Source organism: Medicago sativa, chromosome 6 (assembly GCF_051527215.1).
Source record: "Medicago sativa cultivar Bolivia chromosome 6, Bolivia_mono, whole genome shotgun sequence".
Taxonomy (NCBI): domain Eukaryota; kingdom Viridiplantae; phylum Streptophyta; class Magnoliopsida; order Fabales; family Fabaceae; genus Medicago; species Medicago sativa.
This window is the reverse complement of record NC_140754.1, coordinates 36,885,537-37,029,715: the sequence shown is the minus strand read 5'-3', so window position 1 is coordinate 37,029,715 and position 144,179 is coordinate 36,885,537. Positions and strand designations below refer to the sequence as shown.

At 35.9% G+C, this 144,179-nt stretch overlaps 5 protein-coding genes, 4 long non-coding RNA genes, 1 other non-coding gene and 1 pseudogene across 10 annotated transcripts; 6 read left to right on the top strand and 5 right to left on the bottom strand.

The window, feature by feature from the left end:
• Positions 1–525: 525 nt before the first annotated feature.
• On the bottom strand, positions 526–632 carry LOC146914902 (small nucleolar RNA R71). The gene has a single exon (XR_015017196.1). It is a non-coding gene; the product is annotated as a small nucleolar RNA R71 (small nucleolar RNA).
• Positions 633–1,321: 689 nt separating this feature from the next.
• Positions 1,322–2,401, top strand: LOC146914901 (uncharacterized). Its single transcript, XM_085721168.1, has one exon. It carries the CDS (start codon positions 1,322–1,324, stop codon positions 2,399–2,401), a length of 1,080 nt encoding a protein of 359 aa, XP_085577294.1.
• A 23,128-nt stretch (positions 2,402–25,529) lies between these two features.
• On the top strand, positions 25,530–26,277 carry LOC146914900 (uncharacterized). Its single transcript, XM_085716201.1, has 2 exons — positions 25,530–25,760; positions 25,835–26,277. Exons 1-2 carry the CDS (start codon positions 25,700–25,702, stop codon positions 25,963–25,965), a joined length of 192 nt encoding a protein of 63 aa, XP_085572327.1. The 5' UTR covers positions 25,530–25,699; the 3' UTR covers positions 25,966–26,277.
• Positions 26,278–35,091: 8,814 nt separating this feature from the next.
• On the bottom strand, positions 35,092–59,685 carry LOC146914899 (LEAF RUST 10 DISEASE-RESISTANCE LOCUS RECEPTOR-LIKE PROTEIN KINASE-like 1.2). The gene is made up of 4 exons (XM_085717562.1): positions 58,675–59,685; positions 36,783–36,815; positions 36,449–36,706; positions 35,092–36,204 (listed from the first exon to the last, which is right to left on the bottom strand). The coding sequence occupies exons 1-4, from the start codon at positions 59,627–59,629 to the stop codon at positions 35,279–35,281; spliced, it is 2,172 nt and encodes a 723-aa protein (XP_085573688.1). The 5' UTR covers positions 59,630–59,685; the 3' UTR covers positions 35,092–35,278.
• Positions 59,686–68,309: 8,624 nt separating this feature from the next.
• LOC146914898 (uncharacterized) lies at positions 68,310–83,212 on the bottom strand (annotated as a pseudogene).
• Positions 83,213–87,436: 4,224 nt separating this feature from the next.
• Positions 87,437–88,599, top strand: LOC146914897 (uncharacterized). Its single transcript, XR_015013189.1, has 2 exons — positions 87,437–87,561; positions 88,406–88,599. It is a non-coding gene; the product is annotated as an uncharacterized LOC146914897 (long non-coding RNA).
• Positions 88,600–92,344: 3,745 nt separating this feature from the next.
• LOC146914896 (uncharacterized) lies at positions 92,345–93,826 on the top strand. Its single transcript, XM_085721167.1, has one exon. The coding sequence runs from the start codon at positions 92,345–92,347 to the stop codon at positions 93,824–93,826; it is 1,482 nt and encodes a 493-aa protein (XP_085577293.1).
• Positions 93,827–101,110: 7,284 nt separating this feature from the next.
• Positions 101,111–103,537, bottom strand: LOC146914895 (uncharacterized). Its single transcript, XR_015014439.1, has 2 exons — positions 101,560–103,537; positions 101,111–101,474 (listed from the first exon to the last, which is right to left on the bottom strand). It is a non-coding gene; the product is annotated as an uncharacterized LOC146914895 (long non-coding RNA).
• An 8,251-nt stretch (positions 103,538–111,788) lies between these two features.
• Positions 111,789–114,601, top strand: LOC146914894 (uncharacterized). Its single transcript, XR_015013188.1, has 2 exons — positions 111,789–112,196; positions 114,305–114,601. It is a non-coding gene; the product is annotated as an uncharacterized LOC146914894 (long non-coding RNA).
• Positions 114,602–118,108: 3,507 nt separating this feature from the next.
• LOC146914893 (uncharacterized) lies at positions 118,109–118,808 on the bottom strand. Its single transcript, XR_015013187.1, has 2 exons — positions 118,500–118,808; positions 118,109–118,215 (listed from the first exon to the last, which is right to left on the bottom strand). It is a non-coding gene; the product is annotated as an uncharacterized LOC146914893 (long non-coding RNA).
• A 1,270-nt stretch (positions 118,809–120,078) lies between these two features.
• LOC146914892 (uncharacterized) lies at positions 120,079–121,104 on the top strand. Its single transcript, XM_085721166.1, has 2 exons — positions 120,079–120,454; positions 120,581–121,104. Exons 1-2 carry the CDS (start codon positions 120,079–120,081, stop codon positions 121,102–121,104), a joined length of 900 nt encoding a protein of 299 aa, XP_085577292.1.
• Positions 121,105–144,179: the final 23,075 nt, after the last annotated feature.

Below are 144,179 nucleotides of genomic sequence, written 5' to 3'. Positions count from 1 at the left end.
GAGGACTTGCAGTACAATCCGGAGATCGAAAAGGCCATATGAGCTAATCGAAGAGCAGTTCAGTTAGCTAGACTAGCTGAGGATACAAGCCGAGGTTCTTCACCTACAGAAATTCTGGTCGTTGAACCTGAACCTGAAGTCATAATCATGGGGGAACCACCACCACAACCACAAAGACCAATGATGGGGGATTATGGATTGGATGCCAACCGTGACCATCTAACTCATGTCTTCCAACCAGCCAACCATGTAGCCTTTGACATCAAGAGTTCTGTCCAGCAAAACCTTAAGGAAAACCCATATGATGGGCGCGATGACAGAAGCCCTCATGAGCACCTGAGCTACTTTCATGAAACTTACCAGTTCTGTGTGCCTCCCGCTAATGGCACCGAGAGCCAAAAGAAGCTGAGACTTTTCCCTTTTACCCTAACCGGTAGAGCCAAAGACTGGTTGTTGTCCATTCAAACTGGGGATGAACTCGAGCTTAAATTCCTTAAGAGATTTTTCCCTATGTCAAAATAATGGGAGAAGAAACATGAGATCACCAACTTTAAACAAGGGGAGGGTGAGACCTTGTATGATGCTTGGGAGCGTTTTAACCTTTTGCTTAAGAGCTGTCCTTCGCATGGCCTAGATGAAAAATCTTACCTCCAAGTCTTTACCGAAGGGTTAAACGCCAACCATAGAATGTTCTTAGATGCTTCAGAAGGTGGAAGTATGAGAACCAAAACTGATCACGAAGTCCGGGACCTGATAGAAAACATGACCCAAAATGACCATCGAGCTGAGGCCGAGAAAAAGAAGAGAGGAATGTTTGAGGTGAGTGACAATACTGCCATTTTGGCTAACCAAGCAGCCATGACCAAACACCTTGAAACGTTGACTAAACAGGTTCAAGCCATAACCATGGGGCAGACACAACAGGCCCAAGTCCAACAAGTGCAACAGAGGTGTATTTTTGCCAAGGGGATCATCCAAATGGTGAGTGTACCTTAGAGGGGTCGAGTGAGGAAGCTAATTACATGGACAACTATCAGAAAAATAGTCCCTACTCTAACACTTACAACCCTGGCTATGCTAAACACGCTAACTTGAGTTACTCCAACACGAACACCCTAACCCTCTTCTTCCTAATCCTCCACGCCAACAACCACAACAACAACAAAAACCCCCAGCAGCTTGGGAAGAAGCCATGACCAAATTCATGCAAATGACTCAAGCCAACTTGGAGGAGATGAATGCAAGCCAGGAAACTGAAAGGAAAAATAATGAGGCAGCCCGAAAAATGTTTGAAACTCAAATTGGGCAGATGGCAAAATAGATGGCTGAGCACACAAAGGGAGGATTCTCAAGCAACACTCAAGACAATCCGAAAAACAATGAGAGTTGCAAGGCTATTGAGTTGAGAAGTAAGAAGGTGTTGACACCTTTACCCCCGAAGGTGACTAAAAAGAATGAAATAGTTGAGGCGGAGGAGGATGAACAAGAAGTAGTTGAAAATAATAAGGGCGTAGTTGAAAATGAACATGAAGAGAAAAATTTAGAGGGAGAAAAAAATAGAGGAAGTGAGAAGTTGATTGATGAAGAGTCCATATTGAGGAAGACCAAAAGCCAACTCCTTGAAGAGGGTGGAAAGAAACAAGTTGTCCCGTCTTATGTGATATTACCCTACCTACATTTGTCAAAGAAGAAGGAGAAGGAGGCTGGTCAATTCAAGAAGTTTATGGAGCTGTTTTCTCAATTACAAGTGAACATTCCCTTTAGTGAGGCTATTGAGCAGATGCCGTTGTATGCAAAGTTCATGAAGGACTTGTTAACCGGAAGAAGGAAACCTAGAGATGGTGAAAACATTGCATTGTCAGAAAATTGCAGTGCTATCCTTCAGAAGAAACTGCCTCCTAAATTGAATGATCGAGGAGCATTCACTATTCCTTGGACTATTGGAAAGGTGAACATTGGAAGAGCATTATGTGACTTGGGGGCTAGCATTAATCTGATGCCGCTCTCTATGATGAAGAAGTTAGGATGCGGGGAGCCCAAACCAACAAAGATGACTCTCACACTTGCCGACCGTTCTGTTTCTCATCCTTATGGAGTGTTGGAAGATGTACTGGTCAGGGTAAATGAGTTGATGTTCCCTGCTGATTTTGTGATTCTAGACATGGAGGAAGATGAGGAGACACCCTTGTTGTTGGGAAGACCTTTCTTAGCAACGGGACGAGCCTTAATCGATGTTGAAATGGGTGAATTGATACTATGGTTTCAAAATGAACAAGTTATATTTAATATCTTTGAGGCCATGAAGCATAGGAATGATCATCCTCAGTGTTATAGGGTTGATGTTATTGATAGTCTAGTTGATGAAACGAATCAAGAAGAAACTCTTGTGCAACCCTTATAAAGAGTGATGACAAATTCAATTGAAGTTGGTGAGAAGGACACTAATAATGAGGTTGATGAGTGTGTGCAGCAATTGAAGGCATTCAAAGTTGAATCCTCAAGCAGAAAATTTGAAGTTTTAGAAGCAAAAAGTGAGGAGAAACCAGCTGCACCAGAATTGAAAGAACTCCCATCCCATTTGAAGTATGTGTTTTTAAGTGAAGATTCCAGCCATCCAGCTATCATAAGTAGTACCTTATCCTCTCTTGAAGAAGAAAAACTGATGAGAGTTCTTAAAGAAAACAAAGCAGCACTTGGGTGGCATATATCAGATCTAAAGGGAATCAGTCCAGCTTATTGTATGCATAAAATTCATTTGGAGGTTGAGTACAAACCGGTGGTCCAACCCCAAAGGCGCCTTAACCCTACAATGAAAGAAGTTGTCAAGAAGGAGGTCCTTAAATTGTTGGATGCAGGGATGATTTACCCGATCTCAGATAGTGCATGGGTGAGTCCGGTGCATCCGGTGCATGTGGTACCCAAGAAAGGTGGGATGACTGTGGTAGCAAATGAAAAGAATGAGTTGATTCCTACGAGAACGGTGACTGGTTGGAGGATGTGCATCGATTACAGAAGGTTAAATCATGCCACTCGGAAGGACCACTTCCCGTTACCTTTCATGGACCAGATGTTGGAGAGGTTGGTTGGACAGGCTTTCTCTTGCTTCTTGGATGGGTATTCGGGGTACAACCAGATTGCGGTATCTCCGGAAGATCAGGAGAAGACTGCATTCACATGCCCATCCGGTGTGTTTGCCTATCGAAGAATGCCCTTTGGATTGTGCAATGAACCAGCCACTTTCCAAAGGTGCATGCTTGCAATCTTCGCAGACTTGCTGGGGAAGAACATAAAGGTATTTATGGATGACTTTTCTGTTTTCGGTAAGTCCTTTGATGATTGTTTACATCACTTGGATGTTGTTCTTAAGAGATGCATTGAAACTAACCTTGTTTTAAACTGGGAAAAATGTCACTTTATGGTGACCGAAGGTATAGTTTTAGGCCATAAAATCTATGGGAAAGGCATCCAAGTTGATCAACCTAAAATCAAGGTTATAGAAAAACTTCCTCCTCCCATCAACGTGAAGGGGGTAAGGAGTTTTTTGGGGCACGCCGGTTTCTATAGGCGGTTTATAAAAGACTTTTCAAAAATTGCTAAGCCCATCTGTAACCTTCTTGTTAAAGAAAATGATTTTGTCTTTGATGTTGAATGTTTAAAATCGTTTTCTATAATTAAGAAAAAGTTGGTCACTGCGCCGGTAATCATTGCACCAAATTGGGATCTCCCATTTGAACTAATGTGTGATGCAAGCGATTACGTGGTTGGAGCAGTGCTTGGCCAACGCCATGAGAAATTTTTCCATGCCATTTATTATGCAAGCAAGGTTCTAAACGAAAACCAAGTTAATTATGCAACTACCGAAAAAGAGTTGCTTGCTATTATATTTGCCTTGGAGAAATTTCGCTCATATCTCATTGGTTCTAAAGTTATTGTCTTTACAGATCATGCAGCATTGAAATTTTTTCTTACTAAGGGGGATTCCAAACCTCAGTTACTGAGGTGGATACTTTTGCTGCAAGAATTTGATGTGGAAATCAGAGATAAGAAGGGAGTGGAAAATGTGGTGGCTGACCATCTCTCCTAATTGGAGAATGAGGAAGTTACTAAGAAAGAGAAGGCCATTGAGGTCGAATTCCCTGATGAGCAACTGTTTGTGTTAGCTGAAAGACCATGGTTTGCAGACATGGCAAATTTCAAAGCTGGGAATTTAATTCCCGAGGATTTCACATATCAGCAGAAGAAGAAATTCTTCAAGGAGGCTAATTTTTATGTGTGGGATGACCCATACTTATTTAGAACTAACGCTGATGGTTTGTAGCGTCGATGTGTTGCAGGTGATGAAGTGAAAAGTATCATGTGGCACTGCCATAGCTCTGCTTATGGAGGCCACCACAGCGGTGAAAGGACCGCAGCCAAGATATTACAAAGTGGATTTTGGTGGCCAACCTTATTTAAGGATTGCCACGAGTTTGCAAACAATGCGATAAGTGTCAGAGAACAGGTAATATCTCTAGAAGGAATGAGATGCCGCTTAAATGAATCCTTGAGATTGAACCATTTGATTGTTGGGGCATCGATTTCATGGGTCCATTTCCATCCTCCTACTCTCATCTTTATATCCTTGTTTGTGTTGATTATGTGACTAAATGGGTGGAGGCGATTTCTTGCATAGCCAATGATGCCCATACTGTTGTTAATTTTTTGAAGAAAAATATCATTCCTAGGTTTGGAACCGCTAGGGTATTGATTAGTGATGGGGGGAAGCACTTCTGCAATAAATATTTAGAAAGTGTTCTTGCAAAATATAACGTGACGCATAAAGTCGCTACCCCTATCATCCTCAAACTAGTGGGCAGGTAGAAGTGTCTAATAGACAACTAAAACAAATCCTAGAGAAAACAGTAGCATCATCTAGGAAAGATTGGTCGAAGAAACTTGATGATGCATTGTGGGCTTATAGAACTGCTTTTAAAACTTCCATTGGTTTTTCACCATTTCAGTTAGTTTATAGGAAGTCTTGTCATTTACCAGTTGAGTTGGAACACAAGGCCTATTGGGCGATTAAATTTTTAAATTTTGATCACACATTGGCTGGTAAGGGAAGACTCCTTAAATTAAATGAATTGGAAGAAATGAGGTTGCAGGCGTATGAAAATGCGCTAATTCATAAAGAAAGAACAAAAAAATATCATGATCGCAACCTTGTTTCTACGGAGTTTTATGCGGGGAAACCAGTTTTATTGTTCAATTCCAAGTTAAAGTTGTTTCCAGGAAAGTTGAAGTCCAAGTGGTCCGGACCATTCATAGTGAAAAATGTGTCCCAAACTGGAGCTGTGGAGGTGATGACACCTGATGGTGAGAGAAGCTTTAAGGTGAACAGACAAAGGTTGAAGCCTTATCATGGAGGTGATATGCCCAAAGAAAGAGTGGGCCTAGTACTTTCCGACCTTTAAAAGGTCGTCAGAAGTCAAGCTAATGACGGAAAACGAGCGCTGAGTGGGAGGCAACCCACTGAATTACTAGTACAGGTACAAGTTTATGTTCAGTATAAAAAAAATAAAAAAAAAAGAGAGTGGAAACAAATGAGAAATCGTAGTAAGATGGAACTAAATCGGACTACGATTTTCTGTCTCAAAAGGAAAATTGGTTTCGTAAAAAATCGTAGTCCGATTTCCCTCAATCGGGCTCCGATGTTTCCACCTAAAAATAAATAAATAAATATATATATATATATATATATATATATATATATATATATATATATATATATATATCGGACTACGATATCCTCATATCGTATTCCGATTTTTGAGGGTGAAAAAAAAATTTTGATACGTAAAATATCGTAGTCCGATTTGAGGAAATCGGACTACGACTGTCGAAAACTTTTCCATGGATGACCATTACAAAAAGCCATCGGGCTCCGATTCTCCTCATCGGGGTACGATGCATCTGGCTCTATAAATACCTGAGTCACCTTCATAACCTGACAGACCCATTTTTGGTGGCAAAGCCCTGCCCAAATTTTGCTTGAAACCGTAAACCACCATTTTCATACAAGGAACCACCTGATCTTCATCTTCTTGCACCTTCCCTTCATAAAACATACTCAATTTCACAAACAAACTCCAACTCATATCTCTAACCCTCAATATTCACAAATTTTCTTTGACCCAATTCATCAAACACCTTCCCTACACTTCAAAATTCTTCCCACAAACCACACAAATGGCTAGTACTTCAGAAAATACCGACATTCAACCACGAAAACGTACCCGAAACCAAACCAAAGCATCCTCATCAAACCCCCCACCACCAAATCAACCCCCAACTCAAATACCGCAAACCCAACCGCCTCCTTACAAGAGATTCACTAACGAAGACGCATAGGAAAGATTCAAGGTGATTCAGGAGTTAGAATTCACGGGGGAAAGAGCATTCGATCTCATGAAACTCACTGGATACAATACCTTCGACAGAACTTTGAGAGAGAAAGGCTGGGAGAGTTTGAATGCGATGGTAAGTAAGACGAGCAACAAGTCTATAGCTATTGAATTCTTTGCTAATGTTGTCTGCGAAAAGGCTGGAAGTTATGTGTCTAAGGTTCGGGGGAAGAGGATTGATTTTAGTCCCCGTGAGATTAACAGTGTCTTGGGGCTATCGGTACCTGCTATATGTGATGTTGAGAGAAGGAGGCTGTCAGGAAATTGGCCTAGGAGTCAAGAGGAGTGGGATGGTCTGCTTGCGGGGCTAATGAAAGAATGAAAAGGTTGAGTAAGAAAACACCCTACAAACAACCCTCAAAGGATTGACACTGCTTATCTGCTCCCTATACCGAGAGCTTGGGCATCTTTTATCTTGTCTACCATTGTGAGTACTTCCGCTGCTGCTGAGATGATATTATCTCGTGCTTTTATCCTATTGGTGTTGTTTTCCGAGCAGGAGCAGATGGATGTAGGGAAACTGATAGCATACAATATTCATGACATGATCCACAAAAACACTGCTTTGGGTCATTCGTGTTTGATCAATCTTTTGTGTCAGAGCGCGGGTGTGATACCGGAACCAGGGGATATACTGCTTAAGTCTCAAGTCCCTATCGTTGAATCGACAATGGCAAGGTTGGAGAAGAAAGTTGCAAGAGCCCCACCTCCAGAGGCGCCCCACCAGCAGCATCAAGCACCCCAAGCACCACCAGAAGCTGAATATCCTCCTATGCATCCAACATTGGCTGAATATATCTATACCTCGGTAAATTGGATGGATGAGGCGTCCTCACAGTTGTTAATTGATCCTTCGCGTTTCTCACAACAGTTCGCGGCTATGCAAATTCAGTACAAGAGGAAACCGGGTTATTCTTTTGAGAGGTTTGGTTTGCGAACGAACAAGCAGAATTACTTTCGGGCGACTCGGGAGAGAGCTGCGCAGAGGGAGAAAGACATTGAGGAGGACTACGACTTGGGTGAAAACATGGACTTTGATATCGAGTTAGAGGATGCTCCTCCACAGCCAGATGTTTTCCCTCAGGATGGACAGCCGGGACAGCATTATGAGTGACTCTCACTTGTCATTTCAGTAGTGTAGTGTTTACTTTTGTTTTTGATTTAGTACTCTGCTTAATAAAATTTCATGTGTGATTGCTGCTAGTGTCGTGATAGTTTGAATTCCCCATGTTTTGTAATTGCATCGGCATTTGTTTATTAATGAATTTTCTTTGATTCTGAAGTTTACCAGTTTTGTAGCATAAGGTTCATCAATGGTGTGTCAAAAGTTCAAAGGAGGTGGAGCTTGCACGCGGTTCAACGATGAAGTGTACGGCAGTGTAAAGTGTTGTAACACCCCATCTTCCCAACATAAAAATTTCATTTAAATCAGAGTATTTAATTCATAAAAGGGATGTCACATACTACTTGAAAATCATAAAATAGATAATAATCATTATCCTTCAAAATTCAATCATCATAAAATCTGAAACTTAGCAGCGGAAAATAGTTCAACGTAATAAAAGTCTTGGCACACAGGCCTCATCAAAATCTCATAAGTTACGGTTCGACATTTATTCATAAAAAGTTCATAAAAAGACAGGTAAGGAATAGAAGTAAAAGCAGCCCCATCCCATTGCGTATCAGAGCACCTAGACACAATGTGAGGAGTCCACTCACGAACGCCTCTAGTCTTTGTTACCTGCAAGTTACCCATACGAAGGGCAACATTATCAAGCAGAAAGGGTGAGATTTCACAGTCAATATATTAAACATATAATTCATCAAAATGCATTTAACAACATAAAACATCAATAACATATTAAACATTTATCACTTAACATCATTTCAATCGTAATCAAATATCATCATCAAATGCCAACATTAAATCATAAATCAAAAGTCATCTTTAAACCATCATCAGACATCATGTTTAACTCAACACTCGACTCAACAACGTGACACAACTTGACAATGCAACCCTTAACAACTTAAATCATCGTGAACTTCTTGAATATGCAAATGCATGTGCTACCATTCAGGGCATCAAGCCCCCAACATAAATGAGCGTAAATAGGCTCTTCAACAAGTGAGCATAAAGCTGTCGGGCCTCAAGCCCCCAACGTCGTTTGAGCATTAAGCTGCCGGGCCTCAAGCCCCCATCTTTAATGAGTATGCAATGGACTCAATCTTCCTACAACTTAGACAACAACTTGAACAACTCTTACAATTCCATAAAGATGGACAACTTCTTAATTCATTACAACTTAGACCGACTTATGCAACTTCAAGACATTAATTGTCAACAGCATTGAACAACAGCAAGATACAACATATAATAGTGCTTGAATGCATTAACATTAATTGAGGAATGAACTACATCAACATAAATATCATAAAACATCATAATATCACTCATACAACATTAATAATAATCTCAATCCTATAAACAGACTTCTGTAACATCTGAAAGCATACTAAACAACCCTCATTCTTACTTCTAAGATCAACTCATGACTACACGTGCGAAAAGATCGCATAGGAAACAATTTGGTCAACTAGCAGTGTTGCTCGCAGTGGCGAGTAACTTAGCTCGCAATGGCGAGTATCTGGCTCAGCTCGCAGTGGCGAGCGATCTTGCTCGCAGTTGCGAGTGTTTGGGTTACTCGCAGTGGCGAGTAATGTTGCTCGCAATGGCGAGTGATGAGTTCCTAGCTCGCAGTTGCGAGTGTTACTGCTCGCAGTTGCGAGCGATGAATGTCAGTACGGCCAGAAACCTAAAAATGACAACTTTTCATCTATCCTCATGGTTCTTTCATCCAAATAGCATCTAATTATCACCCTAGGTAATATCTAAGGTCTGTACACAGGTTTTGTATCATTGTAACATCTTTTCATGGTTCAATCATCAAATCGGTCATTAACCCTAATTCTCAATTCTCACAAAAACTTAATCTAATCATGCTAAATCCATTTTTCAGAATCATACCCTTAATAATATTGAAAGTTAGTCTCACCCTTACCTAGTTATTGCAGAAATCGCAGCTCTCCCTCTAGTTCTCCTCTTCTCTGACTTCTCTCCCTTTTTCTCCAAAAGCGTTTCACGTAAAAACGTTTCTAACTTATGTTGTTATATTTATTTCCCCTTATTACTCTACTCACCTCACAACTTACTTTTTTCCCTCACAACCCAACTTCTGATATTTTTATTTTATTTCTCATAACTTATTTTATTTAATAATAAAATAAGTCACACCAACATAATAACTTCACAAAATCAAATAATTCACATCAATCTTGAAAACTACATAATTATCTATAAATCATGTAAACTACTTGATTCATATAAATCACGCATATTTAAATCATATAAATATATGTTAAAACTCATCAAATAATTAAATAATTACGACGGGCGTTGTCACAACTTCCATAAACCTCAACTTGTAAGTTCAATAGCCAAATCTTTATTTTTCAATTTTCACAAACATGAGTGTTCCATGCTGTGCTATTTCTAGGATTTGCGAATTTTCTCTATGTCTATTGGTTGCATCTCATAACACACTAAGGCAAAGTGCTTGTACCTTGAGCCTTTGAAGCCTACCCTTTGCATTGAATATTTCTGTTTTTTAAGCCAACTTTGAGCCAATAGGTTAGACCACGTTGTTTCGGTGACAAACCATGTTACATGCCTAGAGCCTTAGGATGTTAAACCCGATTCTTTGTGGAGTTATGCATTGTGATGTGTTGGCAAAAATATAAGTTTGGGGTTGCTCATGGGATAGCAACTTTCTAAGTTTGGGGTAGGGGATCTAGAGAACAAAGATATTGTGGAAGATCACTATGTCTCATATTGAAAAAAAAAATCAAGTTGAAGTACAGAAAATCAACTTACAAAAACCAAAAAAAAAATTAATAAATAGAGATTTTGTAATTATAAGTGATCTAAGAGCTTCATGTGTTCTCTAAATTCCCAAATGTTTATCAAGCGGTTCCATTGTTGTGGGTTGTTCACTGTCAAAAAGTAGCATAACTCCAAAGTTTTAATTTTAACTTACTTCCCAAATTATCCTACCTTTTTTTTAACCCTGGCCCCGTTACACCTTGAAAGTCCTTATAAGTGTGAGATGTGATGCAACTTTGATTGATGTTTAGAAGGTTTTCAAATGTTGGCAATATAGTATTAGCATGTCGACTGTGCACCCTGTTTTCAAAATGTTGCGTGAAGTTGTGGGATGATGATTGGCAAGCATGTTAGCCCTCTAATTGCTAACAAGAAGATGAACTTTTGACACTGCCATTGTTTAGGTAAATGCTATGTTACTGTTAAATTTCATTTTTAAAGTTTATTCCTTGAGGACAAGTAATGATGCAAGTTTGGGGTTGTGATGACGCTAGGTCATACAGTAATTTTAGCTCAGTTTTTATGCAATTCTAGTTGAGTTCAGGTGTTTTGGCATGAGTTAGAAGCTAGAAAGTACATAAATTATACTTGAAGGAGGCAGGAAAATCGTACTCCGATATTCCTCATCGTAGTCCGATTTGATGGCCAAATTGTGCAGTTTTGCTACGTAAAAAATCGGACTCCGGTGGTTTCCCATCGTGCTCCGATTTGGAGGAGCGTCTGACCTGGATCTGATGTTTAATGATAAATCGGGCTCCGATTTTATAGATCGAGCTACGATTTTGACGAGCCCAGAACTCTTATTATAAAAGCCAAGTTGTTTTCTGTGAGGAGGGTTCAAAATTTTGGAGAGGAAATCATACTTTTGGAGCTGGATCACTGAGCCAACGGTGGAAGACCACCAAAACTCATAGCCGGTCATCAATTTTCATGTAATGAATTCTCTTTTGTATTTAGTTATTGTGCTTTAGCCATGAGTAGCTAGATCTATTGTGACTAGGTCTAGAGATGATTCTGTATTAGCTTCACTGATGTAACCTAGAACTCTTATCGTTTTATGAATATTAATCTAGTTCATTCAGTATATCTTATGCTTAATGCTTTTAAGATATTGACACTATATAATCGATCTTAGAGATTACTTGACTACTGACAATAGCTTGTAACTCAGACATAGTTATGCTGTTCAATCTAACGGACGATCAAGGGATAGAAAGTTGTTAGGTTGTGATAATTGAATTAACGGACTTTATAGCCTTTGATGATTATAGGTTCACCTAAGGAATTAGGGAATTATGATTAGATAAGAGGACTTAGGATCAAGGGATTGACCTAAGTTAATTTGTTAATTCGTCATTTACTTTGTAATATTCGTAAAGATAAGAATCAGGTTGCTAGGAAGTGAAATACAGATGAATCGAATGACCTAGTCATCTCTCTAAATTGATTTTAAACCAAAGTTATTTTTTGTTATTTCAAACTATTATTGCACTCAAATCCAATTTGCCTAAGGCAACCCTCGTATTTACAAACATCTTAACAATAACATTTTTTGTTTTGTCGAAATCAAAACAGCCCCTGAGGATACGAATTATTTTATTACGCGATATAAGTTAGTACACTTGCTAATTTTTTATCAATAGGAAAGAAGTAACCTGATTGCTTCCAATCTTGCAACTGGAGCAAATGTTTCAGTGTAATCAATGCCTTCTTGTTGACTGTAACCTTGTGCAACAAGTCTTGCTTTGTTTCTTGTTACTTCTCATTGCTCATTCAACTTGTTTCTGAATACCCATTTTGTTCCAATAATGTTCTTGTGCTGAGGTTTGGGTACCCGATCCCACGCATCATTTCTTTGAAATTGATTCAACTCTTCTTGCATAGCTAAGATCCATCCATCATCTGAAAGTGCTTCATCAACTGTTGTAGGTTCAATCATTGATATCAGTCCAATCATTGAATCTTCTTGTCTGAAGTATGATTTTGTTCTTCTTGGACTATCTTTGTTTCCAATGATTAGATCCTCAGGATGTGAAGACTTGTGCTTGAATGTGTTTCTGAGAGGATCTGCTTGATGTGAGCCATCTTGTGCTTCATCAGAAGCAGCTTCATCTTGAGCTTCTGATGTGGGTTCAGCTTCTGGACTGTCTTCAGACTCAGCTATCTGATCAGGTTCTAGAGTACCTTCAGAAACCTGTATCTCTGCAAAACTTTCATCTTGCTTTGAAGTTTTATCTTCAAGCTCTTTGTCATCAAATTTAACGTGCATAGATTCTTCAACACAAAGTGTTTCTGAATTATACACTCTGCATGCCTTTGACCTTTCAGAGTAACCTAAGAAGATTCCTCTTTGGGCCTTGGCATCAAATTTCTTTAGGTAGAGCTTGTTATTCAGAATGTAACATGTACATCCAAATTTATGAAAGTAAGAGATATTGGGTTTTCTTCCTTTAAAGATTTCATATGCTGTTTTCTCCAAGATAGGTCTGATATAGATCCTATTCTGAACATAACATGCTGTATTCACTGCTTCTGCCCAAAAAAGTTTTGCTAAATTGTTTTCATGGATCATGGTTCTGGCCATTTCTTGTAAAGTTCTATTCTTTCTTTCTACAACCCCATTTTGTTGTGGAGTTATATGAGAAGAGAATTCATAGACAATTCCGTGTTTTTCACAAAAAGCTTCAAATGGCTCATTTTCAAACTCTCCACCATGATCGATTCTGATTTTCAAAATCTTTGTTTCTTTTTCAGATTGAATTTGTGTGCAGAAGTTACTGAATACATCATATGCATGATCTTTACTTCTCAGAAATTTCACCCAAGTCCATCTGCTATAATCATCAACAATGACTAATCCATATTTACTTCCATATAAGGATGCAGTACTGACTGGTCCAAATAAATCAATATGGAGTAGTTCTAAGGGTCTAGAGGTTGAAACAATGTCTTTAATTTTAAAAGATGATTTCACAATTTTCCCTCTCTGACATGCACCACAGAGTGCATCTGAATCATAGTTGTCGTACCCCAAATTTTGACCACTCTAAAATTTTCTTCGTGTTTTGAGGTCGTTTAATTTTGTCATCGTAGCTTTAATTTTTATCTTATTTTTATTATTATTGTTATTTTATTTCATTTTTTTTCTTTTGTTAATTCATATGTTATTTTATTTGTTTATATTGGTACTTCCTTTCCTTTCCCTTGTCACTCACGTGACAAATTTATTATATATATATATATATATATATATATATATATATATATATATATATATATATGTATTTTTTCTTTTTTTTCTTTTTAACGGTTGTTTCTTTTAAGCTAGGTCCACGTGTCCTCATATCATTTGTCCAAAAGGCATCCAAAGTCATTTCTTTTTCTCCAAGACTCTTTAGGGGTAATTTTGTCTTTAGTCCTTTTATCCCTTACAACCCTACTTGGTCACTATATATAGTACTATTCGAATCATTGGAGAAAAGGGGGCTGCACTGAATTCTATAGAAACACAAACCAAAAGCGGCAGTGCCCAATCAAAGATCAAAACCCTTTTTTCTTCACAAATTCATCAAGAACACTATGAACTCAAAATATTTTCCAGCAATAATCTCATAACACAAATCAACAATAATTTCAAATCATCATCCAACACAACTACAAATTCAAATCCGAAATTGTACCAGACCAACACTGATATCAATTTTCGGATTCATCCTACATCATAAACTCAAACAAGATTTGATTAGTTCATCCAAACCACACCTTCATTTTCGAGCTCCAAACTAGTAACCACAACAATAGCGTTACTCAAAGTGGTACAAGCTGAAGCAAAAAACACAACATAGCCAAAATCGCGATGAACGGAGAAGAAGAAGAAGAAGAAGAAGAAGAAGAAGGTGAATCCGTAACAAGAAGCAGTGGTACGAGCTCAGATCGAAGTGCTTGAACGCAAGAGGAACAAATTCGTGAAGAACAACAACCGGACCGGATTCAGTGAAACAAATTGATCCGAAGCAATTGAAGTTAGAGAAGAAGAGTTTAACGGTCAGATTTCGATCCAGAACAGAGAAAGAGGTAGTTTCTTTTCTTCATCTTTGCTTGATTTTGCATTTTAGATCTAGGTTTATTGTCAACTTTATTCGAATGTCCAAGTCTGGATCTGTGATTAGCATAAAAAAGGACTTAAGAAAATGTTGTTTGTTTTTGAAACGGCGGAGTTTTGTGTTCCGACACGGTAGTGCCACCACCGGCCACCGCGCCGGAAAACAGAGTCGCCGGAGGAGAAGCCAAACATAGGCGCTGCATTTTTGAAATAGAGAGAAGTGAATAAATTTGTTTTTAGTGAGAATTTTCTTGGTTAAAATGAAAAAACAGCAACATCAACGTGTTTATACTTCCTCCTCCTTCTTTTTATCCAGTGCATGCTTCTCTGTGTTCTTGCCATGAACCCTCGTTTTTTAACTCTCTGATTTTAATCTAGTGGTTGTGATATGATTTCCTTAAGATTAGATTTGAACCTTCTGATCAATCATACGGTTCAGATCTAATCTAGATTTGAGCCCAGCTGTTTTTAAAGTTACTACTGTTTTACTGTTTGAACCCCTGTGTATGCTTCTGCACCCTCTGTTTCTTTTAAGAAATATTTTTCTTGCATATTTTGTTTTTCCTTGCATTTGTAATTGATTTTAAACCCTTTTATTTTTTAGTAGTTCATCCTTCTTTGTGTTTCATTCATCCTTTAAAATACTTTAATCTCCATGGCTTTTTTAATTTGCTTTAATATTTTAAAAAAAAACATCATCGAGCATTTTAAATGTTTTATTCCATAATTTTCCTTTTTGATCTTGCTTTACTTCATGCATTGCTTTAAAACTTTTAACATCAAGCATTCTATTTGATAATTCATCCTAGTATGTGATTCATTTAAGTCTCTTATTATTTCTTTATATTTTGTTTGCTTTAATTTTAGTATAATCTCATGCATTTTCTTTTCCTCTTGCAATTTATTTAAATTCCATGATATTTAGTGTGTATAATTAGGAGATTGATGTAATTTATTTTGTGCTTTTATTTCTCTTAGAATGTATCTAGGAAGGGTATGTAATAGCGTAGTAATGCACACACCGACACTTGCACCGACACTACACCACTTTATTTATCGCTTTACGCTCGTTTTATTTTTTACGCTATAACGCTAGTTTACCGTTAGTTTAGAAAAATCTTTTTATCTCCAAAAAAATCAAATATGCAAAAACTTCAAAAATATTTTCTTAAGAAACCTTGGACTATAACCCAAGTGATCCTTTTCCTTTTATTTCTTAATTAAATTTTTAATCAATGTTAACCATATTAGACTTGGTTTCTTTTAACTAAAATTAATCAACCTCACTTCATTTTATTTCTCTTATGCCTTTTCGGCCTCTTTTCTCTTCTTAAAACCATTTTCAAAATATTAAAATCAATCTAACCCACCAAAAATATTTTTGAGAGCGAATTACATTGGGTTTTGATCCCTTTTCTTCAAGGGTATGTAGGCAAAGGATTTATCCTTCCAAATCAAATAAAAAACAACAAAAACATATTTCTTCTCCCTCCATTCTTTCACCGAGATTTTTAGGCAATAACTTTTCAAATAAATAAAAATAATCTAGCACAAGATAAAGTTAGGAAAAAGGTTCCCACGGAGTACCGTGGTCTTTAGAGGTGTTTAACACCTTCCTCTATCGAAACCAACCCCCGGATCCAAAGTCTCAAAAAAGGGTTTTTTTCTCATTTTTCCCTTCCCACGAATAAAATTGAGAGGTCCAAAGATTGAAGGTTCAAAACCAATTAATGGATTGACAACCGAAAATCACCGGTCTACAATAGTCAATGTCTGGTAGGCCTTTGACAAGTTGTAACTTACTAAGCTTAGAGATTAATCTCCAGTTAGCATGTCCCAACCTTCTTTGCAACATCCATTTCTTATCATTCACTGACAGAAGGCAAATCACCTTCTGATCAACCAGTTCAGAAAAATTGATTTCGTAGACATTTTCTATCCTCTTTCCCTTGAACACAATGGATTTGTCTTCCTTGTTGATTACAGTACAGTTGGCTTTCTCAAATAACACATCATAACCATTATCACAAAATTGACTAATGCTCAAAAGGTTATGTTCAAGACCATCTACCAACCATACATTATTAATTGAGGTAGAGGAATTACCAATAGTTCCTGTACCTATGATCTTGCCAGACTGGTTGCCTCCAAATTTCACATTTCCTCCCTCTTTCATTGTTAGGCTGAGGAACATGGACTTCTCTCCTGTCATGTGTCTTGAGCAACCGCTGTCTAGGTATTATGATTTTTGTTTCTCCCTTGCTCTTAGACATACCTCGTTTTCATCTTCAGAGTCTGATTCTGATCTAGCTTTGAAGTTGTTGTAGCTACTAACCCAACAGCTATCTTTGCACCTTCATCAGCTTCCTCTTTATCAGATCCAGATTCACTTCCTAAATCATCCCAGGTTGCCATTAAACTCTGCTTAATCTGCTTCTTGAATTTGCTTGGTTTGAAAGATGACTTCTTTGACTTGTCCTTTGACTTCTCTTTCTGAAGATCAGGGCAGTCAGCAATGAAATATCCAGGCTTCTTACAGTTGAAGCAACCCTTCTGATCTTCTCTCTTTGAGTTTCTTGAGTTACCCCTTTTGGACAGAAACTTTCTGTTCTTCTTGGCTAGATATTGAAGTCTGTTGGAGAGCATAGCCATCTCAGCAGCATCTTCTTCAGATTATGAACCAGATGGTTCTTCTTTTTCAGATTCAACTACTTTGAGAGCTTTTGATGACTTGCCTTTGGATGGAAGAGCTATTGATTTACTCTTCTTAGTAGACTCATGTTCATTAAGACTTAACTCATGAACTTTGAGAGAACTAACAAGATCTTCGACACTTAAAGTGTTTAAATCTTTAGCTTCCTCAATGGCAGTCACCTTTGTTCTCCATCTAGCAGGCAAACTTCTGAGTATCTTGCTCCCATGGTCAGAAGCAACATAACTCTTCTTTAGTATTTGTAGTCCAGAGACTAAGGTTTGAAACCTTGAGTATATCTCCTCAATAGTTTCATCATCCTTCATCTTGAACAACTCATACTGATGTACAAGCATAAGAGCTTTTGCTTCTTTAACCTTCTTGCTGCCTTCGTAGTTTGAACAGAGAGAAGCAAACATAGCTTTAGCAGTGGACTTGTCATTCATCTTCATATACTCTACTTTAGGAATAGCAGTGACAAGTGCTCCTCTTATAATATGATGCTTCTTGTAGAGTTTCTTCAACTCAGGAGTATGTTTCTTTCTATCAACAGCAGCTCCTTCTTCATCAAGAACCAAGTCACCAACACCTTCTTTAAGTATGTCCCATAGTTCTTCATCTAAACTCATGACATAGCTGTAGAAATTGGTTTTCCACCAATAAAATTCTTCAGGATCTCCATTGAACTTAGGAATCTTTCCTACACTGGATTTCTTACTGTCACTATAATAATATGCAACAGTGTGATGACTAGTATGACCAGATCCACTAGGAGAAGGAGATTCACCAGACATGTTTTTCTCAGATCTTTTTCTGTTACACTGTTAAGTGTTAAGACAACAGACCAATGCTCTGATACCAATTGAAGGCGAGAAAAATACAAGAAGGGGGGTTGAATTGTGTTTTTAAAAAATTCTTCATTTCTCCTAAAAACTTAACACACTGGTCAGAAGCTAAGTGAGACAGCTTCTGAAGTGATAATCAGAATCTGAATGCAGCGGATAAAAAACAGAGAGAGAGAAGAAGAAAGACACAAAGCAACTATACTGGTTCCTTCCACAATACGAAAGTAGTCCAGTCCCCCTTGCACTTCCAAGGAGATTTCACTAGAATATAATATCTGATTACAATTACTCAAGCACATAGCAAGAGACTTCCTTTGCTTAAGCACACTTTGCAAGAGTCTTCCTATGCTCAAGAACACAATCAAGAGACTTCTATGCTCAAACACAACTGCAAGAGACTTCCTAATCAAACAAGATTACAAAGAAAAATGTTTGAGATTGAACACTTGATATACAATCAGAGGTGCTCACAATACAAATCAAATACAGACTCTAAGACTTAAGAATTTCTAAGTTGTGAACTTGAAAACAGAAATTCTAAGTGACTTTGAAAGCAGAACAATTTCAGCAGAGTGTTGGCGCTTGTAAATTGTAGATGACTCGTACACCAAACTCTAAGTCTTCACTCCTTTATATAGAGGTGTGAAAGAGACGTTGTGAAATTGCCAGCACATCAAAAGAGTCGTTGTTGAAGCTTGATCTTTCACCAATGATCTTTTGCCTGATTTGGTTGTTGTCCTATGAAGAACCAATTTGAAATCCATTCCCATTGTGAAGGAACATCTTTGTAGGCGTACCCGTATTATGGAGCTGTTTTCTTGTCTTGCAGTGGCGGAGCCAGACAAAAAAGTTTGGGGTGGCCGCTATTTTTTATTTTTTTTTACACAACTAAAGTTTATAAATGACGGATGGGTGCAAGACGCACTAAAACCAACCGCATAAGGACAAACCAATACAAACTGGGTGCCGTATATAGGCGGAACACCCAAAATCAAACCACACCAAACAAACTCCCAGACACAGCAACCAAAAGAAAACACCCCCACCTAAAGCTAGAGACTGATGCAGAGGTATACTATGAACCAAAACAGCCGAAAAACCAGCAGCCAGAGAAGTGAATTGGCCCCCTACGCATACAACAACATCAAAACCAGCCCCCTAGCACCGCAGACAACACTGAACCGCACCACAAAAATGCCGGACAGCAGCTGCTTAAACCAACTGACAGCTAGAGAAAGCAGCCACACAGCCGCCCCACACTATTGCCAACCAGCATTCAAAACAGCAGCAATATTGCCAACAGGGAAAAACTGCAGCCCCAAAAAACCTCCACAATAGACAACAGCAAACACAGATGACAGCAACACCGTTAACCCAGGCTCAAAACAACAATTTCATATACAAAATTGTGCTTGGGTGAGAGACAGAACATGAAGCATTCCAATTTAACACAATACATAAAGAGTTAATACATCCTTTTTACAACTAATGTTACATCGCTCTTGTTCACCGATCTGTGTCTAAAAAGGCTAATAACATTTTATATGCATCAGTTTCCAGGATAACAATGCAGGATTCCAATTTTATGAAAAGAAAAAAATTGATCGAAACCCTAATTAAATGGATGATAAAAATTGGGATCTAAGTAAGACGGAGGTTGAAAAAATTGATCGAATCCCTAATTCAATCAAAACAAATTTGAACACTAGAAATCAATAGAAAGAATAGGAGAGAGAGAAAGAACATACCAAATAGATTATCCTATGTTGGTGTTGTTGATGTTCTTCTTCAAGGGAAAAGAACGAAAACCAAAGAGAAAAAGAAAGAGTGAGTGTGATTGGCTAAAGCTGACCAATGTTGTTCTCAATCTGTCGCCACAGCCAAGAGAGAGAGAAACGTTTCAGGAAAAAGTGGGATGGCATGGTTGTAAATTTCATATAAACCCAAAGGTATTTTGGTAATTTCTTTAAAACAATGGGTAGGCCATGGCCTACCCCAGTCCTCACGTGGCTCCGCCACTGTTGTCTTGTAGCATGGACAACTGCAGAGTAGTGGAGTAGGTGGTTGTACAGTTCGTACATAGTACAATGTCAACGCTTTCGTTCCTTTTGCAACCAAAATGCCTTCAAACACTTTTGAAATGACCGTTGTGAAGTTCCACTAGTCTTCTGCTATCTTTAGATGAATTTCGATCCATGAAACAACTCTTGAATCTTTGAATTTTGCAAATTCAGTTGATCTTCAGCTTCTGGTGAAAATCAGCTTCTGATGAGCTTCAGCTTCTGATGAAGTCGCTTATGAACTACCCGCTTCTGATGAACTTCAGCTTCTAATGACGTCATCATTCTTCAGGAGCACTTTGTCTTCAGGAGCACTTTTAGTCTTCAGGAGCACTTCTCTTCAGACGCTTTAAAGCTTCCTTTTCTTGATTGCTTAGCTCTCTTTTTGTTCTTCAGAACCTTTATATGATGTAAATTTTTAACTATTGTCCTGTACACTTGAACAAATATTAGCTAGTCCAATTTACAATTTTTAATACCTTGTTATCATCAAAACTCTTTAAGTTTCATTGTTAAACACATTTTGTTCCAACACATTAGAACATTGTATTTGCCCCTATAGCACACCTAGAAGATGTCTCTTCAATAGATTAATGTGTTGTGTTTGTCCCTTAAATTAAATGCACATAGTGAAAAGGTAATATAAAAAGGGAAATGCGTGTTTCCACGAAAACAAATCTATAACTAATATAAAAAGACATGTCCCTTGAAATTACCATTTTGCCCCTAGAGGGGGCATTTTGGTAATTCACTTATTAGTGAGCTTTTTTTTTTGAAACCAATGGCCTATGAAATTCCATTTTTGCCCCTAACCATTTTTTTTTTATTTTCTAATTTTTATATTTTTAATAACTTTTAATTATTTTCCAATTTTTATATTTTTTACAATTTTTCAATTTTTTCTCCCAAATTTAGTTGCTTCTACATTGCCTTTGTGGGAGATTAAGGTATCGTTTGACCCGACTTTTTTCAAACTTCTCTACATTTTTAAAGAGAAGTTAGGCCAAACACATTATCAATTAAGTACTTACTAAAAAAAGTATTTTTTTGAATCCATAAAATTGAATGGAATGAGCTTTGACCAGAAGCTGTTGAATGGAATGAGCTTTTTTTGAAAAATAAGAATAAGACTGAGACACCACCATTTATTCCACCAAGCCTCCAATTTTTATTTTTTCTAATATAAAAATAATACTAGTCATAACCACATTTGCACTGTTTCGTGGCATTCGTTGTTGTGGAATTCGTAGAATATAACATTGTTGGTATAAAAAAACTTTTTATTTATTTATTTTTGATAGGATAAAATAAACCTTTCACGAAAAAAAACTTTCTATTTATTATGTTTCAGTTAACTTTACAACCTTTCACGATAAAAAAGAAACATTTGTTTAAAATAATTGAAGGACCATGATAAATTTATTTTTTTCATAAAAAACTTTTATTTTTTACTTTCTAATGATTCACGGTCGCCATGTCAATATAGTTATCAACAAGTTGAATGTATTATACTTCCTAAAAAAAAGAAAAGTTGAGTCTATTATATTACTTTTTCATATAAAATTCTGTATACATATGAAATGAGTATTGTTCTGGACTGGTCAGAAGACCAATCATACGTTGACACGTGGCCTAACTTAAACTGCGTGAATAAAAATATTTGTGAGATTGTGATGATTAAACGATATTGAAATTAAATATATAAGTGATAAAAAGATAATAAAATTTCTTTAAAAAAAAGATAAAATTAAATGGAACCTCCTTAAAAAATTAAATGAACGGTTAAAAAAAATAAAGTTAAATAGAAGAAAAAAACATATTGAAATATAATATTAAAAAAAATAAAGAAAGTGTTTCCAGCGTGAGTTGAAAAGAGGTGCTTGTGAAATAAATTGTCGAGAAGTAGTTTTTTAAAATAACATTCAACAGCTTCTGGTCAAAGCTCATTCCATTCAATTTTATGCGTTCAAAAAAAGTACTTTTTTAGTAAGTACTTAATTGATATTGTATTTGGCCTAACTTCTCCTTAAAAATGTAGAGAAGTTTGAAAAAAGTCGGGTCAAACGATACCTTAATATCCCACAACGGCGATGTAGAAGCAACTGAATTTGGGAGAGAAAATTGAAAAATAGTTTAAAATATAAAAATTGGAAAATAATTAAAAGTTATTAAAAATATAAAAATAATTAAAAAAAATTGGTTAAGGGCAAAAATGGAAATTCATAGGTCAACCTTAAAAAAAACACACTCTCCAATTAGTAATTTACCAAAATGCCCCTTCTAGGGGCAAAATGGTAAATTCAATCGACATCTCTTTTTACATTAGTATATAGATTTCAGATGCCTAAAACTTAGACAAATATGGATTTCCTTGGCTTTAGCAATGATGAGATCACTAGGATTGAACACAGCGGATATTGATCCCATGGAGATGCAGGAGCCGCCAGCCGGATCGACCAATAAATGATAGGCCAGAGGGATGGGCTCATTCGACTAATTAGTGATCCGGACAGCCAAAAAAGACCCATAGATAGGGGGAGCCAATGGGAATAGGCTAGCCCGCACTTGAAATTAAAAGGCTTGCTGTCCAGTCATAGTCAGTAGGACCAGCTCCGGCGCGATCACGAGCGAAGACGTGTCGAAGTGAAAGCCCCAGGGATTATAGAACGTAAATCAGTGCACGAGCCTCCTCTCGAGAATTCATATATCCCTTATCAGTATATGGACAGCTATCTCTCTGTCTCCTATGTGTATTTGATGCTACTCTCAAAATTATTGTGCAACATGATGCTTTTTCTAAATTCTTTAATTTTGGATGAAAGTTTCCATGGTCTATCGTTCCCATCATAATCTCTTTCTCTCAAGTGAGAATTTTTTTTTTTGTTCCAATGCACATGCTCAATAATGGTAAATCATACTTATTGCTCAAGTGAGAAAAAAAGTTGTTCGAAATTCCAATTCACAATTTGAATTGCAGAAACTTTGCTTTATTAAGAGGGTTAATTATGTTTTTGGTCCCTACAAAATTGCGACCTTGTAAGTTTAGTCCTTACTTAATTTTAATAGCATTTTTAATCCCTACAAAAAAAAATTTACTTATAATTTTAGTCCCTACTAAAATAAATTTTGTTTAATTATCCTTAAACTCTTAAATTTTTTAACGATTCTTTTTATACAAGTTTAAAATACTATGAAAGGTTCATTTGCTAAAATCTATAATTTTTTAACATGAAATAAATTAAATATGAATTTTTTAAAACGACAAAAGTTTAAGATATAAGTAACAAAAATATGGACGTAGAAATCAAATTTTTGCGATATTTTTTTCAGAGGACCTTTTAATAACGTTCTTAACACGCCTGTAAAAAATTGTTGAAAAACTTAAGAGTTTAAGCATAAATTAAACAAATTTGGATTGAGTAAGGACTAATATTGTGTGCAGAAATTTTTTGTTGGGATTAAAAATGCTATTAAAATTAAGTTAGGACTAAACTTACAAGGTCACAATTTTGTAGGGACCAAAAACATAATTAACCCTTATTAAGATGTTGTTTTCTAGTAGTGACGTTCCTTGCACATACCAAGCATTGTGCAAGGGAAAGAAAATCAAGAGAACAACAACCACTAATACCAACTTCACCCCCTAAATCACACTGCATCATAACACGGCCACCGAAATCCATAAACCCCCTTCCATCGCTGATCACCCAAAACAAATACCCCTCTAAATCAAACAATCTCTTCTCATCACCTTAACTGAGCCACACCCAAAAATGTCATATTCCAATACTTAGTCGGCCTCCACCACCTCTCTACCCCTTATCTACCGAAGAAAAACACCAAAATTACCCCAAGGCAAACTTCAATCAAACACTGACTCCCGATCTCAAATCAAAAGCGATCGAACAAATCAATAAGGTACCCCCACCCCCGATCAACCAGAGAAGACACCATGACCAGTCAAACAAACCTGTAACTAGACACTAGCTCCCGATCTCGAAGCAAAAGTAATCGGCCCACCATAACTTATAACACGAAATTGTAAGACATTCGACAAGATGGGCAATGCAGCAAACATAAATTATATCAAAAAAGATAAACGCTCAACTTAAATACCAACAAGACTCCAAGTTGAATGTAATGTGAAATGTTGACATGATATATATGTGTTACGTATAACTTCGACGAGATATTATTTTAGTAACATGTTTAACAATAGAAATAAATAATTAGTGTAATTTGCAGTATTTTATACGATGACTATAGTCAAAGATGAATTACATGATGATGTTATAAAAGGTTAATTAGTAGCTTGAGGTTATTTGTGCATGAGTATAGAACCTCAATAAAGTTTTATCATGACTTTAATTTAAAGTGACTGAAAAGGAATGAGAGAGTAAGTGACAAGGTCATGTCAACAATCATTAATGTCTTGACTTGTAAATAGATATATTATGAGTGAGTCATTCAGCTGCATGAACATGGTGAAGTCCATTGGCTAGTTTCTAGTAACAATTGATGACTTACAAGGTGTCACATCCATAAGAAGTTAGACGATAGTCGATACATTGTTACTTGGGAGTTTCTGTGGCACCATGATATGACCAGTGCTTGCACTATCATTCAATATTCATACATGTTATACATGACAATTATTCTCTCTGGTGAACTTTATGCTAGTTTGCAATCATTGAACTATGTATGATTTTACTTACTATAATTTCATTTTACGATCTTCATTCTCATCTTCTTGTGGTTATTTTATAGATTCAAAGAAGGATAAAGAAATCAATTTTGAAGCATATGATCATAAGCTCAAGGTTACCAGTAAGGACTGGCCTAGGCAACATATCGACGATGAGGACATCTTGAAGTTTGACACATACATATCATTTGTTCTAAGTTAGATTATGCCAAAACAATACAAGAATGACCTTCAGATTTCAGTTATTGGCTACATTTGTTGTAGGGGCAAGGCACACGCGAATTTGTAGCGGGCTTGTGTGCATTTGCGACGGGCATTAATCAGGGGCGGATCCAAACTTTCATTATACGTGGAGCTAAAATTTCTAGGTCCTTAGATTCACTATACTCAATCCAATCATACAATCCAATCATACAAATTAAACCAATTCTTACAAAATCTACGTCTTTGTCTACCATGATCAGACCAAAGGGTAAACGAAATTGCTAGGTTTATAACGACCTTTTTTAAGGTAAGCTTTACGTACCTCATCTTGGATGTTAGGATGATAGCTTGAAATTGGAGACCTAAGTCCTGGATCCGTTTCCAACAAATTGTAATCAACAACTTGAATACCCTCATTGGCCGAGTTAGGTGTAACTTCATTTTGTGGTTCACTTGGATGTCGAGTATTTGATGGTTCTTGACTAGCCGAAGAACTAGCTTTGTCTCTAGAAAGCACGGGAAAAAATTTCTTCATCCTATAAAAGTAAAACACACAATCATTGTTACAAGTAAGTAACAAGAATATCACTAGTCATTAAATCATAAACAAATACAAAATACATATATATCGGGATACATTATAACAGCTTCATAGAACTCTTTGTCACATTTGATATAGCAGCATTATCAATTGTTCAATAAAAGATGGCTAGTTCAATCATTACAATACTTAGTATAGTTTTCTACCTTATGTTCATTTCACAAGGTAGTATTTTCTTCCACAATTTTTGTAAATTATTATTCAAAACTGTCATAATTTTTTTTTGGTGATTATCTCAGGTTATAGCCTATGTTCATTGAAAGATATTTCAGTAACCCAGTATGAGACAGGAGTAGTGGAGAATAAGCCAGAATGGACTGTATATATCTCCAAAAAATATCATTATGCTCAAAGAAAATTGCTTTTCTGACCCAGCCACTTATTACCATTTCCACTTATTACCTTTGAGAGAGATTGCAATTTAAGAGAGAAAGGGCGTGTTTAGTTACGGTACAGGAAGGAAATTGGAATAGAAAATGAAAGAGAGAGAGTGAGACACACATCTGTCTTTTGTTTAATATACCCTCCGATCACTATTATAAGCAAATGTTTGCATTTTAGATTCATTCATTGAATGATGTATGTGACTTACAACAAAGACCATATATATCATTAATTGTTGAATGAACCTAAAGTGTAAACTTTTGCTTATAATAATGACCGGATGGTATATTTAAAAAAAAAAAAAAAAAAAAGGGGAAAAGCATGTGGAGCTATAGTCCCACATTGCTCCTACATGCATCCGCCCCTGGCATTAATGCAAGTGGCTGACCTTTTTTATAAAAAAAACTTTTTTTGCGTCGGCATTTGGCCATTTGCAGCGGGAGTTTTTCAATACAAATATTCGCAGAGGCAGAATTTTGCAACGGACAAAAGTCATCGCTAATGCAAGGTTGACAAAATTAAAATGAATTTTGTGGTGAACACAAGCCGTTGCTAATGTAAGGTTTAGAAAATTTTGGAATTTTCTGGAGGACAGAAGCAGCCCCTAATGTAACGAGGGCATTTTTTTTAATTTGAATTTTGCGGCTGGCTAAATCCGAAGCTAATGTCGAACGCAAAAGCACAATATTAGATTTTGTTTTCTTTTCTTTTCCTGATTTGGTTGTATTACTTTTTTCTTTGTTAACCCTTTGACTCCCTCGAAGAAGGGACTCAAGTAATCTGGAGTTTGGTTGCGAGGTAAGTTGAACCTGACAAAGAATTGTTCAACCAAAATATCATAGATACTCTAATTAAAATTCTTTAGCGAAATGTGCAAATTAGAGGCTAGTGTGATACATCCAAAATAGAGAAGTGTATAACCATAATTTTTTTTTTAGAGCTCATTTCATTACCAACATCTTATAGTACAAAACTATTATTGCTCGGTTCGGGAAAATATGAGAACAAAAAAAAAAAATACAATACTTAGATGCCTATTATCATTGTGCAAAAACTAAATCTTCCCTGAATGAAATTTATGTAATCTCTTGGGTTTGACGCTCACATATTATAACCTTAGAAATTGTTTACATAGTTTGTTAATGCACAAATAAAAGATGTGGCGAAACTTTTCAGGACAATCAGCATCAAAATCACATTGAATATAACCAGCAACCTCCTTTGGAATTAGAAATAGGTAAATAAATAAACTTGAGAATTTTAGCCATATTATTTTTTTCATTGCTTATGACAAACATCATATGATTAATTTGTAGTGTATAAAGTTCATGCAATGCTAAACATAAAAAAAATATTTATAGCACTTAAGTAGAGTAGAACGTTGTATTTACCCATTTAACACACTTAGACGATGTCTCTTCAATAGATCAGTGTATTGTGTTTGTGCTTTAAACACACGTAGTGAAAAGGTAATATAAAAAGGGAAATGCAAGTTTCTACGAAAACAAATTCTAGGAATAAATAATACTAGTGATAATCGCATTTGCACTGTTTCCTGGCATTTGTGGTTGTGGAATTTGTAGGATATAGCATTGTTGGTATAAAAAACTTTCCATGTATTGTTTTTTTTTTTTTTGAAAGGATGAGATAAGATAAGTTGAATTTTGATAATTATGAGAGCTTTGTCTCTTTATTTGGTTCTGGATTGAACCAAATTAATCGAATCTTATCAATGGCCTCCTTACTATTCTGACGATTTCTTTTGGTTTAACATTCTTTCTTAGATTGGAAGTGAATGTGACGCATTCTTTTACCATTCTTTTTCCCCAAATCCATCTTTTTATTTTCACAATAAAATCTTCTATTTATGATTTTTCAGTTAACTTTTCAACCTTTCACAATAGAAAAGAGACATTTGTTTAAAATAATTGAAGGACCATGTTTTTTTTTAAGCAAAATAGAAAATATATTAAATAAAACGAGAAAGATACAAAGACTGAGGAGACAATAGACCTGACCTAGGAAAAACTTAAACGGGAATACATCGTGGTAAATCAGTCCAGGTGGATCTACTATAATCTATTCTAACAAAAATTCACTAGTCATAAGTGCAACCTAGCGAAACCGCATACGAGCACGAAACCAAGTTACAAAAAAGTATGAAAAGTGAATATATGTAGAAAACAATTAGAGTTTAAAGAAAAAATTAAAATTTCTATTTGTTACTTTCTAATGATTCAAGGTCGCCATGTCAATATAGTTATCAACTAGTTGAATGTATATTATATTATTTTTTCATATAAAATTATGTAAACACATGAAATGAATATAAAATTTTGTAGTTACATGAATTTCTTTTATATTATCATTCACATCATGTTCTTTATTCACATTGAGATACAAATCAGGTCAGGATTTCTTTAGCCACACTCAGTTGATTTAGAAAGATGTTTCTCATGCATTTTTAAAACATTATGATTAACTGAGTGTGTTACACATAAGTGTTTCCTTAAAGTTATGAGGGTGTTACTCATAAGGAATCATTATCAACAAAGTTAGGAATAGGATGAAGACACAACTCCCTTTCACTAGTGATATATTTGACACTTCCTTTGATTTACACAACTAAATAAAAACAAGTGAACAAAATATTAATTTTTAGGAAAATAATTGTATAACCTTGTTATAAAATCATCATTTTGTATGTTGCAATTTTTTAGCTAATAACAGTTTTATAATTGATAAATAGAGATTTACATAACAACATCTCATTGGTCTTATATACAATTTCCCATTCGAGAAGATAAAAATTTCATTCTTTTGTGATTAATACTCACTATCTACAGAAGAAATATTCTCAAGTAAATTTTATATTTAAAATTTCAAGATATTTATAAACGATAAGGGAGATATTACATGTTATGGACTTGACCTCATCTCATATTACCATCGGAGTGGGGACTACATAGGATCTCCCATACACCTCTTGCACAATCCTCACAAAGTTTCACCAATCGGTTATGGTTGGGCAACCCAATATTAGGGCATTTGTGCACCATTCTAAGGACACCTTTCTCCGTACCACTTTCATAGACTCTTCTAGAGAGTGATCTCTAGATATTCTCTCAGTAATATCATTGTACTTTCACGATATAAATACCGCCTCTGCGAACTACAGTTAAAACTCTATAAATTAATAATGTCAGGACCGGAGAAATTTATTAATTTAGAGAGTTATTAATTTATCGATAAATTAATAATTATTAATTTAAAGAATTTTTAAGTAATTATACCGTACGTACCAAACAAAAAGGCAAATTAGTCTATGCCTCTTAGAATTACGTTGCAGCAAACCTTGTGACTCAACGTAAATTAGTAACTACTGTGTTCATATGCATTGGAAATCAATAATGACTTTTAAAGTACAGTAAATGTAAACAAGAGGAACAAATGTGTTCAATGTATTCTTAATATATTTTTTTCAGTTTCTATGAATTATTAATTTATGATTTTCTTAGGACCGAAAATTATAAAGGGATCTCCCGGAAAATTATTATCTTATTATTTTATCGAGTTTTTCAATTTTTTACATTGGCCCAAGTCGGGACCGGACAAATTTATTATTTTAGAGAGTTTATTAATTTACCGAGTATTAAATTAAAGAGTTTCTACTGTAGTATAGCACCGCTTCTCCGGATAACTTCTTGTACATTTGCATTGATTTAATAAATTACGATCCTCTTACACCATATCATTGTCGCTAGAAGAGAAATCTCTTCATTGGTTGCTTCAAATTTCAACAAATTCATTACTGAAACCTATTTCTTTTACTTTTCCGACAGTTAAAAATACCTCTTATTCTAGAAGCATCGTCGCAGCTCCAACCATCATCGTTTTGAAGTTTCATTCCACGACTTAGACTTCGTTAGATTGTAATGACCCTCCACTCACTCAGGAGGTTGTGAACAACACATGCGAAGATCGTGATGATTTTTTGCTCCCTCTGATGGCTGAGACAACCACGAATGCTACTTCCATGGTCACTGAAACGAGTTCTCTATAAGACACATTCGTCTATTGTTTATCCTCTGACATGGCTATCGATCCATGTGGCTTGATGACAGGTCATCTGATGGACGAAATTGGCAAGCGCACCAAATCGTAACAAGTAATAAAGTAGTAAGTTTATTGTCTCCACATGGATTGTTGTTCAACTTGGCAATTAGCAAAACTTATTTAAAAGGTAAATAAAAAAGATAATAAATGAGGGTTACATGGTTTGACTGTCCTGCCCAATGCAAGATTAGGTTCATGATTCAAATATTTAACGACGATTAGGGAATCCTTGAATTCCACCATCGTCTTTGTTAGAATTAACGTAAAACATCAGTTATGTGGTGTCTACTTATGATTTAAGAAACCGATTTTCAAAATCCTATTAACCTTAAATACAACATGTGCGGTAAGTTAACCTTGTTAAATTTACGCTGTTCCCGAAAGCAAGAATTAGAAAACATGAGGTTTCATCCTTAATTTCATTAATTATAATTAAGATATAAGCAATTAAAACTGCCATGAATGGAAGAATTTCTGGTTGTCAGTCCTATTAATCTATACGGATCCATTTTCAAGATTACCGATATGGATTCTCAATTGAAAAAATATTAAGAAGATGCAAGAATGAATTAAATCAGACACAAGAAAAGCATAATTGAATAACAACTTTATTAATGGAATCCAACAAATAAGAAGGGTTTCATCTTAGAATCTTAGTCAAAGAGGTTTAGTTGCACATGGCAACAACATCATCACAAAACAATAGAAAAACGTACCCTATAAAGAACAAAAGGAGGATGGAGATCCTCTACCTTGGATTTTGATGCTTGACCCCAGCCTTGAACCTTTAGCTTTCTGAATAAATAAGAATGCGTGCAAGGGTCTCTATTTATAACATATGATTATTTAGGGTTTAAGAGAAGATAACTGAGCTTTTTTCACCGATCCAGCTTGGAAAACAAGACAAGAGTGATTTTAACCCGCAGAAAAGCGTAGTTGCGCAACCCTGGGACGCAGGATATGCATAAGGCAGTGGCAAACACTATCCCATGAGTAGAGGCGCATGAGGCAGCACATCATGTGCAAATTCTTGCGTTTTCGCCCCGTTTCCGATCGCTCTTACGTCTAGAAACTCCTAAGAACTTGAAATGAATTTTCTTCACTTTGCATTGTTTGCAAAAACCTTCTAAGAACCATTGATCTTCAGTCTGCATATCATTGATCCTTCATGTGATGTCTTGGTTTGTCCTTTTACATGATTCCTCACTACAAAGCACTCAAACCACCTATGGAGTTGAATGATTTAGGATAAAAGTGAATTATGATAGTGAGAAAAATACAAGAAGGGGGAGAGGGGGTTGTATACTTGTGGTCGTTATTATAGGTTCCAAGAAGGATAAATAACTCAATTTCGAAGCAAATGATAAGGTCAAGGTTACCAAAAAGGACTGACCTAGGCAACCTATCGAGGATGAGGACAACTTGAAGTTTGACACAAACATATCATTGGTCTAACTTAGATTATTCCAAAGCACTACAAGATAAAGCCCTTTCAGTTATTGCCTACATTTGTTGAAGGCGTAAGGCGCACGCAAATTTGTAGCGGGCTTGTGTGCATTTGTGGCGGGCATTTCCCACATAAATGCATGTGGCTGACTTCTTTTTTTTTTTTTTTTTTTTACATATTTGTGGCGGCCTCCAGCCACACACAAATTGAATTTTGCAGTGAACGTATGCCGCCGATAATGAAAGGTTCAGAAAAACTTGGAATTTCGTGGAGGACCGAAGCGGTCCAAAATGTAAGTAGGGAAACAAAATTTAAATTTAAACTTGGAATTATTTTTTTTCCTTATATAAGTAGACTTCATTAAACTTGGTTTATGCTCCTTTTAAGTGATTTGGTTTGTCAAGAGAGTTTTTTTCAAGAAAAGGTCTCAACCAATTAAATCGGAAATCAAAGGAGGTAATGATATGTAATTAAGGAAATGTGTTAGAAAATACACTGTCTTGAAATTTTCTTTATAAATTTTGTCATTGTATCTATCATTTCATTTTTGGGTTATATTACTTATTTTTTTAACCATTTGGCTTTCAGGGAAAAGAGGCTCAAGTAATATGGAGTTCGGCTTAAATATCATAGATACTCTAATTATATTTAAAAAAAAATAGTGAAAGGCCTCATTTGGAAGCTGAAAATCCAAAATAGAGAAGTCAGTACAACTATAACAAACTTAAGTGCTCTTTTCATTACCAACATCTTAGAGTATAAAATTATCATTACACGATCCGTGAAAATATGAGGAGAAACATAAATAAAAATACAATTATTGGTTGCCAACATCTTCCATCCACAACTAAATCTTCCCTGAATGAGATTTATGTACTCTCTTAGGGTTGACACTCACACAATATGTTGCCTTCTAAAACGTTTACATAGGTTGTCAATGCACTTATAATAGCTGCGGTGAAGTATTTTAGGACAATCAGCATCAGAATCACATTTAATATATTCTGCCATTAAAAATGTTTTACCATCAACCTCTTTTTCAATAAGAAATAGGTAAGCAAATAAAACTAAACCATAAACAAATTTGAGAGTTTTAGCCATATTATTTTTTCTCATTGCTTATAATTAACAAAAATAATAGGATTAATTTATAGTGTAAAAAGCCCATGCAATACTAAACATAATTAAATATTTATAGCACTCAAGTAGATTAGAACATTATATTTGCCCTTTTAACACACTTAGACAATGTCTCTTCGATAGATCAATGTGTTGTGTTTGTCTTTTAAACACATATAGTGAAGAGGTAATGTAAAAAACATTCTATTTGGTATAATTCATTATTTTTAAGTTAACTATTCAACCTTTCACGATAGAAAATAGATATTTGTTTAAAATAATTGAAAGACCATGATAAAATTTATTTGTACTAATCATTGAAAGTTGCCAAGTCAACATAGTTATTGCCAAGATAAACATACTATATGATTTTTTTTTTTTCTTATCAAATCATATGATTATAAGTTTGAAATTTTCTAGTTACATGATTTGTTCTAGAATAACATTCACATCAACTCTTTGATTCACATTGATATATAAAATTGGTTGGAATTTCTGCAGCCACCCATTGCTTTGGAAAGAGGTCTCTCATTTATTTTAAAAACAAAATGCATCATTCAGATTAATTAACATCTGATCTATGTACATACCTTATAAAAAAACACTCATACATAACTCCCTCTCAAGATATCTTCATGAATAAAGTTAGGAATAGCATCCCAATACATATTAAAGTAAATAACTTATCAAAAAAAAGAAACCAAAGGAAGACATGACACAACTCACTTTCTTTTGAATAATTATTCATAGACACCCTTTTTCCCATGAGAAACACTTGTGTGGACCAGGACCAAGAATTTTGGTTTGGTCACACACACAAGTTTTTTTCTTCTCTCTCTTCTCTTCTCTCTTCTCCATTTTCTCTCTCTTCTCTCTACTCTCTCTTCTCTCTTTGTGTGTGACCAAACCAAAATTCTTGGTCCTGGTCCACACAAGATTTTCTTTTTTCCCATACCATCAATATACACCCTCATGTGCAGGGGCAATTTAATATTTCACCTTTGATGCCATGTGTCACAGTTTTGTGTGGAAGTTGAAAGTGTGTATGCCACATGGGAGTGTCTATGTATCATTGCTCCTTTCTTTTGGTGTTAACACAACTCGCTTTCACTGGTTCTATCTATAATATTAATTTTGAAAAGAAAAAATTTGTAATAAAAATTAGTTAAATAATTCCTTAAAAAATGTAGTTATATGATTAATTTTGGAAAATTAGTAATATAATTCCTTAAAAAAAAGGGGGGGGGGGGGGGGGGGGGGGGATCAATGCCCTCGGCAGCAGATCCTTGGACAACATTAGCCTTGCACAACACAATGTCATTATGTGAGTTTGAAATGTTCCCTGCTTCACATTGGCTTTCATTCGTAGACAGGGCTGTCCCGATAAAATCAGAGGACCTACTCAAATATTAAAAACGGATCTTTAATTAAAAAAATGCGATTTTTAAGAAATAGTCATCCTCTTTTGTAAAAAAAAAAGAAAGAAATAATCATTCTCTGTTTAACTTTTAAATAACATAAAAATAAGCATTCTAACAAATTAAGTAAAAGTAAGTTTGTATGGAAGTAACTAGCTATAGGTTGTTAGGTATCAAGAAGTGAAACTGAGATTATTATTGAATCTCTCAACAGAGTTCTGTTACAAGCAATTGCCTATATACAAGGACTACAAAGCAACTCCCTACAAGTGGGCCAGCATCAAAACAAAACAGGTCCAATACAAACACTAGGCCCAAAAGCTATTTACAATACGACAATTGCTGTTCTGACCTTCAATGTGTCTTAGAGAGACAAGTAAATGACCAAAAAACCCAACGGCTGTTAACTGCTGCCGGTTTTTCTAGTTATAAGTCAGCGGTAGTTAACTACCACTGGGGGTATTTTAGTATTTTACTTGTGTTTTTTGGAAGTTTTGAAAGTTAGAAAAGCAATTGTCTTACAATACTGCTAACATAGGTATTGTGTTCAGGGATTGCCAGGCTGATTTTCTTTGTGGAATTGCTGAAAACATTGTCATTGCTCCAGCCTTCATTTCTCTGCTGCAATGGTAGCGTTAGAAAAGGCCAAGGAGATGTCCCATTGCAATGTCGGGCTCCAGAGTGATTCTCAACTGGTTGTTAATGCTATCAACAAAGATATTCCTGTCCCATGGAGTCATAGAAAGAGGTGTAGAAACTGCAAGATTTTTCCTAGAAGTATTGGCTTCAAGTGAGTGGCGGATGCTTTAGCTTCTAATGGCCAGAGCCTTCATACCTTTGTATATATAATCATCCCACCATATCAATCTTAGTAGTCCTCTTTTGATGTTTCGTTACAGTTCTTAAATAGTTGGTTGTTTTTGTTTATTTGTTGTAGTAAGAATTCAAGAAAATCAGAGCTAGAACGTTGCGGAAATAAGAAATGCGGTTGATATCAAGCATAAGCAAAAAATGAGAGAAACAGACATTTTTCACTTCTCATTTCACTTAAAACTGAATTCAATGACACAAAGGAATCAATCCCTAATATATGTATAGTTAACAAAATAGCAACTTTGCTAAACTAACAATAGACATTTTAACTAATTGGTTGTAGTTAAAAATAAATAAACTAGAGTTTAATTACTATTTATAATACTCTATCGACTTCCGCTTGGTGCCGTATAATAGCTCACATCATTTGAATCAGGTGATAGTGGTCGTGGATTATAATTGCACAACACAATGTCCTCATGAGAGTTTGAAATGTTCGCTGCTTCACGTTGGCTTTCAATCGCACCAGCACCCTGAATATCTTGTAAAGTTTTCAAGACTTCATCCATGCACGGTCTCATATCTTTGGATCTTTGTAGACACAGAAATGCTAACTCAGCCACATCATTTATCATTTGCTTTACATTGAAATCTGAGTCATAATCGAGGGTAGGATCCACGAGTTCATGCAAACCTTGATTTAGAATTTTGTTCATAGCCATGTTGGACAGATTGATATCATCCCTAGGCCTTGTCATATCAACAGCAGGCAAAGATGAAATAAGCTCAATCATCACTACCCCAAAGCTGTAGACATCACTTTTATAAGTAAGGTGGAAGGACTCATGATACTCGGGATCTAAATAACCAGGAGTGCCTTGTGGAGCTGTTGAAACATGAGTATGATTGTCTGGAAAAAGGCGCGAAAGTCCAAAATCTGCTACTTTAACACGAAAATGAGAATCGAGAAGAATATTGTTGGTTTTTATATCTCTGTGAATGATGTCACAATCATGAAGATACTTCAATGCACGTGCCGTCTCCACAACAATATTCATTCTATTATGCCATGAAAGTTTTCCATGTTTTGCTTGTTTACCATGAAGATGATCAGCTATAGTTCCATTAGAAACGTACTCGTAGACTAGCAGAAGTTCGGGACTCTTACGTGAAGTGCACCCATACAACGACACAAGATTTGGGTGGACTAATCTAGCTAGGATCTGAACTTCATTCATGAATTGATCAATTCTTTTGTCATTATCCTCGTATAACCTCTTCACAGCAACACTACGCCCATCAGGCAGTTTGCCTAGACAAGAAACATCATATAACAAAAATCGTTGTTAGGATCACTGAAAATACAAAATATCCATTAAATACAATAAACAAACCAGACATAATTCCCTGCAGTTGGAATTTCCTATGGTCACAATAATAAATTTATTTATGAGCCGTTCGATATAGATCTGACGGCTCACATTCGCTTTGGTCTATTGAAAATAAGGATTCTTGTCTGTTTAATCAATGGCTATGAAAATATTGCTAGTTTTTACCAAAATACACTGTCCCAAATGCCCCTTCTCCTAGTTCACTGGCTCGATCAAAATAGTTTGTGGCTTCTTCAAGCTCACTATAGGTAAAATGTTGCACTCCACTGTTTTGATTTCCCCTCTCAAGATCTATTGAAGATGGAACAATTGAGAGGCTCCGAGAATATACAAATGACTTCGCATAACTTTTCGTCTTTCGGCGCTTATAGAAGTATAAGGCACTGATCACTGCAAATGTTCCTAGCACAGCAGAAGCAACACCTAGAAAAGAGTATAGATAATTAAATCTGTCAAGGAAAAAATGATTAAATTTATCAAGGTAAATTGGATATATTACCAATAGCGAGTTTACGCTTCCAATTCCACAGGCCTGCAACAATTAGTTGTGAAAGCAACGATGAGTTAACATTGTTTTAATCCAAAGAGAGTATCCTACGTATAAGAAACATAGAAATGTACATTTAAGCAAATTCACCAAAGGCTGGCAAAGAAAGTAAGGACAAATAGATATAGCGCATGGCTATGCACAAACAATTACGTGACAGTTTTGATAAATAACACTATATTAGTTACCGTAACAATCGCCAATTTTAAAATTAATCATACTAGCCCCACACCGGTAGCTAGGTAAGTGAGCAAAAGAATATGAAGGAGTTTGACATTGAATATTTGAGATTCAAACTCCGAAAACGTATATGATTACTAACTTGTTCGGGATATTTTATATGTTAAACGCATTTTAAGCCTGAGAAAGACCTCACATTTATTATTTATTCCTTCAGTTAGAAAAGCAAATTAGATTTCAAAGTAAATATATAAATAAACACACAAGACCACAATGATTGATTGATAACATAATTTAGTCAATTATTACTTTGTCACCGACAACTTATAAAGCACTGACACACGAATGACACTGGACACAACACTGATACGTCTTTACTGGCTATAATTTCAGATAAATAATAATTTAAATGTAATCACATGGGTCAGTCTCATGTCATTGTGGGAGTCCTACACGTGTCGGACACCAGACATGGCTTTGATCAGATATGTCGGTGCTATTGAGCTGACAACTTGCCGTTCTAGTTTTCTGTTATGCAATGCAGAGTGTTACAAAACTTTATAAATACTAACGTTCAGATTACTACTTTAACCCTAAACTGTACCGCGGAAGGCTTCAACCCCTGCTCTTCCCAACCGTCCTAGTTGTAATCCAACATACGAATGAGCCAAGCCCAAAAGGCAGACAGGAGCTCTCACGCCGCTATGCTTCAGTGTCCGCCAACTTATAATAGGCGGATATGAATCATACTGATATAGGTATCTGAATCTTTCCAAAAGAAACTTGATGATTACATCAAAAAAATTCACAGGTGATTTATGCTAGCTCTATATAATAAACATAGAAATAGTGAATTCATAATCAACTTGTATATTGCATATCCGCATACAAGTTCTATTTGAACACAAAAGATAAAAAGAAGGAACAGAAACTGCAACAAAAAGTATGATGATAATATTTTCAAAATTAACTTCATCACCACAAATTTTTAGATATAGGGAAATGAATGGAATGGAATTGGGTTATCGGGTGCTCCCTCTGGATGGATCAAGATAACAGGCCTCGTCCCAAAGTAAACAAAAAAAAGAGGCGTCCATATTGGTTTTCCAGCCCGACAGGACAGTCTTCCCAAGCGCCTGTCTCAACGGGAAACTAACCTGCACCCTATTTGTTTGAAACTCAGGTTAGAAATGACCTCCTATCTTTGCTTGTGTTGTGTTGTATGACGTCCATGTCAACTTTGACTCTTATTACAGCACTAGTCCATCTATGAAGTGTGTGCACGCTAGCGCTCTACTCTAAGCTTCTAGTTAGCTCCAAAAAAGGACTCCTCAGGAAGGCTTATCCTTGAAGGAACATATGAACTTATAATTATCAAATCGACGCCTTCCACCACTTTTCTCACAATGCTGACAATCAGGTGCGGTGAAAACAAACCCCATCTTCAGAATATCAATATAATTAATATTCACCAAGCTAGTGAAATTAGCTTTAGTATTCAATACCAGTAGTAGATTGACCATAAACTCACATTCATTCGAGGAATAGTTTTTCTAATAGACAGCGAGTTTGGTTGCAGTAAATGAACAGTATGAGTAAGAAATGTTTTTTATTAAAAGGTATAATTTGAAGTTATGTGAATTGAATTAATGTTCTTGCAAGTCATCTCAAATTGTGGATAGCCACAAAATGAATCTTTGTGATATGGAAATCTTAAAGGATACAATATGGAGGGACCCCTCTCCATAAAGTTGAAGTGTGCAAGCCTCAAAATTTGGATTAACAGATTGAACAGTGGTAATCAAGAACAAGATAATAGTGATCATGTTTACTTGAGATTTATTGTAATGGAAGGAGACTGAAGGAATATCATTTTGTGCTTCATATTTTGAAAGCTTGGAGAGAAGAATCACGAAAGAAACTTTGAATACGGATTGAGAGAAACATTTACAGTGGTACTATTCAATAATCAATATTGGGATTAATGACTGTTGTTAGGAAATATGCTACTATTAGTCCAATGGTTTTGAACACCAAATGGTTCAATATTCCATCTCTGCTACGAACATTTTCTTCTTTTCCTAAAATTTCACTACTACCATTTGAAATCTGATTTGTTTTTTATTTTGTTTATTTTTGTTACTTTGCATATGTCATTTGACATTTTCAAAGAAAATGGTCTTTATTGGTTATGCTTGTTAGTTATGGCATAGTTGACCACAACCTACTATTAGCATTTGGTGAAAGGTTGCACGAAGAGACATTAATCTTCCATATTCTGATTGGGAAGATAACAATGACGTTGGATAATGTCTCCTATGTGTTGCATCTGTCCATTAATGTTCGTCTCCTAGACCACGATGGTCCTGAGTTCATTAGTGATCCGAAAAAATTGATGGTTGAATTAATATGTGGTGATCTAAAGGAGCCTAACTATGACGTGAAGCACATAAATTTGGCTCATGCAGGTTTCAGTTACCTGGTTACAAAGTTCTGGAAACGTGTGCTGGAAGCAGCTACATTTGAGAGTGAGGGTGTTGAAAAGAAGATGCAGCTGAACTAGGATTAGGATGTCGAGAATTTTTTTTCTACTTGGTTGGCATCACACTCTTTATTGTCAAGACGACCACGTATCTTGATGTGACATATCTATAATACTTCCGTGACATCCAAATGGTTATGACTTCACATAGAGAGCGACTACCTTGGCTCACTTGTACAATGAGCTTAACCTCGAATGCCTTAATGAGACAACAAAGATGGCTAGCTACATGACAGTGCTTCGGGTATAACAAATATACTGTTATATTATTTGTTGTTCACTAATTAGTATATGTTGATGCAGGCATGGATATTTCAACACTTCGTGGGAATCAGGTCCAGGAATTATTGAGACACGCGTTTTATGATATTTGTACCAGTGAAGGGACTCACTATATCCCAGATACTTAGAAAGCACATCTGCGCTAGATTATAGCTACATATCGTTCCTTCTACCCGTACTTCGACCACCGTCAAACATGTATGTTTCAACACATCAATGTCTACTCATGATGGCTCGTATATGAACCTCACATGGTCTGTTAACTACTAGAGTGTGTGGTAGGTAGTTTGGATATTTGCTGACCATTTTCCCACATCCACATCAGTCAACTTCACCTACAATGACTCAATCGCAGGTGTTTGATACTTGTACCCATTTGCATCATCGAAAGACATCAGTTGAGAACTTAGGAGTTAATGGTGTGGTGTGGTATCGAGACGGGATACATAAATATGAGGTGATATTTAAGGATTTCACATTCGTTTGTGCTTCCCAGATCTCTGGGGGCTATCCTCATTTGCCACCTCAGTAAGAGGATCTTAATGAGATTGTTGCATAAAAAGGAGGAGAACATGTAGCAGACAGCCATGAGCCCACGGTTAGGATGCATTAGAGACCTAGCCTTGGGGATAATTGTTGATGGCTAAGTGAAGCAAGGAACTCGAGTGATATGTCCGGTGAGAACGGTTGAGTCTCAATGGTGGCAGAGAACGCTCCGGTGATCGGTAACGGCTTCCAGTGCGACGACGATGAGTCTCTGCGGTGGGAACGGAAGGTGCCTGCAGGCACGTCGGCACTCCAACGCTCAAGTCACTAATGGAACTAAAAGAGAGAGTGTAAGAAGTGTTGTGAAAAGTGAGGTGTATCTTGATGGTGAAGTTCATCCTTATATAGGTGCGCGTTGGCCATAACCATCTTCGGATTATGCGGCGTGTGATTAGGATCAGGGAGGTACATGTGTAGCATGATCCTTACGAGGAGGCGTGCTCCTATGTGGCACGATGCAGGAAAGTTGGCATGCTCCCTTGAGTGTGTAGCCTTAAGGTGCCATATTATAGTTCACGTGTAACCGTGCGAGTGGTCTTGTGACCTGTCCAAAAACAGTTGCCCCCCAAGCCACATATGCCTTTATGGCTCAATGGATTTAGCAGCAAATGGACGCATTCGATCAAAGGCGTTTGTCGATAGCTTAGTTCGGCAGCCCTCAATGCGTTTTTTTTTTTGGACTTTAGCCTGCCCGCAAAGAGTTGGCATACGTTGGTAATCTAAGCCGGATGGCCCTTGACGTGTTTTGTTGGGAAACATTGATTCCGTCTCCGAGTGGTGGCGTCCGACTGTAAGTTAGTGGGAGTAGCTGGCATTTAATGCTTCAGGTGGAATGTTGGAGATGCGACAATTGTTTCGTTTTTCTTTCCACATGTTTGGTCTGTACGCCGCACGCGCTCCTGGAAAAAGCTATACGCGCGTATGCCTTTGAGTGCATTACATTTTCCAAGAACCACTGTCAGCAGTTCAGCTCGTGGATCTTTGCTTTTGCTCCATCTGGTCTGTTGATGTGGACGATTTCAAGGCTAATTAAAGGAGGAGTATTCTTTGTTTTTCTCCATAGCTCTTCATTTTCTTTTGGCATTATCGCCAAAAAACGTCGTATTTCTCGTACGTACTCATTTTATTCCTCTTTTTCTTTCCATTTTTAAGAGTTTTGAATCCGAGAGAGCGATGACCTTCTTCTTTGTTGGTTGTCGAGTTAAATCTCATGCATTTTTCATAATGATTTGCGGAGATAAAGAAATGGTTTAGTTGTCTGGAGGGATTTTTCTTTATGGGTCTGAATGGATAGTCTCGTGGATGATCTTCGTTTCACTTCAAGGAGTTTTGGTTTCCATTGTAGGTGTTGCAGCTGAGAGAAAGAACTTGTCTTTTTTTTCCGTTAACACGAAGGGTCGTCTTGTTTCGCCCTGTTACCCTGGTTGGTCTAAGAGTGGAACTAGGCTTCCTTCTGGGTGTTTAGGGGCAAAACACTCTACCTTGGGGAGGTTAGCCCTTGAGGTGGGTCCCGCGATAGGAGCAAGGCATTTTGTTCTTCTTGAGAGTTGAGGGCTTGGCGCCCGCCCTCCACGAGGGTGTTCCCCTCGCATGCTACATGGAGTCCTGTCATTCACGAAACAAAGAGCAATTTGCAACTAACATGCTTTCTCTTGGGAAAGACACATGTTTATTAGTGTTCATAATACAGATTTACAATGACTTATATTGGTAGAATTAAGGTATACTTCAAAGATGAAATGAGATTACCGGTGCTTAGCTATAATATCGTTTGAGGTTGTTTGCATTCCATGTTAAGGGGATTGGGAGGTCGTCCAGTGATTCGAGAATGTAAGCGTCGGACCCTGTACTAGCGGTGACTCTGTACGGTCCCTCCCAGTTAGCCGCTAGCTTTCCTTCTCGGGTGTTCTTGTTGACCACGTCCGCCCGACGGAGGACGAGGTCTTCCGGGTCGAAATCTCTAGCCTTACTTTCCTGTTGTATCGGGTGTTCGTGGCCTGTTTGATGGCGGCTTCAGTTTGGCGGCATAATTCCTTGATTCGTCGATGAAGTCCAGCTCCTCCAAAGTGGCTTCGACGTTGGTGTTATGCTCAAGCGGGTGTGCCGTCCTCCAACTAAATTCTTTTACTTCGACCGGAATCATGGCTTCTGTCCCAAAGGTGAGGCGGAAGGGGGATTCCCCCGTGGGTGAGTGTGGTGTGGTGCGGTATGCTCACAAGACATGTGAGAGTTCCTCAGACCAGTTCCCGCTTGCCTCCTCTAGCCTTCTCTTCAAACCTCTCACTATAACCCAGTTGGCGGACTCTACTTGTCTGTTCGTCTGGGGGTGCTCTACGAAGTGAAATGTTGCTTAATGTACAATTCTTTCATGAGTTCCTTCATTCTTTTGTTTGCGAATTGTGTCCCGTTATCGATTATCTTCTTGTGTGGGACGCCGAACCTGGATAGGATATTCTTCTTGTAGAACTTGATTGCTTTCGCTGCCATTATCATGGCCAGTGGTTCTGCATCGATCCACTTGGTGAAATAATCCACAGCTGCAATCAGAAATTTTACCTGGCCGACTCCCTTATGGAACGTTCCTAGGAGGTCAATGGCCTACTTGTAGAAGGGAAACGTCGTAGTGAGGGCGCCAAGTTCGGACGATGGGGCGTTGAATACATCTCTGTAACTTCATCATGGGGCCAATAGTAGCCTGCCCTCAGTAACTTCCTAGCCAAGGCTCGCCCTCCCAAGTGTTGGCCGGCGATGCCTTCATGCACTTCTTTCGGATCAAGGCACTTCAAGAGTGGGGTGGAGGATCCTCTCTTGAAGATTCTCCCTTCAATGATCGTGTGTTTGCAAACCCTTTGTTTTATCGTCTTCGCCTCCATTGGGTCATCCCGGAGCTTCCTTTTTTCAATGTATTCCTTGATTGGTGTCATCCACGATCATGGAGCGGATTTGACCGTGGCTACCACCACTACGTCCATCCTGTAACTGGGTTTCTCCAAAGTTTCCTGTGCAAAGGAATGGTTTGTTCCGCTCACCCTCGTGCTCGCCAGTTTGGACAATATGTCCGCCCTCGTGTTCTGCTCCCTTGGGATGTGCGATATTTCCACCGAGTCAAAGTTGCCTATCTTTTTCTTGACCATGGATAGGTATTTATGCACGAGGGCTTTCTTTACTTGCACGTCTCCCGTCACTTGGGAAACTACCAGCTGAGAGTTCATCTGTACCTGAACTTCTCGAAGGTTATGTCAAATTCAGAGAGCTCTATCGACCATTTGGTCATTCTCCCAGCCAAATTCGGCTGAAACAGTACGTTTTTAAGCGGCTGGTCTGTCTGAACTACGATGGAATGAGCCAGGAAATACCTCCTCAATTTCCTAGCGGCCACCATGAGAGAGAGAGCCACCTTCTCAATATTTTGGTAGCATGTCTCCGGCCCCGCCAAGGCTTTCGAGCAAAAGTTGACCGGGTTTGGTTGGTCCATATCTCCCTTACTAGGTCGGCGATGACTGCTTCTTTCGAGATCCCCATGTAGATGTACATGGTCTCCCCCGCCATCGGTCTGGATAGGATGGGGGGTTGTGAGAGGATAGTCTTTAACTCATCGAACGCTTGTCCACATTATTGTGTCCATTCAAAGATCGCTTACTTCCGCAAGAGTCTGAAGAATGGGAGCGCGATACTATTTTTTTCAAAGTGTATTATTAGAATTGAAAAAAATTATTGAGGGAGCAAAGTGTAGATTTTAACATAACTGGGAAGGGAATGTAATTGAAGCTTCTCTTAGGGGAGTAGAGTGAAATATTTTCTAATATGTTTTGAATAAGAGAGAAGGGAAATGTATATTTTAACATAAGACGAAATAAGAGTGTAATTCAAGCATCTTTAAAAGGAGAGGAGTGTACTTTGCTCTAATATTTATTTATTTTTTATGAGTTTTTGTTATTTCCTCTATGTTTGGGTTTGTATTGTTTCGTTTATGGAGCAACCCAATATTATTTGCGTACGATATATTATATGTTATATTTTGTTCCAATAATAGAATTTGATTTGTGTTGCAAAATTTGCCAAAAAAAAAGTGTATTATGATGATTAATCATTTTGGTTGCTCGTCTCTATGTTGACATGACCCAAAATTTTCTTATTTATCACTCCTTTTGGTCGGTTGTCTCAATGTTTGAACTCCTACCCAACACCTCATCCTTACACCCAACCAATTATAGTCAAACATTTCATTAATTAAAATAATGAATAAAATTAAAATCAATTTTTTATAAGATTTCTCTCTCTTCCTTCTCCATTTCCATTGATCGGCACCACCGCTCCAATGATAAAGAAAATTAAAATCAATTTTTTATTGTAATCTCTTATTTTCTACAGACTGGAATTTTTATGGAATCAACAAAAGAGGAAAACCAATATCTAAGAGTTTGGATTTTGATTTCTCTCCCTCACGTTTCACCATTGGGTTTGGAATGAAAGCCAACAACTACTTTCTCTGTAATACCCAACTTTTTCATGTCGCGACGTAATACCTGTTAACGATTAAATGTGCACGTTTAAGGTTAAAGGCAATTTTGGAATTTGAGCGAGAGGAGTATTTAAGGTCTTTAAGTCCCAAAATATTCTTTTGTTTTCAAGCTTTCTCTCTCTAGGTTTTTGGAAAAACTTTTGCTCTCTTCCCTCTCTAGAAATCGATCCCCATCCCTCCCAAATTCAACTTCACTTAGTGTTTTCTTTTCAAGAAAGCAAGCAATCATGCAAGGAATGATAAGATTTTGATGGAAACAACATAGAACACTTGAAGCAAACTTCTCCAACTTGATTCTACTATCTAGGGTTTTGGTGTAGGACTTAGAATACTTGAGATTCACTTCAGTTTGTGCAAGGTGAGTTCTTAGATAGCTTGTCCCACCTTTGGGTTGTGCAATTTCTTGTGAGAGAACATGATTTGTGTTAGTATGTGATTTACGGTTATAGAACCCCTTTGTACCATTTATGATCAAATATTGTTAATTGTCATGCATATGATATAAACTGTTTTTATGATGTTCTGGAAGATTAGGATACATTAGAACACTTGAAATTGAGGTTTTTATGTCAAAATACGATTTCTGCACTTCTGGACAGATGAATGTTCGCTTAAGCGAAGGAATGGCAGAACCACCAGAGTTGTTCGCTTAGAGCTCGCTCAGGGTTCTCTTAAGCGAACTGTTCGCTTACAGGTTCGCTTAAGCCTACAGCGTCAACACAACATTTTTCCAAAATCTTCTTGAGGTCCAGAAATGTCGTTTGAGGCCCGTTTCTTGCAATCTTTTATTGAATTATGAACCCCTCAATTCCAAGTGACTAAAAACAATGGTTGTTGATAAATGATACGCAAGAGTGGTATAATATGCAATGTGTCCGGCTAGTGATGAATTAAGAAAAGGGAATGAACATAGAGCCTCGGCCTAGCTTGCCGAGAACTAGAATGTTATGCATGAACTTATGAATGTTAAGATGTGAAGTGATAGTGTAATCTATGCACTAAAAATGTATAAGAAGGACGTAGGTGTCGTGTCTTTCTGATCCACATTAAGTTGGGATCTCAAGGGGTTTTCCCTCTAGGGGAAACGGGATAAGCTTCGCAAGGGGGGCCCGCACGATGTTGAGGGAGTCCGATACTAACTTAGATAGGTCTTTATCGGTTATGTATGGGAATGTGCTCGGGAATACTTCACCCGGGGCTCTCCGTAAAATGAATTTAGATAATGTTGTTGTTCAATGCTAACCTCTAACTTGATAAATGAATATGACTACGTATGATGCGATATGAATATGATTATGTTATGATGATAGACATGAGCAAGTTATGAAATTATACCAACGACGATCTTAGGTTTTCCTATTTGCCCGGTTTAGGATCGTGCCATGAATATGTTAAGTTTAGGCCTTGATGCGATTAGCGTATCTCGATATAGCGGTCTTAGGTTCCCTTGATCGCCATGACACGTAAGATGTAAACTAAACCTATGATAATAAGTTGATCCTACGACGGTTCTAGCATTCACTACCGTCTAGACAAGTATTGCCACACACGTATAATCAACCGTCAGTTGTATTGTAGACACGTGGTAACCGTAGGTTTTCCCCGAGGTTACCTATAGCCTAGGATTAGGTAGAACTCACTGAGACATTATGTCTCATCCTTTCCTTCTTTGTTCAGGTTCACAGGTTTCTCGTGGCAAAGGTAAGGAGAAAGCTTTGGATTGATCGTGCTTTCTTGGAATCAACTTTGTGTTTGATTAGTTGATGCATATGTTATATTATAGGATGTGTTGTAATGAACTTTGTAATCAAGTTTTGTTCGACTATCTTGTGTAAATAATGTAACATAAGACTCGAGTTGTCTTTTGTATCTGAACTCTCGACTGATGTCGTTTCAGTATTGTATAATTAATGTATCCAATATTAGTTTTAACGCACTTATTGAATATAATTTGGTATCAAAGCAGGTAATTTCAGATCGTGCCTTGGGTCATTAAGATTACAATCCAAGTAGTTGTTCTCTTTGAGTCTTGGATGTTTATTCTCATTGTTATATTTGGTTGAAATTGATCACTTTGACTTGAATATGACAGTTAGAGCAAAATGTCTGGAGAACGAAGAGGACATGGCCGGCCAAGGGGTAATCGGAACGTTGAGGAGAATGTTAATCCTAAGCTAATATGTGGGCACAGATGATGCAGCAGAATCAACAAATGATGCAATTGATGGAACAACAGATTCAGCAAAATGCTCAGTCTCAACAACAATGGCTGCAGCCATGCAACATGGTCAAGGAGTTCATCAACAGCATCCACCACCTCCAGTTGTTGGGAATCCAGCTTTCCAAGAGTACAATCAAAATCATCCCCCGGAATTCAATGGTCGTGGTGAACCACAAGAAGCTAAGAGGTGGATTAAACACATGGAGAAGATTTTTCGTATGGCTGATTGTACTGAGGAAGAAAAGGTGATTTTTGCAACCAATCAATTCCGTGGTGCAGCGGAAGACTAGTGGGAGACCGCTCAACGCCGTATGATAATCAATGGCATGGAGGTAAACTGGAATAATGTCAAACAAGTGATGTTAGAGAAGTACCTCTCCGTGACATACAAAGTCAGAAAGGAGAAAGAATTTCTTCAGTTGAAGCAGGGCAATATGTCAGTGTCAGAATTGACCTGGAAGTTCGAAGAGTTGTCTCATTACTCTACTCATAACGAGTATACAGGTAATGAAATATGGATGGTTAATCAGTATAAGGATGCTCTGAGGGGTGAAATTTATGCGGTGGTTAGTCAGCAGAGGTTGACAAGTTTTGATGAAATGGTGCACAACAGCCTAGAAGCTGAAAGGGGTTTTGATAAAGCAGTTAGAGAGGGTTCCATGGATTTTGATAGAAAGAAAGGCAACTTTGTTGATAAGAATCACGAGAAGCTAAAGCCAAAGGGTTCTCCTCAGAAAGGGAAGCAGACATGTTCATTCAAACCTTTTCCAACTTGCAAGAAATGTGGAAAGGCTCATACGGGGGAATGCAAGATAGGTACCGACTCTTGTTACGCTTGTGGTCAGGAAGGACATTATGTAGCAAATTGTCCTTATAGAAGGAACAAAGACAAAGGCCAAGATACCACTATGAGCAAGGGCAAGGTGTATTCACTGGCTATGAAGAAAGCTCAAGCTAATGAGGATTTGATTGGCGGTATGTGTTTTCTTGGTTAGAATCCTATTAGAGTTTTATTTGATTGTGGTGCAACATGTTCTTTCATTTCTTTCCAATGTGTAGAAGCTCTTCAATTATCCGTCTCATTACTAAATCCCCCTATGATGGTGACTACGGCCACCGATGGAGGAATTGTAGCGAACTATGTTTTTGAGAATTGTCCTATCACCGTATCTAGCAAGACATATTATATAGACTTAGTATGTCTACCTATGAAGCAACTTGATGTGATATTAGGCATGGACTGGCTTTCGGCAAATCATGTATATATATAGGGTGTGCGAAGAAAAGTATTTACATGCCTACTAGTAACACGGTTGAAGGAGTGGCCTTGTCAGAATTGCTTAAGCATACCTATTAGATGGTTCAATTTATTTGTGCTTAGGATAAGCGTTTCTACATCATGCTCACTGTGGCTTCAGAGTCTGATGTCGATCCCAGTGATATTCCAATTGTTAGTGAGTATCTGGATGTTTTTCCGGCCGACAGCACGAGTTTACCCCAGAAAGAGAAATTGAGTTTTCAATTGATTTGATTCCGGGAGCGGAACCAGTGTCTGTAGCACCTTATAGAATGTCAATGTTAGAACTCAAAGAATTGAAATCTCAACTGGAAGAACTTATTCAGAAGCATTTTATCAGGCCTCGTGTGTCTCCTTGGGGTGCACCGATATTGTTGGTTAAGAAGAAAGACGGCAGTATGACGTTGTGTATTGATTATCGCCAGCTAAATAAGGTGATTATTAAGAACAAGTATCCTCTGCCAAGAATTGATGACCTACTGGATCAACTTAATGGAGCGGCAGTGTTTTCAAAAATTGATCTTAGATCGGGTTATCATCATATTCATATCAAATCTTCAGATGTGTCCAAGACGGCTTTCAGAAAGCGTTACGGACACTATGAATTTTTAGTTATGACATTTGGTGACTAATGCTCCAGCAGTTATCATGGACTATATGAACCGGATTTTTTTAGCCGTATCTGGATCAATTTGTCATTATCTTCATTGATGACATTTTGGTTTATTCCAAGAACCCGCAGGAACATGCTCGGCATTTGAGGATAGTATTGGATATTCTTCGGGAGAAGCAATTGTATGCAAAATTCAGTAAGTGTGAGTTTTGGCTGTCAGAAGTCAAGTTTCTGGGTCATGTTATTTCTCAGGGAGGTGTGGCAGTCGATCAGTCGAAAGTAGAGGTTGTTCAGAATTGGACTAGTGTAACTCCCCATTTTTTATTCTATTATTTTTAGATGATGTTCGAATATTTCTTATGATGTTATATGACTATATTTGATATATATGTGATTTCATGTGAAATATATGCTTTGTGTGATTTTATGTGATATATGGTGTAATTCTATTTTATTATATGATTTATGGAGTTGTGTGTATTTGAATGAATATTGTTTTATTATTTGATGAGATAATATGAGAAATAGAAATAATATAGAATTATTATTTATTTTGGTTAATGGGAATTAAGTAGTAATTATGTGAGTTAGTGGGAGTTAAGTGAGAAAATGAGAGGTTATAGTTTTTGAGAAAAAGAAAGAAAAGTCAGACAAAACATTTTCACGTACAAACAAGAAAAAGGGAGTTTTTGAGAGAAGGAGGGAGAAACCTAGAAGAGGCTAAGAGAAGAGGGGATCCAGTTCTTTTGCTGTAGATTTTGCTGAATTAAGGTAAGGGTGGGATTCCTTTCAATAATCATAGTATATAATTCTGAAATTTGATGAATTGTTGTTCTTGATTTTAGGGTTAGAAATGTTATGATGAATGATGAATTGTAATGAATTATATTGTTGAATGCATGAATTATATGTTGTTTTGCTTCCTATGTTATCTACTGAACCTATAAACATTGTTGCAAATCATTTGGGGGTTTTTGAGTGATCAAAAATTGGGTTTTTGGAATGAAAACTGGTCTTTCCCGTAAGCTGTGAACTGCCGAAATCGGGCGCCGAACTCTGAGCTGATTTTCCAGCTTTAGTTCGACAAAAATCGGGCCCCGAATGGTCAAATTCGGCCACCGATTTTCTATCACAAAAACTGGAAAACACTCACTTTTTCACCCGTTTCTGTTTTGAATTAGCTTTTGGTGTGAACATGAAAGTTGTAGATAATTAAGTTAGCTTTAAAATGGCCTTGGTTTGGCGTGGAAAAGATTTGTAGATTTTGAGTTATGATAAAAATAGTCCAAGTGGGTCTTCAGAAAACTTTAAGAAAGCTTAGCATAACTAATCCCAAGTTAGTCCAAAAACTTATGGTTGGTTTCCCAACTTCAAACTTAAGTGTTAGGGATTTAGTTGAGGTATTTTATGGGTATTTGGCTTATGTCATATTGATCAAAACTTAATTTCCTTTGAAGGATGTTTTGGACTTTGAGATGAATGTAATTGATTTATATATATGCTATGTTCTTGATTTTCGTTGTTGACGTTGTTGTATCGTCTAATGTCGAAGTTGGGGAGTGTGTCATAATTGTTGTAGGCACATATGTTGTTGTTGTAGTCGTTGTTGAAGTTGTATGTTGATATACACAAGTCGAGTCCATATGCATACTCATGTTCTGTTGGGGGCTTATGCCCTGGAATGTTCATCATTCAAACCGTTGGGGGCTTATGCCCTGGAATGTTTATCATTCATCTGTTGGGGGCTTATGCCCTGGGATGCTTTAACCATCCAAATTGTCGGGGGATTATGCCCTGGAATGCTTAGCATTCAACGCACGTAGATTGGTACCACCTGCATGATGCATTAGTTTTTGTCGTTATTGTATTGTCGAGTTGTTATTGTCGTTGTCGTTGTTGATAACGAAGTTGTTGTTGTTGTTTATTGTTGTTGAAGATGATTACGTTGTGCTATATGTATACGTTTATATACATTCTTAATGATGCCTGCTGTGAGATACTGTTGTTTCATTAATTTGATGGATTATATATTACTATTATTGAATGTGTTTCTCACTCCTTCTGCTTGAAAATGTTGCCCTTCGTATGGGTAACTTGCAGGTCATGAAGGCTTGTAGGTTGGTTGGCTCTTGTGTCTAAGGCTCTGATACATATTAGGATGGGGATCGTCGCGAATGCTTCTTTCATTCTTTTATGTATCATGTTTTGAAAAGACTTTGTTGCTGGAGTTTATCATTGTTGAGAATAATGTTTATTATGTTGAGGTCTTTGTGTCAAGAATTTCATTGATGTTGGATTTGGTTGAATTATATTTTCGAAAGAATTATTCCGCTACAGTTTTTAAGATATTTTAAATGTTGGTTTAAATAAATAGTTATTTTCTATTTATGAATTTTTGAAAAGCAGTGTGACTCCCCGTTGTATGATTTACTCTGATTATTATAATTAATATTACAACTGATGGGAGAACGGGGTGTTACAACTAGACCAAAGAATGTTTCAGAGGTTCAAAGCTTTTTGGGATTAGCTTGTTACCACCGACGATTTATTATGAATTTTTCCCAGATCGCTTTGCCATTAACGTGGCTTACGAGGAAGGATGTGCCATTTGAATGGGATGAAGAATGTGAGAAGAGTTTCCAGACTCTGAAGAAGAAGTTAACTCAAGCCCCAATTTTAACTATTCTAGACCCCGAGAAGAAATACATTGTGTTTTGTGATGCATCGTCTAAAGGACTCAGTTGTGTACTTATGCAAGAAAACAATGTAATAGCTTATGCATCCAGACAACTCAAGATGCATGAAGAAAACTATCCCACTCATGATTTAGAATTGGCGGCTATAGTTTTTGCTTTGAAAATATGGAGACATCACTTGTATGGAGCGCAATTTGAACTATTCAATGATCATAAGAGTCTGAAATATTTGTTCGATCAGAGGGATCTGAATATGAGGCAAAGACATTGGATGGAGTATCTAAAGGATTTTGACTTTGATTTGAAATACCATCTAGGAAAGGCCAATGTTGTAGCGGATGCCTTGAGTAGCAAGACCTTAGCTCAAGCTGAGGTCATGATGCATACTTGTAAGTTGTTTGAGAAGGTCCGAGACATTAACCTCAAAGCCTCGGAGGATGACGATGGTATTTGGATGCACAAACTAGAAGTCTCCTGTGATTTGCGGTCAAGAATTGTACAAGCCTAGGATTTAGATGATGAATTGAGGAAAAGACTTGGTCATCCAGAATTTTTGATGGCATCAGATGGAGCGATTTTGTTCGAAGGAAGGATATGTGTTCCGAACGATCCAGGGATTAAAAGGCTGATCTTAGAAGAAGCTCACAAGAGTAGTTTCTCAATTCACCCTGGAGCTACCAAGATGTATCAAGACCTAAAGAAAGATCATTGGTGGCCCGATATGAAAACAGATATTGCAGAGTTTGTAGCGAGGTGCATTGTATGCCAACAAATCAAGATTGAACATCAGAGACCATCGGGTTTGCTTCAACCGTTAGAGATTCCATAGTGGAAGTGGGAGCAGATAACTATGGACTTTGTGGGAGGGCTTACCCCGTACTCAGAAAGGTCATGACTCAATCTGGGTGATCGTGGATAGATTAACCAAGTCAGCTCATTTCTTACCGGTTAAATCTACCTATAAAACATCGCAGTACGCAGAATTGTTCATCTCAGAGATAGTTAAGCTACACGGTGTTCCAGTGAGTATAGTGTCGGATAGAGATCCAATCTTCACTTGACACTTTTGGAAGGCTTTTCAAAGAGCTTTAGGAACTCGTTTGAAGTTGAGCACGTCTTATCATCCACAAACTGATGGTCAATCAGAGAGAACTATTCAAACCTTAGAAGATATGTTGCGTGCTTGTATTCTAGAAGATGGTGGGAGTTGGAATAATCATTTACCTTTGATAGAACTTTCCTACAACAATAGTTATCACTCAGGTATAGGTATGGCACCTTATGAAGCATTGTATGGTAGGAAATGTAGAACTCCCTCATGTTGGGCCGAGGTTGGAGATAAGAGCATTATTGGACCAGAAATCATTTAAGAAACAACTCTGAAAATTAAATCAATTCAGGAAAAGATGAAAACAGCTCAGAGTCGCCAGAAGAGATACGCAGACAAGAGATGGAGACCTTTAGAGTTTAGCGATGGTGATCATGTGTACCTAAAGGTTACTCCTAAATTGGGTTTGAGAGGTGTTTTCAGAACCAAGAAATTGTGCCCCAGATATGTAGGACCGTTTTTAATACTCAAGCGTATCGGTCCAGTGGCTTACCAGCTAGCTTTACCACCAGCCATGTCAGGTTTACAAGATGTGTTCCATGTATCTCAATTGAAGAAGTACATTCCGGATCCTTTCCAGCCAGTTGAACTAGAATCTATAGAGTTGAAATCGGACTTGACATTTCAGCCGGAACCAAAAAGGATAGTGGATCGTGATATCAAATCCCTCAGGAGCAAAGAGATTCCCATAGTGAAAGTAGTATGGAAAGGTTCGCCAGATGATGAAGCTACATGGGAACTTGAATCGGAAATGATGAACCAATACCCGCATTTGTTTTCATATACATTCTAAATTTCAAGGACGAAATTTTTTTAAGGGGGGTAGAGTGTAATATCCCGCTTTTTCATGTCGCGACGTAATACCTGTTAACGATTAAATGCGCACGTTTAAGGTTAAGGGCAATTTTGGAATTTGAGCGAGAAGAGTATTTAAGGACTTTAAGTCCCAAAATATTCATTTGTTTTCAAGCTTTCTCTCTAGGTTTTTGGAAAAACTTTTGCTCTCTTCCCTCTCAAGAAATCGATCCCCATCCCTCCCAACTTCAACTTCACTTAGTGTTTTCTTTTCAATCAAGCAAGCAATCATACAAGGAATGATAAGCTTTTGATGGAAACAACATAGAACACTTGAAGCAAACTTCTCCAACTTGATTCTACTATCTAGGGTTTTGGTGTAGGGCTTAGAATACTTGAGATTGAGTTCAGTTTGTGCAAGGTGAGTTCTTAGATAGCTTGTCCCACCTTTGGGTTGTGCAATTTCTTGTGAGAGAACATGATTTGTGTTAGTATGTGATTTACGGTTATAGAACCCCTTTGTACCATTTATGATCGAATATTGTTAATTGTTGCCATGCATATGATATAAATTGTTTTTATGATGTTCTGGAAGATTAGGATACATTAGAACACTTGAAATTGAGGTTTTTATGCCAAAATACGATTTTTGCACTTCTGGACAGATGAATGTTCGCTTAAGCGAAGGAATGGCAGAACCACCAGAGTTGTTCGCTTAGAGCTCGCTCAGGGTTCGCTTAAGCGAACTGGCAAGCGAACTATTCGCTTACAGGTTCGCTTAAGCCTACAGCCTCAGCACAACATTTTTCCAAAATTTTCTTGAAGTCCAGAAATGCCGTTTGAGGCCCGTTTCTTGCAATCCTTTATTGAATTATGAACCCCTCAATTCCAAGTGACTAAAGTACAATTCTAAACAAGGGAAAGGCATGGAAAATCATTAACAATGGTTGTTGATAAATGATACGCAAGAGTGGTATAATATGCAATGTGTCCGGGTAGTGATGAATTAAGAAAGGGGAATGAACATAGAGCCTCGGCCTAGCTTGCCGAGAACTAGAATGTTGTGCATGAACTTATGTATGTTAAGATGTGAAGCGATAATTTAATCTATTCACTAAAAATGTATAAGAAGGACGTAGGTGTCGTGTCTCTTGTGATCCACATTAGGTTGGGATCTCAAGGGGTTTTCCCGCTAGGGGAAACGGGATAAGCTTCGCAAGGGGGGCCCGCACGATGTTGAGGGAGTCTGATACTAACTTAGATAGGTCTTTATCGGTTATGTATGGGAATGTGCTCGGGAATACTCCACCCGATGCTAACCTCTAACTTGATAAATGAATATGACTACGTATGATGCGATATGAATATGATTATGTTATGATGATAGACATGAGCAAGTTATGAAATTATACCAACGACGATCTAAGGTTTTCCTATTTGTCTGGTTTAGGATCGTGCCATGAATATGTTAAGTTTAGGCCTTGATGCGATTAGCGTATCTCGATATAGCGGTCTTAGGTTCCCTTGATCGCCATGACACGTAAGATGTAAACTAAACCTATGATAATATGTTGATCCTACGACGGTTCTAGCATGCACTACCGTCTAGACAAGTATGACCACACACGTATAATCAACCGTCAGGTTGTATTGTAGACACGTGGTAACCGTAGGTTTTCCCCGAGGTTACCTATAGTCTAGGATTAGGTAGAACTCACTGAGACATTATGTCTCATCCCTTTCCTTCTTTGTTCAGGTTCACAGGTTTCTCGAGGCAAAGGTATGGAGAAAGCTTTAGATTGATCGTGCTTTCGTGGAATCAACTTTGTGTTTGATTAGTTGATGCATATGCTATATTATAGGATGTGTTGTAATGAACTTTGTAATCAAGTTTCGTTCGACTATCTTGTGTAAATAATGTAACATAAGACTCGAGTTGTCTTTTGTATCTGAACTCTCGACTGATGTCGTTTCAGTATTGTATAATTAATGTATCCAATATCAGTTTTAACGCACTTATTGAATATTATAGACACTTTCAATTTGGGTGTTACATTCTCCATCTCCCAGAAGAAGGGCACTGACGGAGACTTTTTGAATTAATGGAATAGCAGACGAAAAGGATTTGGAGAGGAAGAGTCGAAAAAGCTAGATGATGGTTAGCACAAAACCATGGCCAATGAGAGAGACGGTTAACGCTCATGTTCCATTTCTTAATTAAATCACAATTTTTAAATTAATTTAATAATGTGTGTCATATTTTTATTGGTTGGGTGTAAGGATGACTTGTTGGGTGGGAGTTCACACAAGAATTTCTCCCTAGTTATACTATCAGTTTGTTTGATTTATTTGTAGAGTTAATTTAGTAACAAGCTTATCGAATAGTAACCTTTAATTGAGGGTCAGTGCATTGTAATAGAAGTTTGGAGATTCAACATCCTGTACTTAAACCATTAATCAATAATACTCTACATTTTATATTTAAAAATCAACAATACGATGCTCGTAAGCGAATGGCTAAGTTGGTAAGAAGTTTACTCATCAGTTAAGTTGTAGATTACCGTTGAAGTAATATGGTAGAATAGTACATTTTCATAGACATCACAGTTATATTTGAATGATAAAAGTTATAACTTCTATTATTTTCGACGATAAAAACAAAAAGATTGACACAGTGGTATCCGTCTTAACTCTAATTTAAATATAAGTTCCACACAGCTATGAGCTTATGACTAGAATAATTTTGTTAAAGAACTAATATAGATTATGTAATTAGTAATTCTAAGATTTATGTATCTAAATTAAATTAATTGAAAGTGAAGACTTGCTTGCACATGCATACAAATTGATCCAATGGTTAGCAACATGGTTACGGAATGAATTCAGGATCTTGGTGACCAAAGGATCCAATTTCTGCAAATTGTTTTGCAGAGTTTTAAATATGGTTAATAGTCATTTTATTCCTTGAATGTGTAACGAATAACCGTAGCTTTTCAATGTATTAAAATTCTAAAATAATCTTTAATGGAAAATTTTGTTATTGAAAATAGTCTCTGATGTTAAAATAACATTCAATGTTGACAATAGTTCTTTTTGTATTTGGATTGATATGACAACAAATAAGTACATTGTACATATATGGATTGAGTGATGATATGACAATATTAATGGAACATTCTAACGCAAAATACTATTCTCACTAACAAAGTGTACGGCCAAGAACTATTTTAAAATTTCGTAACATTCAAGGACCATTATGACTACTTATTATATATATATATATATATAAGGACCAAAATGACTCCATTTCATTGTACTGTTACCCCTTTTAATTAAATGTCAGTGAGTGCGACCCATACCTGAAAAACTTATTTTATTTATTGATGAGATAAAGAGATAGATGACTTACTCTCTTGTATTTAACGGAACATTCTAACGCAGAATATTATTCTCACTAACAATGTGTAGAGTCAAGAACTATTTTAAAATTGTGATACATTCACGGACAATTATGACTAGGGATGTGAATAGGCTAGGCCGAGCTAGGCTTTCCAAGGCCTAAGTCTGGCCTGCCATATTTTTTTAAAGCCTAAGCCTGGCCTGCGGCCTGTCATAAGCCTACTTTTTACGCCTGAGTCTGACCTTCTGAAAGGCTGATACGGCCTACTAGCCTGTTTAAAAGCCTATATCTTATGAACATCTTTAAATAAGCAATGTGATCTAAGTTTAAATGGACTAGTCAACTAATAGTTCAATTATATTAAACTCTCTTTTGATAATAAACACGAGGTTTTAGGGAATTCGACTATATATTGTATCATATTTATATTCTAGTTTATGATAATACATTTATATATGCAAAAAATTAATATATACTAATAAAGCTTAAATTATTGAAAAAATTTACAAATTTATATTTTAATTCAAAGTACAAAATATAATATAATAATATATAATATTATTCATATTACTTAAATAGGCCGGCCTAATAGGCTTTTTGAGAGGCATGTGGCCTGGCCTTTTAAGCTAAATAGGCTTAAAAGAAAGCCTAGGCCTTCTCTATTTAAGGAAAAAGCCTGGCCTGGCCCGGCCTATCGTAGGCGAGGCCGTAGGCCCCTGTTGGCCGGCATGGCCTATTCCCATCCCTAATTATGACTACTTATTATACATTTAAGGACCAAAATGACTCCTCCTCATTGTACTGTTACCCATTATAAATAAATGTCTGTGACTAAGACCCATACCTAAAAAACTTATTTTATTTATTAATGAGAAAGAGATAGATGACTTACTCTTTTGTATTTAACAAAACATTCTAACGCATAATGCTATTTTCACTAACAAAGTTTACAGTCAAGAGCTATTTTAAAATTTCGATACATTCAAGGAATATTATGCCTACTTATTATAGACATTTAAGGACCAAAATGACTCTTCCTCGTTGTATTGTTACCCCTTTTAATTAAATGTTAGTGACTACGACCCATACCTAACAAACTTATTTTATTTATTGATGAGATAAAGAGATAGATGACTTACTCTCTTGTATTTAACGAAACATTCTAACACATAACACTATTATCACTAACAAAGTGTACGGTCAATAACTATTTTAAAATTTTGATACATTCAAGGACCATTATAACTATTTATTATATATTGAAGGACCTAAATGACTCCTCCTTATTATACTATTAGCACTTTTAAATACTTACTTCGTATCTAAAAAATAGTCGTTTAAGGTTTGTGCACGATTATTAAGGAAATGATTATTTGTGTTGATTTTGATGGTAAAATTAATATCATTTATTAATTCTAGTTAGTGTAGTAGTTAAGTTGAATGAAATTCAATAAATAAGGGTATAATTAAAGAAAAAAATAATAAATGCTGCATTGATATTATAAAGTGAAAATTATTTTGAAAAAAAGAAAAATAGGTAAAGATACAATTATTGTGAGACGGAGGGATTAAATCTCATGCACCGCCACCCACCCCTAAAAAACTTATTTTATTTATGATGAGAGAGAGATAGATGACTTACTGTTGTGGTGAGAAGAACACTGCGAGGAATAAGCTATCGATCCATCTGAACAATTATCATAATAGCAAGAGGAATGTGCATGTTGCTGAAGATTACTATTGTTCCATTTACAATCTCCTTCGTCACTTCCCAAACACCTCAAACATTCCTCTTTCACACTATAATTCACCTCAAACCCCTTATCCAAACCACTTTCAAGAACATCACGCTCAATATAACCATAATAATCATTCTCGATAGGAAAATCTGCTCCTACTTGCACTTGGATATGCCTCTTGCAATTCCTTAACTCATAAGATTCTAACATTGACTTATTTTCATCATCGCTACCAACATGACAAAAAGCAAGATTCTGAGAACCACAGAGAGAATTTATATGTAAATTTTGAGCGGTGGAAGTACAATTGTAGTATATAGTGATGTTTTTGACACTTGGGGGATATTGAAACAGAGGTGGAAACAAATCACTATCATTAAATTTAGGAGAACATAGATTTTGATCAATGTCTGTTCTTTTAAGTTTAATGATGTATTTTTTGGTGTTAATTTCAAGTACTGTGAAATTTTGTGAGGATAAGAGAATGGTCGTGATATTGTTGTTGTGGCAGTTAAGGTAAAAAGGGTGTCCAGCACCGCAGTAAAAAGGACGATTTTGTCCCCAAAATGGATAAGAGATGTTGGAGATATTTCCACAGTTGTAGGAGTTGTTGATGTCTCTACAACTTGAATAATTGTAAACTGATTGGGGTTGTTGTGGTGGTTGAGAGTGGCAAGTGGTTATTAAGAAGAAGAAAGAAATATGTGTAATTATGAGCATAATAGGAATATGATTATCCATTATGTTGAGATCAAGAAAGAAGGGAAGAACAAGAGGTTTTGATATTGAAGCAATTCTGTTGATGAAGGATGATGGAACAATAGGTTTCACTGCAATAGAGTCAACATGAAAAGTCATCCACGAAATTTCCAATATCTTTCGTAGTCATTTCTTTTTCCTTTACTAAACTATCATTTCTTTTTCTTTTATTAAAATTAGAATTTGAGGAAGACACGCCATATACACATGTTGAAAAATGTTGGGGTCCGAGCTTTAGTGAATTTAAATTAGAAATTAGGCTTAGATATGTGTTTAGTCCCTCTAAATAGGGTTCATTGAAATTTTCGTTCTTATACTTACTAATCTTTTCAAAATTACTTTCCAATTACTAATCATTTGAGTATTGGTTTCAGAGTCAATTTAAATATTGACATGTCACAGATTAATTGATGTGGTAGGGGTGACAAGGAGAGGATGATATTGAGTCATTAAATACTGAACTGAGTGGACGAAAATGTCCGAGTTGAATCTAATAAAAAAGGAAAAAACAAAATTACCTTTTGTCTTCAACACATATTTGAAAAAATTATTCAGTCCACACAATTGTTTAGTAAAACAAATTTACAAATTATTCAATCGAAAAAATTGTAAGTTTATTATACCATCTATAACCTCACTACAACCTCTTACATCACACCCATCATTCATCTCTCAATCAAACTTACAACAACAACACTCAACAACACAAACTTTCTCTAAAATTGAAGAATCTAGAACCCAACCCATCCTCTTTCAATAAAAATAGGGTTAAATATGTTTTTGGTCCCTACATTTTGACACCATTTGAAGAATAGTCCTTACATTTCAATAAATGTTTTTAAAATCCCTACATTTTACTTCCGTTAATACAATCGGTCCCTGCCGTCTATTTCATTAATAGAGCTGATGTGGCATAAGAGTGGAGCCCATTTTGTGTTGTATGTTGTGTGGTAGACATATTTTTATAAAAAAAATAAAAATCAAAATTTATTCCAATGGACCAAAAGCATCTTCATTTTTCTTGTTCTTCATCGTTTTTATCTCCCTTGTAAATTCATCATCATATTTAAAAACATCATAAACTAGATCTTAAAAATGAACAACAATATCTCAAAGGGGAATACAAGAGAATAATCAACAACAATCATAAACCAAATCAGCAACAACAACAATAATCTCATGTTAATTTATCTTTTCCCATCTGATTTTGCTTCTGGATATACCTTCGAAGAATCTGCTAACTCATTTTGTTGATCCAATGGTGAGTTTAGTTTCTCACCTAACATGATATCAAAAGTTTATCTACGTGATCCTTTTTTTATACTAGTTTTGTTCAATCTCCATAATCATCTTTTCCATCACCTTTATATTGTTTTTGCTGCCTCTTTTTTTCTCGCTTTCAAAACCTGAATGTCTTCTGGTGTTGTTTTTATGAAATAATCAAGCATTTCCTCCAACAATTTCTCTTGATACGGTGCTCCAGTTGGAGAACAAAATTGGGATTCTTCAAATCTGTGTGGTTTGGGATTTCAAATCCCTAATTTCTCAAAGTGTGGATGATGATAATTTTGGTAAGATTGTAGTACACAAGAAGAGGAAAGACTGAGGATGGTGAATGATGCCTATGAAACTGTTTTGGATTTTACAGTGAAACTTGCGGCAACAATGACAATGAGCACAGTGAAAAAATATGAACACTGGTCAAAATTATATGAACCGGGTCAAATAGAGCCATATGGGCCAAACCCGGTTTTAATTTTGACACAAAATGGGCTCCACTCTTATGCCACATCAGCTTCTGTTAATGAAATAGACGGCAGGGACCGATTGTATTAACGGAAGTAAAATGTAGGGATTTTAAAAACATTTATTGAAATATAAGGACTATTCTTCAAAGGGGGGCAAAATGTAGGGACTAAAAACATATTTAACCCATAAAAATATATCCAAAAATTCATCACATAGAAATTCATAATCAACAAATAACTCATCCTCCTTCAATGAAACACATTGTCGCCATCACTAGAGTCCTCTGTGCACAAGAAGTCGTAATGAACAGCGTTCTGTTCTCTGAAACCTTGGTCGATCCCCTCCAAAACATCAACCAACATAAATATTTCATTAGAAATGTAGTTGAATTGAAAATAATCAACTGGGTTTGGGTATTTTTTCAAACCCCTACCATAATGAATTAAGAAGCAAAAACAACAAAATTTATGATCGACGTAATCAAAAGCTTTATCCTTCTCCTCTTTGCCTCCATATATCAAATTTCCATCTTCTTCATCATAAGCGTAGCCCAAAACCCACCAATAACTGATTCCCTTGAATCTCGATTCGTTGGATCTGAAGTTGTTGGAACATGTGTGGAAATTGAGTAAAAAGACTAAACACAAATTCCCATGTTGGGTAGAACTAGTGTTGTGTGAATTGAAAAAAGTGGAAGTCCCACATCGGATGGAACACACACATCAGTAGTGTTTATATAGTGGGGGTGTACCTCTAATTAATGGGGGTACATAAGCACTAGAGAAAAAATATATATTGATATATATTTTATTATTTGGAAATGATAAATTAAATAATTAATTTAATCATTATTAGAAAGTGCTTTCTTAGTCCCCAAGTTTTGCTAAAATATTTTGGTACATAATATAATATATTTTTGTACTAAATTTAATATATTTTAGTACTCAATTAAGATATTTTTGTACTAGATCTAATATGTGAATTACTTAATCGCAAAGTAATATGTTACTTGTTCCCAAAGTTTCTCATATTACTTGTTCCCAAAGTTTCTCACTTATTAGTTGTGAATTTTCTCTATAAATAGAGAGCTCACACAGTGCATTCCACACACCAAAGAGTTTCATTGAGTTGTCGGGAACTCTTTCTCTCTTCTCCCTTTTTTGACTTGTGTTGACGAGTCTTTCATCTCTTCTCCCTCCTTCGACTTGGTTAACAAGTTCTTCTCCTTTTTCTACTCCTTTCTGTCCCTTCGGAATTAAGAGTGTTCTTAAGACCATAGTCCCTTTTCGGTTTAATGTCCCTTCGGAATTAAGAATGGTTCTTAAGTTCATAGTCCCTTCGATAATATATGTCCCTTCGGAATAAAGAGTACTTTTAAGATCATAGTCTCTATTTGGAATAAACAATGTCCCGTCGGAATCAAGAATGATCTTAACGGTATATAAAAATTATTCAATAATTTTATTTGAGGAGAAATGGTGGTAACACCATATTTGAGTGGTCATAGTACCATATTGATAGTTTGGAGAACTTAAAGGTTAGAATGGTGGAAACACCATATTTGAGTGGTCTTAGCACCATAATAGAATGGTAATAATACCATATTAAAGTGGTTTCAGTATTAAAGAGTGGTCTTAGTACCATATTTGAAGGTGTAATTCTCGAACAGTTTTCTACAGTGCAGTAGTTAACCGCACAGTTGTAGCTGGGCTTGTTTTATCCTGGAGGCGGCGTGGTTGATAGTCTACCTTGTACAATTTTGGGTAGTGCCACGAAACGTCTTAAAGAGAGCGACCTGGTCGTGACTCAACCTAGTAACAACTTCGGTAGATAGTAGAATTTGGAAATCCAAATACAACAGTTTGGAATTCCAAAAACAACAATTTTAAGACGTGTCTATCTGCTATGTCTACCGAAGAAATTACTTATTGAGGTTGCGTTGTCCCTTAATATAAAAAAGGATAAATCAAGCTTTAGAAATACATCTTTTGACTGAAACGATGAAGTGTTGTTGTAAACAAACAACACTATGAAATTCACATGTACGACTTTGAAATTTAATTTCGAAATAAGAATCGGACTGTGAATAGTTGAAGAATAGAACCTCGTGTGTTGCTTTGGTTTTATGCATCGTGCTTAAAATTTCCACTTGACAATTGAAACAACAAATTGTCGGTAACGCATGGATTGAAAGGAAAAGCATGGTCAAGTATTGGAAAAATTTGTACAGTACGATGGCAAATAAAAACGATGCTAGGTTCTAAACTCGAAGGTTGAGTGTACTTGTTAGAAGCACAGTGTGCCTGTGCTACCAAAAATTGCTTCGGTTCAACTCATGAATCAACTATTTTTTTTTTTGGTAAATTAAAGCAAGAAACATATATTTACGTTATTGATATAACAATATGCTGGAGCACCAATTTTTGGTAGACGGATATAAAATTGAGCACTCAACTATTTTAGGATGTTAATCCTATAAGAACAGGTCTAGTGACTTGTACTCTATGCATTCTTATGAGAAAAGACTGCACTTTGATGGCATGATCAAAATTAAATTCTGCTTCTATTTTATTAGTTGTGTGATTTTAATATTTGACATGTGAACAAGCTTTTAATTTTAAATTTGAGTAACTTGGATTTAATTCCAACGTTATAATTAGACAATTTTATTTATTGCAGTCAAGATATATGAACCAAAAGTTCATATAAATCAGAATTTAGAGGATATGAATCTCTAAACATAATAAATTATGATATGTGTGAATTTGATGACACATAAATTAGAAATGATAAAATGATGTTTTTATCATATTTATTGATGACTGTGAGTTTTGGAAAATAAAATTGATATGCTTGAATGTTCAATTTTTATGACAAAAATTGAAATTTATAGAATACCCAAGTCTAAGAACAAAAATTCTAATTAAGAAATTTTTGAAGAAAAGACAATCCAACTTGTCTTATTTTTGAACTTGGGATTGTCCGGACTATATTTGGCTTCAGAACCCCAAGAGAGTTAAACTCACTAGTAGAGCCTATGAATGTGTATTTATTAGGTATGTTATAAATAACGAAGCATATAGGTTTTAGGACCTAAATGTTAAAGTGATCATAGAATTAAAAGATGCTGATTTCTATGAAGTAAGTACCCCTGTAAATTAAAGAATAGTGGGGGCACTAGTGGGGGTAAACTAAATTCCCTTCTAAAAATTAAGAACTAGTGGGGGCACTATATCTAATCACATTCATGTAATTAGAAATAGTTATGAAAACATCATACGAGATGTTATAGAACCTCAAGGAGGTAAGAAAGCTAAAAATGCTAAAGAGTATGAACTTGGTTTATACATTGGAAGAAGATTCATTAAGCCTTAAAGAAGTTATATCCTCATTGGATGCTGAATTATGGCAAAAGCAATAAACGATGAAATGAATTTTCTAGAGTCTAACAAAACATGACACTTGGTTGACTTGTCTAATAGTTGCAAAACCAATCGGTTGTATTTGGATTTTGGAAAAAGGAACTAAAACCTGATGGTACGGTTGATGAATACAAGGCTTTCCTTGTAGTCAAAGGTTTTAGACAAAGAGAAAAATATAGACTTCTTCGACATTCATTCACCAGTCACGAAAATCATATCCATAAGAGTACTAGTCCCTTTAGCCACCGTTCATAACTCGATAGTACTCCAAATGGATGTGAAAGTTGCCTCTTTTTTATCGTGAACTAGAAGAAGAAATTTATATGAAACAACATGAACGTTTTGCGATTCATGGACAAGAAAACAAGGTCTGTAAGTTAGATAATTATTTGTATGGTCTAAAATAAACTCTTAAGGAATGACATGAAAAATTTGACATTCTAATGCTATCGAATGAGTATAAAGTGAATGAAAGTGACAAATAATATTTGCACGATCATATGTCTCTATGAAGACGACTTGCTCATATTTGGTTTAAAGATTCATGTTATGAATTATGTGAAATCATTGTTTATCAATAACATTGATAAGAAAGACCTAGACAAAGTTAAAGTAATTATTATTGGTTTCAAGATTACTAGATCAGAAAAAAAGAATTTTTTTGATAAATCTCACAAAGTTGAGAAGTTCTTAAGGAAATATTATTATTTCACCGTAAACTGGCAATCATATATTATGATCCAAGTGTAAGAACACTTGAGATGGAGTTAAACAAACAGAATATGCGAGCATCATTGGCAGTCCTTAGGTAAGCCACTGAATGTATTAGACCCGACATTGCCGATGGCGTAAAACTCTTGTGCAAGTTTACTAGTAGACGGATGAGAAGCATTGACATGCTATAGAAAGAGTCATGAGGTGCCTTAAGAAGACCATGACTCTAAGATTACTTCATGAGGAGTAACCTATTGTACTTAAATGGTACAAGATATAAAATAGAACATCTTTCAGATGAGTCTTAAGCTACCAGTGACTGCATATTGAGCATCATTAAAGGAGTTGTTTGTTAAAACAAATGATATTGACTCAGTCCACTATGGAATGAATCTGAGATGAGAACACTAGAGAAAACTAGTGGAGAAGCAAGTTGACAAGATGCTTGCTAATTGAGATCCCTTAGTGGATAAAACCGTTTCCAGAAGTGTTAAATCATTGTGATAGTCTGCAGCTATTACAAAATTGAGAATCGTTACCACAATGGTAAGAGGCGATTATTAAGGCACGAACACATAGAGAAATAGAGAGCTAGCTACTCTCAAAAGGAACGGTTAAAGTAGATCATGTACGTACTGATAAAGAATTAGTCAATCCTTTGACGAAAGGAATTACTAAAAAGAAAGTCCTAAACACATCCAATAGGATGGGACTAATGCCCAAAGGTCACAAGTGATGCTAACCCGACCTACATGACTGGAGATCCCAAGAAATAGGTTCAATGGGTAATAACAAGTCACAAGTGATAGAACATGCTATGTTAAAAGTAAGAAAGCATGATTCCTGCAGCGATAGAAGGATGAGATAATAGAAACTCTTAATGAGATCTATACTCTATTTGCAGTGGAGTACATAGCTACAGGAGTACTCTTGATAGACTCACCTATACGAATGTGGAACTAAGGGCCGGTTCCTATGGAATTAGGGGTAGAATACCTAGAGCGTTCGTTAAACCGGGATACACGTGCAAGGCCATAAATGCACGGGCTTTTAGAATACACCTTATGAAAAGGTTTGTGTGTGAGTTCTATGTCTGAGATAGAGTTCAATGCTGTAGGCAACTCTTGTTAATCAGAATTTTACTCGCTATGCAGAGGTTCAAGTTGTAGGCGACACCTTTGTTTACTAGCAAATCTTATGGAGACGTTTTTGACGTTATTTCTGAAACCATTTTTTAAATTCAAGTGGGGGATTGTTGGAACATGTGTGGAAATTGAGTAAAAAGACTAAACACAAATTCCCATGTTGGGTAGAACTAGTGTTGTGTGAATTGAAAAAAGTGGAAGTCCCACATCGGATGGAACACACACATTAGTAGTGTTTATATAGTGGGGGTGTACCTCTAATTAATGGGGGTACATAAGCACTAGAGAAAAAATATATATTGATATATATTTTATTATTTGGAAATGATAAATTAAATAATTAATTTAATCATTATTAGAAAGTGCTTTCTTAGTCCCCAAGTTTTGCTAAAATATTTTGGTACATAATATAATATATTTTTGTACTAAATTTAATATATTTTAGTACTCAATTAAGATATTTTTGTACTAGATCTAATATGTGAATTACTTAATCGCAAAGTAATATGTTACTTGTTCCCAAAGTTTCTCATATTACTTGTTCCCAAAGTTTCTCACTTATTAGTTGTGAATTTTCTCTATAAATAGAGAGCTCACACAGTGCATTCCACACACCAAAGAGTTTCATTGAGTTGTCGGAAACTCTTTCTCTCTTCTCCCTTTTTTTGACTTGTGTTGACGAGTCTTTCATCTCTTCTCCCTCCTTCGACTTGTTTAACAAGTCCTTCTCCTTTTTCTACTCCTTTCTGTCCCTTCGGAATTAAGAGTGTTCTTAAGACCATAGTCCCTTTTCGGTTTAATGTCCCTTCGGAATTAAGAATGGTCTTAAGTTCATAGTCCCTTCGATAATATATGTCCCTTCGGAATAAAGACTACTTTTAAGATCATAGTCCCTATTTGGAATAAACAATGTCCCGTCGGAATCAAGAATGATCTTAACGGTATATAAAAATTATTCAATAATTTTATTTGAGGAGAAATGGTGGTAACACCATATTTGAGTGGTCATAGTACCATATTGATAGTTTGGAGAACTTAAAGGTTAGAATGGTGGAAACACCATATTTGAGTGGTCTTAGCACCATAATAGAATGGTAATAATACCATATTAAAGTGGTTTCAGTATTAAAGAGTGGTCTTAGTACCATATTTGAAGGTGTAATTCTCGAACGGTTTTCTACAGTGCTGTAGTTAACCGCACAGTTGTAGCTGGGCTTGTTTTATCCTGGAGGCGACGTGGTTGATAGTCTACCTTGCACAATTTTGGGTAGTGCCACGAAACGTCTTAAAGAGAGCGACCTGATCGTGACTCAACCTAGTAACAACTTCGGTAGATAATAGAATTTGGAAATCCAAATACAACAGTTTGGAATTCCAAAAACAACAGAAGTCATTGTTTCTGACCTTGTCCATTTCTTCATTGATCGAATACACAACACATAATTTAATTTGAAGTTCTTTGACTGGGCATCCTGAACTACCTTTTTCTTCTTCTAAGTGCATTATCTTAGGATATTTTGAACGCTCAAATGCATACAGACTGTATAACTCTGAAACTAAATAGGTTGAAGAATCAATACACGTCAAGTTTGATGTCTAAGATTCTGACAATGAAATGTTAGAGCAATTTGAGAATTCTACTGATAGGATTCAATTTAGTATTAGGACTGAAATAGTAAAATTCTGATGAGAAAGGGAAATATTATTTTCTGAATAATCCAGTTAGAGTTCAAATGTACAATGGATGAAAAATGAAAATTACGAGTGCAGAAAAGTTAAGATAGCCTAGATAATTCGAGACACCTAGAATCACCCAATGTAGTGAGACTACATACTAATTTTTCCTGTCCTCACTACTGAACTTTCCATCTCTATATATCCATCAGATTCACAATTATCAGTTATGATTCTGATTCTCTTCATTATTGTTTTGATCCTCTGTATTATTGTTTTGATCCTCTGCATTATTGTTTTGACTTTCTACATTATTGTTCCCTTGTTTCCTTTTATAGATTCTCTCAAAACTATCAATTCCTCCCCCTTCAAATATCTCCTTGTCCTCAAGTAGGAATCCTGGAAACTCTTTCCTGAACTTCTCCATGTGTTCCCATGAATTCTCAAACTCTGGTAAGCGTTCCCATTTGACCAGTACTTCAACATCTCCCTGTGCATTCCATCTCCGGTCCAAAACCTTCTCGGGACCCAGTTCTAGGTGCCAGTCTTCATTCATACAAGTCGGTAGTGGTTGGGGCTCAATGTTAGGGGTAATAGTTTTCTTCAATAATGATGCATGAAACACTGGATGGACCCTAGTGTCTTCTGGTAGCTTCAACTTATAGGCTACATCACCTATCCTCTGAAGCACTTCATAAGGCCCATAGTATCTAGGGCTAAGCTTTTGATTATATCTCTTAGCTAATTTTTCAGCTTATAAGGAGCTATTTTCAAATAAACCATCTCCCCCACCTCAAACTCTGCTTCTTTTCTATGTTTGTTTGCCTGAGCCCTCATTCTTTCATGTGCCTTGAGTTATTGCTCCTGCATTTCTCTTAGCATATTTCTTTCTACTGTCAACTTGTTCACCTCTTGCACTGCTGAGAAGCTTGCATCACCTCTGATTAACACGGGGGGTTTTCTTCCATATAACACTTCAAAAGGGGTACTTTGTAGTGATGCATGAAAATTGGTATTGTACCAATATTCTGCCCATGCCAGCCACTCATGTAACACCCTATTTCTAATAAGCGGTAAAACGCGTGAATACATCAGACATATTCTAGAAATAGATGCTACGTCTTCGAATCAAACCACAAAAATACATGCATAAAGATCATGTTGCATAACATAGCAGCGGAACATACATATAATCCATAAAACAACTACAAATCTCAACATAATACAAATGTATCCTCCAAACTTCAACAACAATAACATCTCAACTCCAAATACATAATCAAATGAAACAACATGCAAGAACTACCCTAGATCAGAGCCCTAATCTAGACACTTGCATAGATAAAAGAGGAACTCCACTCCTCGGCAACATCAAGCAAAACAAACTAAGCATCCTGCACTCCATCTACCCGTCCATACAGAAAGGTAGGTGGTAAACCACTGAGGGTTAGCATTACATCATCATAATCCATATAAAAAAAAAGGTTTAATATGAACATTGGAAATGAAAGAATATATTCAAGAATAACAAATCAAGCATGTATTCACAAGCATGCACAACCTACATATAATTCATCACTATCATTCCAAGTTCACCTTAGCGAATATATCATACACATATCACAACCTTACCTTGTCAATCAACAATTAACAATTCAATCCACAATTACAATTAGCAAAAATAAATCATCAAGCACATCTTAATGCAATTCAATCCACCAACAGTTTATGCAATGTCTCTAGACTCATCTAGATTCATGTGGTACCAAACACCTCAAGGTCGTCACCTTCGATGCAACAAAAACATCGTAATCACCTCCATTGGATATAAAATCCACCACCATCAGTCATGTATGCATGAACATATGAATCAACTACAAATGCATATGTTCACACAAACAATAATCACCTCACCATCACCAATACTTGTATATATGCAATCATTAACAATTCACCACCACATATCATATATACAATCACCAACAACATCCAAAAATCACACAACATGTAGTTGTCACATAAATACACCACCAATCATCTTCACATAACATATAATAACTCTCCATAAAGGATTCACAATCAATTGATTCTCAAAAATCATCTTTAGTCACGTTCGTCTCTCAAAATCACAACATTAAATTAATTGAACATTTGAGTCAAAACCAAGTAAACAAGCTCAATTGCCTATGCCTTGTATTCTCACAAGTAAACATTAAATTAATTGAACATTTGAGTCAAAACCAAGTAAACTCGTTTTCATCGGCCAAATGCGACGAATTCACAAAAAACTCAAAGTTCGTCTCATTTTGTCAGTTTTCACAAAATTTTCCATTTTCAAAGCAAAACAAGTTCAAACTTGATGGAACCAATCACAACCATTTTTAGAAATCATATAAACATTATGCAACTCTAATCCCACTTCAATTTCCGGAGAAAACGAGTTTTTGGAAATATCGACGTTTGGACCGTTTTTACAAAAGTTAGACGATTTTCACGAATTCAAGTCCAAACCAAATCAAATCATGTTCCAGTAGGATTAAAGGCATAAACAAAGGTTAATTAAGTCCAAAGAAACATTTTAGAAGTATTGGATTGGTCCCCAAAAGCTCAAACGAACAAAACAGAGAAGCTGTTTCTGGGCAATTTCGCTATTAGCGAAATCTGAGCTATTAGCGAAATTCTTCAGACAATTTCGCTATTAGCGAAATTTTCGACAACAGCGAAAAAAGTCCAGAGAGTTTCGCTATTAGCGAAATTCTGGCGAATTTCTTCAGCTGTTACGGGTTTCACACTATTTTCACCAAAAATCCCATTTTTCAAATCCCCAACTCCCAAACCATGTTCCAGAAAATGTTTATGGGTCAAAATAGGTTCAATACACTTAAACAAACATGAATCATGCATTAGAAACAACAATTTGGCTCATTTCATCAAAATCATTGAATTTTCCCAAAAACCAACACAACAACAAATTTCTCTCCAAATCCATAAATAACGATTCCAGTCATAGTAATTTGATTCCAACAGTTCAACAATCATCAACAACAACTAATGAACACAAATTCATGCACAATTCATCACTACAACTTCATTTTTCATCAAATTTGCTCAAGAACACAAAGCACCAACAACTATGCATTTGAACATGTTAATTCACATACTAACTTGCAATTATCATACAAATCATGTTCTCAAACATAACAACAATAATCATGCACGAATTTACAACAATTAGAGTTAATTCATCAATTTAACAAAAATGGGTAAAGAAAAAAAAAAGATGAATTATGGTTGAAACCTAACCCTCTTACCTCTAGCACCAAGATTCTCTAACCCAAGCTTCAATTTAGCTCCTAGATGATGAATCCCCTCTTTGCCTTCTAACCCTTGTTCTTGTTCTTCCCTCTAGCCTCTATCTCTTCTCTTCTCAAATGAAAATGAAATGAAAATGTTTGTAACCCTATCTCTTCTCACTAACATTAGTTTATAAAGGCTTACTTAATGGGCTTATCTCACAAACCTTAATGGGCCTAACCCATTTCTAATTCAACCTCAAAATGTTACTACTCACTTACCGGTAAAATATAACCCTAACGGTCACTTAACGGTAAATAAAATAATTACGACACCCTCTAGTAACTTGGTAAAATAGTAACTCTCACTAAACACTAAAAAAAAAAATAACTTCATGCAAAATTACAAAATTACCCCTACTCTAAAAATGACCAAAATGCCCTTAAGTCCAAAATGACTAAAATACCCTTCTAACACCGAATTCTACGATTCCCAACCAAAAATACACACAGAGGCAAATAATCACACATGAGCACATATAACAGACATAAATAATAAATAAAATAAATCTAGCGAAAAATCGGGCTGTTACAACTCTCCCCCACTAAAAAGAATTTTCGCCCTCGAAAATTACCTGAAGGAAACAACTCTGGATACGCAACCCTCATCCTACTCTCCGATTCCCAAGTGGCACTCTCACCAGTCGGTCCAACCCAAATCACTTTAACCAAAACGACCTCCTTGCCACGCAAACGTTTCACTTCACGATCGTCAATCCTCACTGGCCAAGTCTCAACAGTCAAATTATCCCTTACTTCCAAATCATCCACTTGAATCACATGAGACGCATCATACACATACTTCCGCAACTGAGACACATGAAACACATCATGAAGATTCGACAAAGATGGTGGTAAGGCAATCCGATACGCTACAACCCCAACCTTCTCAACAATCTCAAAGGGTCCAACAAAACGAGGAGTCAACTTCCGACACTTCAAAGCACGACCAACACCGGTTACAGGATTAACTCTTAGAAACACATGCTCACCAACCTGAAACTCAAGGTCCTTCCTCCTCTTGTCATGATAACTCTTCTGCCTACTCTGAGATGCTTTCATCTTCTCTTGGATCATCTTAATCTTTTCCGTAGTCTCTTGCACAACATCCGGTCCTAACAAAACACTTTCTCCTGACTCATACCAACACAAAGGAGTCCTACACCTCCGACCATACAAAGCCTCAAATGGTGCCATTCCGATACTAGAATGAAAACTGTTGTTGTAAGTGAACTCAATCAACGGTAAACATTCAATCCAACTGACACCTTGCTCCAACACACAAGCTCTCAACAAATCTTCCAAACTCTGAATAGTCCTCTCCGTCTGACCATCAGTCTGCGGATGATAAGCAGAACTCAACCTCAACTTAGTCCCTAAAGCATCTTGCAAACTCTCCCAAAACTTGGAAGTAAACCTCGGATCCCGATCCGACACAATACTAGGAGGAACACCATGCAATCTAACAATCTGCTCAATGTAGATCTCAGCCAACTTCGCCAGACATACCGGTCTTAATAGGAACAAAATGTACCGACTTTGTCAACCGATCAACAATCACCCAAATAGAGTCAAAACCCTTAACAGTCTTGGGCAATGCTCCAACAAAGTCCATTGATATACTATCCCACTTCCACTCTGGCACAAACAACGGTTGCATCAAATCTGACGGTCTCTGATGTTCAATCTTAGATTTCTGACAAACCAAACAAGCATACACAAATCCCGCAACATCCTTCTTCATTCCAGGCCACCAAAACAACTTCTTCAAATCCTGATACATCTTAGTCGTTCCTAGATGAATACTCAAACTACTTCTATGACCTTCTTCCAAAATCCTTCTCTTAAGCTCAAGAACTCTCGGTACACAAACACGATCACGAAACATCAAAACACCGTTCTCATCCACGATCAACCAACTCCAAATCTTCCTTCTGGCCATTCTTAATCTCTTCCAATATATTACTTGTCAGCTTCAACATTCCCAACCTCACACCATCTGGCGTCAACTCACTAACCAAACTCAAATCTCGAAACTGTTCAATCAACTCCAACTCTTTCACCATTGAAGCAGACATATGCAACGACTTCCTACTTAAAGCATTAGTAACAACATTCGCCTTCCCAGGATGGTAACTCAATTGAAAATCAAAATCCTTAAGATACTCTAACCATCTCATCTGCCTCAAATTCAACTCCTTCTAGTCGAACAAATACTTCAAACTCTTGTGATCACTGAACACCTCAAACTTAGAACCATACATATAATGCCTCCAAATCTTCAATACATACACAACAGCTGCCAATTCCAAATCATGAGTCGGATAATTCTTCTCATGCACTTTCAACTGCCTTGAAGCATAAGCCACAACTTGACGATTCTGCATAAGCACACCACCAAGACCCATCTTAGAAGCATCACAATACACAACAAACGATTCCTTCGGATTCGGCAAAATCAACACTGGAGCTGAAGCCAACCTCTTCTTCAACTCTTGGAAACTCTTCTCACACTTAGCATCCCAAACATAAGCTTGTCCTTTCCGAGTCAAATGCGTCAAGGGCAACGCCAACTTAGAGAATCCCTCAATGAACCTCCGATAATAACCTGCCAATCCAAGAAAACTTCTAACTTCAAAAACAGACTTAGGTGATTCCCACTGAAACACCGCATCAACCTTCGACGGATCCACGGCAATACCACCTTTAGAAATCACATGACCAAGGAAACTCACTTCCCGCAACCAAAACTCACACTTCGACAACTTAGCAAACAACTTCTTCTCCTTCAACACTCCCAACACAATCCTCAAATGCTCGGCATGCTCTTCTTCAGACTTCGAATACACCAAAATATCATCTATGAACACCACCACAAAACGGTCCAGAAAAGGATGAAATATTTTATTCATATATTCCATGAAAACACCTGGCGCATTAGATACTCCAAATGGCATCACAGAATAATCATAGTGTCCATACCTCATTCTGAATGCAGTTTTGGATATATCTTCCGCCTTCACTCTAATCTGATGATATCCTGATCTCAAGTCAATCTTGCTGAACACTTCTGCATCAACCAACCGATCCATCAAATCATCAATCCTCGGGAGCGGATACCGATTCTTGATTGTCACTTTGTTCAACTGCCGATAATCCACACATAACCTCATGCTTCCATCTTTCTTCTTAACCAACAACACAGGAGCACCCCACGGAGAAACACTCGGCCTGATAAACTGCTTCTCGAGCAACTCTTCCAACTGCTTCTTTAACTCACCCAACTCTGATGCAGACATCCGATAAGGCGCAATCGAAATAGGACTCATTCCCGGAACCAAATCAATTACAAACGCAACTTCCCTCTTCGGCGGCAACTCGGTAATGTCGTTCGGAAAAACTTCTGGAAACTCTTGCACTACCGACAAATCACCAACCCCTTTCTCACTACTTTCCTTCAAGGAAGCAAACATCATGAACACACTAGCTTCACCGTCCAAAGACTTCTTCACTTGCTCCGCGGTTAAGAACTTTTCACCTTCCTCAGCTACTGGCTTAGAAAACGTGACACTCTTGGTCAAACAATTAATGTTAACACCAAAAGTCAACATCCAATCCATACCGAAAATCACGTCCATATGCTTCAACGGAAGACACACAAGATCCAACTCAAAATCCACATTACCAAAACTAACAGGACACTTAGCACACACAAAAGAAGTAGTCACCGAACCACTAGCCAGGGTGTCAATAACCATCCCACGAGACAACGGAGTCACAACCAAACCTAAACGTTCAACACAACTAACCGCAATAAAAGAATGCGTAGCACCAGTATCAATAATTGCAATCAAAGGAGTACTATTGATAAAACACATACCTCAGATGAGATTATCCGGATGCTCCACCTCATCCGCATTCAATGCGAACACCTTTCCCGCCGCCTTCTTCGGCTTGGTACACTTAGTACTGATATGCCCCTTCTCACCACAATTGTAGCAAGTGATCTCCTTCTTGCACTCAACAGCCTGTGACCTGCTTCTCCACACTTGTAGCATTTCTCACCACCCTTGCAATCATTAGCAAAATGACCCAATGTACCACACTTGTAGCACCTCACCTCAGCAACATTCACCTTAGTGCCTCCACCAGATTCTCTCTTCTTGCCTTTGTCCTTGTTGTACGGCTTCCCCAAACCATGACCCTTTCCTTTCTTCTCATTCTGAGCCTTGTAGTGATTAACCTTAGCCCTTCCAGCATCATCAAACATACGGCACTTATGCACTAAAGTATCAAAATCACGGATCTCCTGAATACACATATACTGATAGTGTCGGGCCTCAAAACGCTTTCAAACTTCACACACTTAGTAACCATAGCATCCTCCGCATTGATGTACGGACAAAACCTCGAAAGCTCCTCAAACTTCGCTGCATACTCAGCCACCGAACGGTTCTCTTGCTTCAAGTTCAAGAATTCCACTTCCTTCTTGGTCCTCAAATCCTCAGGAAAGTACTTCCTCAAAAACTCAGTCTTGAACCTAGCCCAAGTCACAGCTCCACCAGCCTCAAGCCTTCCCTTAGCATTGGTCCACCAATACTCAGCCTCCTCAGCAAGCATGTGAGTAGCCAACCTGACCTTCTGATCCTCACTAGTCACCATAGCACGAAAGATCCTCTTCATGGCTTGTATCCAACTCTGAGCTCCATCCGGGTCATACCTACCCTTGAACGTCGTCGGACGGTTTCGCAAGAAACAATCCAACCTCCGCTCCTCCGCCTCACCAGGATCACGATGACCAACCGCCGCCTGCTCATTAACCTGAGCCAACACCTGAGCCATCAAAGTCAAAGCCTGAGCAATTGCTCCATCATCTCTACAACCGGCCATCTCACTTCTACACAAAACCAACCAACAGATAAGAACAACAGCACAACAACACAAGAACAAGTACCGAAGGTAACTCATTACCATTCGTATACTAACAGGGAGTATCAACAAACACTAGTCTACTAGTCTGGACAAGACTAACCAGGCTCTGATACCAACTTGTAACACCCTATTTCTAATAAGCGGTAAATCGCGTGAATACATCAGACATATTCTAGAAATAGATACTACGTCTTCGAATCAAACCACAAAAATACATGCATAAAGATCATGTTACATAACATAGCAGCGGAACATACATATAATCCATAAAACAACTACAAATCTCAACATAATACAAATGTATCCTCCAAACTTCAACAACAATAACATCTCAACTCCAAATACAATATCAAATGAAACAACATGCAGGAACTACCCTAGATCAGAGCCCTAATCTAGACACTTGCATAGATAAAAGAGGAACTCCACTCCTCGGCAACATCAAGCAAAACAGACTAAGCATCCTGCACTCCATCTACCCGTCCATACAGAAAGGTAGGTGGTAAACCACTGAGGGTTAACATTACATCATCATAATCCATATTAAAAAAGGTTTAATATGAACATTGGAAATGAAAGAATATATTCAAGAATAACAAATCAAGCATGTATTCACAAGCATGCACAACCTACATATAATTCATCACTATCATTCCAAGTTCACCTTAGCGAATATATCATACACATATCACAACCTTACCTTGTCAATCAACAATTAACAATTCAATCCACAATTACAATTAGCAAAAATCAATCATCAAGCACATCTTAATGCAATTCAATCCACCAACAGTTTATGCAATGTCTCTAGACTCATCTAGATGCATGTGGTACCAAACACCTCAAGGTCGTCACCTTCGATGCAACAAAAACATCGTAATCACCTCCATTGGATATAAAATCCACCACCATCAGTCATGTATGCATGAACATATGACTCAACTACAAATGCATATGTTCACACAAACAATAATCACCTCACCATCACCAATACTTGTATATATGCAATCATTAACAATTCACCACCACATATCATATATACAATCACCAACAACATCCAAAAATCACACAATATGTAGTTGTCACATAAATACACCACCAATCATCTTCACATAACATATAATAACTCTCCATAAAGGATTCACAATCAATTGATTCTCAAAAATCATCTTTAGTCACGTTCGTCTCTCAAAATCACAACATTAAATTAATTGAACATTTGAGTCAAAACCAAGTAAACAAGCTCAATTTCCTATGCCTTGTATTCTCACAATTCACATATGTGTGCAGTAGAGGTTACATAAGCATTTCATCGGCCAAATTCGACGAATTCACAAAAAACTCAAAGTTCGTCTCATTTTGTCAGTTTTCACAAAATTTTCCATTTTCAAAGCAAAACAAGTTCAAACTTGATGGAACCAATCACAACCATTTTTAGAAATCATATAAACATTATTCAACTCTAATCCCACTTCAATTTCCGGAGAAAACGAGTTTTTGGAAAAATCGACGTTAGGACCGTTTTTACAAAAGTTAGACGATTTTCACGAATTCAAGTCCAAACCAAATCAAATCATGTTCCAGTAGGATTAAAGGCATAAACAGAGGTTAATTAAGTCCAAAGAAACATTTTAGAAGTATTGGATTGGTCCCCAAAAGCTCAAATGAACAAAACAGAAAAGCTGTTTCTGGGCAATTTCGCTATTAGCGAAATCTGAGCTATTAGCGAAATTCTTCAGACAATTTCGCTATTAGCGAAATTTTCGCCAACAGCGAAAAAAGTCCAGAGAGTTTCGCTATTAGCGAAATTCTGGCGAATTTCTTCAACTGTTACGGGTTTCACACTATTTTCACCCAAAATCCCATTTTTCAAATCCCCAACTCCCAAACCATGTTCCAAAAAATGTTTATGGGTCAAAATAGGTTCAATACACTTAAACAAACATGAATCATGCATTAGAAACAACAATTTGACTCATTTCATCAAAATCATTGAATTTTCTCAAAAACCAACACAACCACAAATTTCTCCCCAAATCCATAAATAACGATTCCAGTCATAGTAATTTGATTCCAACAGTTCAACAATCATCAACAACAACTAATGAACACAAATTCATGCACAATTCATCACTACAACTTCATTTTTCATCAAATTTGCTCAAGAACACAAAGCATCAACAACTATGCATTTGAACATGTTAATTCACATACTAACTTGCAATTATCATACAAATCATGTTCTCAAACATAACAACAATAATCATGCACGAATTTACAACAATTAGAGTTAATTCATCAATTTAACAAAAATGGGTAAAGAAAAAAAAAAGATGAATTATGGTTGAAACCTAACCCTCTTACCTCTAGCACCAAGATTCTCTAACCCAAGCTTCAATTTAGCTCCTAGATGATGAATCCCTTCTTTGCCTTCTAACCCTTGTTCTTGTTCTTCCCTCTAGCCTCTATCTCTTCTCTTCTCAAATGAAAATCAAATGAAAATGTTTGTAACCCTATCTCTTCTCACTAACATTAGTTCATAAAGGCTTACTTAATGGGCTTATCTCACAAACCTTAATGGGCCTAACCCATTTCTAATTCAACCTCAAAATGTTACTACTCACTTACCGGTAAAATATAACCTTAACGGTCACTTAACGGTAAATAAAATAATTACTACACCCTCTAGTAACTTGGTAAAATAGTAACTCTCACTAAACACTAAAAAAAAATAACTTCCTGCAAAATTACAAAATTACCCCTACTCTCAAAATGACCTAAAGGCCCTTAAGTCCAAAATGACTAAAATACCCTTCTAACACCGAATTCTACGATTCCCAACCAAAAATACACACAGAGGCAAATAATCACACATGAGCACATATAGCACACATAAATAATAAATAAAATAAATCTAGCGAAAAATCGGGCTGTTACAACTTAGGCCACTGCTTTGGTTGCCTTCATGTCACACACCTTAAATATGTCTCTAAGCATCTATTCACAACTTTAGTCTGTCCATCAGACTGAGGGTGATATGCACTACTGTATTTCAGCTTTGTACCTGCCTGCTTAAATAACTCTGACCAGAAGATACTTAAAAAGACCTTATCCCTGTCTGATACTATTGAACTGGGAAATCCGTGTAATCTGACAATCTCTCTAACAAAGAGGTCAGCTATATCCTTCACTGTATAGGGATGACTGACAGGTAAAAAATGAGCATACTTGGTTAATCTATCCACCACCACCATAATAGTGTCAATACCTTGAGCCTTGGGTAATCCTCCTATGAAATCCATGGAGATATCTGTCCAAATTTGAGTAGGCACGGGTAAAGGTTGAACCAAACATCCAGGGCTGATAGTTTGATATTTATTTCTTTGACATACTTCACACGCTTCCACATAATTCTTGATACTTTTTCTCATACCTTCCCAATACACCACACTAGAGATTTTTTTTGTAGGTTCTAAGGTAACCAGAATGGCCCCCACTGGCTGTATCATGAAACTCATGCAAAATCCAAGCTATCCTATGTGATTTCTTCGGTAGCACAATTCTTCCTTCATGGTATAGTTTTCCACCCTTCAATTGGTACCCTGTTTGACTCTTAGGATCAGCAATTAAAGCTTGTACTATGCTCTTCAGTTTCTCATCCCCATTCACCTCTTCATCTAACCCATCCCATGCTTCACACTGCACCATTGTGATATTAGTATATAGCATCTGCCTTGACAGTGCATCAGCAACACTATTTTCCTTCCCAGGTTTATACTTAACTTCAAAATCATATCCCATCAATTTTGCTAACCACTTCTGTTGATCTCCTCCTAACACCTTCTGCTCAGTCAAAAATTTCAAGCTTTTCTGGTCGGTGTGTACTTGAAAATGCTTACTTAACAAGTAAGGTCTCCATTTTTGTATGGCCGTCACAATCGCCTTTAATTCCCTCTCATATACTGACTTCCCTTGAGCTCTTTCTGACAAGGTTTGACTCATGTAAGCCACTGGCCTTCCTTCCTGCATCAGTACAACTCCCACACCTTTTCCTGAAGCATCAGTATCTACTAAAAATTCCTTGTTGAAATTAGGCATGATAAGAACAGGTATAGTTGTCATAGCACTTTTCAGTGCTTCAAATGCTTGTTGAGCTTTTGCACCCGATTTAAAACTGTCCTTTTTTAACAATTGAGTCAAAGTTCATGATATTTTGCTATAATTCTTAACAAACTTTCTGTAATACCCAGTCAATCCTAAAAACCCCTTAAACTCTTTAGGTCCTTAGGATAAGGCCATTTCAACATATCCTCTATTTTCTTTGGATCAGCAGACACTCCTTTCCCTGAGATGATGTGGCCCAAATACTCAATTTCAACTTGGCCAAAGGAACATTTCTTCTGGTTAGCAAACAATTTATGACTTCTCAAAACTTGTAATATTTCCTTCAAATGTTTCACATGATCTTCCCTACTTGTACTGTATATCAAGATATCATCAAAAAATACCAATGCACATTTTCTCATGTATGGCCTCAACACTTCATTCATTAAGGCTTGAAAGGTTGAAGGTGCATTAGTTAAGCCAAAAGCCATGACCAAATATTCATAGTGGCCTTCATGAGTTCTGAAAGCAGTTTTTGCTATGTCACTGTCTTTCATTCTTATCTGGTGATATCCAGACTTCAGATCCAACTTAGAAAAAATAACAGCACCGCTAAGTTCATATAGAAATTCATCTATGACTGGTATAAGGAATTTGTTAGGGACAATTACCTTATTCAAAGCCCTGTAATCGGTGCAAAATCTCCATCCCCCATCTTTCTTTTTCACTAGCAAAACTGGACTAGAGAAAGGACTTGTACTATGTCTGATAATGCCTGCTTGGAGTATTTCCTTACAATTTTTTCTATCTCATTCTTTTGATAATAAGGGTACCTGTAGGGTCTTAAATTTGGAATGTTGGCATCTGGTTTTAGCATTATAGCATGATCATGATCCCTTTGAGGTGGCATGCTGTTAGGCATATTAAATACATCAGGAAATTCTTCCACAATACCTTGCCATTCTTCAGAATTCACTCCTTCTCCCTTATCCTCCTGCAATGTTTGAACATAAAAACCCACACCTTCTAGTGCTATTGTCTTCAATATAGCTTTCCAGGTAGCTATACTGGTATTTAGAGCCAATTTTGAAAAACCCACACCCATTGCAAGCATAATTTTCCAAAATTGGCTTCTATGTTGCCCAAGCTATCCAACCAATCCATTCCTAACACCATTTTTGTACCCCCTAAATCCATTAGAAAAAAATGTTGATGAAATTGTACCCCTTGAATTTGAAATTCCAGGTCTTCACACACCCCTTGCTTCTTCACTTTCTCGCCATTCCCCACTTCAATGATATAAGTAGGTGTATCTACTAACTTCAATTCCAGCTCTTCTACTAATCTTGAAGCTATAAAATTGCTTGTAACTCCAGAATCAATTAAGGTAAGTACCCTTCTGTCTCCTATTTCCACCCAAACTCTGAAGGATTTATTTGAAGTAAATCCTTCCTTGCTTTGTATGGACAATTGCAAGGTTTTTAACTCTTTTCTTTCCCCCTCTTCTCTCTTCACTTCTGCAACAGCCCACTCTTCCTCCTCTTCGTCACTACTACCTTCACACAATCTCAAATTCATGTGTTTGAACTTGCAAATGTGCTCTCTATTCCACTTATCCCCGCATTTAAAGCATAATCCCTTCTTACTTCTCTCCTCTAGCTCTGAAGGGTTTAACTTTTTTCCCTTGTACTTCTCATTATTCACCGTTGCCCCTTTCTCAACGTCCCTCCTAACATTACCGAAATCCCCCGGATCTCTAAATCTAGAGGTACCACCTCTCTCCTTCCAAGCAGTTCCTCTTCTAATCATAACTTCATTCTTCTCTTCAATGAGTAGGGCACGATCCATTATCTCAGCTAGATCGTGGCTCTCATAAAGCTTCAACTCTGCTTGAATTTCCTCCTTCAATCCATTCAAAAAAATTGAATCTAGCATTACTCTTTCTTCTTTGCGTAGGGGTGCTACCAACATTACAAACTTGTCTCTATATTCCATCACAGTACTCCTCTGTCTGAGGCTCAACAATGGTCCCAAAGGATTATGTAACAATCCTGGTTGAAACCTTCTTATGGCTGCCATCTTAAACTCCTCCCAGGTTCTCAATGGTGTTTGTTCTTCCCACCATTGAAACCAGTTCAAAGCCTTTTCCTCTATTTCTAACACCACTGTGTCCACCTTGTCCTGCACGCGTATTTCATTTAAACGAAAGTAGCGTTCAACCCGTACCAGCCACCCATACGCATCATCTCCCTTGAAAACCGAAATTTCCAATCTCCTCATACTTCCCACAAATCCCAATCGGTTCCCACCATCACGTCGTCATGGTCGTTCTCTTGATCCCAACGATGCTGTGTTGTTATCACTCCAATCGTCCTCTTCATCGCTGTGATTTCTTCTCTGTCCTTGTCGCCGGTGACGACGAACAATTTACTCTTGGATGAGCTGGCGAATCTGGTCCACTGTGACCTGAGGTCGTGCTTGCTGTTCCAATGCCAATTGACGAATCTGCTCCACCGTTGCTTCAATGTTGCTCACCCTTTGTTCAATTGCGTCAACTCTGTTTTCCATGGTGCTTCTCGTACTTACCATCCACTAACGAGATCGTAACCGAGGCTCTAGATACCAAATTGATAGGATTCAATTTAGTATTAGGACTGAAATAGTAAAATTCTGATGAGAAAGGGAAATATTATTTTCTGAATAATCCAGTTAGAGTTCAAATGGGATCTAACTATTGATTACAATGAATGACAAATGAAAATTACGAGTGCAGAAAAGTAAAGATAGCCTAGGTAATTCGAGACACATAGAATCTCCCAATGTAGTGAGACTATGGACTAATTTTTCCTGTCCTCACTACTGAACTTTCCTTCTCTATATATCTATCAGATTCACAATTATCAGTTATGATTCTGATTCTCTGCATTATTGTTTTGATCCTCTGCATTATTGTTTTGATCCTCTGCATTATTGTTTTGACTTTCTACATTATTGTTCCCTTGTTTCCTTTTATAGATTTTCTCAAAACTATCATCTACAGATATTGAGATCATAACTCATTCATCATCTAAGGAATAAGCAACTCTAGAAAAACTAGTAGCAACTCTAGATGATGTTGACGCCTCTGGATTGCCTGATGTTACCCTAATTGTTGATACATCATCTGGACAGCAAAAAGACACACCAGAAGTTGATGCTCCTTCTGGAAGCTCTTCTAAGTACAAAAGCTCACATCCAAAATATTTCATCATTGGAAACAAGAATTGTCTTAAAAAAGCAAGATATGAATTTAGTAATGAATCATATATGCTTAGACTTCTGTCAATGGTTGAGCCTACAAAGGTGGATGAAGCTTTCCGTGATTAAAGTTTGATTTTAGCTATACAAGAATAACTGAATCAAGTCCAAAGGAATGATGTTTTGGACTTAGTACTGAAGTTGGCAAGCAAAAATGTCATTTGAACAAAGTGGGTATTCAGAAACAAATTGAATGAGCAGGTTGAAATGGTAAGAAATAAGGCTAGACTTGTATCTCAAGGCTATAGTCAGGAAGAAGACATTGATTTAAGAGAAAATTACATCTACCTCCCTTAAGGTTTTATTAAATGACACTCACACCCCCTCTAGTTTGTAAAAAACATTTACCTCCCCTCATATTTACTTTGTTAGTCACCGTTACCAAACTTTCTAGCTTCCTTCCTCGCCACCTCTAAAATTGAAACCCATTCTTAAATTCCTTGTTAGTAATCGAAGCAAAATCCTTCATATTAGTCAAAATGATAGCATTGCAACATGAAATAAGAAAGATAGTATTTTTAAATGATAGATTCATAAATCGATTTGTCAGAACAAATTAAATTAATCAGTTGAATAAATCACCATCGATCGATTTATATTTGTTATCATGTGCTTAGTTATATTTTCTAGTCAAGTTTTCTTTCAAAATTTATTTATAGATTCATCTTTTTAATTGGCTGAACTGTGAATTTATAAAATTGAGATGATAAACTTCAAATTAAAATCCATGTTGGAATGAACTTGATACAGTACCAGGAAGAATAAAAGAAAACAGAATTTGTAACAAAAAAAAAAAAACATAATTTAAAGTGCAGCATGGATAAAAAGTTCAAGGTGAAGGGTCCCGGCAGAAGGAAAGCTACAGAGTTAACAGTGATTAAACGGTGTTAAAATGGAAGGGTGATGTTTGTCAATTTGATAATAAAATGAGGGAGGTTTTTGTTTAGTTTAAAACTAGAGGGGGTGTTTGTGTTATTTAACTAAATCTCAAGGGAGGTTGGTGTAATTTGCCCTTGATTTAACTTAAACATTTGCACCTGTAGCTAGACTTGAAGAGATTAGACTATTATTATCATATGTTATAAATCATGATATCACACTGTATGAGTGTATCAAATGGATGTCAAAAGTGCATTCCATAATGGTGTATTTTATGAATAAGCGTATGTGAAAAAACCTCCTAGGTTTGAGGATTTGAAACACCCATAATATATTTTCAAACATAAAAAGTCATTGTATGGTCTGATACTAGCCCCAAATATCTGTTCGAAAGAATCAATAACTTTCTCTTTGGAAAATGATTTATCATGAGGTCATGTTTTTACAGCACATTTATAAAAATGTTAAAGAATGAAATTTTGATTGTTCAGATGTATGTCGTTGATATCATCTTAGGTTATATGATGACGGAGCATCATATAATATTTTTGGTTATGTTTTTAGTACTTTTATTTGCATTTGAAGACAAATAAGATGAGAGTTAAAGGAATTGTCAATGTTTTAAGAAACATATTATATTGTTTTCACTTGAGTCGTTGTAATCACTTTTATCCTAATCATGCAACTCCATAGGTGTTTTGGGTGTTTTGTATTGAGGAATCATGTAAATCGACAAATTAATACATCACTTGAAGGATCAAGGATATGAAGTTTGAAGACTAATGGTTCTTAGAAGTTTTTTTAAGACTATACAAGATGAAGAAAATTCATTTCAAGTTCCTAGGAGTTTCCAGATGGAAGAACGATTGAAAACGGGACGAAAAAGTCAATTTTCTTCTCTTAAAACCTAAGTGAGCATATGTTATCAATAGAGAACTTTGCACACACTTTTATTAATTCAGAAAGCTAACGGTTCAAGACAAGGGTCAATCATTAGAGTTCCAATGCAGAAGATCTTTATCCTCCTCTTGTTCTCTCTTGGGTGTGTTTTCCTATTGTTTTGTAATGATGTTTGTCTCATGTGCAACTAAACACTACAAGAAATCTTGCATATTGCCAGGGAACAATGCCAGGAGCAAGAACTCTTGGCAAATTTTCCAGGAGCTGTGCCAGGGAAAACTCCTGGCAAATTTGCCAGGGGCAACCCCACACCAAAGCCGTGGCAAATTGTATGGAGCAGAAAAGATTCTTGCGTGGTCAGAAAAGAGCAGGACGGTACAACACTTTGCCAGGGGTTATGCCACCAAAAACCCCTGGCAAATTGCAAAGCCTGCAAATTTGTCAGCAGCACGTGAATTGCTTGTATTGTTGCGCTTATTTAAAAAAAAAAGCCTGTATTGTAGCGCTTCAATGACTATTCCTTTCCTTTCCATTCCTTTTTCTTTCCTTTGCAAAACTCATTTTCATTCTCTCCTCTCCTACGGTTAGTTTTCAGATCCACCACCACCGTCCATCGGTTCGGTTTTACGACCCACCACCGTCTCCTCTCTCAGACGGTTAGCACTTCTCATCTCCTCTCTCAGTCGGCCAATACATTACCATCTCCTCTCTTCTTCTCTTTTAGGTAAGTACATAAATTGAAATTTATTTTAATTTTTAGGGTTTGGTTACTGAAATTGGTAAGTTGAAATTGAATTAGGATGTATTAATTTGTTTGTTGATTTTATATTGATAATGTTGAATTAGGGTTTTATTGTTTGTTGAATTAGTGACCTATAGAGTTTAAGAGATTATTTATGTAAATTGCAGTTTTTTTGTTCTGGTTTAGTCAACAGAGTCTGTGGCTAGTTGACAAATATTGATCTAAACATTTTTACTAATACTGTACTACCAAAAAATTCTGCTGTCCTCACAATAAATACTTCTACAATCGTGTAATCTCTCATAAAATCATCTTTTATCTTGTTATGTATCCTTGTTTTGCTGAAAATGCATATTTCTTGTTGTTAATGATACCAAAAGAGTCAACACAAATGTAATAGGTTCACACACTAGATTTTTTCTGCAATTATTCATCCTGTTTTAACTTTGATTTTGGGAAGTTTATGGTGTTTGTGGGGTAGAGGTATAAGTGTATGGTTCATGTTAAATTTCTATGTTTTAAGATCAATATTCTATGTTTTCGATCAATATTCTATGTTTTCTCTGCTCTATTGTATGGCTGCTACGTGATAAAAATTTTTGACAGATATGGACCTAAGAAAAATGAATCCAAAATAAGGTCAACCCATTTTAGCTAGCTAATCTAATTTTTTTATTTCTTTAGTTTATTTATTTTAAGTTTGTAAACTATATTCTTTAGACATAAATAACTATTGTAGCCATATTGAAATTGATTTTCCGAAAAGAAATTTTTTCCGGTTATGCCTAGAGACAAAGTTAATAGTAGCTTTATACTGTTCTAATTGTATGAATGAATACGTTCGTTGTTTAATTGAGTTATGATGATTTATTGTATTGATATGATGATTTTGTTATTGATAAATATCTAGGAATGCCTCCGAAAAATAAAGGAAAGAGCAAGGACAACGACAGGAAACGATATAGTACTCACGTTGTGGACGCAACAATAGAAGCTATTTATTTCTTGTGACAAATAGGCACGGAGGTTACGTCGGGATCCGTTTATTAACGAGCTTCACGACGAAACACACAAAAATAGTTCGGGCCAATACTGCGATAAGCGTGCTAGGAGAGTGCAGGTAATCTTTTATAATTATATGTCACATTTTACGCCTTAATGTTATTATTCTGTACATGAAATGTTTATGTGTCGCGAGTGCAAGAGCAAAATTGCTTTTTTTTTGTTTCACCTGATTTAACTTCTACATGAATATCCAAAGACCATTCTGCAATGAATATTAAAAGAGCATTCAAAGAGCAAATTTGCAATAGTGAAAGAGCATTCTGATTACTCTGTTCCTTGTAATGAGAATATTTGGTCACCTTGTCAAGGCCACCTTGGTTACTCTGATTACATATGCTGCAATCTTTGACTGCATTAATTTGTTTTTTTATAGGCTAACTGTTTTTATAGGTTGACTGCATTTTATTGTCTCTTTGATAGAGTTTGAATTTTTTCATCCTATTAGAACCAGAATTTCGATAAACTATTAAAACCTATTTCAATTTGGCATGAATCTAAATATTAGATTATTTTGTTGCAAGTTTGTCATCCTTTTTCAGTTGTGTTATAATATATGGTAACCTGGACTCAATGTAGTTATTTTAGCACATTACAGTGACATGTTTTCATGACTGATAATATATAGTAACTTGGACTTGATGTAGTTATTTTAGCACATTACAGTGACATGTTTTCATGACTATATATAACATGCAAGTGGGTGATAAGACCAAACTAGGAGGAGACAGATTGATGAAAAGTTGATAATATAATTTACCTGCTTGAAATTCCAGACTTGTTCTACTATTTATGTAAATTTCTCTAGACAGTGCTTCAAAAAACTGAAATTGCTAACCGCTGCCTCTGCTTCAGTGCTTATGCTACTTTCTCTTTTAATTGAGTTCTTAATATTTGAACAGGAGGAGTATGACCGGCAGCTTGCCGAGGCTATTGCTGAAGGGTTAACTGTTGATCACGCTTTGGCCTTTCCGACTTGGAGAAAAGTTGCTGGCGACAAGAAGAAAGGCAAGCTCTATGGTACAATTTCTACCTATTAGGTACTTATGGTTTGTAGTATTTCATACAATTTTAATTTCAATGATGCTAGACTCAATATTGTGTGCTATTATTTTAATTTGCATTGTTAACTACTTTTTCTAAACCAATTAAATTAAAAAATCATTTTAAAAACGTTTTTTAAAATTATTTTTAAAAAAATTATTTAAAATAATTTTTATTATTAAAACAATTTTTTAAAAAAGAAATAAAAAAAACAATATAAAAACGTTTATTTTAAATATTTTAATAACGTTTTTTTTTTAAAATTCGTACAAAATTTGCCAGGGGTTAACCCCTCGCAATGTCCCTGGCATGTTTTGAAAATGACATGTGATAAAAGCTGCAATGTCCCTGACGCAGTCTGCAAAAGCCCGCATTGACCAGAATGTGTCATAAAAGCTGCAATACAATTTGCCAGGGGTTGAGCCAGGGCCTATGCCAGGAGCGCATTTTGCCAGGAGCTAAACCCCTGGCAGGACAATTTGCGATGAACAGATTTGCTGGTGATTCTGCTCCTGGCAAAACCCCTGGCAAACGTCCATTTGCCAAGGATTTTTGCATTTTGCCAGGGCTTCTGCCCCTGGCAAAATGCAACATTTCTTGTAGTGAAACCTCTTTGGTTAACGTTCCATGATGAACCCTTTCTTATTTGTTGGGTTTAATTAATGAAGTTTTCATTTAGGTATGCTTTTCTTCTATTCGATTTAATATGTACTTGCCTTTTTTTAATGTATTTTCAATTGAGAATCAATATCGGTAATCTTGAAAATTAATCTATAGTAGATTAGTAGGATTGACAACCTGAAATTCTTTCTCCGTTCATGGCAGTACTAATTGCTTATTTCTTAATTATTGTTAATGAAATTTTAGTATGAAACCTAGAGTTTTCTTATTCTTCCACCCATGAACTCCGCAATTTTAACTAGGTTAAATTGTAGCACATGTTGCCATAAAGGTTAATGGAGTTTATAAACTAGTTTCTTAAAGCATCAGTAGACACCATATGACTATTGTTTTACTAAGTTAATTCCAAAAAAGACGGAAGGGGGGGTTCCAAGATTCCTTAATAGATGTTAATTCAATGAATCACAAACCTAATCTCACATTAGGCAAGTCAATTAAACCCAGCAACCCTATTTTAATCTCTATTCTATTTACTCTCTAAATAATTTTTTATAATTTCTAAGATCAACGACAATCCCTGTGGAGATGATAAACTTACTACTTTATTACTTGTTATGATTTGGTGCACTTGCCAATTTCGTCATCATTATGTTAATACTACTCTCTATCAAGAATTTTCTAAGATGATGTATGTTTGCTTTGAAATGAGCATGATGGGAGAACTGAAGTTCTATATGTTGGAACAATAAGGGTCTTGTACAACTCCTCTAAGGTTTTAATAATAACAAAGTATTGAAAAACAATTGGACATACTACTATTTGTTCAAGTGTGTAGAATCATAGAATATATCCATCAAGTATTGAACAAGTATGTAAGCATGAGAAGCACAAAAGAAGCTCAAACACTTTGGTAGAAGATTGGAAGAAAGATCAACCAGAAGTCAAGACATTGGATTAGAAGACAAGGACACATCTTCAGAAGCTAAAGAGATCATCAGACTCATAAGTACTACCAGAACACAAAAGACCCCATCAGACTCGGAAGACCTTCAGAATGGAGAAGCACCCGAGGGACCCAGACTCCACATCAGTTTTGTCGTCTTCTGTAGCTGTCTACATGAAAGGATTTGAGCATAGTTTTGCCTTCTTCTGACCACGAGTATAAATAGACAAAGGAATTCATAAGCAATAAGAATGAACAGATACTTCATGTTTCAGCAGAGGATTTTTGAATGTCTATCCAACAGAATTATCCATATCCGACAATGCTTCAACGTCCTTGATCAGGAGATTCTCAACGACTCTTTTTGCGCTGAAACTCTTCTTCAACGTATCTCAAATCTCTGCCTATATAAGGAGCTGAAGACCATGAAGAAGACCAACAACACTATGCTATTTTAACTATGTAATTACTATGTCAAATCAAATAGCGCATAAATACAATTAGGATTTTCGTTTTGCTTAGTATATCTTAAAAATCCTAGAAGTTTAAAAGAGTTTGTTCACCTTGTTCAGCCTAAACCATAAATTGGTAAATCTTGTGTAGGTACAAGTTTGTTTTTATTTTCTGTAAACAAACATAAGTCTCTTGCTTGCTAAGCTTGAGTGTATAATCATCTTGGTGAAACCTTGAGCATTAAAGTCTCAATCAGCTGTGATTGACCACCTGAAGTCTCATTCAGTTGTGTTTGACAAATACAAGTCTTTAGGTGAAACCTAGAGCACCAGAAGTTTATTAAGGGATCCCTTTGAGCAAAAGAAGTCTCTTGCTTGCATTCATGAGCAAAAGAAGTATCTTGGAGTTGTCCATGAGCATTAGAAGTCTCTTGGACTTGACCTTGGGCAAAGAAGTCTCGTGCAAGTGTAGCATTGAGAAGTCTCTTGGAAGAGTGTGAAATCCCTTGGAAGTGCAAGGAGAACTGACTACTTCTGTTTTGTGGAAGTCCCTTGGAGGGGATGGTGTATGTGCATCTGCTCTGATGCTTAAGTAAATGAGTGGTTAATAGAGTGAGGTAAATATTATGGTAAAGAGTGAGATTTCTAGTTCAATACGGTTCCTTAGTATTTATTTTGAGGGAACGGTTCCTTAGTATTTATAGGGGATGATTAGATTTTCGGCTGTTATACTTTCACCTTGTTAGATGTCGTCGAGGGACACTTGTAATGAGAGAGATTGGTTGTCATCAAGGTTTTTTTTTTTTTTGCTGAGGATTAGTATTTATAGAGAGATTGTTACAACATTCTATTCATTTCTACAAAACCTCGTTAAAAAATGTGAAGGGTACACATGATTTAAAATATAGGGTCAAAAAGTAGGGATGGAAATGAGTCGAAGTTGTATGACCTCGACTCGATAAGAATTATCTTGGCTTGTATCTCAACTCAGTTCAACTAATAAGATTCATTTCGTTTTCTCGAATTACATAAATGAAAAGATTTTATTATTCTTTTTTTTAGATTTTTGACCTTTTAATGGTTTAAAATAAGACAAAGATTGAGTTAAAATGGATGTTGTCACAAAATTTTCTACTGTTGTCAGAAAAATAAGCTAAGTTATTTAACTATTGAATGAGTCAAAATTTCACCAACTCTCATACTTGGCATCAAAATAATTTAATTGGCAATAGGATTGATCATTCAGAATTTACTTAGAGCTAGTAATCTGTTGTCATGTTTTACCAAATGCATGAGCTACTCATTTATAGATAAGGTGGTTCCATATTATTATAAAAAGCATTGGATGCGGGACTTATGAAAGTGTGTAACTGGTTGGTTTGCAAGAAAAATCTGAAGACATTTGGTTTGTAATCTCACTTTTGATGTTATATTTAGAAAGGAATTTAGCTTATATTCGGTGAAGATGATTTAAGTTACAAAACTAGAGGAATTTTTTTACAATCTCAAATTAAAATTGATGGTTTAATTTTTCAGTGTTTCTTACTCATATGTTATATATATATATATATATATATATATATATATATATATATATATATATATATATATATATATATATATATATATATAGCGATTTTGTTTTCTCTGCCCACAGTGACCGCCGCCCCCAAGCCAACGAAAAACCGCCCGACCCCCAAAAGCCTCCACCGCAAAAGATTTCTTTCCGAGATAAGCTTCTAGGACCCTCCCAAGAAACCCTAACCCGTGAAAAAGAGGACATGATTGAAAAAAAGCTTGTCCGCATTGAACATGAGAATGGAAATAGGCTTCTACCAAAGATTCACCTGGAACCATCCGTCTTCCAAGAGCTTTGCATGCCATGGAAAGATGCCATTGTTGTCAAGCTGCTAGGGAAAAACCTAGGATACCATACCATGAGAGATCGACTACAAAAAACATGGAAGCCCCAAGGAGGATTCGAAATCATGGACAACGACAACGGATTTTACATGGTAAAATTTGATCAAGCTGCAGACAAAGAAAAAGTCATCACCGGAGGCCCCTGGCTAATCTTTGATCACTGCCTCGCCGTGACCCACTGGACACCAGAATTTGCTTCTCCAAACGCAAAAGTGGACAAAACAATTGTTTGGGTAAGATTTCCAGGCCTTAACCTAGTTTACTACGACGAAAGCTTCCTCTTAGCTATGGCTACTGCTCTTGGCCGCCCTATTAAAGTCGACACAAACACCTTAAAAATTGAACGTGGCAAATTTGCTCGAGTTTGTGTGGAGATTGACCTCACTGTACCGGTAGTAGGAAAAATTTGGGTGAACGGCCATTGGTATAAAGTCCAGTATGAGGGCTTACATCTAATTTGCACCAGTTGTGGCTGTTACGGACATCTGGGAAGGAATTGCACCAACATGCCGATCAACACCAACACCACCGCCCCTCCTCCTCAACAAACCGCCGTCAACCACCATGATGACAACCATCAGACGCAACAACACATGCCTACAACCATGGAACTGCATTCAATTCAGGCACCTCATAACGGTAAGGAAGTTACAAATCTTACTCCACAATCATCAGCTAATAATGACAAAGTAATTAGCATTGATGGTGAAAATAATGAGCTCCATGGGGATTGGTTGCTTGTAACCAGAAAAAAGAAAAACAACAATAACCCCACCCTATTCTCTCCAAAGACCGCTAAGCCTCAAACCAATAAGGTGCATGCCCTAAAAAACATGAACCCTAAAAACAAACCTGGCCCACCTAACCAAACAACTCAGGCACGCTCCTATCACTTTGACCACACACATGCAAGTCAAATCCCAAAAGAAAACAAACGTCGCCGCCGTGATGATGAGCTAATGATTGATCATGATTTGCATTATTCTATTGGTCAAACTGATACGTTATCTGAAGCCAACAATCCAAAGAACCCAAAGAGCCCTATCAAGTCCGCCTACGTGGCAAAACATGTCCAAAAAATTCCCAACAACCAAAAAGCCACTATGAATAATCACAAACCTGCCCCACCTGAAGTAAAAACTCCCAACCGTGAACAAAACTACACCATCATCAGCATGAACACAAGCTCCCCAAGCCGTGATGATCTGGATCTCAATAATAGCAACAAAAGTATTCGCCACGTTACTGTTGAAAATATCCAGGATGACCCCAAAGCCAAAACCATCGCTACAGAAGACAATGCCTCCTATGAAGCCAATGAGGAGGCTATGATTACGTAGCTTCTACCTTCTTTGTTCTCATCATCTGTCTCCGTTTGTTATGGAAGCTCTTTTCGATATAACCATCCTCTCTTGGAATATTAGAGGGGCTCAAAATAACAACTCCAGAAGACATCTGAAAGAATTGATGAGAAAGCATAATCCATCTATTATGGCAATCTATGAAACACATGTTCCTTTTAGTAGACTCTCCTCCTTCTGGACAAACTCTGGTTACACTCCCATTCACATCATTGAAGCTATTGGCCAATCTGGAGGGATTTGGCTCCTGAAGCATTCTGCAGTTAACATTATCACTACTGTCATCGATTCCAACTCTCACTCCTTAACCTTCTCTATTAGCCGTGGTAGCGCCACCACTACTTGCACTTGTATATATGCAAGCCCTAACCCTACCTTGCGCCCCAACCTCTGGTCCCATCTTGTGAATATCAACCACACCATTGATGGCCCTTGGATGCTCATCGGTGATTTCAATGAAACACTTCTTCCTAGTGACCAAAGAGGTGGAGTCTTCCATCACAACAGAGCTGCCTCTTTCTCTAATTTTATGATTTCTTGCAACCTTCTCGACCTCTCAACCACAGGTGGTCGTTTTACTTGGCACAAAAATAATAATGGCATTCGCATTCTCTCTAAAAAGCTTGATAGAGGGCTTGCTAACATGGATTGGCGCATATCTTTTCCGGAAGCTTTTGTTGAGGTTTTATGTCGTCTCCACTCTGATCATAATCCCCTTTTTCTCCGCTTTGGTGGACTTCCCTTAGCAAGAGGACCTCGACCTTTCCGTTTTGAAGCAGCTTGGATTGACCACAAAGATTATGCGGAGCTCGTAAAAAATTCTTGGCAACACACCAATCAAAACATCTCCGAGTCCTTAAATAAAGTCAAGGAGAACTCCACCACTTTCAACCTTGAAGTCTTTGGAAACATTTTTCAAAGAAAGAAGCATATCGAAAACAGGCTAAAAGGCATCCAAAATTACCTTGAAAGGGTAGACTCAACCAGGCATTCCCTCCTTGAAAAAGAGCTTCAACAAGAATATAACCACATCCTTTTCCAAGAAGAAATGCTTTGGTACCAAAAGTCTAGAGAAAAGTGGGTCAAATTTGGCGATAAAAACACTGCTTTCTTCCATGCTCAAACCATCATTAGAAGAAAGAAGAATAGAATTCATAGGCTCCAACTCCCTTGTGGTACCTGGTCCTCTGACAGTGACACTCTCCAAGAAGAAGCCCACAAATATTTCAAGACTTTCTTCAGTGGAGACCAACCAAACCATGACCGAAGCTTCAATGCTGGCATTCACCCTTCCATAGATGACAATGGTAAACTTGCACTAACCTCCCCAATCACCAAAAAAGAGGTGTTTGATGCCCTTAACTCTATGAAGCCTTACAAAGCACCAGGCCCGGATGGCTTCCACTGCATCTTCTTCAAACAATACTGGCACATTGTTGGTGATGATATCTACCATATGGTCCACACAGCCTTCCAAACCGGTTACTTTGATCCAGAGATCTCAAATACTCTCATAGCGCTCATTCCTAAAATTGACCCACCCACCAAATATAAAGACTTCAGACCAATCAGCCTTTGTAATATAACTTACAAAATTATCACAAAGGTTTTGGTTCACCGGCTAAGGCCTATTCTTACTAACATTATTGGCCCCTGCCAAAGCAGTTTTCTGCCTGGAAGGGGCACTTCAGATAACTCTATTGTTTTGCAGGAAATAATTCACTTTATGAGGAGATCCAAAAGCAAGAAGGGATATGTAGCTTTTAAGCTTGATTTGGAAAAAGCTTTTGACAATGTCAATTGGGAATTTCTTAAAAATTGCCTTCACGACTTCGGATTCCCTGACATCACCATCAAGCTCATCATGCACTGTGTTTCGTCACCAAATTACTCTATTCTATGGAATGGAAACAAACTTCCACCCTTCCAGCCTACACATGGTCTGCGCCAAGGTGATCCGTTGTCCCCTTATCTTTTCATTCTTTGCATGGAAAAACTCTCTGTTGCTATTAATTCAGCCGTCAGTCAAGGGAATTGGGAACCAATCCAAATCACAAATCGGGGGCCGCAGATATCTCACCTCCTCTTTGCAGATGATGTCCTTCTCTTCACTAAAGCAAATAGTTCTCAGTTCCATCTTATCCACAATCTTTTTGAGAGCTTCAGCCGAGCATCAGGTTTGAAAATTAATATATCAAAGTCAAGAGCATACTACTCTTCAGGTATTTCTCAAGGTAAAATCAATACCTTTACCTCTATTTCTGGAATTCACAGCACAACATCTCTTGGTAAATACTTGGGTTTCCCTATGCTCCAAGGTAGACCAAAGCGTAGTGATTTCAATTTCATCATTGACAAAATGCAAACCCGTTTGGCAGCTTGGAAGAATAGGCTTCTAAACAGAGCAGGTAGATTAACTTTAGCATCTTCTGTTTTATCCTCCATCCCTACTTACTACATGCAGATCAACTGGCTTCCTCAAAACATCTGTGATAGCATTGATCAGACAACTAGGAATTTTCTTTGGAAAGGAAATAATAACACGGGAATCCATCTGGTGAATTGGAAGAGAGTCACTAGTCAAAAGCAAAATGGTGGGTTGGGTATCCGAACTTCAAGAGAGGCGAACACTTGCTTACTTGGGAAACTGGTATGGGATATGGTTCAATCAACAGATAAGTTGTGGGTTCACATTCTCGCTAACAAATATGCTTCAGGTCCGAATATTCTTCATGCTTCAGCCAACAACAGTAGTTCTCCCATTTGGTCCTCCATTATCAAAGCCAAGAATGTCCTCCAAAATGGATATGTTTGGAGGGCTGGTTCAGGTTCCACATCATTTTGGTTCGGCATCTGGAGCTCTTTCAGTCCCATCGGAGCGCAGGTTCCCATCATAGACATACATGATACTCACCTTACAGTTCGTGATGTCTTCACTCAATCCGGGCAGCATTCGCAGGCGCTTTATACCAATATCCCGCAACCAATTGCTGATTTCATAAATAACACCCACTTCAAGTTTCATGATAGAGTCAAAGATACTTTCATTTGGGAGCATAACACTAATGGTACCTACACCGCCAAAAGTGGTTACGCTTGGCTTCTCGAAAGCACCAACCCAACTGTCGTTCCTACTACTCTGAGTTCTTGGAATTGGATATGGAAGTTGAAGATTCCTGAAAAATTCAAGTTACTCATATGGCTCGCCTGTCACAACGCGATTCCCACGCTTTCTTTGCTTCAGCACCGTGACATGGCGCCATCTGCTACTTGTCCGAGATGTGGTGAAGATGATGAAACTCTTCTGCATTGCCTCAGAGACTGCAGCTACTCTAAAACCATCTGGACTAAGCTCGGGTATACAGCTCAGGAATTCTTCACCGAAACTACTCACAGCTGGCTGCGTGATAATGCAACGAAATCAAATTCTGCCATCTTCCTTGCAGGCCTCTGGTGGTCGTGGAGACACCGTAATCAAATGTGTCTCAATCATGATACCTGGTCCATAACCAGAATTCTCTGTCACATCTATAATACGGCTGCTTCAATAGACAGAGCCTTTCATGTTGCGTCTGCCATTTCTTCCGACCGTCTGGTTCGCTGGAATAACAACGACTACAATTGTCTTGTACTTAATGTGGATGGAAGTTGTTTGGGTACTCCTTCTCGAGCTGGATATGGAGGCATCATTAGGAATTCTGCAGGTTTTTACATCACGGGATTCTCAAGTTATATTGCAGCTTCTACTGACATTTTGTTTGCTGAACTTACTGCCATTCATCGCGGTCTTCTCCTGGCAGTGGAATCAGATTTTGAGGATTTGGTTTGTTACTCGGACTCTATGATTTCCATTAAAGTTGTCAATGAGCAGGACTCACACTTCCATGCCTATGCTGTTCTTATCCAAGAAATTAAGGACCTCCTTTCCTCAAGAAACTTCTCCATCCATCATTGCCTCAGAGAAGGGAACCAATGCGCCGACTTCTTTGCAAAGTTAGGAGCAAACTCTAATGAAGAATTCACTTCTCATGCTACTCCTCCAACTGACCTCCTCCCTCTGATCCGGAACGACGCTATGGGGACCTTGTTCTCCAGAGTTTAGGCTTCTCTTTTTTCTGTTGTTTTCGTTTTTTTTTCTTCTTTTGTTAGCTTTGTAACCAAAAAAAATATATAGAGGACATATCAAGTGAGAGGAGTAACTTAAATGAGAGGGTGAGAGGAATTAATATCATCCTTTGGATCAAAATAAACGGCTAAGATCAAATTTGAGTAGAAAAGGCTGAGCACACTTGACTAAACAACATACGCTTTCTCTTCTCTCAGACACCCCCTGCCTCTTCCGTTTCCTCTTCATGTTTTTCCTGGTTTTCTTCCTCTGTTACGATTCACACGAATAATTTTCATTTCAATTCACATGAATTTATTGAAATTGCTTCTTCAAATTGTACACCAAACTCAACTTCCTATCATTCCAAGCCACTTCCTCCCAACCATGACACTGTTAAAATTGATTATAACTATTGGATGAAATTTAATGTAGGTATGAATCTGACCATCTTCAAGGGAGATTTCTCATAATGAAACAAAATCAATGATGTTTTTCATTCTTTTTGCTTCGGATCAACAACCCCAATTCAATTTTTTTTTATGAAGCCCATATTCTTTCTTTTATTCTCATAGAGATTAACGGGTCTTTTAATTTTTGGATTTCCTTTCTTCATCAATAATTCATGGAGAAGGAATCGTTTAATTATTGGTGATTAATGGGTCGCAGTTTTTTTTAATAGAGATTAATCAGTCCCTTTTAATTTTAGCTGTTTTTTCTTCATCAATGATTTATGGGTCTGTTAAAGGAATGGAGAAAAAGGAAGAGTCAACACAAAAAAACGTTTTGTAATAAGTAGACATATAGGTTACAAGAGAAGGTTCTGCGAACAAAAAAGGGAAGAAATTTTAAGATTGAAAGAGAAAAGAAGGAAGGAAGAAGGAAGAGAAGAGAGAGATCAGAAGCGCACATGCATTTTTACAACTAAATCCATCTGAACCGTTTGATTAGATTCAAGGGTTGAGATTTATCCCTCTCATCCTCTCATTTTAAAAACCCTCTCATTTGAAATGCCCTATATATATATATATATATATATATATATATATATATATAGCTTTTGAAGTGATGGCCAAGGGGTATAAAACTAGATTGATAAAACGAAGAGTAATGATATTTTGACATCCATTTGATGACAACTTTGTTGACAACCTTGTTTTTCTCGCTTCTTATTAGTCAAAAACAATGGAGAGAGAAAAAGGAAGAGATAGGATAACAACATCATGTGAGTATGAGAGAGAAAGTTGTCCAAAAGTTGTTAAAAAGTGGTTGTCAAAATATCATTTCTCTAAAACGAAAGAAGTATTCCTAGTTGATTTTGTAAAGAAACCAAGTCATGATTGATTGGTATCAAACCAGTTTTGATTGCTGACACAATGTACCACATCCCCAATATCACCATTAAAAATTACTTTATTCCTCATATATTAAATGCACCATGTTATGGCAAACCTTATCAGGATTTTCACACTCTTTAGTTTTCCTCCAGCCAATACCTTAATGTACAATATTAGAATTATCAAATTCATAGTCAAATAAAATTATCATTCAAAACTTTCATAACAAAATCCCAAGAGTAGAAAAGTTGGGAGTAAGATACAAGGTCAATAAAACACATGAGGTACAATTTAGGTGATATATTCATAAATTGACCATGATAAAAATACTGTATTCATTTTTTAAACACATTCTAAACCCCCTTCTATATATTTTGTTCCGAAAATGAGGCTTCTACATTGCATTTTATAAGCCTATCTATTTTTTTTTTAAAATACCCCCATAGACAATTTGACTGTGCATATTCGATGATATGACAGGTGGTAAACTGAAATTTTTTTAAGTTACAAGGGGCGAAATTTTCCATGAAGGTTCAAAACAAAAAAAATAAAGCATTTTACAAGGACGAAAACAAAACAAAAATTACAAGGTGAAAAACCGAAAATGACCTATATTACTGGGGGTAAAACACTATTAATCCTATCTATTTATTAGGATTCTCCACATTTTATTTATTATTACATTCGACCTTATCATATGAGTCATAGTGGCGTGGATCATTCCAAATGTATTGGTTGATACTATGTCATTATTTGTTGCGTCAATTATTCCTCCCAAGTTTTAGTGCCAAGAAATCATCTAGATTTCACAATTAAAAATTATTATATTAGAGTTCATTATAATGTTATGAATATTTAAATCTTAGTATTACTAAGATATCAATGACAATATATAGAAGATGAAGAAAATACTTCCATTTTTAATATTTACAATAACTGATAAGAAATAATTTAGTGACGAAATTCATATACATTAAATGTTGAAAAGTAAAGAATCAAATTTACACATTAGCTATCCAACATATCAAATGTCTTTGTATCCTCATTCCATATCACGGAACCTTTTAACACTTTCAGAAATTTTTTATTTTCATTTCAATAAATTTACACCCATTTTTCAAATTGTTTCTCAGATTCACACGAATTCCAAACAAGATGCACATTTTTAAAAAAGATGCAGATTTACATTGTCACCACTTGGAGTCTTGTTTGTCACAATCTTGCCGGTGATATCATGTTCGTCAGTCGTCGCCGTCAGTTCTTCCGGCATTGGCCATGATCTGTCTCGAGCCAGTCTCTATATGGGACAAAATCAATCAACAATTATTGTTATTGTGGCTGGAGGAGGGAAGCCTCCGGCCCAAGCCATAGAACTTGGCGGCGTCGCCGACGGCTCCGCCATTGAAAAGTCACTTAACGAAGGAGGCTTTGCCTGAATCTACGATTTCCTCATTTTTATTAATAAAAAAGACTATTGATTTACTATTTATTTAGACTTTTGATTCTTTCACTTAGCCAGTTGCATGTTTCAAGAGTCCTCAATAATAGCGACATGCACCAATCATGGGAGTGTCCAAGAGAGAGTGCTTGAGCGTCTGTGCTTAGCATTCCTCTTATCCTTAGAGGAATGCTATTGACAACCTCTCTCACACTCTCTTTTAAACACTCGGTTAATCATTGGTCCATGTGATTATATTTTAAAAACTCATTACCTGCTAACCTGCTTTACATGTTTGGATTAACATACACACACTTTTTTTATTCAAACTTAAAAAAAAAAACTCCTTCGTTCTCAGGAACTATCACTGAACCTTTTTACACTTTCAGAAATTTATTATTTTCATTTCAATAAATCTACAACCATTTTTCAAATTATTTCTTAGATTCACACGAATCCCAAACAAGATGAACATTTTAAAAAAGATGCAGATTTACATCGCCACGACGTGGAGTCTTGTCACAATTTCGCCAGCGATATCATGTTCGTCAGTCGTCGCCGTCAGTTCTTCCGGCATTGGCCATGATTTCTGTCTCGAGCCAGTCTCTATATGGGACAAAATCAATCAACAATTATTGTTATTGTGGCTGTAGGAGGGAAGAAATTGGCCCATGCCGTAGAACTTGGCGTCGCCGTCGACAGCTGCGCCATTGAAAAGTCACTTGACGAAGGAGGCTTTGCCCGAATCTACGATTTCCCCATTTTGATTAATAAAAAAGACTCTTGAATTACTATTTATTTAGACTTTCGATTCTTTTACTTAGCCACTTACCTGTTTCAAGAGTCCTCAATAATAGTGACGTGGGCTAATCATAATGGGAGTGTCCAAGAGAGAGTGCTTGAGCGTATGTGGTTAGCATTCCTCTTTATCCTTATTGAACATATTATTACATAATTTTGTTTTATGGACACTAGATAAGTATGCTACATTGAGTTATAAAAAATATTAAACAACTTATTATTTTTTATGCAGCATTAATTATTATTATATAGTGTTTATTGAAACAACATTTTATTAACTTTTGGGTACAAATATAGTGTACAATATAAATTAGATGTGATATTTCATTACATCCATAGTGCATAATTATAATTACAGATACATGCAAATGTTCCCTCATGAAAGGAAATTAAAGAGCTACATATTCTTTCATAATAATGAATAGCTATCAATACACAAGAATTATAAATTCTTCATCAATAATTAATAGATAATAATATACAAGATCTATAAATTCTTCTTTTTTTTTTTTTACTAAAAGAGCTATAAATTCTTATCAAATCTAAATTCTAACAAAACTATATCACAATAATAATACCTAAGCCAATCATACTTTTAGTGAGCATTTTCCTATATAAGAAGTAAACCATGGCACCTATGTTAACAAAACTATATCACAATAATAATACCTAAGCCAATCATACTTTTAGTGAGCATTTTAATGAAAAAAGATTTGATTGGAGAATAAAGTAAATGCCAAACTTTGTTCTCAAAATTTTTTTTGGTTACCTTTGTTCTCAAATTTTAAAACTTATTTCAAAACAAAACCACTCTCTAAATTTATTTAAATTTCAAAGCAGTCCCTTATTTATGCATAGTTATTGAAAATCTTGAACAGTTTATTCACAAGGAAGTTAGGCATAAACATTTCCTTATTTTATATTCTCACTACAGAAAGTATATTTTGTAAAACCTTTTTTAATTGGAAAAGGGGTGCTAATATATGAAGACAATCTATTGGTAAACATTTTATGTAAAAGTTTGTTGGTAAACTTAAAATGATCAATTTTCTGTTATATAATTGTATGGATAAATAGATCCTATAGTTTATATCTTTAAAATATTTATAGTTTTTAAATAATAATATGGTTCAAAATTGAATTTCACTCTCGCTCTTTGCATGATATTATTTTGTTTAATTTAATGGTTAATGCGTCTTTTTCTAAGAACAAGGTTCTTGTAAATAATTTAGTTACACATTTTTAATAGTTTTTTCTCTCTCATTATATGTACATATACATATTACATAATTCCTAGTGGTATGCTTTTGCACACATTATAATATATTGGCTTAAACGCACTTTTCACCCCCTAACTTTGCAAAAGTTGCAATTTTGGTCCCCTATTAAAAAAATTGCATTTTTGGCCCCCTTCGTCCAAAAACTGCTGAGAAGAGGCCACGTGTCCCAAAAAAGGGGCCATAATTGCAACTTTTTTTAAAGATAAGGGGTCAAAAAGCATATTTCCCTTATGTTAGAGGTTCAAAAGAGCATATTTCCCTAAACATAGGGGGTCACTTTTGCCATTTTTTTAATAGGGGACCAAAATTGTAACTTTTGCAAAGTTAAGGGGTGAAAAGTGCGTTTAAGCCTAATATTTTGGGACATATTTTAGACATTTACAACAATTGCTAAGTTTTCAAGGCCCAAGCCCATTATCTCTAAACATAAATTTGTAACCCCTTCTTGTTACATATCTTTAAAGAAGATGATGCCTTACTTCTTTTCTTCCATGTACAATATAAATGAAATCATACAATATCTTCTTTTTATATGTCCAAGAAGAGAGGGGTACAAAGTTAGGTTTAGAGACAATGTACTTGGACCTAGAAAAGTTAGAACAAATTGTAATAAATGTATGAAATATGGTCCAAAATAGGTTATCATATGTGTAAAACATCATCAAACCACTTGCAATTATTTACATGTACATATAAAGGAGAAAATAAACAAAAAAAAACGGGTATCAAAATTATATATATATATATATATATATATATATATATATATATATATATACATATAAGCAAATTATTTTTAGAAAAGGACGCATTGAATCTCAAATTAAAAAAAAAAGATAATCAGCATATAATAAGAGTAAAATTTAATAGTTAACCTTATTAATAATTAAAAAATACATGTTTTAAAGATCACATATATTTGATCTATTTAACAATACAATTACACAATAGAAAATTAATCATTTAAATTTTACAAATAAAAAATTATAAAAATAAAAGTTTACCAATAAACTTTCTTAATACAATAGCACGTCTTATCCAATTAAATAAAGGTTTAATAAATATATCTACTAGAAGATTATATAATTGTAAAATATAATATAGGAATGACTAAGAGATCAATATTTTTAAAAATCTAAAATTTATCATTGCTATTTATGTCAAAGTTATGAGTAAAATTTGTTCGAAAACAATACATCAAATGTGGTATCTGGATTTGTCTTGGTTAAAGCCACTAAGCCATATCTCAGAGTAAGTAAAAAAAAGGGATCAAAGGAAAAATTGTGTAACATCCTCATTTTTAATCCAAGCTATTAATTACATTTTCTTTATCATATAATCATGCACATGAGCAAAAAATTATCATTTTTCTAAAACCCACACTTTTATTTTTTTCAAACTTATTAAAATCAATGAAACATAGTATAAATCAAAATTTTCTTCACAATATCATTCCACCTCACAATATTATGAATATATATCATGTTTGAAATTACAAATTAAATAATAATTTCATACAAATCATGATATCATACTCAAACATTGTATATAACATAATAAATATTACATAGTTCACAAAGAATAAAAAAATTGAATAAAATTTTATTTAAATTCCTTTTCTTTTAAAAAAAGATTATGAATTTGACTTTCTACCCCATAATACTAACCTATCCTATTGGTCTATTTATGATTTAAGGGAAGGTTCCCTTACCTTAGATGTTTTACTTTGTTTGCACAAAACATGTAACGTAATAAGCTTTCCAAGGAATAATGGATGACAAACATCTTCATGGAACAGTGGTTTATAGGTAGAATTTTATGAAAACAAAAAAAATAAAATTTAAAGACTTTTAATGAAGCACTTAGATAATATTTATGCAAGAGTGAACTGAGGTTTGATGCACTTGAGATGATCAGTGTGTGAGAGTGAAGGTTAGGAGGAAGTCAGTAGTTTTTGAAATTTTTGAGTGAATTGAGTATGTGCTTGAGTGGGTTTAAATAGAGTAATGTGTCCAATGAAAAAAAAAAGATTGAAGTGTTATAACCAATTAAAAAGAAGATAGTGTCATAGCCAACAAAAATGAAGATGTGATGTGTCATAACCAATAAGAATAAAGAGTATGTGTCATAGCCAATAAGATTATGCCATGTAGGCAAGGAGAATTGTGGTAAAATCAAAACAATTAGGCTTGTGAATAATATTAGAAAGGATTACATCTATTTTGTGGTTCATTTAGTCAATGTTTTTATGAATATATTTAATGCATATAAGGAAGTTAATTCAAGGCTTTAATATGAGGAATGCATTTATTTGTGGGAAGAATAAAAAATAGTTTATACACAATGTATTTATAAAAAAAAAAAAAAATCTACAATTGGATTCAAAAAAGCGTAGGCTTCAGGTGATTTTTCCAAGAAAAAACTGCTTGAATAAAGGGCAGAGTCAATACAAATACAGACCAAGCTAAAAATATTAAGCATAACAAAAATGTGATGTACTTCGTCTCATTTTTTTTAAATCCGATTCAATTACCATTTTTAAAATTGGGTCTTTGTTTAAATCATTTTTTATAGAATTGGAGTGAGGACACCCACAATTTTTTTGTTTTCTTTATGAAAAAGTTTGTTTACGAAAAGAAAAATGTGGATTAGAGGTGCGAATATTAAGACGAGTGGTGATGAAGGTTAAGGAGAGAATAGGAAGGCCTTTGACATAAAGTCTTAGTGAATGATTTTGGGTTTTTAAATGGGTTGGTGAAAAGGTAAGGAAGTAGAGACTCGTTGTCATGGATTGATATATGTAGTATTTACACGAGTGACGAAGGGTGTGTGAGGAGATAATTCGGTGCTAATATGTTGAAGAAAATAGGGATGGTCAAAACAATTTCTTTTTGATATGAGTTGTGGTTTGGTGAGGAGGTGTTGAAGGATTGATTTAGTATACTATTTAATCTTTCAGTTGATAAAATTGTTTATGTGAAGGACATGGTGATTTCAAGTGGTATGAAGGAAGGGTGCTAGAGTTAGACAAGGTTTTTTTTTTATTGGGTGGAAAAGTTAGTTGAGAGGTGTAAGGTTTTGTTAAAAAAAAAATTCTTTGCAGGATGTTTGTCAATGAGAAACTAATTTTGATGGCATAGACATAATCAAAGAAGATTATAAGTTGGTCTCTAAGTTTTAATTAGTATCAGTTTCTCTGTTGAACAAGAGATTTTTGAGTAATTTGGTTCCATCAAAGGTGTTTCTTATTGTTTAGAGATTGTTAAATGTTGGTCTTCCAGTTGGTGAAAATATGATTTATACGATATTCGTAATATTGTAAGCAGAATGGCGCATTGAAGGAAAATTGAAGAGGCTGACTATTTACATGCATAGTTTTACATTAGCATATTGCTATATGTTTAGTATTATGTATTCAAATTTTCTATCACATGTACTCCTTAGTACTTTACGTGTAGTTGCAAACTATATTATGTACTTAATACGAACCAGCTAATGATGTACCATATGTATGAAACTGTTGAGCCTATGTATCTTTTGCAAATAAGAAATTCCATTGTAATTTTAATGTATCCAATACTTTATGTTTAACACCCGTTCCAATATTCTACACAATTCAGCAAGGGTGTTACATTTGGTAACAGAACAAGTCGATTCAATTCGTGTCTTGTGTCATTAGAATTCAATAAACGTAGTGGGACCATTTAGTTTCCGGATATTTGTTCTAAAATGTCACATCTAGTTGAGCCTAATCAACTCGGCCTAGTATATGACAGTTAGGGTAAAGGTCTTGAAACTAAATAGGACCTAGGAGGTATGAAGCGCATGATGAAGGAGAATTAGGAGTGACCCTTTGCCTGATAAGGATAATCCCGTTGGAAAGTCCTTTGAATTCCCTTTGCTGAATGAAGAATTATCAGTTTCTCTCTTCATTCTTGATCTCCTTTGTCTAGTGGAACACTTAGACAAAAGATGGCAAAAGCATAGTGTGACACTCTTAAACCCCAAATGCAATAAGTCATGCAAATAAATCATTTATCCAAAGAGTTTAAGATATCATGTCATTATTTTCTCAAAACATGCATAATATGATATTCATAAAAACTCGCACCGGAAAAACAACATCATAAATATCTCAACAAAATGAAATCATCCTCAAGATACATAAATAATAAAATCTCAACATCATATCTCAAGTCTCATATACATAACAACAGTCTCAGCAGTAAATCCAACAACAGCTAAATAGCATAAAATGCATAAGTCCTGACACTCCTAATCAGTGCCTAATCTAGACTCCAAACAAAAGATAAAGAGGTAGCTACAAGCTAATCCTCGAACACTCACAAGCAATATGGGCTCAAACTTGCACATCGTCTACACCATTGTAAAAATGGTGAGGCGGTCAACCAAACGACCATTGGGGTTAGATAATATTCCACATAATAAAATATAATCAAGAAATAACATTCAAGGAGTTCAAGTATCACATATATACATGCTCATCATCCTAGAATACTAACATCATGTGAATATTATCATAATTCAAATCATAAAATATTCAAGCATATCTCATTCTTTAATCAAATTATCATAAATAACTCATCACCTTAACAACATTATCTTAAGTGTACTAGTATCACCAAGCAAACATGTTCAAGTACACCACTCCACATAAATGTCATTATTCACCAATCACAAAATTCACATAATTCACCAAGTCACATAATCAAGTATGACACATTTCACACATCTCATATCCATGTAATGCTCTAGACGTGACTCTACATTCATGTGGTACCATTTGGATGTCGGAGGTAATTTTACCAATTGATCCCTTTAGATATTCTCTACATATAGGACTTATGAATGCATGTATGCCAAGTATTGACTCGATAATACACAGCATCAAATTAACTCTTCATATCCTCAACATTTTCTGCACATTGCATTATCAAACAATACATCCATACATCAACAATTATCAATAATAATCTCTACATATTCATCATCAAATAATTATCTCTACATATTCATCATAAAGATCATTTATCAACACAAAGAAATAATACCTCTTTGTAAAGCACAATTCACAAAATAGACGAACAATCACCCACATCATGATAACCGACATATTATACACCTATAAATCATATATTCACTCTTATTTCATCTTGTTATCATGAATACAAGGTCATTTGCAAGTTATCAAATCATAATTCATCATTTTGTCAAAGTTCGTATATTTTCACAAAAATCGTCTATTTTGACATCTTTCCCAAAAATCAAGTCACATAGTCATATCAATCCTACTTGGTTATTCTAAGTCCATTATTACAGAAAACCAGTCATAACCTCATCATTTTGTTTAAGAAAAAAAAAAGTTTCGAAAATTCAAAGTTCATGTGCATTTTTCATTCAAAGTTTGTCTCAAATTAATAAAACCAATTCAAATCCAAATAATCTATGTTCCAGCAACTATATTAGGTAAAACTGCATCAAAACACCTTAAAAGGAACAATTGGATGTCCAGAAACAACCCCAAAGGCCTGAGATGTTCAACACATTTCACCATTGCACATAGAACTCGCTAGGCGAGGTTGACTGAACAGGGAACCCAGAAAAATGGGTTCCCTCTCGGGAACTCAATCCAAAATCATCCCAAAATCCAAATTTTGATCCCTATTAACATAAAATTGTTGCACAAACTTCACCAACAATTAACATATTTCAAAGTAATAATAAAATGAATCAAAACACGAGTTCATAACATCAAATCATCATGTTTTTAAAATCATTATCATTTTCACCAACTCTTCACAATTCAATCCAAACTTCACAACCAACACCAATAATTCAAAACCTATCAACATATGAACGTACCCAATCATTCAACAAGTGATTTAAAACATGTTTGAACCATAATCATCAACAAATTCATGGTTGTCACACAATTAAGCAAAATTCTCAAAACAACTTTATTCAAAACACCAACTATGTGTTTGAAAACAAGAACAACTTTAATTCTACAAATTTCAACACACCCATAATTACCATTCAATTATAAGCATGAATTTCATCACACATAATCATCAATTTCACAAATTATTCATAACAAATGTGACCCAAAAGCTAATAACATGATTATAGCTTATTAAGAAAGGACAAACCTACCCCCCTTAAATCAATCTCCCTTAAGGTATAAGCTACTTCACCAATCTTCACTCTCCTCTTGAATCCTAGCTTTGCTCTTCTCTTTTCTTCACTTTGTTCTTCCTTTTTCTTCTATCTTATCTTCTATCTCAATTCTCTCTATTTTTCAAATACCAAAATTACTATTTTACCCTTGCTCCTCAAATACCAAAATACCCTTAGTCCTAAACATGACTAAAATACCCCTTTCTCGCCTAAAAATCCCCTAATCCCAAAACAAACACACAAACAAGCAATTTTTTTTGAAGAGGCACAAACAAGCAATTAAACACATATAATACTATATATAAAGAAAACTACCCCTTTCAGCACAGTTTTGGGTTGGAATTTTCTTTCCAAAAATACCCTTAATTTTAAATACAAATAGCAAATTATAAAATAACACGTGGATTAATAATCAATGTCAATAATTGTCACTGTTAACTTTCTTTTACCACGGTTAACAATAGATCAAACTCACAAAAAGTTTAAAAATTATTTTTTTGAAGAAATCAAAATGATATAGAAAAAAGTTTAAAAATTATATTTGCATTCTTTACGTCTCTTCTCATGAATTCAAATCGATTCAGAATTCATCATAGTACCCTCTAATCACATCTCATCACCTCTAAAAAATTAGAAAGTTCCAAGGCTCACGAACTTGATTAATACTTCTGAAGCCTCATTGAATGGAATATCTTTAAGGTCCACTTCATGAATTGAATATTTTTCTGTTTTATCCTTCGAGCAATTTACTTTCCGCCAACATTACAATTCAAACTTTGTTTTTACTTTTTTTTGTTAGAAGAATGAATGAATCAGAATTTGAGAAAATCAAAGTTGAACAATAATCACTTATGAAAGAAAAAATCCAAAGTTTATGTTTTTTCCTGCTTTATTTCTCACGAGTCTATGAGATTTTTTAAAAAAAATTTTAAACAAAAATAATAGCCGATGAGGATTGGACTATAAATCCACTAAAAAAAATTAGTAACAAACGTGAACAAAAAATATTGTTAAAGATTGGACTTTAAATCCTATAAAAATAAGATTAGTAACAAGCATGAGCAAAAAATAATGTTAAAAATTAGACTTTAAATCCTCTAATAAAAGATTAGTAACAAACGTGAGCAAAAAAAAAGATTGGTAACAAACTACGCAAAAAATAATGTAAAAAATTGGACTTTAAATCCTCTGATAAAAATATTAGTAGCAAACGTGAGCAAAATATTATGATTCAAAATCTTTTAGAAAAAGATTTGTTAGCACTATATTAAATGGACTATAAATCCTCTAAAAAAATATTAATAACAAACATGAGCAAAAAATATTGTTAAAGATTAGACTTTAACTCCTCTAAAAAAATATTAGTAACAAACGTGAGCAAAATATTATGTTAAAGATTGGACTTTAAATCCTCTAAAAAAAATATTAGTAACAAACGTGAACAAAAAATAATGTTAAAGATTGAACTTTAAATCCTCAAGAAAAAAATATTAGTAACAAATGCAAGCAAAATATTATGTTAAAGATTGGACTTTAACTCCTCTAAAAAAATATTAGTAACAAACGTGAGAAAAAAATAATGTTGAAGTTTGAACTTTAAATACTCTAAAAAAAATATTAGTAACAAACGTGAGCAAAAAATAATGTTAAAGATTGAACTTTAAATCCTCTGGAAAAAAATATTAGTAACAAACGTGAGCAAAATATTATGTTAAAGATTGGACTTTAAATCCTCTAAAAAAATATTAGTAACAAACGTGAGAAAAAATTAATATTAAAGATTGAACTTTAAATACTCTAAAAAAAATATTAGTAACAAACGTGAGCAATATATTATGTTAAAGATTAGACTTTAAATCACCTAAAAAAATATTAGTAACAAATGTGAGCAAAAGTTAATGTTAAAGGGCAGACCATTCCCAATGTTTTTTTTTTTTTTTGAAGGAAGGATTCCCAATGTTGGAATCTATCTTCCACGACATGTTTTCAGTCATGGTCAATTATATGTAGCTTTATCGAGAGGAGTTTATCAAAATTCAACAAAAGTTCTCATTAATGAAGGGAAAATAGAAGGAGAAAATGAAGACTTTAAGAAAAATGTAGTTTTTAAAGATATTCTTTTATCGCAATCATAACAATGTTTCTTTTACATATAATTTTTTATGGCATATGTGTCGTGGTTGTTTTCCAACATGTGCTCGTCTTAGAAGCAAAGGTGTATCTTGCCCACTTGATTGTGTACATTGTAGTAGCAATCTGAAGGGGCCTTTGGAAGAGTTGCAATCTGAAACTCTGGCAACAACAAACTGAATCCAACTCCTAGATAGTTCAGCGTGCCATCCATTTACTGGATGAGTGGAGAGCAGCTCAAACAATCAGGTCCTGAAGTCATGTTCAATCCAACATAGTCCAGCAACATCCCACAAGGCAAGATGAGGAAATATGGAAGAAACCGGCACCTAGCATATATAAATGTAACATTGACGCATCCTTTTCCACCTCTCTTTATAGGGTTGGTTTATGAATGTGTCTTAGAGATGGTGTTGGTGACTTCGTTCTTGCCAAAACGGACTGGTTTGCTCCTTTGTGTGACATTGATGTGGGGAAGGTTGTCGGGTTGCGCACTGTAACAGCCCGATTTTTGCTAGTTTTATTTTATTATTTATTTGTGTGTATTATATGTGCTCATGTGTGATTATTTGCCTCTGTGTGTATTTTTGGTTGGGAATTGTAGAATTTGGTGTTAGAAGGGTATTTTAGTCATTTTGGACTTGGGGGCATTTTGGTCATTTTGAGAGTAAGGGTAATTTTGTAATTTTGGTTGAGGATTATTTTTAGTGCTTAGTGAGAGTTATTATTTCACCAAGTTACTAGAGAGGGTGTAGTAATTATTTTATTTACCGGTAAGTGATCGTTAGTGTGATGTTTTACCGTTAAGTGAGTTAAACCATTTTTGGGTGTTAGAATAGAAATGGGTTAGACCCATTAAGGTGTGATGAGTTAAGCCCAATTAAGGGAGCCTATATAAACTAATGTTAGTGGAGAGATAGGGTTTTACCACATTTTTCAATTGAGAAGAGAAGAGTTAGAGGCTAGAGAGGAGAACAAGAACAAGGGCTAGAGCTAAAAGAGGGGATTCATCATCTAGGAGCTAAATTGAAGCTTGGGTTAGAGAATCTTGGTGCTAGAGGTAAGAGGGTTAGGCTTCACTCATAATTTCATAACTTTTTCTTTTTACCAATTTAGTGAAATTGATGAATTGAACCTAAATGTTGTGAATTCGTGCATGATTGTTGTTGTTATGTTTGAGATGATTTGCATGATATTTGTATGTGAGTATATGATTTAACATGAGGAAATGAATAAATATGGGTATATTGTGTTCTTGAGCAAATTTGATGAGAAATGAGGTTGTGATGTTTAATTGTGCATGAATTCGTGTTCATTAGTTGTTGTTGATGATTGTTGAACTGTTATAATCGAATTGGTGTAACTGGAGTCGTTGTTTATGGATTCATGAGGAGATTTGTGGTTATGTTGGTATTTTGAGAAAATTTTGTGATTTTGATGAAATGAGCTATGTTGTTGTTCCTAATGCTTGAATCATGTTTGTTTAAGTGTATTGAACATCTTTTGACCCATAAACACTTTTTGGAACTTGGTTTGGGAGTTGGGGGATTTGAAAAATGGGATTTTGGGTGAAAATGGTGTGAAAACCCGTAACTGCTGAAGAAATTCGCTAGAATTTCGCTAATAGTGAAACTGTCTGGAGTTTTTTCGCTAATAGCGAAAATTGAGCTAATAGCGAAATTGCCCAGAAACAGTTTTTCGGTTTTGTTTGTTTTGAGCTTGTGGGGACCAATCCAATACTTCTAAAATGTTTCTTTGGACTTAATTAACATCTGTTTATACCTTTAATCCTACTGGAACATGATTTGAATTAGTTTGGACTTGAATTTGTGAAAATCGTCTAACTTTTACAAAAACGGTCCAAACGTCGATTTTTCCGAAAACTCATTTTTCTCCGGAGTTTGAGGTGGGATTAAAGTTGTATATTGTTCATATGATTTCTAAAATTGGTTGTGATTGGTTTCATCAAGTAGTAACTTGTTTTGCTTTGAAAATGAGAATTTTTGTGAAAAGTGATAAAGTGAGACGAAATTTGAGTTTTTCATGAATTCATCGTATTTGGCTGATGAAATGCTTATGTAACCTCTACTGCACATATATGTGACTTGTGAGAACACATGGCATAGGCAATTGAGCTTGTTTACTTGGTTTTGACTTAAATGCTCAATTACTTGAAATATTTTGACTTTGAGAGACGAATTTGATTAAAAAATGATTTTTGAGAGCCTATTGCTTATCAACCTTTTATGAATGGATTAATATGATTATGAGATGATGTATGAATGTTGTTGAGTGAGGAATATGATGTTTGTGATCATATGTTGTATTTGTTCCTTTATTTGGATTGTAAGGAATTATGTGGAAATGTGGCAACTATATGTTGATTTATGTGAAGATGATTGTTGGTGTATTTATGTGACAACTACATGTTACTTGTGTTGTGAATGTGTTGGTGATTGTATATATGTTATGTGGTGGATTGTTGTTGATTGCATATATACAAGTATTGTTGATGTTGAGGTGAATTGTTTGTGTGAACATATGCATTGTAGTTGAGTCATATGTTCATGCATACATGACTGATGGTGGCGGATTTTATATCCAATTGAGGTGATTACGATGTTTTTGTTGCATCGAAGGTGACGACCTGGAGGTGTTTTGGTACCACATGCATCTAGATGAGTCTAGAGCCATTGCATAAATTGTTGGTGAATTGAATTGCATTGAGATGTGCTTGATGGTTGCATTGCTAATTGTAATGGTGAATTGAATTGTAATTATTAATTGTCAAGGTGAATTTGTAATATGTGTATGATACACTTGTTGATATGAACTTGGAATGATATGAATGTTGTGGATATTTGTGAGTATGTGTATATTTATTAATCATCATGCTTGAATGTATCTTACATTTCCAATGTTCTTGATTAAGTCTTATATTTTTTATTTATTTTTTGACAGTAAACCAACTTCATTCAATTGAATAAGCAAGAAGCATTACAAACAGATTTAGACACTTGAATTGGGGCATTCCCCATCCATTGTCGAAAATCAAAGTTGAGAGAAAAATTAATACAAACATAGTTGATCATACACAGAGATTCTTCAAAAGCCAAAAGGACATAACCCTCAGTGGTTTACCACCTACCTTTCTGTATGGACGGGTAGATGGAGTGCAGGATGCTTAGTTTGTTTGCTTGATGATGCCGAGGAGTGGAGTTCCTCTTTATATGCAAGTGTCTAGATTAGGGCTCTGATCTAGGGTAGTTCTTGCATGTTGTTTTATTTGACTATGTATTTTGGAGTTGAGATGGTACTTGTTAGTTGAGATTTGGAGAATACATTTGTATTATGTTGAGATTTAAAGATGTTTAAGAATTATATGTATGTTCCGCTGCTATGTTATGTAACATGATCTTTATGCATGTATGTTTGAATTCGAAGACGTAGCATCTATTTCTAGAATATGTTTGTATATTCGCGCGTTTTACCGCTTATTAGAAATAGGGTGTTACACACACAACTTTGGAATGGGTGTCAGATCTAGAGTTTGACAATGTGTAAACTCACATGTAGATGATAGTAGCGAGTTTGGATGTATCATTTTTCCTTGTAAACAATTATTAACTTATAGATTTCAGAACTCTCATGTCGAGTTCAACAGGAGGCAAGTAAATGGGGTGTCTAATGAGTTAGCTCAGTCAGCCACATCTAATCTTAGCTCCCATATAATAGATGATGTACCCTCATGTATTTGGCATATTTTATATCTTTGTTGAAACTGTACTTTCCTGGTTATTTTTTTTCTTTAATTTTCTTCAATCATGTTTGATTGAGTAACAATTATGGAGATTCAAGATAAATTTTAAAATGTAACAATTCGAGGTGATTATGTTGTTTGAGTAATAACCATACATTGCCTATATTATATTTTTTCCGCTGAAGCTTTGGTAATTTAATGGATTGTTCTTTATTTGTTTAATTTCATGGCAGGGATTAGGGAATATTTGTAATAGGATGATTGGTTTGATCATCGGAATGGATCTCTTATTTAACCAAATTCTATATCAATTATAGATTCACATTCCAGTCAAAAAAATATAATTTGCAATCTTCCCTTAAAATAGGTGCACATCAAAATTGATAAACCTGTCTGAAGATGACATTGTTTTTCTAATGTTGGTTTTTCTGAATGGTTGTGTAGTATTAGGTGCACTAAATATGTTGTTTTAGGGTTTTGACAGATTTTCATGTTTGTTTTAATCCTCTGTGTGGTTCCCTGTAAGCAGAGGGTTATTGTCTTGCCTTCTCCTACTGTTGACAAGGTTTAGCTTTCAATAAATTTCGATGCTTCAAAATAACATTGTTAAGGTAGCTTGTTCAAAAAAAACATTGTTAAGGTAGCAGCTTTCTTTAAGGTAGCAACATTTGATTGCTAAGTGAATTGATATATTGTTAGGTTGTTCAAGATCTCTAAAGAAGGGATGCTATGTTATATCCATTGGAAGCCATTGATTTTGGTCGAAGAATGGCCATTGAAAAAGAAATAAAGACAGAAGGTGCACCACAACCAAAAGGATATTTTTATGATAGCTTGAACTTTGTTTTATACCCATTGATTTTACTTGCCTTCAACTATGTTTAATTCTATAAGACATTTTATCATTCAGGAACATAGTTTTGTTTCTTTCTGTAAGCACCTTTGTGCAATTTATGTACCCATTTTATTGTTTTTTTTTTACCAATTTATATTTATTATATTTATGTTTGATGCATTTAATGTACTTCCTTTTTGTAAAAGCTAATCAAAATTTTATTGAAATAAAGAGTAAAATGGGATGCAAAGTGTGCTACACATGTGCAGCAAAAGAATATATATATTCACTAAAAACTCATCCTCTATATTGAGCTGCCTACAGGAGTTTGAACTTTTACTGAATCATTTGTTTTTCATGGTTGTTTTTTTTTCTGCATAACTTGGAGCTGGTCCAAGGTAATTTTCTGCATAATTTGGAGCGAGTTTGAGTGATTTTTTTTGTATAGTTTGGAACAGGTTTCCAGCATGTCGGCTGCTGTTTTGCAAAAAAAGTGTTATGATACTACAGCTGCAACGTAGCGGCGTTTCTATAAAGGTGTTCTATAAAGCATGATGCATAGTGAAAGACACATGTTTTGTTATTTCACTTGCAAATAATCTGTTTTCAAAGCTTAAGAAAAGGGGCAAGTCTGAAGTTGTAGTGGCCGATGTTGATAGGATTCTCAGGCCTGAGGGAAAGCTTAATATTGTTCGAGACACTACTGAGATCATTAACGAGCTGGAAAGCTTGGTGAAGTCTATGCAGCGCGAGAGGTTCACATGTTTTACACTAAAGATACGGAAGGTATTTTATGTGTTCTTACGTGTATGTGGAGGCTTACAGAATTAGAGACAGTAGAGTATGCTATTGTTTAAGCATGAATGAGATGCCAACAAGAGTTGGGTGATTTTTCGGTTTTATTTGCTCAAAAGTCATTGTGTTTTCCACCATTATCTGTTATGTATCATTACGTATTTACGTTAGGCATTTATTTTTTTTGTTCTTTTTTCATTTCTAATTCATTTTGATCTCCACTTTTTGGAGGTTTGCTTCTTTTATTGTAACATGGTGTCGTAGTTAAGAAATAATGATCACATTCTTGCGGTTGTATAGTTATTAAATCACTTTTATTAATGACTTAATTTATTTTGCAGATCTTTGAACTATAAAATTGAATTAGAGTCAAGACCTAAGTCATTTTGTTGTCATATATATGTTTAGCTAACTAGGTTCTGAATAGTTCTTTGCTTTATCTCACTATTGCTTTGCATGATTCTTCTGATCTTTAGCTTTGTTTTACAATATTTTTTCTATTGTTTTTATTCCTTTATGATAATCATATTTATAGGGGTTAGTGCATAAAAATTACAATGATTGGAAATTGTGCAGGCCATCATCTCAAGCAGTTGTAAAATGAGATTAGAGAAGGTTGAATATCTATTGATTGATGTGGTTACAAGATGTGTTATAAAGGTTAGAGGATTTTGCTTGCTTATAAGGTTGGACAATTGTTAAGTACATATTCAAAATTCAAAGAAGTAAACCTATAAGAGTAGTCTAGGTTTGAAAGCTGAATGCTATTTTGATTATTTACTGTATATAGAAGTATTTTGTAATTTATGTATTACACTACTTATTATTGAAAAATGTATAGTATCCTATATTATTATTATTATTACTATTACAATTACTATTACTATTACTATTACTATTACTATTACTATTACTATTATTATTATTATTATTATTATTATTATTATTATTATTATTATTATTATTATTATTATTATTATTATTATTATTATTTTTTGAAGAAGCTGAAATGAAATTTATTTAAAACATAAAAGAATCCTAGCAAGCACAAGGAATGCTAGGCTAGGAGACTTAAAAAGTAACATACAATGGAAAAGTGTGCCGCATATATGCGGAACACCCAAACAAACACCCATACAAACAAACCAAAAACACCCTCCACTGAGGGCCCTCGAAACCAATAAAAAACTAAACACCAAACAAAGAAGTCATCTCCAAAAACCAAAGTCTAAACGCCTGCGCAACAGCATAAACAAATCTTGTACCAAACCTTTGAAACCTCTTCAAAATAACCATCAAACTTACTAAATGTAACCGCACCTTAAACAAGCCACGTCGTCTAACATGAAAATCTCATAAACAACAAAACTCATGGAAGAAAAACCACAAAAAACATAACCACCACTAGCCACCACAAGCACCACCACCAAAACTACCATTAACCACCACAAAAACCATCATTAATCCTCACCAAAAACTAGCACCAGCCACCAAGAGCATCACCACCAAAAACCAACACCATCATCACCACTAAAAACCACCACAAAACACCACCATGGAAACCACCACGAAGCACACCATAAACCAACACAACTAAAAAACAACCTACGAGCTCCTCAATATCATCACCACAAACAAAACTCACGGAAGTCATGTTAACTGTGTTTCAAACCACAAAAATTAAGAGACCTAGCACCAAAGAACAGGTACACCAAGGTTAGTGACTAGTGACACGTGGATAATAGAAACGGTGGTATGTACTTTTCTTTTTGGTTGAACAAACAAAAAAAAATTGCAAGCAAAAGGAAACATGTAAGTGATGAAAAGAATTAAGAAAACCCAAAAAGAATCAATAGCACCAAGAATCAATAGCCAAAAAGAATCATATATGTAGAACGGAAGTGACAACCGAGAATTCAACGGAACCAAGAAGGAATCAATCGAAAAAGAAATTTCGATCACCACGGCTATACCTAGAACAAGAAAGACATGAAAAACAAAGACTTTGGATTGCAACTAGAATGATACCATGTCACAAATTACGCCGAGAACCATGAACTACGTCGAGAACCACCACAAAAAACTAACAGCACCACCACCACAAAACCCCTCCGAAAACCATCACAAACCACCACAAAAACGCAGCAAACTAACACCACCATGAACGCCAACGATGGAGAAAACAACCGCTGAGAGAAACCAGTGGCCGAGTGATGCGGACTGCCAAAGCCAATCATCGCACCACCAACGGTTGAATCTACACCGCGGCGGATATAGGTTGGATTGGATAGGAAGCCAATTATTATTATTATTATTATTATTATTATTATTATTATTATTATTATTATTATTATTATTATTATTATTATAGTTGATAAGACCCGTGCGTCTCACGGGTGTACCATAAAATCCTATTAAATTAAGCAGCATGAGGTAAATTTTTTCATATAGCTTATTTTCATTTAATGAAAATATATAATATAACTAATTGATAACTACATTATAGTCGATAGGACCCGTGCGTCGTACGGGTCAAAAATCTAGTTAAATTACATAAATAACCTTATTACATTCTCCGTATTTGTAAAAGAAAACCCTAACACTATAGAATATTATTACATGACTCTTTTAATTCTCATCTAAAATTAATGTGATAAACTTTTGTTGTTAAATTTTTAAATAATTATAAATAAAACAAAAACAAAAACCATTTAAAAAAATGTTATCCTTGAATATCTATATACATTTATGGATACATTAAAATTCGTGAATTACCCTCTAAACGGATATCCTCGCTGACATAGAGAAAGTACACATCATATTTATTCAACGTAATGAACAATAATCATGCTATCGGCGCCTATAGATGTCTATTTAAATCCCTAGTCATAACTTCAAGATATCTTTTTCAACACAGAAATATACTGAATTTTGTCAACAAAAAAAAAAACATAGATAATACTTTTTTTTTTTTTTAATATCATCGATAATACTTGAACATGTGCAATTTAGAAATTCTCAATTAATTGAAATGGTTGAACGCGTGAATTTTTCGAGGAAATATCATTCATTGATGAAGCCGATTTAATTTACATCCGTGATTATTTCAAAGTTACCAATTTTGCTGCAAAACTATGATGTACTAATACCACTCATCCAATATGGAAGGTGTGAAACTAAACTATGATGTTCTAGAAATATTTATTTATTTTTGTTCAGAAAATGAGTAACTAAATAAATAACCACACATAGATAATATGGAATTTTAAGTTATTTCTGGAAGGAGAAGATATTCATGCACAAATAAATCGGTGCAAATCTTACATACATTATCATTTCAATTTTTTTACCTATTCTAATTTTGATTTTAATTCAAATAATAACAGAAAAACATGCAAGAGATATATATTTCCTAATTCAAAAAGACATTTTCATTAACTCAAATAAATTTTAAATAAATGACCATTCTTGTATAAACTTCTCTTTTGATCATCACAAAAAAAAAAAAAGAAAGAAAAACCACAAGCTCATTCTTAATTCCTAATTTCTATCATGGCATCCGAATCCTCCAGCTTCTCTACCACTTCACAAGATCAAAGTGATTCTTCTCACTCGAAAAAAGTAGTGGACATGAAGGAGAAAGAACAAGTTCAATCCTTGAAATCAAAATCCAAAAAGCCTATTGATTTTGTGAAGCTATCGAAAGACGATCCAGTTCCCGTGTCGAAGTTGCAAGAGAACAATTATTTTCAGCCAATTCGAATTGGTTCATCATCCTGTTTTCCTGACAACAACAATCCAGGGATAGAAGAGAACAACAAAAAAGAGAAGAATTCGTATTCCAGATCTTTCTCATGCTCCTTTTGCAATAAACGATATTCTACTGCACAAGCGTTGGGAGGACACCAGAGCGCTCATAGGAAGGAGAATTCAGATTCAAGATCTTTCTCTTGCTCCTTTTGCAAGAAACGATATTCTACTGCACAAGCGTTGGGAGGACACAAGACTGCTCATAGGAAGGAACATGCGTTAGAAAAAGCTCAGAAGAAGAAACAAGCTTTAGAAAAACAACATAAACAAAGGTATGATCGCGGTGCTTTTGGTTTAGGGAAACCTTCCTTTGATCCATATCGTAGTTATTCAAATACTCTTTTTACACCTTATAATTATAGGTCACTTGGGGTTAGCACAGACTCAATGATTCGAAAACCCCCTTATAACCCTATGGTTACCCCACACAGTTTTGGGTATAGTCGTTCTTCTTTGTTGCAAGAGATAACACACCATCCTCTTGTGTCATTGAGAAATATGGGAAGCGGTAATAATGGGGTTGAAAATCTAGGTATTGGCGGCACAACTACTTTAAGGATCGAACATAGTTCAAATAATAAAATTGGAGCTATTATGAAATTTGGAGATTCGTCTACAAATATTGCTACAAGTTCAAATTCAAATAGAGAAAAGCAAGTTATAGTGGCTTCTAATTCTTCCGAGGATGACATTCATGATCAATCAAAGTCCAACATTGAAGAAGAACCGTTCGACTCTTCGGGTCTTGATTTATCACTTAAGCTTTAAATAAGTTTTTATATTATCAATCAAAGTCCAATATTTTGATTTGGAGCTATTTGATTTCTACTCTCTAGTTGAAGTTTTTTTTCTTGGTATTTATATATTTTGTCGCTTTCAAATTATTATATATTTAAAAAAAAAAACAAATATTAGTATTAATTGTGTTTTCATTGCTACCATGATTAACGTTATTTTACTTGTTTGTATTAATTGTTTAATTTGTTTGCAAGATGTACTTTGGTATCGCTTTCTTGGAGTCTCTTCGCTTATTTAAAGTGCAGGTGCCTGATATGGTTTTTCCCTACCGTTTTGTTGCGTTGTTTTAGAGTTCTGCAGCTCTTTTTGTAGCATTCCTTTCTGTTTTTTCATGCTTTGGCTCTGAACTGCCGCATATACACAACAACTTGTTATCTTTTAGTTGATTTTCTCCTTAGCCGCTAACTATATGGTCCGACTATCATGTGGACGAATTTACCCTTCGTAACAAAATTCTATTCAAACTTAAATCTACAGTATAATATAGAGAATTTAAAAATCGACTCGCTACTTTAGTTTGGCATTTGTTATCAAAGAAGTATTATTAGTATCATAAACAAATGAATTAGTTAAAAGAGATATCTATTATAATTTAAAATGTAAATAAAATGAAATAATACAGAAAAATACGGATAAAAAGGCTCTTAGTGCCCGTCTTTCCGCTAATAGTAGTAATAATATTATTAATAATATGGGTAATGTACTTTAGGTTGAGATATTAAATTGGAAAAGAAATTGTTTTTGCTAGAAAATATAAGTTTGGGTTAATCCTAAATATGGTCAAAATCTATAATAGTATCAAGCTCTGCTAAGTGCTAAGCATAAAAAAAGCGTTGGTTTTAATGTGACCAAATAACATAGTTCGAATATCATAATAACAAAACATTTTCCAAGTGCTTGGTAAATAAATAAAAAAATATTTTCAAGTGCATTATTTGAGGACAACTAATTATTTGATGGTACTAAAATGCTAGCAATACAGTCTCTTACACTTTCAACATAGTAAATTTTATTGGTTGAAAAAACACATGGTCCCTATAATTTATGTAGAATCCATGTATAAATTGTTGTTGAGTGTGACAAATAATATAAGAAAGATACTCAAGTCCTATTTTTTTGGTGAATTGTGTATATTTCTTATAGGAGAGCACAAATAATCCTCAAAAATTAAAAAAAGATTGATTTGATTCATGTAACAAATTCAAGGGTTAAGTTTAATCCATAAACCTTTTTATGAGATGAGATGAAAGCTCTCTCAAAGAGTAGATATAATCTATCTCTTACTTACATGCTCAACAACACTGACAAACCGCCTCAAGCCCCTAAGAAACTTCAAAATAAATATAAAGTGGCTTTGATGTTATATAGTGGCTTTGATGTTATAACCATATAGACCACAAATCCTCCGTCCTAATTTTGAAGATTAAAAGAAGCATAGAAGGTGAAGGTGTTACCTTTTTGAAAGCTTAAACAGGAGAGAGCTACAAATGACTTGAATTATAATGTCATTTTCTTGATATGGCTCCTCTGTAGTGGGATGCAGATTATTTGACACCATTTCATTGGTGATTTGATCTAGCTGCAGAAGGCATGGAGTAGGAGAAGTTGTACAAAATTGTATATTTTTTGTTTCTTGATTTTCGTTACTTTTTCTTTAACTTATCAGCGTTGGACGCTATGGCAACTGACTCCACCAAACGAATAAATTGAGCAATTGTATAATTATTGTGGGGGTCCATATTTCAACCCAGCAAACATCCTCGGTAAGGTCATTGGGAATATCTTATATAGGTGATAGGTGGCTTTAGGACTTGAGTTGGAGACGGAGCCTTTTTGTTTAGTAGCAAAACTTAGTTGTGGATTTTTGGAAAAGTGTTGGAGGTGTATCCGAACCTGGAGGGCTTAGATTTGTGGTCCTGGATCCATAGATAGAACGAGGTGTATTTGCCTAGGTCCGTCTATAGCTACCTCAGAGGTGGTCAACCCTGGGTTGGGTAGGAGTGGCTAGGTTGCTTAATGTCTTGGTCTTGGTTTGGTAGAGTTGGGCTTCGTCTAAGGTTCAAGTTTCTGTTAGAAACTTCTCATCGATAGGATTCCAACTAGGCATATCACCTTAGACGCATAATGTTGAGAGTTTTAGGCATGATGTTTTGTTGACCTGACATTTTGTTGTGTGGTGAGGAGACGAAATCTGCAAGTCCCCTTTTTGTGTCGAGGGCGTGGTATAAGATTTGTATGTGGTTGGGTTGGGAGTTTGAACTTCCGCAGGATGTGTTGTGTCTTTGTCAGGGTTGTTGTTGGTTACTTGGAAGATAGAGTTTTAGGCATTGTGTTTTGTTGATCTGACATTTTGTTGTTCCTAAATGCCTGTTGCGCTGCTTAGACTACATAGAAGTAACCGACTGAGAATTGTTGTGCCAGTTTCATTTTCATTAGTTAGTAAACCATTTTTTTATTTTCTTCAGTTGCAGCCCGCAAGTGTGTTTTGTCATCATCCGCAAAAACCATAATATAGAGTAGAAATATTTGAACATAAAATATTTAACACAGTACGTAAAGAGACTCTGTATAAAAATACACCTAAATCAAGTGTTGTTTTGATCAATAGAGAAAGAAAAATTATTATTGAAATAACAATCGTATGAAAGTACGGTGTCAGACTTCTTTAGTGATATCGAAATAACTTTTCCGCAATATATAACCAAATTAAATAGCAACCAGATGATAATTAAGGGATCATTGCATATGCAGAAGGAAGGAACGTTAATATTACTATTGTTCCTATAGTTTATATGAATGTGCATATTATTAGGAAATAGGTCCAAGATAGGAAGCTAAAAGATTTGGATGTTTAATTTTGTTGATGTAATTTTACCATCAAAGTTTAGAGTAACCACAGAGACCAAAGTTCCCTACAAATGAACATGACTAGATTTGTTAGTTTAGTAAAAGTATCAGGAATTTTACCAACAAATTTGTTCGAGACAAATCAATTTGAGTAATGCTTGAGAAATTTGCAACTGTTGATGAAAATTTACTATCAAGTTTTTTTTACTTCAAGTAATGCACAGAAGGGTTGTGTGACATGTCAAAAATGATTAAGCATGTAGTTTTCAATTTGATTGTTTTCAAGATTCAAATGAAACAAGAGAAGGTAGAAAAGATAAAAGAAATGAATGTACTATCTTGGAGCTAGCTTTCAGTTTATCTGAAAGCACAATTTAAAATTTCAACTTATGAATCACAGACTCCTACACATCATAGAAAGTTAGCAAGGTATCGATTCTCAACTAAGTTATTGAGAGAATTCAGCAGCATAATATTTAAATCCAATGCGGTAAAACTTGTAGAATAATGTTTGAAGCTGCAATCTCAAACAATATAATTATAGAGCTGCAAGAACAATTTAAAATACAACAGCAATCACTCTTCCCTGGTTTCTTTACCAACTTCGCAAGAATCCTAAGAACACTGAGAATAATGAGTGTTGTTCTCTCCTTACTGCAAACAATTTCCAATAGATAAACAAATTGATTATATATTGTTAGTTTAAATTCTACCAAAGACTGACAGAGATTGACTGGACAAGGGTTTATCGAATACTTTATCCCTACAACGGCCTAAAGTAAATCCTAGTGCCATGTAGATTTGGTATCTATAAATTTAGGAACTTCTACTGCTTGATCAGCATATATTTAGAAGAAAAGTTCACCGAAACAAGTGTACAAGCTAAAAGACATTTGGCCAGAAACCATAGTTAATTAGAGATTATGAACTTATGCATTGAAGGGTAAGGAAAGCAAATAACTCATCCTTATGTCATAAGACTAGTGTCCTCACCCGTGCAACGCACGGCTCGGAAACCTTTGAATACGACGTTAGTTTGATTACAAAGACGAAATTAATTTTTAATTAAAGTTGAAAACGACGATAACAAACTAATTCTACATCGCGGTAGAAATTATGTCATAATTAGGTTATTTATTGTTGTCGTCAATTCAAGATAAATACCATTGATTAACAATAATTGCGTGAAGATAAAAACCACAACAACACACAAACACATTAAACTCGCCAAAAGTTGTAAATGATTTGTCCCAATATTCAACAAGTCTTCCAAGCTAAAAAAACAAAGGACGCATTGCACCAACTTCTATTTATATTGCATAATACGTATAGTTCAAAAGCAAGAATAAAAACGATAGACAAACATCCACTAAAACACCTAATATTTTAATTTTCTTCCAACTCTTCGAAGCTGCTCTAGCTATCTCATCAAACAAGTTATTCAAAGCAAACTCAAGACTGCAGCAAATTTTGTCTCCCTTATGCAAAATGTTATCGGATGCAAATTGAATCCAACCATCTCAGATGCATTTCTTCTTTTCGTCATCGTTTGATACAACAACATTAGACCTATACATTTCCATATTGTCAAGATCCATCAAAATAATTGTCATCTTTTTTCGTTTCTCAAATTGACACGTGGGTATTGAGGTATCCACGAGTATACACGAATACCCGTGGATTTTTGAACTTATTTATTTTTTGGTACAAAGAATAACTTTTTTTAATTACCAAAAACTTCAACTTTTAAATATCCACACATAATCCATTCAAATTTCATAAATCATACCTAATCCATACAAAATGCATGATCCTTACATAATCCATACAAATTTTTGAAGTAAAAAACATCCAAATTTCATATGGATTCCTCATACCCGGTAATAATCTTAATAGTAATAATATATCTTGGGCTTTTTCTTAACCTTCAAAATCGTGGATTCCCTAATTAGGAAATGGTCAAGTTATCACGCTCTTTCCCAAGTCAAATTATCTCTCTACTTCTTCATTTTCTCGTTCTTTCTCTTGAGCGTTAGTTCTGCGAACTTTGAGAGACAAGTGAGATTATGAGAAATTTTGAGTGAGAGTTTGAAAAATCAGTGATAAGGGAAAGAAAGACCTTTACTTGGAGGTGCTATTGATGTGAGAAAATTTGGAATATCATCATATATGGGAAGACTATTCAGATCTTGCGGGATTTTGATGACTAAATGAGGTGAAAGAGATAAATACATATTTGTTTCGACGAAAAGCTAGTCGAGGTGAGGGCACCTCTCTATTTTTATATATTTTTCCATAATCATGAAGTGATGTTTATGTTTATAATTGCTTCATATCTGCTTACATGTTTAAGAATATGTAGTTGCCAAGATGAGTAATTTGTTTACATATGCGAAGTCATATTCTTGAGAATAATGAGTTACATATACTAATGATATATCTGAGATATTGCATACGATTAGAAATGCTTATGCATATGCGGGGAATCGTATCCTCATGCATTTCATAGTTACGTGGCCACCAAAGAGGAGTCACGAGGTGCACACCGGAGAAGTGGCACAGGGTGTGTATTCCATAATGGAACCACCTTATCCAATGTGGATCATCGAATCTAATAGATGAGTAAGATACCCATCTCCCTAGTGGCACTGCCACAACCCTCTGCAGAGCGGTATTTATTTCGGAATCATATGCATCGATATATAAACATTGCATTAGAAATCGAGTCTTAATGAGTTTTATTATGAACACTATTTTCATACTTGTTCCATGTGTGAGTTAGAATGAAATCTATATTTCATGTATAATGTCTGTCTATGCATCTTGCTCTGCTCTTGCATATCTGTTATTTTGGAATTGGTGACCCTTTCAATGGATGGGTAGGTTACATGCCATTAGATTATGATGATTTGAAAGGAAGTCGTGATACGACGGCGGAAGACGATGACTTCACCTTCACGGATGAGCGAACTATTTCACCCTGGGGGTTTAACTCATCTTCAGGACGGGTCACATTAACGGGTAACATACTCGAGACAAGTCACGTAGCTGATAGGAAGAAAGACTTTAGGATGATATTAGTGGTGTATTCAGTACCAACTTTATGTATTATAAAGTTAGAGATCGGCTAAGGAGTCCTTTTAATTTAGCGCAGGGATGTAATTGTGTCTTGTAAATTATTTAGTTGTCATGCAAAGCTCTATATAACTCTGACCTTCATTATGAAAAGGAACCTTTAATATATTTTTTGAATAAAATTTACGACTTATGCTTAAAAAGGTTTTCCACTTTATTTATCTATTTATTTATTTTTTTTAAAAACAAACACAATTTTTAGTAAGAGTTCAAGTTATTTCTGACATTTTAATTGGTATTTAACAGTAAACATAATTTTAAGTTCAATGACCAAGGCATAATCACCTTATTTTCAAAATCTAAAACAAACAATTTTCATGCATCAACCAGAACGAAAATCTACACAGGCAAGCACTATCTATGTTCAAACATATATAGTATAATTCAGAGAAAAGAAATAATGATTTAGTATAATTTTCGACAAAATTTAGACTCACAAGAATAAATGATGTTCTATCTCTTTTTCTTTTCATTATTTTCTTCTTTTTTTTAAACTATTCTTTTCATTATTTTCTACCTCCAAAGTGTCTCTATTTATAGAGAAACTTATGTCCTTTGGTGAAGAGAAACAACTATTTAGAAGAGTTTGTTCATGAATGGTTACATTGCATCAATTGTCAAGCAATACATCTTTTCTCTAAAAGGTCTCTATTTAACCATTGCAACTTTCCAAATATATTTTGGAAATTTCTCTCACAATCCCCCACCATTTTCAAAATATATCTAAATCCATTATTCCGGAAATATAATTGGTTTCAGATAAAGGTGTCTCACAATTTGAACCTTTACTTTGTGAGTTAAGTTTTCACTCATCCCCAAATGGAATGACAGACAAGCTTTGAACCAACTATTCATTAGAACAAGTGTGTATAACCCACACATGAAATCTCGGTACCACTGATCGAATTGTAGAGATGACACGTTTGTTAAGGGCTTGTTATCGTGTATCATTTTCATGAGAATTTAAGAGTCAAGCCCTTGAACTCAATGAAGAGACCCCGCCTCATTCTCATATAGGTAGACTATATCAGAAATGTCACATAAGTATGTATTCCATCAAATATTTGTTACATGCCCATTAAGAGGAAAACCTCATCTACCCCATATTCATTAATGACTTGGAGCATACTTGGCATTGTCTACATGGTCCATCATTTGAGACTTCATTTCCATGTCATTTCAATTTTAGATTATATATTAAAAATTAATAAATTAGAATTTAAAAAAATATCTAAAATCCCCAAATTGATTTCCACATTATTGAAGAACCCAAACACCAAAAATCCCCAAATTGATTTTTAGATTTTCCTTATTCCTTCTTCAGCCTCGAAATAGTAATTTACCCTCTTGTAACATGGCATAACGTACATTCCACATGGAGGTGCCACATGTACAATTATCTGTCACACCATAGGGTTTAACAGCCAAAACAAATGGAGAGGGATAATTGACCAACGTTTTACAATTTCAGGGGGATTTTTTATGTTTCCAAAAAGTCATGAGAGATTTTGATGAAAGTTACAATTTTGAGGAGTTTTTTTTGCCTATTCACTCAAATGAAAAAGGGTACAATGCAAGTGTCACTGAGTTATGAAAAAGTAGGGCAGTTTTGAAAATTTATTTTTAAGGGTCATGCTAACAAGTGCCCTTAAGACATTTATTAAGGATTCAAGAATATAAATAATTTTAAGGGTCTTTCAAAATATCAAATTTTTATAATTTTTTTCCAATAGATTAGTAAAGTTATTTAAGATCAAAATTATGCATTGGTATGTGTGACATTGTCAACTATATCATTTAATATGGGACAGAGGGAGTAAATTTTATTTAAAAAAATAAAAATTAGTGACTGTTTGGTTCAGCCTTGGGAACATATATCTTCAATAAGCTATCGAAAGAAAAATGAACACCTCAACAAACTCTTCCCAACAGCTGGAGAATATTATCAGACCTCTATATATGAATTGATTCTGTCCATTCAACATGCAGAATTAAAGTATAAAATATCTTGAACAAATCATCAATACTTAAGATAAATGCAAACTAAATCCGACAACAACTAAGTGTGCAACGCATGACTTGAAACACCCTGCATACAACACTTTAGTTTGTTGCAAAGAGCGGATCAAATGCACGAAACAAACAAAAAGCCAGTCCACACGAACGATACTATAGTTTGAGTTAGAATTACAGACAAAACGAAGTAAAAAAAAAGTAAAAATTGTTTACACAAGACATTGTCAACCCCAGAAAACATACTCTAAGTCAAAATGTATCTCTAAAAATAAAGAGATTAGTTCGCATAAATCTAAAGCCTTATACAACCAAAACACCATTGAGAAAAAAAAAGTCCAAACAAAAATAACAATTCGAAAATAGAAATAAGAACAGGGTTGTAATAACTTCTTAAAAAAAACAGTGACAGTTGTTTTATCTTGGTTTTTGGGTGTCAAACATTGATTACGTTTGAACCTTTTTAACCTTTGATATCTCATTTTTTCTTGGGAAGGGAAAAAATAAGCAAAACCCTTGAGAATCGAGGTCCGGGAGTTGTTTTCGCTACGGGAAGGTGTTAGGCACCCATAACGACTATAGTATCCTATAGGAACCGTCTTTATTTTCTACGCGCGCGCTTTATTTTTAAATGCTATTTGAAAATGTTATTTACACCTAAGGATTTACTAAGTCAAGACTTGGAGGGAGGAGAAAGTGTTTGAATTTTTATTTTATTTGAATTGAAGAAATTTTGATTCCTTGCCGACGTACCCTTTTGAGGGATCAAATCCACCGTAGTTCTCTTCCAAAAGATGTTTTTGTTTTTGTTGGTTGATTTTAAGTTTGAAAATTGGAATTTGAAGAATGAGAGAGAGAGGCCTCAAGGGCATAAGATTGTGAAATTGTGAGGTTGAATTAGTTATTTTGCAAAAAAGTCTAAGTATGATTAAGAATTTGTTAAGATTTTTGTTTAAGAAAATAAAAGGAAAATCAATGGGATTTTAATCCCAAAGTTTATTTAGAAAATCATTTGAGTGGTATTGTTCATATTTTTTTGGAGAAAGAGAATTTCCTAAGTTTCAAGGATCCTAAACATACATCTGAACATGCATTCCCTAAGCATACATCTAAAAATATCTATGTGATGTGTGTGCATGTGTCGGTGCTTGTGTCGGTGTACATCATTAGAGTCCATTGTCCTTTACATCATTAGCCTAGGTACATGCTATGGTCTTGCAAGAATTTAAAACATAAAGAAAATTACAAAACTTCTAAGTCTTGGCATGAGAATTAAAGTGCAAGAAATGGAGCTAAGATTGAATGATGGAATGTGCTTATGGAATGTATGAGACATGAAACACAAGAGAATGGTTAGTAGCACATGATAATATAAAGAGAAATAAGGCAAGAAAAATACTATAGCAAAAGCATGGAAACTAACACAAAATAAAACCAAAACAAGTGCAAAATATGACTAAAATTCACCCATGGAATGCAAGAAACACATAGCTTATAACTCTCATAATTCAATACATTTTCCATAGGTATATATTCAGTTTTTAGAATGAGAATTAAGGCCACATGATGAACCCTACATTTTTAAGTGAACCTAGGCACATTTGCATTATTTATTCACAAACATAACTTGCAAAGCAAGCAATTAACCCACACATGCACATATTCAATAAAAACACAACATTTAAGCAGTGACAAAACCTCACAAGATCATATACCATGAATCTCAAATGTCCATCAAGAAAAGGAATCAAATCATGCAATTTTTTAAAGACTTTTTTAATATGCAATTCAAGTGATAAAGCAAGAAAATGTCACAATATTTTTCATCAAGTTTTTTAGTGAGCGAATAGCACAAAAACATCACAAAAATCATCAAGAACATGTGTAAATTTTCTAGGAATTTTTACAAGAATTTTAAGCAAGACAGGGGGTGTAAACATCAACAAACAGTGTCAAAATAGCAAGAAAATGAAGGAAGACGAAATCCAGCAAAATCAAACCCAGGCCCAAAGACTGAAATGGATCCTGGATCATCAGGGAGTTTCAGGGACCGTTGGATTGATCCAGATGGATCAACCCTAGATCCAACGGTCAGGGTGCAAAGGGGAACGGACCAGTTGAACCAAACCGGTTCAAAGGCTTATATAAATGCCTGGAGACCGGTCTAATTCATTCTTCACTTCTCATTCTCTCTCTTCACTCGTTCTTCTCTCATCTTCTCTCTGAAACACTAATCTTGCCGGAAACTGGGGAGGACGGCAGAGGAAGATGAAGATTCATCGGAATCTTCATCTTCTCCGGCTAACTGATGCTATTTTTTAAACTAATTACCCAGAAATGTTCGTCTTCCTCCCCTCTTTACGGATCTAAGATTATCTTTGTGAAATTGTGATTGAAATGAAGTAGATCGGAGTTTAAACTTACGGATTCTAGGGTTTCAAATCTTTTCCGAATCTTCTTGAAATTGAACCCTAATCTAACATATTTTCTACACTGGTTCTGGATTTGAACTCTGTTTTCGTAAATAACGGTGAATCTTCATGGATTTACATTTTAGGGTTTCGGTTTTCAAGCTTTTTCAATCTGTTTCAAACTTTTCGAACGAACAAGTCTTAGGACTTGTTGATCCACTTTGTTTCACCGTTTATTTTTGATTGTGAACCTTCGATGAAGATTAGAACGAAAAATGAGAAGGTTCCTTGAGTTATACCTGGATTTGAACGGAGATTCGAACAAAGATCCTCAAGAGAGCCTTTGATTCTTCTGGTAAGCACTTCGTTGTTGTTCGTCTTCTTCTTCTCTGGTTCACTTCGAATTCAATCTCTCTTCTTCTCTCTTTCACCAAATCCTTCGTGATCGCAAGGAATTCGTCTTTGCAATTGACGAATACTTGCTTGAATTGCGAAGGTGAAGATTCGATGATGATGATTTTCACAGAAAATCACTGAGAATCTTCTGCAAATTCGAACTAATTTTGCTGAATTGAACACATTTTGTTTTGATCTTCTGAAAGTTTGTATTGATTTCGTATGTTTGATGATGAATTTGATGGAGAATTGGTATGAATTTTAGAGTTTATGGTGGTGATTTGAGGTGGTTAGGGTGGTTTCTGATTCTGTTACGGTGGAGGAAGTGGTGGTGGAAGGTTTGTTACGGTGGTTAGGGTTTGGAGAAGAGAGAGAAAGTTTGTTAGAACTTTCTGTGATGATGTGTCAATGAATGAATGGTATCTCTGTGTAATTGGTGATGTGGCTGTATTTATAAGCTGCCATGTGTGATTTTGGACCAATGTGGGACTGCCACGTAATCTTGGACTAAAATTGGACCTGTTTGGACTTAGGGACCTATCTGCAAAATGAGAAAACTGAAGGACTAATCTGTAAAATAGAAAAAGACTTTGGGACTGAAATGCAATTGACCTTAAAACAAAAATTTGACCTAAAGGACTAAAATTCAAATTAAAATACCTAAAAAAGAAATAAAATGAAACAAAAGGACTAAAATGCAATTTTTAGAAATTTTAGGACTAAAATGAAAATTAAACTAAAATTGAATTTAAAATTGGTAAATGGAAAATAACGTAAAGTGGAACCAATAAAAAAACACCAAATGGACAAAAACGAACCAATTACTTAAATGAGGTACTTCAAAGTAACCTCTCTCTGCCAAAATTTCGTGTGAAATGACAAAAATGCCCCTGGGGACTAAAATGACTCGAAACGACTCAAATGCAATTTTAAAATGGTTTTTTAACAGGGAATTAAGGCAAGAGCTTATTCAAACAAATTGAAAAGACTCAGAGACAATTTCTAAGGATTTTGAAAGAGTTTTTGATACTGGAAATGACTAAAATGCCCCTAGGGGCTAAACTGACTCAAAATGACTTTAAATGTAATTTTTTGAAATGGATTTTAACATGAGATTGAAACAAGGACTTATACAAACCAATTGAAAGGACTCAAACAATTTTCAAGGACTAAAATGAGTTTGAATGCAGGAAATGACTAAAATACCCTTTTTCATGAATTTTGCAAATAACATTGAAATAAGATGCAGAGAAAGATGCAATTGATCAGAGACACATCAAATGACTTGAAATGCAAGAAAAGAAGAATTGAGCTAGTATTTTTAGGTCCAAAATTAGGGTATAACAGCTGCCCCTATTTAAGTTTCTTTGTCCGGAGGGTCAAGAGACGGAGTCTTTGATTTGACGGGACGAAGATACTTAAATATTAACATTTGCACTGTTTTTGGACATAAAAATACGCTCTCAGATTTTCAAATATGAATGCCATGCAACGTTTTGATTATGAATGCAAGACAAACGAACTGGAGTCTACAGAGCATGCCATATCACTGGGGATTTAGGTAGACATTGACAGGGTAGACAAACCAGGTGACAAAAGAGAGGTACAAGCTGTTCTTTGGATCGAACCTGCCACTTGACCATGTAATACAAATAGAAGATGAGTACAAGCTGTTCTTTGGATCGAATTTGCTACTTGACCGGGGATAGAAATATGAGACAGGTACAAGCTGTTCTTTGGATCGAACTTTGCTACTTGACTGGAAACATAGACATATAGAAAGATACAAGCTGTTCTTTGGATCGAACTTGTCGCTTGACTGAAAACATAAATAGATAGGCAGGTACAAACTGTTCTTTGGATCGAACTTGCCGTCTGACCTGGAGGCATAGACAAAAGGCTGATACAAGCTGTTCTTTGGATCGAACTTGCGGCTTGATCAATATTACAACATGTAAGTTGGTGCAAACTGTTCTTTGGATCGAACTTGTCATTTGACCAATAACAAAACATAAGCAAGGCACAAACTGTTCTTCGGATCGAACTTGCCGTTTGTTCGGAAACATAAGCATATGAGCAGGTACAAGCTGTTCTTTGGATCGAACTGGCCACTTGACCGATAACAAGACATATAACAAGATACAGATTGGAAGTTTGATTTGAAAAGATACAAATTGAGAGTGAGCTGACGTTGATTTGATTTGAAAATAGACATGACCATTATTGTTGGCCCAAAGTAAATTAAGAGTGGATTAACATTGACTTGAAACATTGAAAGTTGAAAATAGTCAGAGACATAGACGTAGACATAGCTTTGAATTGAATTGAGAATTTTAACAGAAACATAGACATTGGCATTGAATTGAGAGTTTGAAATTGAATTGAATTGGAATTTGAGATTGAATTGAATTGAAAGTTGAGATTAAGTTGAATTGAAAGCTGAAATTGAGTTGAATTGAAAGTTGAGATTGGAAATGCAACATGTATGTATGGTATAACAAAATCATTTAATGTATGAGCACATAGGATGCATGATTATGCATGTATGAATGCTTGTAATGCATGATTGGTTTGTAGTTTGACAGAGAAGCTTCGCAGAAACAGACAAAACATTGGAAGGTTGGGCACGTAGTGGCTCGTGCTATGACATGTACACAGAAATCCTCTTTGGAGAGACCGTCGTCGAGAGACGTATCAATACCATGGCTGAGGGCAATATATCACATCACATATACAAAACTTGCAGAAGAGGGAAACTTGGAAAATTCTTGGATACAAGTCGCCGTTGCTAGGCGTGTCAGTGCTGGGTAAACATTGGATGTCTGTAGCTGTGGTCAGTGCTTTTCATTCTTTCGTTCTTTCTTTTTCATTTTTCAATCCCATTTTTGCCTGAACCGCCCTTTCGGGTTTTCGATTCACCGGGAACTAAATTCTTTTAACTGCCCCATTTTTGCCTGAATTGCCTTCATAGGTTGTCAATCAGCGGGGTGCTCATTTTTGCCTAAGTCGCCCTTTCGGGTTTTCAACTTAGCGAGCTTTTATTTTCATTTTCATTTCATTTTTTTTACTTTCATTCTATTTTTCCATTTTTGCCATTGACCACAGATCATCCTAGGGAATAACCTGCTCGTAACATGTATTGAAATAGACATTGATACTCATTTATTCATGCATGTTTCATTGAAATGTACCTTATTGCTCAGGTTTGTTTTCAAAATAGACGGAAAAGATTTTTCAATTTTCAAAAATGTTTGTTTCAGACATTGATATTATCAAATAGAAAGGAAATATTTTGTATATAGCATTGAAAATAGAAAGAAAAATAGAGTTTCAAACAATAGCACACGCTCAAATTGATGTAGAAGAGTGAGAATCAGCCAAAGGCATAACTCCACGGATTTACAAAGCTTGGAAAATGGTAATTTTATTGGTTGGTGATACATTGAACACGATGACCGCTACATTTCATAGAAATTTTGAATTCACAAGTACAGAAGCTTCTGATGAAGATGATCATTGACAGTTGCAGATGCCCCAAGGGGTGATGGTGGTTTGCCAGATATAGTTACTTGTCTTTTATTATCAATCTCATTTTTGCATGAACCGCCCTTTCGGGTTTTCGGCTCATCGAGACGCTCATTCTTGCCTGAGTTGCGTACAATCTCAGCGAGCTTTTTCATATTCATTTTTTTTGTCCCTAACTTTTGCCTGGATCGCCCTTTCGGGTTTTCGAACCACTGGGAAGCGCATTTTTGCCTAGGCCGCCCTTTCGGGTTTTCGACCTACCACGCTGTTCTTTTTCTTTTTAGACAAAGTATTTCTTGACTATATCGGCATTAACGGGGTTTGGAAGTTTAACACCATCCATGTGTGTAAGAATCAAAGCACCACCAGAGAAAGCCTTCTTGACAACATAAAGACCTTCATAGTTAGGAGTCCACTTTCCCCTTGGGTCGGGTTGCTGGCTTATCCTTCTTTTCAATACAAGTTCGCCTTCCTTGAATTCTCGAGGTCGGACTTTCCTGTCAAAAGCATTCTTCATTCGTACTTGATACAACTGTCCATGAGCCATAGCATCCATACGTTTCTTTTCAATCAAATTCAACTGATCGTACCGACTCTGACACCATTCAGCCTCAGTTAGTTTTGCTTCCATGATCACTCGAAGAGATGGAATCTCCACTTCCAGAGGGAGAACTGCTTCCATACCATACACCAAAGAGAAAGGAGTTGCCCCGGTTGAACTGCGCACCGTGGTACGGTAACCATGCAAGGCAAAAGGTAACATCTCATGCTAGTCTTTGTAAGTAGTGACCATCTTCTGAACAATCTTCTTGATGTTCTTATTAGCGGCCTCAACTGCACCATTCATCTGAGGTCTATAAGGTGAAGAGTTGTGATGTTCGATCTTGAATTCTTCACATAAAGCTTGTATCATGCTATTGTTCAGATTGGAACCATTGTCAGTGATGATCTTGTTGGGAACACCATATCGACAGATGATGTTATTCTTGATAAACTTTACTACCACTTGCTTGGTCACGTTTCCATAGGAAGCAGCTTCAACCCACTTGGTGAAATAGTCAATTGCCACTAGAATGAAACGATGTCCATTGGAAGCCTTTGGCTCAATTCTTCCGATCATGTCAATGCCCCACATAGAGAAAGGCCATGGGGAAGAGATAACGTTGAGGGCATGTGGAGGCACATGAATCTTGTCAGGATAAATTTGACATTTGTGGCATCTCTTGGCATGTCTGTGGCAGTCACGCTCCATAGTTATCCAGTAATAGCCGGCTCTTAACAGTTTTCTTGACATGGTGTGACCCGTAGCATGGGTCCCAAAGGTGCCGTCATGTACATCATGCATCAATTTCTCAGCTTCTTGTTTGTCAACACATTTCAACAAGACCATGTCGTAATTCCTCTTGTATAGGATTTCTCCGTCCAGAAGGAATCTGCTAGCCCATCTTCTCAGGGTCTTTTTATCCCTGTTGGAAGCACCAGGTGGATATTCATGATTCTGCAAGAACTGTTTGATATTATGATACCAAGGTTTTCCATTATTCACATCTTTATCGGCTTGATTTGGCATATTTTCAACAGTAAACACATGAGCGGGTCTATCGAGACGTTGTACTTTGATTACGGGCACGTCATTCCAATGATTCACACGAAACATGGAAGACAAAGTAGCAAGAGCGTCAGCCATCTGGTTTTCATCCCGAGGGATATGGTGCAGCTCAACCTTGGTAAAGTATGTCAACAGACGTCTTGCATAGTCACGGTAAAGGATCAGCTTCTCATGATGAGTCTCCCATTCACCCTTTATCTGATTAATAACAAGTGCGGAATCTCCACAGATGTCAAGGTGCTTAATTCTCATATCAATGGCTTCTTCAATGCCCAAGATGCATGCTTCATATTCAGCTGTGTTGTTCGTGCATTCAAAAGTTATTCGTGCGGTGAAAGGAATGTGGTGCCCCTGCGGAGTTACAATAATGGCCCCAATCCCTTTTCCATAAGCATTGACAGCACCATCAAATACTAATCCCCACTTGCTATTGGGATATGGCCCCTCATTGATCAATGGCTCTTCATAGTCTTTTGCTTTCAGATACATACTCTCTTCATCAGGGAAATCAAACTTAATCGGCTGGTAATCATCAAGAGGTTGACAAGCAAGATGCTCAGCAAGGATGCTTCCTTTGATTACTTTCTGAGCTTTGTAAACAATATCATATTCAGACAACAACATTTTCCAACTTGCAATCTTTCTAGTAACAGCAGGCTTCTCGAAAATGTACTTGATTGGATCCATTCGGGATATCAACCAAGTTGTATGATTCACCATATAATGACGCAGGCGTTTGGCAGCCCATGCTAAAGCACAACAAGTCTTTTCAAGCATTGTATACCGAGTCTCACAGTCGGTGAACTTCTTGCTCAGATAGTAGATAGCATGTTCTTTCTTTCCAGTCTCGTCTTGTTGACCGAGAACACAAACCACGGAATCATCTAACACTGACAGGTACATGATCAAAGGCCTTCCTTCCACTGGCGGGACAAGGATAGGTAGTTCCAACAAGTATTTTTTAATGCTATCAAAAGCTTCCTGACATTCATCATTCCATACAACAGGCTGATTCTTTCTGAGCAATTTGAAAATTGGCCCACAGGTAGTAGTCATGTGAGATATGAATCGTGAAATATAATTCAGGTGTCCGAGGAAACCTCTGACTTTCTTTTCAGTTTGAGGGGTCGGCATCTCTCTGATGGCTCGGACTTTGTCAGGATCAACTTCAATGCCTCTTTGGCTGACAATGAAGCCTAGCAACTTTCCAGATCTTACACCAAATGTGCACTTGTTAGGATTCAACCGTAGCTTGTACTTTCTTAGTCTTTCAAACATCTTTTTCAAATACACAACATGCTGCTCTTCATCACTTGATTTCACAATCATGTCATCAACATATACTTCAATCTCTTTGTGAATCATATCATGAAACAGAGTGGTCATGCCCCTCTGATACGTTGCACCGGCATTTATCAAGCCAAACGGCATCACTTTATAACAGAAGGTTCCCCATGGAGTAAAGAAGGACGTCTTTTCTCTATCTTCAGGAGACATCTGTATCTGGTTATAGCCGGAGAAACCATCCATAAAAGAGAACACTTTAGACTGAGCAGTACTGTCAACAAGCACGTCAATATGAGGCAATGGGAAGTTATCTTTCGAGCTGGCTTTATTCAGATCTCTGTAATCAACACACATTCGAACTTTCCCGTCTTTCTTCGGTACTGGTACAATGTTGGCAATCCACTCAGGATATTCAGCTGTCATGAGGAAACCCGCATCAATTTGCTTCTGCACCTCAGCCTTGATCTTAAGAGCCATGTTTGGGCGAGACCTTCTCAATTTCTGTTTGACAGGAGGCCATTCAAGTCTTGTCGGTATCCGATGTTCCACAATCTTTGGATCTAGACCTGGCATATCTTCATAGGACCATGCAAAGACATCTGGATAATCATGGAGAAGCTGAGTGATCTTCTTTTTCACTTCTGGCTCAAGTGCAGCACCAATCTTGATCTCTCACTTGTTCTCTTCAGTACCCAGGTTGACAAGCTCAATCTCTTCTTGGTGAGGCTGAATGGCTCTCCTTTCTTGCTCAAGCAGTCGAGTGATCTCATATGGTATCTCTTCGTCATCCTCCTCATCTTCAGCTTCATATACAGGGAATTCAAAATTTGGAGGAACCATAGGGTCACTGTGTTCAACGGGTTTATTATGGTTCAATCTGCATAGTATGATTGGGATGATTTTAGAAAAATGTTTTTCATGCAGATTTTTGAAATTAATAAGAAAATACAGATGTTTTGGTTTTTTCTGGCATTACCATTATTTCCAAGAAAAAGGCACTAAAAAGTAAAAAAACAAAGAGTCGTGAGAAAGACGACAACTTTTATTGATAACGGCAATGCCGAAACAAACATGCCCTTACAATGATATCACTTTCGCCTTGGGCAGAACGAAAGGATTGTTATTTTGAAAACAAAAAAAGCATGAGCAACAAGACACATTACATGGAAGCATGCATGACTAAAGGAACATCAATGGCCTCCCAATTTCTCACAGTGTCTCCTGGTACAACAAACGTAGGCACATAACTACTTTTAGCAGCATCTTCGGCGATAGCATGGATGAACCCAGCACTATAGAAAGTTCCTGTCGAAACGCCTGAGGTCGGGGAGAACCCAAGGCCCTCCTTACCCTTATTTTCCAAAATCTGTATCACTTTGCCCCAGCCGGCAGCTTGCCCTTCTTGAACAGCTTTCTGGGCGTCTTTCAATGAAGCCATACTAGCACTAGCTCTCCGGGGTTCTGCACCTTCAACAGTCAAGCCTTGAAATGACGTCCCTTCAGCGGACCCTGCTTCAACACAAGAGAAAGATGACACTTGGCTAACCAGATACGCTTCTTCACCATGTACAGTGATAAGCTTACCATTCCTCACAAACTTGAGCTTCTGGTGCAGAGTAGAAGTTACTGCCCCAGCATCGTGAATCCATGGTCATTCGAGGAGCAACTGTAAGAAGCATTGATGTCCATGACCTGGAAAGTGATCTGAAATGTCTCAGGACCAATGGTAATTGGTAGATCTACCTCCCCAAGAACATCCTTGCGAGATCCGTCAAAAGCCTTAACCAAATAGCTACTTCCCCTTAGAGAGAGTCCATGATGACTCAACTGTCTCAGTGTAGACTCAGGCATTACATTTAAGGATGATCCAGTGTCCACCAGCACATTGGATATCATGTCAAACTTACAGTGTACTGAGATATGCAAAGCTAAGTTGTGGTGTTTCCCTGCTTCGGGGAGCTCATCGTCACCAAACCCCAAGTTATTGCAAGCAGTAATGTTACCCACTATTCCATTGAACTGATCCACGGAGACTTCACGATCAACATAAGCCTGCTCCAGTACCTTCATTAACACTTTCCTGTGAGCTTCTGAGCTCAGGAGCAAAGACAAGATGGATATCTTTGACGGAGTTTGCAGCAGCTGGTCAACAATTTTATAATCGCTCTTTTTAATAAGCCTCAGAATTTCGTCCAGATTAGACTCTACAATGGACTGGCCTGCTGGGCCGGCGTTATTGTCAATAGGAGGAGCAACTGGTGGAGTTATTGTAGCAACAGGTGTGACCACCTTCTTTTGGAACAATGGTGGACGGAACTTTCCGCTTCTCAAAGCTGTAATTTCTCCGGCGACGTTATCAACCGTAGCTGGGGATACCAGAGGTACTTCCACCCCATTCTCAATCATAGTTGCATCATACTTGTAAGGGATTGCCTTGGTAGAGGCATAAGATACTGGACCAGGTAACCTGATCACTAAGGGTTCAACATTCCTTGTCTGAGACACACCCCCAGCAGGGGAATCATGAAACACTAGCGCAATCACACAGACATCACTGGCAATCAAGTGCTTGTCATCCATTAAACTTTGTATATCACCTTGCACCATGCAACAACCCATAGGATTTTGAAGACATTCTGAACAAGAAGCATGATTGTGATTGAACGAAAAAGCTTGGCAAAGTTTGACATGTAGTGGCACCAAAGGAGTAGCAACATTACGGACATCTAAAGTAAAAGCCTCTCGAGGAACACGAACATTTGGAAGTGGATTGTCAAGAACATGAGGAACACTATTTTCAAAAGTCAACCGTCCTCTGTCTATCAGATCTTTTACAACATACTTCAGAGCGTAGCAACCCTCAACATCGTGGCCTTGAGCGCCTTGATGGAAATCACAAGTAAGATCCTGTCGGAACCTGGGAGGCAATGGTGTAGGCGGAGGCTTGCCTGGTCTGGTGACGCAGTGGCCCTTTAGCAAGTAGAGTTGGGAGCAGATCAGCATACCGCATCGGATCGAGCACGAGCCACTTTTCAGACTGCGGCAGAGGAACCATGAGACAATGAGCACGGGAAGCCATTTGTGAGCGATGAATGATGCATATGATGCATGATATGCAAATGCAAAAGGACTCTTTTTTTGTCAGAAGACTTGTCAAAGTGGTTGTGAACATCACGAAGAAACACGATTTTATTTGAAGATCTTGAGCAAAACTAGAAGTTTAGTTGAGATGGTATCACTTGGTGTTCACATCCGAGATGTTCAAAAGATGACTTGTCTAAGTCCTCCGATAAATGCATGAAAAAAAATTTATGCATGTATGCATGTATGCATGATCACATTCAAGTACGGAGAAAACATGGTGCGTTGAGGTTCAAAGTCAAGGAGTCATGGGTGGACACGGTGTCCGGTGAAACTAGGGCTTTGGATAATAGTAACCGGGTTCTAAAAAGGTTCCCAAGTTGCAACCTCTCCGACGTATATCATGGTGTCACGAGACAAACACTCGCTTCATGATTATCCGTAAGAAGGTCTAACTTGAGTGTAGTATCGCGTGACGACTAAAATTCGAGACAACACTCGGTTTAGCCTCCGCACTACATCCTAGAAAATGGCCATAGATGGGTTCGATTATCTACGGTTCATATCGTCATAGAACAATTAGAAGTAAAGTGCCTAAACGCGACAACACTCGCCGACAACATCACCCCCAAAATGCCTCAGCTATGTGGGATTGATCGCATAATCCAAAACACGAGGCAACCCTCGGAATGAATTGTCGATTATATCCCCCCTAAATCCTAAGTTCACTCAGCCCGGGTGTAGGACTGTTGATATTCTCACCCCACACGTTTGCAAGAATTTAAACATTTATTCACATAGGAAAGCAAAAAAGAAGCAAGTAAAAACGAAAGCGCAAGCGTGGAAATAAAGACTAGGCGTAACTCTCGAATCTCCCCAGTGAAGTCGCCAGCTGTTTTATCTTGGTTTTCGGGTGTCAAACATTGATTACGTTTGAACCTTTTTAACCTTTGATATCTCATTTTTTCTTGGGAAGGGAAAAAATAAGCAAAACCCTTGAGAATCGAGGTCCGGGAGTTGTTTTCGCTACGGGAAGGTGTTAGGCACCCATAACGACTATAGTATCCTATAGGAACCGTCTTTATTTTCTACGCGCGCGCTTTATTTTTAAATGCTATTTGAAAATGTTATTTACACCTAAGGATTTACTAAGTCAAGAATTGGAGGGAGGAGAAAGTGTTTGAATTTTTATTTTATTTGAATTGAAGGAATTTTGATTCCTTGCCTACATACCCTTTTGAGGGATCAAATCCACCGTAGTTCTCTTCCAAAAGATGTTTTTGTTTTTGTTGGTTGATTTTAAGTTTGAAAATTGGAATTTGAAGAATGAGAGAGAGAGGCCTCAAGGGCATAAGATTGTGAAATTGTGAGGTTGAATTAGTTATTTTGCAAAAAAGTCTAAGTATGATTACGAATTTGTTAAGATTTTTGTTTAAGAAAATAAAAGGAAAATCAATGGGATTTTAATCCCAAAGTTTATTTAGAAAATCATTTGAGTGGTATTGTTCATATTTTTTTGAAGAAAGAGAATTTCCTAAGTTTCAAGGATCCTAAACATACATCTGAACATGCATTCCCTAAGCATACATCTAAAAATATCTATGTGATGTGTGTGCATGTGTCGGTGCTTGTGTCGGTGTACATCATTAGAGTCCATTGTCCTTTACATCATTAGCCTAGGTACATGCTATGGTCTTGCAAGAATTTAAAACAAAGGAAATTACAAAACTTCTAAGTCTTGGCATGAGAATTAAAGTGCAAGAAATGGAGCTAAGATTGAATGATGGAATGTGCTTATGGAATGTATGAGACATGAAACACAAGAGAATGGTTAGTAGCACATGATAATATAAAGAGAAATAAGGCAAGAAAAATACTATAGCAAAAGCATGGAAACTAACACAAAATAAAACCAAAACAAGTGCAAAATATGACTAAAATTCACCCATGGAATGCAAGAAACACATAGCTTATAACTCCCATAATTCAATACATTTTCCAAAGGTATATATTCAGTTTTTAGAATGAGAATTAAGGCCACATGATGAACCCTACATTTTTAAGTGAACCTAGGCACATTTGCATTATTTATTCACAAACATAACTTGCAAAGCAAGCAATTAACCCATACATGCACATATTCAATACAAACACAACATTTAAGCAGTGACAAAACCTCACAAGATCATATACCATGAATCTCAAATGTCCATCAAGAAAAGGAATCAAATCATGCAATTTTTTAAAGACTTTTTTAATATGCAATTCAAGTGATAAAGCAAGAAAATGTCACAATATTTTTCATCAAGTTTTTTAGTGAGCGAATAGCACAAAAACATCACAAAAATCATCAAGAACATGTGTAAATTTTCTAGGAATTTTTACAAGAATTTTAAGCAAGACAGGGGGTGTAAACATCAACAAACAGTGTCAAAATAGCAAGAAAATGAAGGAAGACGAAATCCAGCAAAATCAAACCCAGGCCCAAAGACTGAAATGGATCCTGGATCATCAGGGAGCTTCAGGGACCGTTGGATTGATCCAGATGGATCAACCCTAGATCCAACGGTCAGGGTGCAAAGGGGAACGAACCAGTTGAACCAGACCGGTTCAAAGGCTTATATAAATGCCTGGAGACCGGTCTAATTCATTCTTCACTTCTCATTCTCTCTCTTCACTCGTTCTTCTCTCATCTTCTCTCTGAAACACTAATCTTGCCGGAAACTGGGGAGGACGGCGGA

Coding starts and splice junctions, on each gene's coding strand:
- LOC146914892 (XM_085721166.1), top strand. CDS start 120,079: ATGGCATCCGAATCCTCCAGCTTCTCTACCACTTCACAAGATCAAAGT. Junction 120,455..120,580: donor GAGCGCTCATAGGAAGGAGA/ATTCAGATTCAA, acceptor AGAAGAAGAAAC/AAGCTTTAGAAAAACAACAT.
- LOC146914896 (XM_085721167.1), top strand. CDS start 92,345: ATGATTGAAAAAAAGCTTGTCCGCATTGAACATGAGAATGGAAATAGG.
- LOC146914900 (XM_085716201.1), top strand. CDS start 25,700: ATGGCTAGTTCAATCATTACAATACTTAGTATAGTTTTCTACCTTATG. Junction 25,761..25,834: donor CCTTATGTTCATTTCACAAG/GTAGTATTTTCT, acceptor TGATTATCTCAG/GTTATAGCCTATGTTCATTG.
- LOC146914899 (XM_085717562.1), bottom strand. CDS start 59,629: ATGACTTTTCATGTTGACTCTATTGCAGTGAAACCTATTGTTCCATCA. Junction 36,707..36,782: donor GAAGCGTAAACTCGCTATTG/GTAATATATCCA, acceptor ACTCTTTTCTAG/GTGTTGCTTCTGCTGTGCTA. Junction 36,205..36,448: donor ATTTGGGACAGTGTATTTTG/GTAAAAACTAGC, acceptor TTTCTTGTCTAG/GCAAACTGCCTGATGGGCGT.
- LOC146914901 (XM_085721168.1), top strand. CDS start 1,322: ATGGCTGAGCACACAAAGGGAGGATTCTCAAGCAACACTCAAGACAAT.